Source organism: Sinohyriopsis cumingii, chromosome 18 (assembly GCF_028554795.1).
Source record: "Sinohyriopsis cumingii isolate HCF-2022 chromosome 18, ASM2855479v2, whole genome shotgun sequence".
NCBI classification, from domain to species: domain Eukaryota; kingdom Metazoa; phylum Mollusca; class Bivalvia; order Unionida; family Unionidae; genus Sinohyriopsis; species Sinohyriopsis cumingii.
Window position 1 is genome coordinate 36,809,795 of NC_142978.1, and position 144,179 is coordinate 36,953,973.

Consider the following 144,179-nt stretch of genomic DNA (forward strand, 5'->3'; position numbering starts at 1 on the left):
ACTAAAGAAGGAGAAAAGAAGAAATTAATGAACTTTTGATTAAAGTGTTGTGTTATAAATTGTGAATTGGATTGTAAAAAAATGGAGAAAAGAATAAATGAATGATATAAGGTAAGAGTCTTTGAGTTTTCATTTTAAAATAAGAAGCTACACTCACGCACTCATACACAGACACGTACTATAAGGGTAACATGGGTGAGTTATTTTTTGAGTTATTGGCAAATTGAAATTGTATTTCTTTTCGAGAAATGTGGGTGGCCCTGAAAAGGGCCTTTTTTCTTCATGGTGAAAGGGTGAGTTTAAGCAATCAACTTTAACTGCCTTATGCCTTTGCCACGGCCAAGGCCTACTTCTGGACTGCGTAATGTTGATGATGATGATAATGATTGGGTTGAAATCACTAAGGGTGGTAAGGTAGGCTTAGTCACAGGGTTGACGTGTTTAGCTCGGGAAGGTCGTATTCTCTTCGGTCGTGATAAAGAAGTCTGATACATTTGTTTCAGACTTCTTAACTCCGCTAAAATGTCCAACAATACCGTGACCGTTTGATTTTCACCCTCTTGTTTCTTTACTGCTACTTCTTCTTGCTGTTGTTTTTTTCTTACCTCTTCTTCTTGTTGCTGTTGCTGTAGGAGAAAAGCCTGTTCCGCTTCCTTTTGTCGTTGTATAAATTTCTCCAATTCTTCTTTCTGTCTCTGTCTAAAATTCTCCACTTGCGGTAATGAAGAAGGTAACGAAGGTTCCGGAACAAATTCTTGCGAGGAGAGAAAATCCACAAAATCCCAATTCACCTCTTCTGAAAGTAAGTCCGGGTTCCTTTGGGCGGTCTCCCCTGCTGGTGCACCCCAATGGATCGTTTTCTGAGTTTCCGTCATGTTGAATCACTGTCGCATAGACTGAATGCACACAAGCGCTAGCGAATCTATATTGACTACGTGACGTCACAGAGTGCTCTCTTCGGATTGGATGCGGGCTGACTGAATTCTGTAACGCGTGTTTGGATTGGTGAATGAACTCAATCCGTTTCAATCCTTTCTGTCCCTATAAATAAGCGCCGTTCACTGCATTGATTCACCTATTCTCGGAGCCTCAACATGTGGACCGACGTTGAATCTTCAACCCTTGTGTCAACAATGATGTTCAGGACGGACATGCTCATGTATGTCCGATCCAAGTGGACCGTTGTCTACAGGACCAACAGCAGCCTGTGGATAAGAAGAGTCTACATAGAGAGACAAGGTTGCCTCAAGAGGACTCTGATGTATGGCCCTGCTGTAAGACGAAGTTTGAGGAAAAGAAGATGTCGCAAATGCCCTCTATGTTAAGGGCATATTAACATAAACCCAAAGGCCCTTTTCAGGGCCAGCCATATTTCTCGAAAAGAGATAGTCTTTGAATTGCCTACCCCTTTTTTAAATTTAAATTTAAATTTAAATTTAAAAAAAACTTTTTTAAAAAAAAAATCCCATGTTAAATTTCCCTTGTACGTATAGTATCCCACGATTTATTCCCATGTTAAATTCCCCTTGTACGTATAGTATCCCACGATTTATTCCCATGTTAATTCCCCTTGTACGTAAAGTGTCCCACGATTTTTCTCCATGTTAAATTTCCATTATACGTAAAGTGTCCCAAGGGTGTTTTTAATGCTAATTCCCATTATACGTAAAGTGTCCCCATTCACTACTATTAGGTCTTTAAGTTTGTTCTTGCAGTCGAAAAAAGTGAGTTTTGAGAGCCCTTTTGAATGTGATCACTGTATCTTTGTGTCTAAGTTTAGTGGGCAATTTATTCCACTTTGCTGGGCCCTGGTATGCAAAAGAAGGCTGTCCATATGACTTTGTTTTCATAGTGGGAAGAAGAGGAGCGTAAGTATCTTGCTTGTGTGTACACATGGGTGAGGTCGGATAGGTATGTTGGACTAGAGTCCGAGAGTGAAACGTAGCACAGAGAACAAATTTGGTGTCTGATTCTGGATCGAATGGATAGCCAGTGTAGGGTACAGAGCAGCGGGGAGGTGTGCTCTGATCGTGGTACTCTAAGGATGATCCGAGCAGCTGTGTTTTGAACTTTTTGAAGTTTCTGGAATAGATATTGAGATGAACCAGACATAACTGAGTAACAATAGTCAAGTATTGAAAGTACTAATGAACACACATGTGTTTTAGTGGCATCAACTGAAGATATTTGCAAATTGAGCTGATGCGTCTCAGCTCAAGATATGCAGCCTTGCATATGTTCATGACATGTTGGTGCAATGTAAGAGTACTGTCCATAGTAACACCTAGGTTTTGTACTGATTGTGTTAATTTAATGTTGATGTTGCTGATATTTATTGTTTGAGGTAAAGGATGTGAATGAGAAAGTCTTTGTGTTGTGATCAGAATGGCATCGGTTTTATCATCATTCATCTGCAGCTTGTTACATGTCATCCATGATTTCACATCAGAAATGCACCTCGCTACACCTTGGATGGTAGCATCAACTTCAGTTGGGTGGCTAGATTTGTATATTTGGGTGTCATCAGCGTACAATTGGTGAGACACTGGATGATGATCTATGACACTTGAGAGCGACTGAGTGTACAGAATAAAGAGAACAGGTCCAAGAACAGACCCCTGTGGAATACCACAACATATATCAACTGGGCTTGTGTGCATTCCATTTGCAGATATAATTTGTGTCCTGTTGATCAGGTATGACTTCAACCACACTAAGGCTGTATCATGAATGTCAAATACATGCTGGAGACGGTGAAGTAATATATCATGGTATATTGTGTCAAATGCTGCAGACAAATCAAGGAGGGTGAGGACTATAATCTTTCCGCTATCCAACGCAGAGAGAATGTCATTAACTACTTTTAGAAGAGTAGTTTCAGTACTGTGGCAAGGGCGATATGCAGATTGTGCATTGCTAAAAAGACTGTTTGAATTTAGATGAGATACAAGCTGGGATACAACAACCTTTTCTAAGATTTTTTATATGAATGGGAGATTAGAAACTGGGAGGTATTTCTTTAAATCGTTATGGTCTAGTGTTGGTTTCTTCAGCAGAGGCTTTACCATAGCAGTTTTGAAAAATGATGGGAATTCCCCAGATGAGAGAGAGGTATTAATAACATCAGTTAGTGAAGGCAATACTGGATCTAAGCACTCAGGCAACAATGATGTTGGAGTTGGATCAAGTTCACATGACTTTGGTGCACTCTTCATCAGGATTGTACATAAGAAATCCATTGAGACAGGTTCAAATGCTAATGCTAATGGTTGTCGCTCAAATTCTGTATCCCAACTGTATGGTGACGGCGAGTCAATTGAAATTTTGGTGTCAAGCTTATCTCTAATGGTTTGTACTTTGTTACGGAAGAAATTTGCAAACATGTCCGGAAGGTCTATTGGAGAGAAGGTAGTTGGAAGTGGTGTAGATTTGTTCCTTGGCATTAGCTTGTTAGTAAGCTCGAAGAGCTCTTTGCAGCTGAAACTTTCCATGATCTTAGTAGTTTAGTGGGCTGATTTCGCTGCATGAACTATATTTGTGACATTCTTCTTAGCGGCTTCATAGATTTGCTTATGAATAGTGGAAAGCCAGAGCCTCTCAGCTTTACGGCGGTCTCTTTTAGCAGTGCGAAGCTGGTCCCTAACACTGCTATACCACGCAGAACACTTTTTAATTGATAGTCTGCACTTGGTAGCTGAGGCATGTTTGTCAAGCAATGAACGCAGGCAGTTATCGAGTTGTTCTGCGGTAAGAGGTAAGCAAGTTGTTAGGTTAGCTTGGATGTCGTGCATTAGTTTGGTTCTATTTAACATACGAGGTTTCTCGTAGCAGCAGATAAAGGTGGAGGGTTAGGGACTGATACGTCAATATGGCATCTAATGCAGAGGTGATCTGATGCAAGGTCATGGGATACCAGGGAGGACCGTAGAAGGTTATCATCAGGTCTATGAAGAATCCAGTCTAAAATGTGACCATGTTTATGAGTGGGTTGGTTAACTGACTGTTTGAGGTTGAAAACATTAATGGAATCTATGAGTTTTTATGTATCTGCGTTTCCCGGACAGTGAAAGTTGAAATCTCCAAGAATAATCAGGTTGCCACTTATCGAATTTCCATAGTCCAGGAGATTCGGAAACTGCTCCAAAAAGAGAGAGTCAGCCAGCTTGTTTTTTTTTCTACTAGGAGGAGGGCGGTATAGGCAGAAAAAATGGACTGACCTTTGCTCCAGTGTGAGTGTGGTTTGGACTAGTTCAAACGATGTGTGGTCGAAATTAAATGTTGTGGTGTGGTTAAGACGTTTTATCATGGAGTTTTTTGTGATGACAGCAATTCCACCTCCGCGAAAATTACGGGGTGAACGACTTGATGGAGTAACAAGTGGGTGTTAGATCCGCACACTTGGGCTCATCGCTTGATGTTTTTAGCCATGTTTCTGTCAGGAAAAATACGTGAATATTCTGGTCGTTGATAAAATTAACTATTTCTGTGCCCTCTTCTGGTGGTCCTACTGACTGGGCATTGAATAATGCAATGCGCAGAGGTATTTCTAGGATAGTTGACACAAAGTTTGACGAATTAATAGGGATTTGAATTAGGTTATCTAAATTAACGGTCGAATTTTTTTTTAAATTGTTGAGCCGAAATAAGGGAGATAACTGGAATTCTTCTTCCTGTTCTACGTCGGCCATCTTTGAAACAACGTTTCTTTATTCGCTTCTGTTTACATTTAGGTAATAATGAATGTAGTCCCAGTTCGTTTAGTCTAGAGCACAATGTACTGTGGATATATATATATATATATATATATATATATATATATATATATATATATATATATATATATATATATATATATATATATATGAATTCTTTTTTATATTAGGTTGTCGAATTGTTTGACTTACTCATCTTGTTTTTATAGGAATTAGGTTCTCAGAATTTCATGTATGACTTTAGTAATAATTAATTACGAAAAGCCGTGTAAATTCACCGATCTTAGGTAATTTCATGTATACTAAATACTTGAAGGCGTGTATTCGCTGAACATAACTTTAAACCAAGTAATGAATTTCGAAATGATGCATTAGCCATAAGAAAGTAAATTAATCTTATGAAACTATGTTTGTTTTGGTCTGCCTGCTTGGCCCGATTAAATAGCTTTGGATATCTGTTTCAATATCGATAGTAAGTTCTGATAACGAGAGAGGGAGTAGTGATCTATCCCCAGTAGAATAAACGACAGAATATTTAGGTTGTTCTCTGTGTGTTTTAAAAGGGGAAAATAGCTCTTCAGACGTTTTCCGAAAAGTATTCTCAGATGTACCTACGCACTGACGTATCCAAGCGTATGCCTACATATCTACCTACCTACGCAAAGTTTGAGGGCCGAAGGGAGGCGAAAGAGTAGGGAGATTGGGAGAGAAAAAGCCAAAGGACAGAGTACAGCTACAGTTGAAATTGAGTGAACAAGAGCTAAGCATGTTATGAAATTGTACAAGGCAACTACTTCGATTGTTTACCCGATCATATGATGAACTAATTCTATCAGTAAAACATATATATATATATATATATATATATATATATATATATATATATATATATATATATATATATATATATATATATATATATATATATATATATAATAAATTCCCAACAAGCGTCCAGTTGGGTATTCTTAGAAACCACCTAAGTAATAGTAGTATGTGAAAAAAAGCAAGCGTAGCAGGTGGTATAGTGGTAAATTGGTAACTGCAGTGAGACCAGCATAGTGCAGACTAACAGGCCAAAATGTGGTTGTAGCAATAGTCAGTAAGTTCCAGGCAATCATGCCAGAATGCGGTGGCTGCAGCTATGGCTGCCGAGAGTCGCGGTTGTAATGGGAAAAAATGCGCTCCAGCGTCCCAAATTAAGCCATGCATTCCTGATTGTAGACTGGTTAATAATGGAAAACGACCCGCGCCGCTATGATACCAAAGTGTGATTGTGGTTATCCTGGGAAACAATGTGCTCAAGAAATCGATCCATGTCCATCTACCATACTTCCAGTCTGATTAGGCTCTACGTCCTTTTCTAAACTCTGACATTTACATACCAAAATACACACGAACGAAGTTTTCCCATATACCTCTTCAGTCCCAAGTGTACGTCATGCGGAACTGTTTGAACAACTAAACACCATTACAAACTGTATAATCTTTTGCCTATATTTATTTACATAAATAATTTAGTTTGAGCCAAGATCTTGGGGGTAACGATCGACTGGGGTAGATGTGAAACATGTGTTTGGGGATCAAGGGCTTGCCATTCACGCATCCAGGATATGAAGAGAAAAAAACACCGAGATGAAACTCAGTTATTGGATCAGACCGTACCATATGTGAAACAAATGCTTATAACTGAAGGGCTTGCCGCGCATACACCTATGAGGTTCAGAACTCTCAAAGAGACAATATCTTTTGATCAGCCACTGGAGAGTGAATCTGGTTTCGTTCATTATTCAAATATCTAATACACACCTATCGCTGAAAAAAACATGGTATGTCTGTTACGAAATACATCATATAGCTTGGCTATACCACCATAGATTCCAGGATTATTAAGGTGACGTGCTTGGCGCACCCTAGTGTTTTGTAAATGTACTTTTTCCTTGCATAGCGTGACGCCTACATTGTTGCGCAGCACGTGTGTAATACATGCTACCGCTCGCGACTATGTATGTTACTTAGGGATCATGACCAGGACAGCCGTTAGAGGGAAGCTCTTTGTACGTTTAGCTTTCGGGGCGTGGTCGTCATTATGCTTTGCCTACTTCGAGCCGATGAGTTGGGTGAGTTACATTCTTTTGTTCAGATTAACGTTCAGTTTCGCAAAACACGTTCAATGTTATATTATATGCTTATGTTGTTTTATCATACTTTTAGTTCAATTCACCAGGAGTGCATGACTTATGTAATTTGACTGCGAGACATGTAACGATTCAGATTATTGATAGGGATATCAGCATATGTGCAGTACTCCTGTTTGTAGGCTATTTTGTGGCTATTATAACTAAGACTGAAGATATATATATATATATATATATATATATATATATATATATATATATATATATATATATATATATATATATATATATATGTGTGTGTGTGTGTGTGTGTGTGTGTGTGTGTGTGTGTGTGTGTGTATATATATGTGTGTGTGTGTGTATATATATATATATATATATATATATATATATATATATATATATATATATATATATATATATGTGTGTGTGTGTGTGTGTGTGTGTGTGTGTGTGTGTGTGTTTTAGTGTATCGTATTTTTATTTAGCCAATCGACCGCTCCTGTGTCCTAGTGGTTAGAGCGTCCGCCTCTGATGCGGGAGGTCGTGAGTTTAATCCCCGGCCGGGTCATATCAAACATTTACTAACAGCTGCTTCGATAGACGCTCAGCATTAAGAAGTTAATCTTAGGACTGGTCGGCCTTGATTCAGGATAATGTGACTGTGTGGAATATCATGCTACATGCCTGCAGCAAGAGACCCCAGCTCTACACGTCGCTATAAACTGTTACACTGCAGACATCGTAGCGATTGTACTGAAAAATTGTTAAAGCTACGTTAAAAATAAAAATAAAATGACACACACACACACAAACGCGTGCACACACACACACACACACACACAAATGGTATGTCCTTCGTACATTACAGAAAGTCGCACATAAGAAAATAATTCAGGTGTGTTAATACTGATTTGTTTGAAACGCTCAGATGTTTTTAAGGACACACGGTACTAATTATACGGAAGAACTGTGAACCAGTCTAGAAATGGGTGAAGAAATAATGGAGTATTTACGGGTTTGCTGGTCCATAATTGGTTAATAATGAAAATTAAAATTTTAGTAAAAATATCTTTTAAGAGCTCATCCTATATGTAATTTAAAAAAATATAGACAAATTTCTACTGATGCAATTTTAGCATTCTTACAGGCTTGACTCAAAAGTACTCAATAATGAAAGTAGCACCTGATTCATTTGATGCAGAATCAATAACACGTGTTTCATGCACATGTATGTAAACAAAATGCCGCGGCTCATATGGTGTTCTCCACACATAAGCTTGCACCAAGGTTAGAAGTGCGTGGAGAATTATAGGTCTCATCATCAGCACCCAGAAAGTTTAAGTTATTGAATTTTGAATATGATGGTGTTTCCATATGTTTACTATAGGAGTTGAATTAGTACCGTGTGTCCTTAATCTGTACGATATTGAGATCATTTTGAAAGTTCTCTCATATTCAGCTAACTATGCGTGGGTGACTAAGTGCGAACAAAATAGATGCGGACTGACTGGATGTAGCTAGAGGCCGCTGTAGTGGAGGTGAAAGACCGCCAGAAGTACCAACGTGTGCGTGCATGGAAAGTATGGGTGGTCAAAGTGACCGAGCCGAGGAAGCGGGTCAAGAGAGCATTATATGAAATGTCAAGTAAACATTGGTCATGTATAAGAAACGTGATTATAGTCAAGTGTTTGACTATAGAGAGAAATGTCATAGTGTTTGACTATAAGAGAAATATTATTTATAATGTTTGACTAGGGAGGAATGTCAGTATAGTGTTTAACTATAAAGAAATGTCAGTATAGTGGTTGACTATAGAGACAAGCACGGTAGTGTTTGATTATCTAAGACAATGTCATAGTTATTGAATAGTCCAAATAATATGTTCTTTATCACTGTGTTTCATTGGATCCATACTCTGTACCTTTGTATTTATTTCAGTGTCCTGTTTCATTATTTTGTCATTTGTGCGCGAGGGTAATACATTGTTCATTGTCGCTCACATACGTGTTTGTTATTTCTTAAATCCCATTCAGTCTCAAAGGGTGTTAGCTCGATTACGTTACAATGTCAAAATACCTCTTTAAACAAGTACACGACGACATAACAAGAAACTTGTTTTTGTTTAAATTCTTTAGGAAAGGAATTGCTAAGTCACTCATTCTAAATGCCAGTTTGAAAAAGTATAATATAAAATGTATCATATTAACTATGATCACTTCATTTTCAGACGGGAAAACATTATTACATTATAAGTAAATATTACTTTCATGAGATACAGACATCTCCAAATATGACATTGAAATGCGTTGTTACAAATTCGTGGTATTCATGAAAATCGGCCCTTTGTTACTCTTCCATATCGTCCTCACTCTGAACAACTATCGGCGCCATTTGTAGGACTCGTGAAAAATTAACTTTCTTGGCTGCTCGAATCCTCGGGTAATCCACATATCTATGTTTCAGTCGCTGATTTGCATAATTCGCATTGTTTGGTAGGACTCGTGCAAAATTAACTCTTTCCTGCTCTAATCCTCAGGTAATCCACATATCTATGTTTCAGTCGTTGATTTGCATAATTCGTATTGTTTAGCATATTCGCAGTTCCTATTCAATAAAAGCACGTTTTCTGGACTTGAATCTTTCCTGTTTTCCCCAGCATCATTTAAAACTGAACTTTGAGTGTAGGGATCGCTTTCTCTGGTCCCATTGGAAGTGGGACGAATGGAGTAGCCTCCCCTCTCGTGCTTTGAAAAATAACGGAAATATTTGGAACTGCTGCCACTTTGAACGGATTGGCGATACCAAGCCTTCTTAATTTCATATTGAACCTACAAGTACACAAGATGATGCATAATGTGTAAATTTCAACATTATGAAAAGTAACAGGATCCTGAATTGAGGGAGTTCCTCCTTTTGAGGTAAATGCTGTTTACAGTGCCATAAGCATTATGAGAAATAAGTCCATTAATCCTCATAGCATATGTTTGCTGTAATATTAATTTATCCCCCACCTATTCCCAATGCACAAATATGAACTGGTCATATTCAATAGCTATAAATAAGTTTTGTATCTATTACTACATGTCTGATACGTCGCAATTTGTGTGCATCGGCGGAGAGGAGAAACGCATTTGGAGTCGTGGCATATATTCTAAAAATGAATGTGTTGTCAGTGATCCGCGTATTGATACTATGCTAATAAATCTGAAGTGGTCATCCCGCTCATGTCGGTTATTTTCCTACAGCCTGGTGATATGTGTTTTAAAACCATCTTTTGCTGAGGTTAAAGATTTTTATTCCACTTTTCTAAAGGTTTTCAGGTATAACATTTCCTTATTTGTTTGGGAGAACGAACGATTTAATATTAATTACCTCTGAATTAAGGAAACAAAAGATCCAAGCGACGACAAACCCCTGGAAAAAAAGATATAGCAAGTGTAATATCTGTCAGTCAAAGATTGTAATCTTAATATTAATCGTTCTTTAACTCAACGTCAGTGTAAATGTTTTAAGATATTCGTGAGAATTGAAACAATCAGCATAAAATAATTGGATAAACGCTGTTTTCATGAAGATTGTACATAAACATTACAGTGAAATGTTTGTTATAAAAGCAAACGCCGTATAGATTGAAAACTGGCCGTTTTTAGGTGTTCAACATACTAATCAAAGATGAGAGAAAATGGATAGACAAAAATCTATTGCACCGTGCTTTGTCTCCTTTCAACTAATAATACAATTAAAATTGTGTGCCACTTAGAATGGCATACTGTGTATCATACTTGAAATAACCGATGGTAAATCATACAATTAAAAAGCATGAACATCATGGAAGAACGATTATAGGCTTTCAACGCTTTGTTTTACATGTACCACAGGGATAGAACTTCGAAAAATCGGAATTAAAAGGTGACTCACAGGGACATAAATAAAAGATCAAACCAAATGACAGTGTTTTGAAAATCATACAAAAATTACTAGACAAAGTTAAACTGAAATAAAAATAATTCATTGTTTTCTACAAGAGTGTTCAAATGTCAGACTAACTGATCACGAGTCCTGGCGAAAGTGCATTGACGTCCATTATAAGTGAAAGATCACATACTTTAGTCTGCAGTAAAAGTAATAATTACTAAAGAGCATTTTATTATTCCGAAGTATGTGCAGCTCAAGTGATAATACAATATTTTTGGATAATTGCCCATAAAAGTAAAATTGTTCCTTCTTCTGGTTTAAAATTTTCGTGCAACAGCTGAAAAAAAATCTCCTGAAATGAATGCTACAAAATGTGTATTTCATTCAAGAGAAGACGTCAAGAGATTTATCATTGTGATAGTTAAGTGTTAGTGTATTAGTTTCACAATAAATTATATTGTAAGTAAATGAAATGTGGTTTTGATTGCATTCAAGTGTTTACGGCGTGGTAGGTACATTTGAAGACGTGTTGTTAAGAGACAATAAAACCCAAAAGCACAAAATCATGAACTGCACAGAAGAAAATGAAAATATTTCGCTCCAATAAATGTGTTATGTCTGTGAGAAACGAGATTTTGTTCGCGATGGTAAAACGACTAAGGTGCGGCATAATGAAGTTTCTATTTACACAATTTGCAATCAATATCGCTCTAAAGGAGTGTACAGATGGCCAGCCAGTAATGAATCTAATCTGACTTTTTAAAATATCCAAACACATACCACGGTTGAAATAAAAAAAAAAAAAATTTCACTCACATAAGAAATCGGAAGCTTTGTATACCGCTCCGGTGGCCTAGTGATTAGAGTGTCCGCACCTGATGCGGGAGGTCGTGGGGGTTCGATCCCCGGTTGAGTCATACCAAAGACTTACAAAAAATGGTACTAACAGCTGCCTCGCTTGGCGCTCAGCATTAAGAGGTTACTGTTAGGATTGGTCGGCCTGGTATCGGATTAATGTGACTGGGCGGGACATCTTGCTACATGTCTGCGGCATGATGCCCCAGTGCTAGACATCACTATAAACTGCCACACTGCAGACATCGTAGCGATATGACTGAAAAATTGTTTAAGCTACGTTAAAAATCCAAATCACATCACATCACATTGTATATCGTTATGTTTGGAACTGTTCAAGATGCACATACCATTCTTGTTTGAACAAAAACAGTCTTAAATTACACAATGAACTAAATGCAAATCTGAGATGAGAAGTGTTTCCTTTAAAGGAATAAATGGCATCGTGTTTGGTAAACAGAAATTCGAAGGAAAAGAACACAAGAATAAGAATGTATACAATATGAAAATCAATTTGTCAAATGCCAGGCGTATTTGCGTACTTTTGGCAAGGTGTACAATTATTAACCATGACGTAGTATTTTTCAGTTTGAAAAGAATGAAAAAGGAACAACGAAGATGAGCGAGAAATCCAAAATTAAAGCAGTTAAGGGTGGATTTTCATCGTTTCAATTGTCTACATGGTTAATTTAGGGCGTTTGCTATAACAAGGTTTCAATGATGAAATGAAGCCGTGTATGACTGTGACTTATTCGTTGTGCATTCATGCTGACATAAACACATTTATTTTGACAGAAACCGTATATTTTTCGACACTAGTAGCAATGATGTGGATAAAATGTGACAGTAGTGGCAATGCGGTACATAACAGATGTGGCAGTAGTGGTAACGCGGTACATAACAGATGTGACAGTAGTGGTAACGCGGTACATAACAGATGTGACAGTAGTGGCAATGCGGTACATAACAGATGTGACAGTAGTGGTAACGCGGTACATAACAGATGTGACAGTAGTGGCAATGCGGTACATAACAGATGTGACAGTAGTGGTAACGCGGTACATAACAGATGTGACAGTAGTGGTAACGCGGTACATAACAGATGTAACAGTAGTGGTAACGCGGTACATAACAGATGTGACAGTAGTGGCAATGCGGTACATAACAGATGTGACAGTAGTGGTAACGCGGTACATAACAGATGTGACAGTAGTGGCAATGCGGTACATAACAGATGTGACAGTAGTGGTAACGCGGTACATAACAGATGTGACAGTAATGGCAATGCAGTGCATTCCATAATTAGCTTACCACAAATTGATAAGAAAGTTTTGAGATTTGCAAAGCTAAGTTTTACAATGTTCTAATGAGAATTTCTTTGGGTTAAGGTCAAAACACTATCCCTAACGCGGAGAGCGACGAAAAGGAACTAATAAAGGAATAAATTAATGTGTCATCAAACAGAATTTAAAATTCTAAATGCACAAAAAATGTTATAACAAGATAAATTCAGTAGACACAAATATTTCTTATTTAATGACAGGTAATAACAAGTAAATGAATTTAATCCGATAAGGCAATCATACGATATAAAAATGAAGATAGTGGCATTATTTACGTATGACAACAGTTGTCTGGCTAAGAATGTAAACATATTTCATTACGGACACACAAGTATTCAATAGGAAAATGAATGCTCAAATTTCATTCATAGCTTGCTCCTTTCGTTCGGCTTTAAAATATCTAGAATTTCTGCGTTCATTTCGGTGTGAATATAACATGGGTTTCTTCAAACATAGTTTCCGTTGCTTATTTTATCCTTGCTACAAAATACGTAGTGCCGTGCGTTTTCACAATCAGCCCACAAATGTCATCCACCAAAAATATATTTTGTTTTAGGCTAGCACCCGTATTTTTTACATAGTCAAGATTGCCGCAGTCATCAATTATAAACATTTTTTTTGTCTCCTTAATCAACAAGTAACAGTAACTACCAATCGAATTTATCCCAAAATTTAACAGGATCGCAATCTCAACTTTAAATAATCGAAAATTGGACAAATGATAACGTAAATATAAAGTTATTGTATTCAATCTCTATATATTTAGTGTACGAAATGTCTTATTTTCTCCGCAAAGCATCATGCTACCTGACTGTTATTTCTTAAAACATATATATGCGTAGGTAAAAGCTTTCATTTACACGTGATCATAAGACAACTAAGCTAGTACTGATACGTAAATCCTGACTGACTTTTGCTGATGAAAATGTAACGAACATGCGTTCTGTGGGCACCTACATTTTCTTTGCTGTTAATTTGACAGTAACTGTCTTGTTAATCGTTAGCATGTGTATGTATTCAAATCAAGTCAGATACAATGGTTATCGTGAATACATTGTTTGAGGTTACGTTACGTATGTATTTTTGCTGTTATTGTTTTTTTTAAAGAAATTTGTTGCGGCTTCTGAAAAGCGTTGCCTCAATTGTGAACACAGGGAATTAATCTTATATCCAGACCTTCTACGGTCACTGTAAAATTTTATATTGCTGAGCTGAACAATTTTCCTGAACAAAGTTCGCCAATTTTTTATTTTCTCGCAGTATTAAAATACCAACAAGATTCTGGGAGAAATAAACGGAGAGTCTTTAAAGTTGCGTAAGTTCTACAAACTGTGTCTTCCCGTTTGAACTTTAAAAACTCTTTTCCTAATATCATTGGTTGTTCATCGGCCATGAACATGTTTTTGTTTTATCAGTATTAACTCTAGGGTTTACTTTACTTGTTGTTGAAATCAGTCACCGAATGTTCTGATTTAACACATTTGCATGACGATATCACTCAGGAATAGACGTATGCTGTCCACATCGAGAACAAACTCGACTATTACTAGTGAATTCTGCAATGTGTTGTTGAAAAGGTGCCATTATGGTTTGCATCTGTATCAGAACCTTCTAATTCCAGTAACCTTTTATCGTTTTATATTTTCAAAAGACAGTATAATATATGTTCTCTTTGAACTTGTACACATGAAATACAAATCACATACAAGCTAATGATTGTATTTAATTTATCTATTTCGTCATGAGATAATCAAATGCAATCTTACAGAACCCAAGTCCAATCAAACGCTTGATGGTACACATGATCTTTATCAAACCATTGTAGGACATATTTATTGATATTTGAAATCAACAAACCAGTGTTTGTATTCATTTATATTTTGTGAAGCACAACAATCTTAGATAAAAACCTTTATTTTATCCAGACTTGTAAACAAATACACATTGCCTCTTGATACCGACATTACTGTTATCGTATTATTTTTTAAGATATTTCTATCACCTTTGTGAAAACTGTTGATTCCATTACAATGAAGCTTTGTGCCATTATTTATGATATGAATAATTTCAATTTAGTGTTCACCAACTATCTTCATATTCCGACTGGTCTTGTAATTTTAGCGATTTTGAAAAGAAACACTGTCACCTTTTGTTTTTCCCTTCTTTAGTCTGACTATACATACCCGTTTGTCTGTACTCCCTACTGATTTAAATAACGAAAACGTTTAATGTGATAAAAAGTGCACATAACTAAGTCAATTGAATTATTGATTTATAATTTCTAACCTGACTGTGGCTAGAATGGCACTAATACTGCATATATGTACCTTTAATGCTTAACGGACTTTCCATACTAACACGGTGTCATATTGTGTACACTATGGGCTATTTTTTTCTCTCCATCCGACAACATAATGACGTAGTTAGTCCTACTCGGTAACTGCCAGATAATTCCGTAAATTACCATTAAATTGAGAGTTTGGAATTATACCCCTTTGCACACATGAACATAGAAATTAAACGGCTTGTTAAATCCACTTGAAAGGCAAAATTATTTGTTGTCATTCTTTTCTTTTGCTTGATTCGACATTGTAAATATCGGAGGCAGACGACATATGTATGTACATCTGTAATCGTACATAACCCCTTTGCTGGAAATGGTCTTGTCCAGGAACTGGAAATGGACCTCGAGCATGTCCGTATATTATATTGAAAACTTCAGTTAAGCGTGAAACGCGCAGACGATGACGGTGTTAGGGACACTATACTCACAGTCAAGTTAGAAACTATCAATCAGTGAATGAAATGACTAGGTTCCTTGCACCTTTTATCACATTAAAGGTTTCCATAATTGAAATTAGTGGGTGGGGGTACAAACAAACGATGATGTATAGTCAGACTATATACACTTCGCTGTCCCTTCTGCCAAACTCGAGCGATGATGCTCCTCCGCCATGCTCTTCTAGTAAAATATGATTTATTTTTAAGGTCTTCGTATCCCAGATGAGATGCAAAAAGTATAAAACAAAATAAGTGACCTAAATTGCCTATTTATGCTAATGATGTTTTACCTTTATAGAAGTAGTTGTGTTTGTTTTAATGTTCATTTCCTAAATTAGAAATTAGATATCAGTATGTGATGCAGAAGTGTAGCATAGTGAACGAACTGGTTGAAATTACACCCATGAAGATTGTATGCTCTTCACACGATTACTTATCGTACACTACTTGTGTAATCTTAGATACCATGAAAACCTAGGCATCCTTACAAATTGTAATGAAGGCACTTAATCGGATAACTGATGTTTATAATTAGATGTATATAATCTCAGAAAGTTCTTCAAATGAAACATTCGTTGGGTATAAAAAGATCGTGGTTCTGAAGTAAATAGATGTCATCGTTGGAATAAATTTGTATGGAAATAACTTTTTCCCTTATCCTCCAATGAACAATACTACGTTTTAGTCGTGGATATAATTTACTTAATATTCCTTACCCATGAAAAATTAAATCATAAAGTAATAACTCTGATAATCAATAATTCCTATAATCTCTTTCAGCAAGATAATTTATTTTATCGATATAATGGTCAAAGATCTGCTATTTAAACACAAAAAGCTCCATAGACAGGTGCTCTTCTGTTAAATCTTATTATGGATATGGAAATTTCAGCACAAATGGATTGAAAATTTACAAGAGTATAAACATTTTTGTATCCTAATTGTATTTTATATCGATCTGCTAATGACACGTCACTTATTCTCCAGGGTTCTCAAACTAAAAGACGAACCGAAATCTTGTCTTCTCAGCAAATACTCTGAATCTTCCAGTCTTCTAAAACATAATCTGAATACTCCAGTCTTCTCAAAATATTACTCTGGATATCCCCGTCTTTTCTGTAAATACCCTGAAACTGCAGTCATCTAAAATACTCCGAATACTCCGGTCTCCTCCAAACATAGGCTGAATCCTCTGGTGGTATCAACAATACTCTGAATATTCAGGTCTTCTCAGCAATTACTCTGAACACTCCATTCGTCTCAACACATACTCTGAATACTCCGGTCTTCTCTGCAAATACTCTGAATATTCCAGTCGTCTCACCCTACTCTGAATACTCCGGTCTTTTCAGCAAATGCTCTGATAACTCCAGTCTTCTCAAAATGTACTCTGAATACCACGGTCTCCTTAAAAGTATTCTGAATACTCCACTAGTGTTAAATATCCTCTCAATACTCCGGTCTTCTCAGCATACTCCAGTCTTCTCAACAAATACTCGGAATATTCCGGTTTAGTGCTAGTACCACGAACAAATTTGTACCTAGATAAACAGTGGTCTTTCAAAACATAATGCAATACGTTCCACGTTATACTTCAATTAGTTTAGGGACTTGTTCAAGTAAAATCACTGAAGACTACTTACCCCGAAGGAACTGAAGAACATTTCAGCGTAGAGAAGGACGATTTCTGCCATGTCGTTAAGGCGAGGTTTTGGGTACATGATGCATACAAATAGAATGTAGTAAGCCCCAAATGGAGGAATAAGGATTAAAACGGACTTAGCTAACCGTCTGAAAAAAGTGGGAAGAACGTTACAGGTGGTATTAGCTCTACATAAATAAATCAGTGATATTTCATTTCTGAAATGTACGACATACAACAATTAAGAACAGTCTCTTCTCAAATGACATAATTATTGTTATATTATACTTGATGAACACCCTTTTGTTTATACTAAGGATCTACAGGATAACTGATTAAAACGAACTGACAATTACAAAAACAATCAATGGATAAAAACAGACAAACAAGCAAACGAACGAACTATAATAATTAATGTACAGAACAAAGCTTAATTTTATAGGCAACCAACTTGCTAAAAGTAGTGTTTATTATCCGCCCATCTCCCACCCCACCCCACCCCACCCCCTCTCTCTCTCTCTCTCTCTCTCTCTCTCTCTCTCTCTCTCTCTCTCTCTCTCATATTTCCTTGGCATTATATAGCAAATACTGGGTTAAAATAATGTTAGAAACCCCCACCTCCACACCTAATTAAACAAAATATAAAAAATACAAGAATACAAATTTCAAAATAAATGTAATTCAAGCATACCTGTATTTTTGTTGCTTCTGAACAGGTAGTGGCAGTCAGTTTTGTAAACAATACTCGTATAATATTAATAAAGAAAAGAAAATTTATCTGAAAAGGAATAAAAAGCACGTTTTAGTTAATTTATACTGGAATTATCTCCTCATAAAACGAGCTAGTCGATAAAAAGGGCGGAAGGGGAAAAAGTGATCATTGAAAGGTATGAATACGTTCATGCTTGCACCTGTAGTATTTTTTTAATGCTTGTAACCAAGGAATATTAGTCATATCTTATATTTCATTTTGTTACCCTTCTGCCCATTGGTTCAGTAAACTAAGAATCTACTTTCCATTTACATGTCTGTATGTCTATTTATCATTGAATCTATCAACTAATGTTTGAATGCCTATTTTGACATACCTCTGTGTCTCACATTTTATATACGCATCTGCATATTTAACGAGAGAGAGAGAGAGAGAGAGAGAGAGAGAGAGAGAGCATGGAGAATGAAATTATTGGAATATGGTTCAATGGTAACAAAATGAAGTGACATTTTGGAAATTAATTAAAAGCTTATATGTAATGATAACACACGGTATATTATCAAAAACATTCCAGAAGGAACCACATTCAAAGAGTTTGATCTATAACAAAAAAGACTCACCACTATAGTTGCCGTTATTGGACCTCTTATTATCCAGTATAGATCTTCTCGTGGATGTGTATTCCAACACCTGTTTATAAAACCAAACAAAGAGTCAAGAATGTCAATACAAATACATGCATACCAGAAAATGATTCTTCCGACGCGCTTGCCTTTCAATGCAGAACAGCTCACACATAAAAGTAATGCATATCTTTGATATCTATATTAATTTTCAGATTTTATTTTTGAGATATTTCATAATAAAATATTAAAATTTATTAGTGGGGGGAGTATATCGCCACAGTTGTATTGCCACAGTGGGGATGTCACGTTTGGAACTACTTACTTTTCCCATTTAAGAAGTATATTTACCCCTATGTATGTTCTTCAGATCTGTATTTTCCTATTCAGGACTATTTTAGGTTTTCTTTCCTTCTTCCTCTCTCGCAATTCCCCCCCCCCCGTCAGTGTGTAAAGATTGTTGACGCTGTAGTATACAGTTATGCAACCAATGAAAATGCACCGTCAGTAATGCGTACAAATGAACACTAAACAATAAAAGCAGGATTCAAGTATCATAATTAGTTTTTCACATGAATCACGCGAATTTTTAATATCTGAACTTGCATGACCCGTTTCTATTTTATATTTTCTTTCACCCATACAATATTGTATACCTGTTATACCAAACGACAAAAGGAAACACATATTCTTGATTACTTATAGTAAAAAATAAATGTTTAAGTAGCGATTTTAACTGCCATCACAATCATAATCATTTCTTAAAAAGACGTAGAAATCAGGTTTTGTTTAGAGTTGATTTTAAACCGCAATTTGACCGTTCCGGTGGCCTAAGTGGTTAGTGTCCGCCTCGGAAGCGGGAGGTTGCGAGTTCGAACCACGGCTACGTCATATCTAAATGCTATTAATAGCTGCCTCGCTTGGCGCTCAGTTTTAAGATGTTAGGACTGGTCAGCCTGGTGTCATGATAATGTATCTGGTGGGACATGATGTCTGTGGTATTATGCCCCAGTGCTAAACATCACTGTAAACTGCCACACTGCAGACATCGTAGCTATATGACTGAAAAATTGTTAACGCTACGTTAAATATCCCAATCACACACACACAGACGCACACACACACACACACACACACACACACACACAAACACACACACCGCAATTAAGTCATGAACCAAATTTGAGTGCAACGTCGGTTGCCTGCCAATTCACAAAACTAACAATAGCAGCCAAAATCAACCTTTACAAGTAAACTCACAATCATTAAGCCTGTTTGTTTAATGATGTTACATTCTGAAATTGGTTGGAGCGTTCTGTTACGTTGCAATCAAACCATCACTGCAACAATGTTGAATGCGTCAATTCGCGCAAGAAAATAGAAACAGATTTATTTTCGCCAGAAAGCATTCGTTAATTTAACAAATATCACAATTTGAAGCAATGGATATACAATCTACATTTGTAAAATTTCTGAACGTCTTTTTATCGCTGTAATGATGCAGCAGTTAATCATATTGACACAGAATGCCAGAATGGAGAAACAAATCCTTGCAAATGCCATACAACGAAAATCTACATTTTTATAGGAAATAGAAGGAGATATTTCATTCGTAAAGTGGAAACAGTTTGTGTTGTTCCTCCTGCTTTCGCCATTCATCATAATACACTGTATTCATGCCACTCGTTAAAAATTTCCTTATATCTACTCGAAAAACGTCCATTTTCTCTATATATGAAGGTTTAATTCCATATATTGTAATAAAACACCATATATCGAATACAAAATAATTATATATATATATATATATATATATATATATATATATATATATATATATATATATATATATATATATATATATATATATATATATATATATATATATATATATATATATATATATATATATATAACTGGGCACCCGCAAAAAAAATTCCTAGTATGCTACGCAGACTGAAACCACAGCTAATATTTATTAATCATTCTGAATAGAATCTTTTGACATATTTTAAGCTTCATTTACACGATTAAACTGTCAGTAAATATATATATATATATATATATATATATATATATATATATATATATATATATATATATATATATATATATATATATATATATATATATATATATATATATATATATATATATATATATATATATATAACAGAAGCGAAATAAGAAACGTTATTTCAAAGCCGGCCGGCGTATAACAGGAAGAAGAATTCCAGTTATCTCCCTTATTTCGGCTCAACAATTTAAAAAAAAAAAAAAAACGCTCATTTAGATAATCTAATTCAAATCCTGATTAATTCGTCAACCTTTGTGTCAACTATCCAAGAAATACCTCTGCATATTGCATTATTCAATGCCCAATCAGTAGGACCACCGGAAAAGAGCACAGAAATAGATAATTTTATCAACGACCAGAATACTGATGTATTTTTCCTGACAGAAACATGGTTGAAAACATCAGCGATGAGCCCAAGTGTGCGGATCTAACACCAACTGGTTACTCCATCAAGTCGTTCACCCGTAATTCTCGCAGAGGTGGAATTGTTATCATCGCAAAGAACTCCATGATAAAACGTCTTAACCACACCACAACATTCAATTTCGACCACACATCGTTTGAACTAGTCCAAACCACACTCACACTGGAGCAAAGGTCAGTCCATTTTTTCTCCTTATACCGCCCTCCTCCTAGTAGAAAAAACAAGCTGGCTGACTCTCTCTTTGGAGTAGTTTCCGAATCTCCTGGACTATGGAAATTCGATAGATGGCAACCTGATTATTCTTGGAGATTTCAACTTTCACTTTCACTGTCCGGGAAACTCAAATACACCAAAACTCATAGATTCCATTAATGTTTTCAACTTCAAACAGTCAGTTAACCAACCCACTCATAAACATGGTCACATTTTAGACTGGATTCTTCATAGACCTGATGATAACATCCTACGGTCCTGCCTGGTATCCCATGACCTTGCATCAGATCACCTCTGCATTAGATGCCATCTTGACGTATCAGTCCCTAACCCTCCACCTTTATCTGCTACTACGAGAAACCTCTGTATGATAAATAGAACCAAACTAATGCACGACTTCCAAGCTAACCTAACAACTTGCTTACATCCTATCGCAGATAACTGCGTGCGTTCATTGCTTGACAAACATGCCGCAGCTACTAAGTGCCGAGTACCAATTCAAAAGTGTTATCCATGGTATATCATTGTTAGGGACCAGCTTCGCACTGCTAAAAGAGACCGCCGTAAAGCTGAGAGGCTCTGGCTTTCCACCAGACACCACTTCCAACTGCCTTCTCTCCAGTCGACCTTGCGGACATGTTTGCAAATTTCTTCCCCGACAAAGTACTAAAACATTATTAGAGATAAGCTTGATACCACAATTTCAGTTGACTCGTCGTCACCATACAGATGGGATACAGAATTTGAGCGGCAACCATTAGTAGCATTTGAACCTGTCTCTATGGATTTCGTACGTACAATCCCGATGAAGAGTGCACCAGAGTCATGTGAACTTGATCCAATTCCAACATCACTGCCGCTTGAGTGCTTAGATCCAGTATTGCTTTCACTAACTGATGTTATTAGTACCTCTCTCTCTCATCCGGGGAATTCCCATCATTTTTCAAAACTGCTATGGTAAAGCCTCTGCTGAAGAAACCAACACTAGACCATAACGATATAAAGAACTACCGCCCAGTTTCTAATCTCCCATTCATATAAAAAAATCTTAGAAAAGGTTGTTATATCCCAGCTTGTATCTCATCTAAATTCAAAGTCTTTTTACATAAATTGTATCTGCAAATGGAATGCACACCAGCCCAGTTGATATATGTTGTGGTGTCGAACAGGGTTCTGTTGTTGGGCCTGTTCTCTTCATTCTGTACACTCAGTCGCTCTCAAGTGTCATAGATCATCATCCAGTGTCTCACCAATTGTACGCTGATGACACCCAAATATACAAATCTATCCACCCAACTGAAGTTGATGCTACCATCCAAGGTGTAGCGAGGTGCATTTCTGCTGTGAAATCATGGATGACATGTAACAAGCTGCAGACGAATGATGATAAAACTGAGGCCATTCTGATCACAACACAAAGACTTTCTCATTCACATCCTTTACCTCAAATAATAAATATCAGCAACACCAACATTAAATTCACACAATCAGTACGAAACCTAGGTGTTACTCTGGACAGTACTCTTACATTTTACCAACATGTTATGAACATATGCAAGGCTGCATATCTTGAGCTGAGACGCATCAGCTCAATTTGCAAATATCTTTCAGTTGATGCCGCTAAAACACTTGTGTGTTCATTAGTACTTTCAAGACTGGACTATTGTAACTCAATTATGTCTGTTTCATCTCAATATCTGCTCCAGAAACTTCAAAAAGTTAAAAACACAGCTGCTCGGATCATCCTTAGAGTACCACGATCAGAGTACACCTTCCCGCTGCTCTGTACTCTACACTGGCTATCCATTCGATCCAGAATCAAACACAAAATTTGTTCTCTGTGCTATGTTTCACTGTCGGACCCTAGTCCAACATACCTATCTGACCTCATCCATGTGTACACACCAGCAAGATACTTACGCTCCTCTTCAGACAATCGTATACTCATTATTCCAAGTATGAAAACAAAGTCATATGGACAGCGTTCTTTTGCATACCATGGCCCAGCAACGTGGAAAGAATTGCCCACTGAACTTCGACACATAGACACAGTGATCACATTCAAGAGGGCTCTGAAAACTCACTTATTTCGACTGCAAGAACAAACCTAAAGACCTAATGATGTTTCCTACCTTAAATATTCTCAGCAAGTTTTTTTAAAAATGTTTTCTAATTTCATGGTGTTTGTTTTTGCAATCATATCATTATATGTTTTTCTATCTTATAGGTGTTTGCTAATGTTGTAAAGCTATTAGAGCTTCTAAAGATTAAGCACTATACAAAGTCCTCATTATTATTATTATTATTATTATTATTATTATTATATTTGCAGTACGATTTTCCAAGGGAGGGGTCACTGTACCGCCTCCCTTCCGGTATGCTGCGGGCGCCCATTTATATATATATATATATATATATATATATATATATATATATATATATATATATATATATATATATATATATATATATATATATATATATATATATATATATATATATATAATATGAATTTTAAAAATGCAAGTAACTTTTACATATCAAACGTTTTATCTCTCTAATAAAGCAGAATAACACGACACTTTTTGTACTATTCGTCAAAAGAAGTATTTCAAAATGAGAAAGAAATGGTATTTGAATCAATACCGTGTCTGGTACCCTGAATTCTCATTAAAACTATCATCACATCGAACATCTATAGTCACTAAAGGTTATATGAACTTACAGACTGTTGTCTAGAAAATATCTGGCGAGAACCCAAGGAATTATGAAGAGCCAGGGAATGCCTGAAATAAAGCGTTGGAAAATGATTAATCTCTTCTTCACTAAAGAATCAAATATCTGCCACTTGACATCTGTCAAAGGCTGAAAGAATAATATGAATCTAAAAAAGAACATTCTTGCTTTCCAGTTTTACTCTCTTGTGTACATACTCTTTTGTGAATGGCGCCCTTACGTATACGCCCATGATGTACCTACTCACAACATGGCGCGTACGGAATGCAATTGCTGAAGATTTTTGCGTGGCTTGGCATTAAAGGCAAACAGTCTTCACCTGAGTGACAAATCAAATCAAGAAATGTTACAATGCACCAGGTTTGAAGATGTTATTGATATGCCTTTACTGTACAGGCACATGTTAGAGTTAGCTTTTGTATAAACTCGTTACTTCGAAACCATGGCTCATCCCTACTATGTAAATTCACGCCAAAATGTTCAGTGAAACAAGACATCCTTCTTTGTGTTCGGAGTACAAAGTGGCCGCTGTGGTTCAAAGGTTGGCATACTTGTGACAAAAAAGGTGCACGTTCAAATTCTTTCCAACAGATTAATCCGGGATGGCTATTGGGGTGTTTACTTGCGCAAGATAATTAGAGCCAACCGCTTCGGAACTGTTGATCTTAGACAAGTCTACAGAGTAAATTTCGCTTATATTCCCGTGTTACGTATAGTGTGGGTGATATACTATGATCCCTCCCCCACCTGTTATGGTGCTTTGGTTATTATTATCTAGGAAATGCTCGACCAGTCTTATTGCCCGGATCGAGCAAGTATAAATAAAATATGAAATTAATGAATGGAATAACAGACATCTGAGCAGAGGTATAAAATAGAGCAACACAAGGCCCCGTATGTAAAATACAATTTCATCAATTACATAAACAAAATGAAATTGAACATGACATTTGAATGATGCGCTTTCTTTTTGAAACTGAGCTACAAAATTTATGTGAAATTCAATTAGACGTTCTGTTACACCGATTATCAAAATTAAATAAAATTCATTTATATCCAACCCCAACAAAAAGAGAGTTTAACCATCACGAGCTACCAAGTTCTTGCGAACTTGCCCAAAACGTCAGTCTTAGTGGCTATGTCACGCTGACAACAACAAAATGTACTGCGAAATTATCTATAGAATTTAGCACCGTTGCATAGGTTCCCTCTTGAAAAGTAATATGCGGGAGTTTTAAGCTGTAATCTGAGTTACCACCTCAACGTCCTCAGCCGAACCCTTCACCTCAGACTCCCCTAATGTACTTAAACAATCCACCCCTACATTCTTTCTAAACCTAATATAACTCACCTGGACCTGGTACTGCTGAATGAATAATGACCATCTTTTTAACCGTACATTTGTGAAATTACTTTGGGCTAAATAGCCAAATGGTTGGTAATCAGTTTCCAAAATAAACTTTCGTCCATACAAATAGCGTTGGAATTTAGATATTCCAAAAATAATTGCCAAGCATTCTTTCTCAGAACCCCAATAATTCCGTTCTGCAGTCGACAATTACTTTCTACCATCTGCAACTGAATATACGTTTCCCTCATACTCTTGCAGTAACACTGCCCCTAAGCCTATGTCGGAAGCGTCAATACGTAAGACAATTCCTTTGTCATGTCTGGTAATATCATTACTGCATCTGATGTGCACGCTCACAAGCATCTGTCCAAATAACTTTCGTCCAAGCCTTCTTCCAAGTCAAGTCTGTCAATGGACTAGCAATACCACTAAAGTTAGAAACATACCGAAGGTCAGAAACTGCAAGTCCCAAGAAAAATCGAACTTCCGTCTTAGTTGTCGATAATACACGTGCCTAAGTTGGTCAACCTTAAAGCTATCTGGGGTTAACGTGTCTTCTCTCAGGGTATGACCTAGGTAGATTAGTTTCTCAAACCCTACATGGCACTTAGACGGTCGTGCGGCAAGTCCTGTCTAAATCGCTCTTTACATTTTCTTAGTAAAATGATATGGTCGTCCCAAGTAGCTGTCGCTAATTGTAAGTCGTCCGGAAGTTCAAAACTACCATACCCCTTAACAGTTTGAGTAATTGTGTCATCACACGGCGCAGACTTGGCGCATTCTCGACCCCAAATGCCATGACTATTCATTAGTACGTTCCATCTGGAATTGCAAAGGCAAGTCTTGTGTTGTCTTCATTTCGGACTGGAATTAGCCAATACCGTTTGACATGTCAATGTTCGAAAAATACTTCGCGTTGGTCACTCGGCAAATATGGAATCGGGATCCGGTAACATTTCTACCCGAAATTCTTATCCTGTTTAATTTCCTGTCATTGACACAAAATCGGTGAGTACCCTTCCTTTTGTGCACCAAAACAACAGGAGAGCTTTACGCTGATTCATTCATGACTCCCAAGTCTATTGCAGCTTAAGCAGATAGATAGATAGATAGATAGATAGATAGATAGATAGATAGATAGATAGAGTGTGAAATACAGAGACCTATTGGCGACACAATTTAGATGCCTATATTTTCACATGTGAAAATAAGATTTCCTATCACGTCATGCGACGTTAGATTATTTTTGCCTACAAAAGCTCTACCTGCAACAACCAAAATGACTACTTTGTGAGCAAAGGAAACCAGCTTACATTACAGACATACACATTAATCGTTGATAAATAAATCTGACCAGATGCCGATCTTGTCTCTCAGTTATTTCCCCTTACTTCCCTGACAATAACGATCAGCCCACTGTGAGGCATTGCAGAATCGGTCTTGCATTGTTTTCAGACTGGGTCAAATAGTTTACTAAATGAAAAAAATGTAATTTACTACGATATGTTAGGTCAACCCAATCCTACCGCTTTCTTAAGTCGTGTATAATGTACATGATCACTTAAAGAAAAAGAGGCGAATGTACGAAAAGGGGTGGGGGAGAGAGTGCTGTACCAAAGAGTTAGTTTAATATTGTTAGCTTTGATAAAGGTACAAGTTTGGTATATAATAAAACGAAAACTTTCTTTGCCTGCGTTAATACCAAACACGTGTCGTTCTGTGATAGCACACGATGATATATATCCGGTATTAACGTAGGAAAAGAAAATATTCTCTGTATGTCAATTTCGTGATTCACTCAAGTGTCGTGGTAGTGGAATAGTAGTTAGCGTTCCTGACTTGCTGCAGAAATGGTACGTGTTGAACTTACACCATAGAAACAGCCTGGATTCGCTACCATGGTGTGTCTTTGGGCACAACACAAATTATGCAGATTGCCTCTTCACTAAATAACCTACTTGCGTAGCTGTGTCATAAAACACCCAAACAAAGCAAACGAATCACTGTAGTTTCAATATACTTGTTATGCTTAATATATTGTGCGTTAACGCCACGGAGGTGTTCACGTGAGTCACAGAAAGAACACCGGCAAAATATGTATTTCAAACTGATACATAGTGCGCAAATGATGACACCTGTATCACTATAGTGTACCGTATACAGTCGCGTATAAAATAAATAAAATTTCAAAATGGAGACCCAGTTCTTACGTCGCATAATGTGATTTAAGATCTCGGTCTATACAATTTGCCAGGTTTAGTCAGTAAAACAACCAACATGGAACATGATCTACCAGCGCATTATGCAATGTCAGATCAAGGACTATATTGTCTGCGGTTGGATCTGACTGGACGGTTGTCAAACTCCTTTGACTAAGTTACAAAGCAATGCCTAATGTATTATTCAATATGCAATGTACACATATCGTACAATGCTGCTGTCTTGCTTGTGTTTATTTGGGAAAATAATACATGCCTAAATTCACGTGACAGATGTGCAATATATATTGCACACTGACCTGTGACATTTCATTCCAGTTGATTATTAGTTTGACCAATATAATACTTTGCCTATGAACAATTATCGTGAACTAAATTAGCTGTTCAATGCTATCAATCAGCCTAAGGCAAGCAGGGTCGGACTGGTGGTAAAGACGGCTCCCGGGAAATCACTGACATAAGGCCCCCGACTCTCCCACCCACGAAATGACCAGCCAGACCATTCACTCAACTATGTTGTAAAACATACAATGACGAATATGCCAACCAATCTTACACAGCCTATCGCATCTTGTTACATATATACATTTAGTTTCGTAAATATGAATAATCATTAACAAGAAAACCATGGAACCCTGTGAATTAGAAATATCAATGTCGTATTACTGGTGTACTGTCAATCACTATTTGACCATGATCGGTGTATAGGTTAATCATCCCAATGTGGCTTTTGTCATGAAGAGTAATCTATTGTCAATATATGATTTCTAACACAATGTAATGTTATTTTGATAAGAGATTATGTCAAAGGTCTCTCAATCAGCACCAGCAACAACAACAAACGAATTACAGTCAGGACTAGACTCGTTATCATCGACGTATTGACCATTACTCTAGATTGATAGGCCAAAGAAAATCCATTTCACATCGTTCCCAGATATTAACGAAATAGGTCATACAGACTCTAGTTGCATTGGGATGATTGTTATTGTCTCCCCTCCCACCATCGATTATTGTGTTAACTGCCCAACAAGACAATATCAATATTCAGGCTTGTTTGTGAGATCGCTATTGTTGTTACGAAGATGCAGGTATGTTTGTCAGGTTATTATGAAGATCCCAGTTTCATTGTCAGATTATTATGAACATCCAGGTTTCATTGTCAGAGTCTTATGAAAATCCCAGTTTCATTGTCAGGTTGTTATGAAAATCAAGGTTTCATTGTAAGATTCTTATGAAAATCCCAGCTTCACTGCCATGTTGTTATGAAAATCCCGGTTTAATTGTCTGATTGTTATGAAGATCCCGGTTTAATTGTCTGATTGTTACGATGATCGTGGATTTCATTGTCAGGCTATTGAGAAGATCTCGATTTCATTGTTAGGCTATTATGAAGATCATGGCTTCTTTGTGAAGTTAATTTCAATATTCTGGATTGTTTGTGAAGTTTATTCGAAGATCTCGGCTTGTTTGTGAGGTTGCTTCAAAGATCCCCACTTGTTTGTGAAGCTTTTTGTTTTGTTTAAGGATCCCGGATTGTTTTAGAGGTTGGTAGAAAAGGAATTTTGGTTTTGACTTTACTAGTGTACAGAACTTACGTTATGGTGAGAACTGAACATGGATTACGGGAATAACTATTACCGATGTCTCAGCTCTTAAAGTATGGTTGCTTTTGAGCCTCCATTATCCCACAAATATCCAGCTAGTTATAAATGTTGAAATATTTTTACACAAAATTTTCATATTTTATTAATTTCCATCAGGGAATGATATTTTCGACGTTAAAATATAGATGTTCATCCCCATCACATGAGTTCATCGGATGACCTGACACATCCTTTCATCCAGAGCAAGACTTATCATTGCCAAAATGTTAGTGGTATCTGATAATAAAATTGAATATATTGCCTTTGTTGAAGATGTTAGCGATTGTAATGATCGTTTGAATATCAAATATAATTGAAAATCCTGATTAAAGATTCAGGAATGTCAGCTCAAGCTTTCGTCACGCACATCTGGCGTTTTGTTTTTATTTCCTATCTTAATGATTATGGAATAAAAAGCTTTAGGAAATTAAGTACAAACACATATATTCACTTATTAATGACTGTAAAAAGAATGCATACATTAAAATTAAATCGAATTTCTTTAAAAACAATTCATTTTATGATGGAAAACAAACATTAAGGGTTTCAGTTACAACTAGTACTCTGAGTATCTATGGAACTTCATTGCAATTACATCATTCCTCTCCCACATCAACACTAGAAAAATTGTTTAAAAGATCACCATGTGGTATCATTTAAATGTAAGTCATAAGCAATCAACAGCCCAGTTTTACATTATTTTATGAAATTTGAACCTTTTGCCCTGACTGGTTACCATAAAGAAATGTCATTTCATCCGTTAGAAATCTTATCTAAATAATGCAATTCGAACATAAATAGGCTCTTGGATGTATAACCGACTCATTAGTTTTCATACCACCAACTGATTAACTTTTGCATTCCTCCCAGGTTCAAAAGTGATCAATCAATTCACACAAGATTCGGTTTTCCACTCAGAAGAAGATATCGATCTCTTCATTTGTACAGAAATAGTGTTTTTGCCAAAACTTTCAACAACGCCAATTAAGTACTACTTTTCAGTCTTATCTTATTTGTTTAGTACTTTCAGCTGAGATAAATAAAAAGAGGTAAATTATATTGACAAAGAATATTTCACGACGTCTAATTCGCTCACATTAAAATATAGTTGCTAACGTACAGGATGAATTGCGTTCGCAAACTTTGCCATTTGGAATTTACTTATGGTGCGAACAATTATCAGTCAAGAAAATGATAAGCTGAATTCATTTCCAAAGAATCCAAGAGAATGAAAATTTATTACCTGGACAGGGAAGAAACAAAACCGAAAACATAGTTTGCGTCACAAACGTCGTCTCTCATAAGAATAAAATATCTGATTAGATCATTATTGCCTACCATATATTTCATATGCTATATAAAAATGTTATTTGCATGAGATTAGCTCTTAAGTTATGCTGACACTCAAATTTGTGAGTAAGGTTTCCATATCCTACAGACTGGTGTCAATGAAGGAAGCAGAGATTTTTGTAACAAATATTTCTTCATAAAATAGGTCAGTAACTTTGAATAAAATCGGTTTAGACAGTATATGTCATGTCTGTAGCTAACAGTCCATTAAATGGCGCCATATATTCTGTTCATGATTGATATATATATATATATATATATATATATATATATATATATATATATATATATATATATATATATATATATATATATATATATATATATATATATGACTATACTTTCCAATAAAGTATTTAATCATTTAGGCAACCTCTGCAAAAATAATTTGGTAATTTAATATTATAGAAATTATAGTTTGTGCAGAATATACACCAGTTTTATTTAATTATATTGCACATGGTAAGATAATTCCTTTTCGAAAAGTTGCCCAAGGTTTTGCTTATTGTTATCTTTGTACTGGATGTGCAGATTTCGTGTAGAAAATCATTTCCTCTATTATCGTTCTGAGGAAGCGCCGGCTTTATTAAACAGAAGACATCTTTAAAAACTTAAACTTTTGCATTTCTTAATTCCAAATAATAATTGCTATTCTGACTGTTATGAAGGTACCTGTTATTGTTTCCACTATCTGAAGTGGTAAATTTACACAACATTTAAGCATCTTCTATAATGAACCTGAGTACCTCAAATGTGTAATTCTGCGATCTTAAGTTTGATTAAATGGAGCTGGCACGCACAAGACTATAGGTCACAATTCAAGGTAAGCGATTTCCTCCTGGTTCCCTAGTCTCCCGTATTTTCAGAGAGAGACCACTCCATCACTCATGAGGTCGAGTTTACTTTATTGAATAATTCATGGTATACATTGTGTAATCGATATAAACTAAAATTGGACATAGTTAATTTTAGAACAAAACTGATGCTGGCAATTCTTTCTGGCTAAATAAAGGTATTCTGTGGAAATCTAAAAGCCATCCTGTGAAAAAAACGACTGTCCCTTCATGATCTGTGTTAATAACTTTGGCCTCAGTTTATCTTAACCTTATCCTTTGCGAATCTGACACTTTCAACATTTGCCCTGCCTGTAGTATAAGACTCAACTGTGGAGGCTGTTAATTACAACCTCCTAGTTTATGAACGTGCTGATACTAAAAGTCAGTTATCTTAATCATAATTTTGCAGTACATATCGATTAGATATTCCGTGGCTGAGAAATTGGAGTCAACAAAATCAGCGCACCTTCTATGTCTCATTTTAGAGGGCGTAAGTGCCATTGGTTAGGATTTTCAGTTGTCAGATCTTTGCAAGAATTTACGCTGTCCGAACACCACGCAATGCAACCTCATATTATATCCACGATTTCTCCACACCATGACAGATATTTTATTTTCGTCCCTCTTTGAAAACTTTTATGTTGACCTTGCAAAGTTTCATTTCATAAACAACTAAAAATTACATTAATTGTAGTACAGAAATGACAATTTGGTTATACAATTAATACACACGTTTGGCAACTTCTGTCAGCAAGAAAACAAATGATTACTAAATTAGGGAAGTAGACTTACCTTTGACATTATTTACTGTGATATGAATTAGATGCAAATACATTTGAAATGTCTTTCTTTTTTCCATTGTTTCTGCTTTAGGTTCTCGAACAACACAGCTATTAAATATGGACGTATCAAACTTGCTATTCCTATCGACTTTATTTCCCGAAGTATGAGCGCAAAAGAGTGCACAATACAAGACTGTTGATGTGATCAGCACTGGTTAAACAATGAAAACGAAAATAAGACAGCAGGAAGGGATTTCATCTCCATTTTTCTACTTAATCGAATAGTATGCTGACGTGAAGGTACAGTACATATCAAAACAGATTTTTGGGACAATGTTCAGATTCTGAGAAAACGGTTTAAAGTACTTAAATAAATATGTCTTAACCTAAAAACTTTCTGTCACCAAAAATGTCTTTCGTCGAACACACCAATGCATCTCATTCATTTGCATGCTTGTTGCCCAAATTTGAAAAATTGATTTTGGCACGCTAGTAATTCCCAAAGACTTTAGAAATATGTTATTAACTATGTAAGAAAACTTTCCAGATAGATACAAAAAGGTATGACTCTTCCATTTTTTAAAACTTTTTGTTTTATTGTCATTGACCACAGTGTCCAAGGCAAACTTAAGTTTACATTCAGTATCCTCAGTATAGTAAATAGGCACCTCCCAGTTATAGTCACTTTTGGTAGAAATCAGATGCTACTTTAAAATGTTCAACCGGAACCGGAAGAAGCACATGGATAGGGGGAAGTTCACTTTGTATTCGGTACTACCTGGCGATGAAACCAACCTGACAGATATGTTTAGACGTGCGGCATGTGTTGCAAACTGTCGTGGAATCGCCGTACATTGACGATGAACGATGAACATAGCTCAGGGCAAGCAGAACAAGTGATTAATTCAGCAAGACTCTCGCTAGCGGAAATCAAGAGTGATTGCGGTCATCTACAACAAACTGTCGTTTCACTCAGAGAAGAGATTATATCTCTGAAGGCAACCCAAATCACATTGGTGAATATGAATGACCTTAATGCATTCCGTGCTGATGTAAACAATAAGGTACAGACACAATCTCAAACAATAGAACTGCTCCGTAATGAGATTACGTCACTGAAAACTACTCAAAGCGTGTTGATGAAAGAAAATGAAACTCTCCACACCATCACCGAGCAACTTAGAGTTAAGCTGATGAAATCTTTGAGTAAACCCATGTCTTATGCGGATGTCGTTCGCACGAATAGTCCAGCTGTAAGTAACCTATCATGTAGTCCCAATGGATGTGGTGATAGCTCTCCATCAGTTGCTGCTCAGAACAAGATTCATGTGTCTAACTGTTCATCTTCCGTCTTGATTGACTCTAACAAAACTGGTTGCGATACACACTGCCGCCTATCAAGTGAATCTCAGAACAGAACTGCAGTGTCCAACTGTTTGTCTCCCGTGTTGGTTGAGGCTGACGACTCTACACCAGGTACAACGGCAGTGGAGTCACGAACCGGTGTAACGGCCCAAACAACTATGGAAAAGAGTGGGGTCAGTGCTCTGCAAACTCTGGTTTCAAAAAGTTCGGATATAATTTCACAGACTTTCGTTAGAAGACATATCGCCCCCTTCGATGGAAATATCCCACAGATTTATAAAGCCAGTGTTCATCCTGATGTGACAAATGTTGTGCGCACACCCATTCAGAATCAAAATAAACTGTTAACTTCGACTTCGACCAGGATAGAGAATGCTAGGCATCCGATTACTAGCAACAGTAATGTGAAAGGTATAGACTTGAAAACCCCTCCTAGCAAGATACCTACCGTTATTGGGGGTCAGGTAGAAAGACCTAGATCATTTGGTAAATCAGGTTTAGAAATAGGTTCAGAGAGTATTGTTGGACATGAGGATGTTGATGACAAAAATGAGAATGTTGTATTTGAAGGTGTAGTTAGACGTAGAACAAGGCGCTTTTATGTGGGTGGCATTGGCGTCAAATCTACTGCTGAAGGCCTCGGTAAATTCTTGAAAGAATACGATATAGATCCGTTATCCATAAAGTTTATCCACAGTAGACGTAATTGTCTATCGGCCAAGCTGACTGTATATAATTCAGACTGCGACACTGTTGAAAATGATGTAACATGGCCAAAAGGTGTTTATGTAAGAAGGTGGTATGGGAATCAATCTTGGCGAGACAGGTTTAGCAATCGCGATCAGGAGGCAAATGAAGGTGCAGGATGCGATATTCTGTGACTAGGGTGACAGTTAATTGTTCATAAATTTGCCATTATGTTCTGTCGTAAGTTAATGTGTTTTGTCATCTTTGTCATTTTAGTCCTGCTTTCACGATGCATAAGTATTAATATGCCTATATTGCAAGTTAATATGAATCTTAATATACTGACCTGGAATGTTAGAGGAATTATGTCCTCTGCTCTTAGCTTTAGTGCAATGCTGGATAAATATAATGTTGACGTAGCTTGCGTAACTGAACATAAACTATTACAGCACATACTTCCATTTTGCGATACTATTCGTTCTGATTATAAATGCACTGCTAAGGCAGAGGATATATCCTCTAATTGTATGTTAATAAAATGTGGTAAAGGAGGAGTTGCAATCTTCTGCAAAACTTCTCTCATGAGATATGCTAACTTTATAGATGAAGTTAATAGTGACAGAGTTGTTGGCATAGAATTCAAATTTCCTGATATGCAAAATGTATATATTTTTTGTGTATATATGCCGACCCTATTATATGGCATAGATTGTTACAAAGCGCAAATTGAGTTGATTCAAAATCTCTATGATCAGTACTCACAGCTGGGGGACGTGTATTTTACTGGTGATTTCAATGCAGTAGCTGAACCAGCCACTTTCAGAGATTACAAAGATAGAGTATTTCATGAGTTCTTGCGATATAATAATCTAGTGAGTGCTGGACATTTAATAATATGCACTGGTTCCCGCTATACGTTCACCCCAGCAAGAACGATGATTGATCATTTTGTACTGTCGGATCAATGCATAGGTAGATTACGAAGTGTGCACATTGTTTCAGATCACGAAGAGCACGCGATATCTGACCACCTCCCTATCCTTACTTCCCTTCGTACAGTGACCTGTGGGAGAGACTTCAGACAGTCTATGAAGAGAAACAACATAGCCTGGAATAAATTAAACGCTGATATCTTGAAAAACTATCAATCTGAGCTGGACCTTCGCCTGAAAACTTTAGATATAGATACTATTTCGGACAATGTTGATAGCTTTTACCAGCACATTGTTAATGCAATACAGCAGTCAAGCGACATCGCGCTTCCAAAGTCTAAATTCAATTATCATGCCAAACCATATTGGTCAAATGAACTCAAAGAAGCACATAAACTTCAAAGACAAGCTAGGTATACTTGGATAAATGAGGGAAGACCGAGGGGTAGTCAATTTAATTCTTACAGAGAATATAAAGATAAGAAGAGAGACTTTAGATACGTTCAAAAACTGGCTGTGGAAAAATATATGGGGGAGGTGTATGAAGAAATTGAAAAAGCACATGAATGCGATGTAAGACACTTTTGGAAAATGATCAACATTAAGAGAGGGAACAATACAAATTTTTGTCAGGAACTATCAACTGATGGAGTTTGTGTCCGTGATGATGATTCCATCGCAAATGGCTTTGCTAGATACTATGAGGACATTCACACGCCGAATTTAAACCATAGTTTTGACGGAAACTTTTATGAATTTATAGAGAGAGAATTAAATCGGGGTCTACAGGACGAAGTAAGCCATATCGAGGCCTTACAGACCAGTATCAGTTTAAATGAAGTAAGAGAAATCATTAAAGGTCTAAAGAAATCAAAAGCATCGGGCCATGATCAAATTTGCAATGAACATTTGATCTATGGCAGCGACTACCTCATCGAGTGTATGACAATTTTATTTACTCGGATGATTGATCAATCTTACATACCTGTAGATTGCAAAAAAGGGTTAGTAATATCACTGTACAAAGGTAACAGAAAATCAAAGAACTCCCTCGAAAGTTACAGGCCTGTTACTTTACTGCCTGTTATCTACAAAACCTTTGAGAAAATTATTCATGAACGTTTGGTAACTTGGCTCAAAGATACTAATTCTAGTATACCCAGTTCACAACAACATGGTTACCAAAAAGGTTTAGGCTGCACAACAGCGAGTTTTGTGCTGTTGCAATCAGTACAATATAATGTAAACATGGGTTCACGGGTTTTTGCTGCTTTTCTTGATACAAAAAAGGCATTTGATACCGTGTGGCACGAAGGACTGCTTTTTAAATTATTCACGTTGGGAATTACGGGTAAATCCCTTTTGATATTTTTTAACATGTATACAAATTTACAGAGTAAAGTTCTTGTAAATGGGCAATTTTCAGATTGGTTCTCAATTGGCCAAGGAGTGAGACAAGGGGGTGTTTTGTCAACCTTGATGTACACAATATTTATAAATGACTTGCTGCTACAGTTAGAAAATAGTGGATTTGGAGCAAAGATTGGATCCTTAGCTGTGGGAAATCCAACCCTAGCTGATGATATTTCACTTTTCGCTATATATCCTAGCAATCTACAAAAGCTGTTAGATATAGCATACGACTACAGTAATAAGTGGCGATTCGAGCTTAGTGTTACAAAGTCATACATTATCATTTTCGGACCCCAATACAAGAATTTTATCAATATGAAATGGTATCTTGGCCCGTCATGTTTGCCGGTCACCGATTCGGCAACACACCTGGGTCACCGGATTAACTCAAAGCTGACGTCGCATGACGCAATACTCGATGCATGCAAGAAAGGGAAAAAATCTTTTCACGGTCTGTTTGGTATTGGCATTAAACCGAATGGTTTAAATCCTTTGGTTGCTGCAAATGTAATTAAAAAGGTAATTTTCCCTTCAATGTTTTATGGAAGTGAATTATGGTGTAACATTTCAAAAAGTGACCTCGCTTTATTGGATAAAACTCTGAGGTATTTTGCCAAACATTTACAAGGTTTTCCAATACATACAAGATCAGACATTGCCCTGGGAATGCTAGGATGGACATCAGCGCAGTCCGAAATTGATAGAAGAAAATTGATGTTTTTACACAGATTGTGTTTGATGCCTAACAATGTACATACCAAACGTGTGTTTAACGTTGCGTTATTTCACTTCATTCTGAGCGGATGCATGTCAAGCTGCGGGTTAATTTCAAATTTATATTATACCTCAAAGAAGTTTGACTTGCTCGGGTATCTAACTGATTATTTACATCATTCTGAAATTCCAGATAAACATAATTGGAAAGAAATTGTAAGGTCAAAAATTGTTGGTCTTGAAAATAGCCTCTGGAGAGTTCGTATGTCTAATCAAGCAGATTTTGATAGATTCTCTTCGATACACGAATACTTACGACCTGCCTCAGTGTGGCAGTCGGCTAAAACTAGACAACACACTAAGGTATTTACATATGTAGCTAAACTATGGGCTGCTGTTCCACAAACACAGCTTGATATGTGTATTAGATGTGGGAATGTTTATACAGACTTGATACTTCATTGTTGTGTTAGTTGTCCTTATATGTCGAACTTTCGAAATTCTTTCTGGGATTTCCTTACTGATAAATTTCGCCTGAGCCTGCACATTACGTTATTTAATGCAGAAGATGAGCTGCAACTACAATATCTTTTAGGTAAAAGGTTACCATCAGGAGTAATCGACAAAGAAAACTCCAAGCTATTCGTCCTGTATGCAGCATACTTTGTCATGCAGTGTGCAGCTATCTTCTGTAAATAAGGTACTGAAACTTGCAACTTATGAGTTGACGAACACTTTGTTGATTGATATTGTGTAAGAATTTGTATTCCAATATAGAATATTTTTTTTTTTTTTTTTTTTTTTTTTTTTTATATTTATTGATTGTATTCAGATGATTTATTCTTATATCATGTAATCTTCCATGGAAGGAAATAAAGATGATGATGATGATGATGCATGTTGCCCAAATTTGAAAAATTGATTTTGGCACGCTAGTAATTCCCAAAGACTTTAGAAATATGTTATTAACTATGTAAGAAAACTTTCCAGATAGATACAAAAGGGTATGACTCTTCCATTTTTTACAACTTTTTGTTTTATTGTCATTGACCACAGTGTCCAAGGCAAACTTAAGTTTACATTCAGTATCCTCAGTATAGTAAATAGGCACCTCCCAGTTATAGTCACTTTTGGTAGAAATCAGATGCTACTTTAAAATGTTCAACCGGAACCGGAAGAAGCACATGGATAGGGGGAAGTTCACTTTGTATTCGGTACTACCTGGCGATGAAACCAACCTGACAGATATGTTTAGACGTGCGGCATGTGTTGCAAACTGTCGTGGAATCGCCGTACATTGACAGCGTACTTGATGAAACTTACCCCAGCCAGCCACAATATACCAGACGATGCGGAGCTTCTCTTTGAAAACCGCAATATTTATTAGCATATGGAGGTAGAGACCCTCAATAAAAATCCAGATGTAGTTCGCTGAGAGAGAGTAATGGAAAATGGTAAAGAACGTTCTACATTCCCAGTGCTGAAAGTAAACAAAAAATTGAATATTCACAAAATCTAACCAACTTCTTCATCAAATATTGTTTCATCTAAACTATATATATATATATATATATATATATATATATATATATATATATATATATATATATATATATCCCTGGAATGACTGACAACTATATATATATATATATATATATATATATATATATATATATATATATATATATATATATATATATATATATATATATATATATATATATATATATATATATATATAAAGTTGTCAGTCATTGCATGGATCAATCAATCAATTAAACTACCAAACAATTAATTTATTACTTATTCATTATTTAATACTCAAGGAAGAATACCACATAAAATATATAATTAAGGAAGGATTTCTTAAGATGAAATACAACCTATTGTATGCAAGGAGAGAAAGGGGGGGGGGGGAGTATGCTTAAAACCCGATCCCAGAGGTACCTCCAATGTGAATTTACCTCAACAACAAAAACAAACAGGATTGTGTCAAGGTATACAAGTCGTTTTAAGTCAGTGATTAGTTTTTCCTATCATAATTCACTAGTTTCACCAAGATCGGAAAATCTTTATACTTTATGTGAGGTATGCTTAGTAGGTTTTATTTAATATTGTTGTGTTAACCATAATTAATATTGGGAATGATTTGGTGAATGAGATTATCAAAATAGTAAAGACGAAAATATATGTATTGTACAAATGTAGAGTTTTACGTTCATCGTGTCCCAGTTACCAGTACCAACCAGGAATCCACGATGAACAGAATGAGCGCGTGCTAGTATAAAAATATACCACCAACAGCTTTAAAAAAAAATATAAATTAGTACGCTGTTTACGTAACTCAAAAAGAAAGTTGATACAACTGGTTTCAAATCTGTACGGCAGATATTGGAGCCTTTATACTAACATTGAAATTGCTCATGGTGTGGCAGCTTGTAGAAACCTGATACCTGATAATCGGGATCTTTATCGACCTAATGATGCAATATAGTATTTACTGAAAATGTGTAGTCTTATTTTTAATGGGAAAGTTTTCTAACCCAAAATGGTAAAGCTATGGGCAAGATTTCTGCCCATCTAATGCAAACATTTCTGCACTTGTTTGGGAGAAATAACATTTTCTAAAGCAATATTGATTTTGGTGTTATGTACATATGAGTAGCGGTACGAAACAATAGCACTACTATTGTAAGGATGTTTTCAAAAACAGGTGTATTTAATAATAATAGGTGGGTCCCATGGTGGCCGAGTGGTCTGACATCTCACATCTGTCCGTATTGGTTCGAATCCCCGCACTGCTAGCGTGTGGGTGTGAGAAAGTTTGCCAGTAGCTCCCCGTTCATTGCTGTATTTCTTTCAGGTTTCTTCCTCAACCAACGGATAATTTCCTAACTACAAAGGATTATGCGAAGCAAAGCTGGGTCTGTGTTGTTTGCAGCTGGACTCGACTTAGAAAGGAGTATAAATGTTACACAACAAATACAAACTCCCGTCTGTCTTTAAAATAATTAACACCTGTCTAGTGTTATTTTTTATTTATCCTTTGTTCTTTGCCAAAACTACTAGAATGTCCTAACTACAAATACACGTCTTAAAAACTGAATCGTCGCGTAATAAGAGATATATATGCAACATCGAAACAATTTGAAGTTAACTGATATGTGATATGCCTATTGTCCATGGGTTACATATAAATCGCCTTTGGCAAATTTGGGAAATGCTGAGTTTCGAATCGTTTCAATTAAACAGCATCGTTTATGTTATAGCATACCGTATACATAGACCTGGGTCTGTGCAGTTCGCAGATGAACTGTGCTTATAGGTGAGAATATACGGAAATGTTGTAATCGCTGGCAGCCAAACCATTTATATCCAGCTGAGGAAAAAATAGGAGAACAAGTGATATATGAAGAAGAATAAATTGAGCATGTAGTAGTTTTGGCAAAGAACAAAGGATAAATAGAAAATAACACTAGACAGGTGTTAATTATTTTAAATACAGACGGGAATTTGTATTTGTTGTGTAACATGTATACTCCTTTATAAGTCGAGTCCAACTGCAAACACCGCAGACCCAGCTTTGCTTCGCATAATCCTCCAAACATTTCTGGGTCTGTGCAGTTTACAGTGGGCTACTTATAATTCAGTATATACAGTCGGCTGCTCAATGGTTTTATTGTAATAATTTAGGTTAAATAATTCAGTATCATTGGGTTTAAATGTTTTACAGCAACATGCTACAAGTTCTCACAAATTAGCAAGTTTTGTGTGTGTGTGTGTGTGTGTGTGTGTGTGTGTGTGTGTGTGTGTGTGTGTGTGATTTAGACTTTAAAACGTAGTTGTAACAATTTTAGTAATGCAAGGCTATAAAGAGCAATCACGAGCCCTGCGGTAAGAAATGCCTCTCTTAGTTCTTGTTCAAACAAAAATTTTCTTTTATAAAATTAAAATGTGTTGTTCGGCCTGGGCCACCTTACGGGCCCGGACCCAGGGGTAATATGACAGGTTCCCCCCCCCCCTTGAAGGCCCTGTAGTCATATCGTTACGATGCCTGCAGTGTGGCAGTTATTACGCTTAGCACTGAGGCATCATGCCGCAGACACGTAGAATGATGTCCCACCCAACCACATTATCCTGAGAGCAGGCCGACCAGTCCTAACATTAACCTCTTAATGCTGAGCGTCTAGCGAGGCAGGTACCATTTTTATAGGTCTTTGCTATGACTCGGCATGGGTTCGAACCTGTGCCACCCACCCACCCACCCCCGAGGCGGACGCGCTGACTGATTAGTGCACCCAAGTGATCCAAATACAAAAATAGATAGATACGTGAAAAGAGGCATGGTGTAATGATAGTATGTGTTTATAGTTACGCGTGTAGCAGAAACAGTCCATTAATGCAAATTAATAATGAGAAAGTCATCATACTAGTAAGTTGGTTAGTTGGTCGATTAGTATGGATTTTCTTCACATGAAAAATGTGATATACATGCTGGACGTTATATTTTGTGGAGGAATAACTCTGGAAGAACCGTCAGAGGAACCAACGACCAAGGGAAACTATTGGCAAGCTGTCTCACACACCGAGGGTGGCCGAGCTCGAGGCTCGCACTCACACAGAGAAAAGTGGTATGTAAGAGCGTCTTATAACACGCCCCCCCCCCCCCATCCTGGGTCTTCCATATTATTATAGAGAAAGAGAGGAATTAAAAGAAAAAGAAGCACAATTAAGGAGAGTTATTAGAAACATAAGTATAAGAAACAGCTAGTTTAAAGAAAGGGAGGAGAGTGGGGATGGGTGGGATGAGTAAGAAAACGATAAAGGGATTCCGTGGCAGGTGTTGGAGGGAGATCGTTCCAGTAGGCAGTTTTTTCTTCAACGATTATTTAAGTCTTTTAGTATCTGTAGTACAAGTCTGGAAGATTTCAAAGATGCAGATGTTTATGTCATTTGATAGCTCAGCTGATCCAATCGTCAAAACATTAATAATAACAAGGTGAATAATTAGTTTAAGCTATGTTGGTACTGTATCCTTCTTACAATTAAAAATATAATCCCTACCTGTGCATAAAGGGCTATCAGTAGGATAACGTACAAATAAATAAATAAATAAATATTTTTTTTAAAAGCACAGCATTTTTTTCCCAATCCATAGATGAATAATTGATAATATCCTTTTACCAGTATAATAATGTAGGGGTCATAAATGAGTGTAGATCAAAAGGTTAAATAATCTGTTTCATGTTTTACCGAATCAGCCAGTTTTCCAAAACTTTATTGTGAAAGCTACATAGATGTTTTTGAAGATCTCGTGTCTAGTTGGAAGCTATTAAAAATTATTTACATTTCGCAGATTGTATTGTGTTGTGTGTCTAACTAACAGAGGTACTAGATCTTGGAGGTAAATCATACACAATTTTGCAAAAGGTACAACGTTTATGACATTGCCTTGTTTCCGATAATGGAAGCCAAACAGTTTCTCTGTAAATATTCTATGGTCATAAACTAAGAAACAGTAGCCAGCTAAAACCAGCTTGTTTTATAAAAATTCAACAAAGTTTTTTTCTTTATCTGAATACAAAGTGAAAATTTAAGAACAGCTTAATGCATTGTGAATTACATCCCAAATTAGTCTTGAAAGTTCTATCAGAAGTCCAAATGTATAGAGTTCCAAATGAATTTCAGTGGTGATCCGAATGAATTCCAGTGGTGATCCGAATAAATTCGAATGCTGAATGTGCGAATGTATCTGTAGACTCGGATTTGCTTATGTGCCAATGACCAGTTATGTGGTGATGTGTTAACGGTCTTTATGTAAAACAATAATGTAATCCTAAAGGTCCTTGAACGAATTCACAATAATTCCAAAAGAATGATTACTCCAAAAATATTATTGAACAGTTTGTAATTCCATTGAATAATAATCTGAATAAATATTCCAACCAAATTAAAAACTGAACACAACAATAAGACTCATTCCGCTTCAGGTGTAAAGGTATGAATGGATAGTTGTGAAGACAACAAGATTAATATTCTTTTTAAAAAAAAACTATTTTAGAATAATACAGCCAGGATGTAGGTCAATTTCCTTTCTAAATTAGTCTACGTTTTCCACAAGATCAGGAATTTTCAAATGAAAGACTAATGTCGTAAGCGCAGATACAAATAAACATGTTTACTCCATTAAGAAAGAACTGAATACTTAATCTATAATCGAAGATAAATATTAGCTATGCATTATGTTGTTTACAAATAAATGTTCCTAGTCAGGTAGACACTTAACTTGAATTTGAGCTAATGTCAGTTGCAATATACATATATACATAACATATAATCATGGAGAAAAGAAAAGAAACAAAACAAAAGAATACAAATTAAATATACATAACATCTCCCCTCATAAAGGTAAAGAAAGATTTACATAATAATGCTTTCTTATATATTTTATTCGAATATAAATATGATCAAAATTAAATAATAAGATGATCTACACCATTTTTGCTTTCTTGAATCAATACTCCACCAATCTCATCATCACTTGTACAAAATGATACTTTAAAAGATTGACTGAAATTCAGAGCTGCAAGAACTGATTCAGTCCTACGTATGACCTTTAACCTCTCAAAAACCTCGTGACATTTTTATTGGACCAATGAAACTTTGTTTTCTTACTCAACAAATCGGTCAGGGGTTCGATAGTTATGGAAAAGATTAGAGCAAAATTTCCGATAATATCTTGTGGACGCACACATTATGGTTAACAAGGATTGGTGCCTGACATTATGTTATGTAATGGACCGACACAGTCTACTTTCGGTCTGCTAAATATTTCATCAAATGTAGGTATAGATTGCAGATGAGCCTTGGGTATCTTCTGACGGTGTTCCTATCATTTGACAAATGTGACAAAAACTATAGCATTTAGAAACAAAGTTGTTTTTTTTTCCGGCTCATAAAATCGTATAAGATCTTGTGATAAACCTTACTAAATCCTAAGTGATCAGCCAAAGACGTTTCATGGGCTAGACTAAGAATTTCCTAACTATACAACTTAGGAACAACAACTGGATAGATCACCGATCATTCGTCAAAAACGGGTACTTCAGCATGGTCCGATATAAAATAAAATAACAAACAGCTCATTATGTGGCTTCAGTGTCGCTCATAGCCCTCTGGAAAAAAATACACATTTGACCATTGATCAGAAGTTTCAAGATCCGAGTTAAGCACATATAAAATGGTTTTTATACTGGATGGGGAGTGTTCTGGTAACACTACCATGAGCAAATAGGCTTACAATTTATCAGGCTATCATCATAAATGTCTTTTATATATACCAGAAATAATAATTGACCATTGACACATCCTTGGTGACTCCAGCAAACAGGTTTCTTTTTTTATTGAGAGGTTATAAAAAATATTTTGGAAATCGGCCAGAAAGATAGTTACTAAGCTAGCTGGATAAATGTGAGTCTATCGATTTAAAGAGCAAACCTTAATGCTAGATGCAGTCAAAAACTTTCAAAACATCCAAAAATAGTATGCAAACATGTTTGTCTAAAGCACCGCCTATACTATAGTAGATGCCTATCAACTGAAAGATGGTAGAGTTATAATGGAGACAATCATACCGATATTTATAAAAGAGATTATTTTGAATTCAAATGGTTATAAACGAATTTAAATATAACTCTTTCCGTTTTTTTTCCAGACACAGCTTAACAAATAAATGTGTTTGTAGCTTTACCAATTTTTGGTATTCCCTTTTTGTTAAAAAATACCACTACAATAGCTTCTTTCCAAATATGTAAAACTATGTGTCCTGTTATTGATTCATTGCACACGATGCACACAAGTTTGGCACTTGCTGCGGAGGCACTCAGAATCACTGTTGCTCAGCACACAAAACACATAAATCATCGTCAGAACCAAGCAAGAACACAAAAGGTTTGTATCTTAGCTTCAGTTTGAGATATTGCGTTAGTCAATTACATTGAAAAGTCATACCTAAATGTCTCATGGTCAAAACTAAATCTCAAAGTCAAGCTCCAGAACAGATCCCCATCAACTGAAATGTTCTTAGGTACATACATTCCTCGCCACGTATGTTTCGTTAAAGAAAGAGAAGGAATTTGATTGATTGTTACTCTAAGTAATAATAAAAATGTAGTCCGGTGAGAGCTTTCTCGGTTTCTCTATCAGAGGTACTAAAGGAACTAAATTTCTTGCCTAAAGATAGCTTGGAAAGTACAGACGAAGGAAATTAAAGGGAGGGAGACTTGTAATAGTTCTTAATATGCAAAACAAATCGAAAACCCATAACAAAATATGACCTAGAAAGGAGACGGACACACAAACCGTTGGGACGTGTTAACTCCTCTTACTTTAACGTTGAGTGGACTAAAAGAAATCGCTTGCAACACGTTTTGCTATGAGCATTGACCTTGTATAGCATTAATGAGATCGTTTGTATCAACATGTTTTGAAGTCTAGGAACTATTTTATTTTCCATGCCCATTTGTTTAAGCTGTTGGTGGAAAAAGTCCACTTTTATAATAAAAAATATAAAAAGAAATAAACAAAACAATGAAATGCAAGTACCTATGGCAATATGGACAGACACGAGTTAGTACCAATAATTTTTTTATTAACGTAACTTTAGAACACCGACTCAGAATCATCTTGACCGCTCCGGTGGCCTAGTGGTTAGAGCGTCCGCCTCAGATACGGCAGGTCGTGGGTTAGAACCCTGACCGAGTCATACCAAACACTAAAAAATGGTACTGACAGCTGCCTCGCTTGGCGCTCAGCATTAAGAGGTTAGTGTTAGGACTGGTCGGCCTTGTGTCAGGATAATGTGACTGAGTGGGACATCATTGCTACATGTCTTTGGTATAATGTCCCAGTGCTAGATATCACTCTAAACTGCCACACTGCAGACATCGTAGCGATATGACTGAAAAATTGTTAAAGCTCCGTTAAAAATCCAAATCACACACGCACACAAACACACAAACACACACAGAATCATCATATTTGACATATGGCAGGGCAGTTAAGTCAAAAAAGAAATCAGGCCCGAGGTTATAAAGTTTATAAAGTTTTCAATATATGCTTTTGCTCGAGATATCGAGTTAATCATTCCCTGGATATATTACTTTTAATTAACAATTTGTCATTGACTTCGAGTAGAATCTCAGCTTTAAATATCAACCTAGATCCCGAGCCTGTGAGGTAGATGTATTTTAAAAAAAAAGACGATTTAATGCTTCTTCAATTTCTCAATTACTGCCGCCGTTTATAATAATGTAGTAAATTTAGAGTATGTGCACGTGGTTGTAGTGCCCCGTTTTAAGCAGTTCTTAGATTTGTGTGATTACTTGTTTGATTATTGGAATTTGGCGCCATGGAAATATTCCTGGCCCGAACTAATGAGCTAATCAATAGGAGCAAACGTCACGGAGTGAAGTGTTAGTGTGTTTCCATGATGTCCTGGTTCACTAGTAGTGAATTCCGACCAGAACCGAATGACTGTCCCTGTCGTAAAATAGTACATATTAAAAGCTAATGGTATACATTGGTAGCGTGCCTGCAAGGACAGCACTTACGGTATTAAACCGGTAAATTACACAAGGGCATAAATAAAAAGGGACTTGGCAGAGACCGTTTATGTCGCCATGCGGGCGAATATGGTGCAGTTATATCGGCGAAATGTGCCTGGAAAGCATACAATGACTGGCCTAAGGTGGCGGAGTTAAAATAGTTCCCATTGTTAGGGAGTACTCACATAGGTTCTAAGGCGTGAACGGTTGGTGGTACGGAAACATAATGAAGCCAAAACACGCAGATGTACGGTTGATGGATAGTTGACAGTTTGGTTTTTCTGTGGTCTTGCATTAATTAGAGGAAAATTTAGGTATAGAATGGACACGTCGGGCTTTCTGATTTACAACTGAGGTTGTATGGAAGTCTTTGGAAAGTCGGGGAAACTTATGACTTCTAGCGAGAATCGCGCCAGGGTTTGACAACCCCTCGGTCAAGTAAATACCCGTGTGCGTGTAACAATAATAATAATAATAATAATAATGTGATTATTATTATTATTATTATTATTATTATTATTATTATTATTATTAATTAATTAATTAATTAATTAATTAATACTTTTTTACATATGTTTATAAATTAAGCTAATATTTTAATTAGACGGGAATATTCTGTATGGTGCTGACTCGAATAAAGTATCTATGAAACATAACGCTTGCATCAGTAGGAGTTGTCAGCAGTAAAGAGGAACTTCCGCATTTACTTTCTTGAATTATTGCTGCATTTCAGATGAGTATAGGGAAACACTCTGCACTGGAAATATATACGTTGATCGATAACAGATGCGTTTGTTGTGTTGTATAATGAAAACTTCGTGTTTCCATGTCAATTTGTAATTCACCAAAGATTTGTGTGTTACGATAGCTAAACTATTTCTGCAACTGAAGTAAATCATAACAAAAGAGTGACATAAAATCAATAAGAATTTTGGCCTGTAGCACACTTGGCAAGGAGGAATGGTATAATTTGCGAACAGGATCTCAAATACATCATGTGATTCTTCCAAAGACAGACGTACGTTATTATCTGTTACACGATTACTGTCGTTATTTGTAAGGACTCAGCACGAAGGGCATATACCCAGTGCCATCGAAATTTCAGATTGGTGCATTTTTTGCAGAATTTTGTTGCTTAGCCCCTGATATTTAGTCTTCAATTATACGATGCAACGGCTTTATCACCGTTTTAGTACAATAGGAATATTTAAGTATCGCAGAAGTAGAATATTAATTATTGAGGCAAAGCGGAAGAATGAGAATGTTTTTCTTTTAAATTTAATGTATTCTAAATACAAAACCTGTCTGTTTGAACGGTTTGTGAAGAGGGCAATATAATGTAAATTCCTTGGATTTCCTTGTCAGAATCGCCTGAACAGAGACAGTAGATCAGCAGGATAAAAATTACAGCGTTGCGTAGAAGATGTGTTTGTGAAAAATAGAGTAGAATTCAATACCCTTATTTCCAAGTCAGATGACTCATTTTGGAAAATAAAACATTAAGACAACTCTATACTCAGTGCATGCTAGCCTTGAATTTAGAAAATATTAGACGTCTGTCGCAGAGTTTTTCTATGAAACATTTATTTCACAAAGGTCCTACGTGTGTATTGCACAAGTCAATGTATGGTTTGGTATAATTTAAAAAAGATGATACCGGCATACTTTGGTCAGTAAAATAACTGGAAAATAACTTCAAAATCGAGACAATAACATTTGGGATTATTGTAATGACAAACATGTAATCATAGTCTTATCAAGGATGGTATTTTTATGGTTTTAACAGCTCGTCCAAGATATCAAAGTGATTAAAGATCAAAGAAATATATTTTATGATGTACAGACGCGCATACCCCTCAGGGTGATATCATGTTTTCGGGTATTTTTGTGATTCCCAGCTTCGGGCATTGAATTCAAAACACATGTTAAAACCAAGACTGCGAATAATGACGCATGTTAAAACTGAGACTGTGAATTCATTCCAGATTTATATTGCCGAAGCATGGAGGACAGTTTCTCCTCATTACAATAAAAATATCCCCGCAGTGACCTCATTAGAGAAAAATTATGATTTTAAAAAATTTTGGAGCTAATATCTTAGTCATTTTTACTTTAAATGTTTGATTAGTTTGTCAAAACCAATTAGGCATCCTTGGTTAAGCGGGAAATATTTCTACAGCTGTATGTTAGTCTTTATCATACTTATTTTTCGTTTTGTGATTAAGTAATTTAATTTACTACATAGTCGGAACACTTTGCCTATAGAGAGTACTGTTTCATACTTTTGATGATATAACATGTGAACATATCACTTTATGTGATTCTGATTGGTCTTATTGTGCAGTATTCTCTTTACTGATTGGCTGCGATCGTGGGAAAACAACTTTTTCTTACAACCCACCTTCTGGAATTTTTTTTATTTTCACTGAATATTTTTAGCCGCCATTTTTTTATTCGACTCGCGAAAGGGAATTGGGGAAAAATATCTTCTCTGTTTCAATATTGCCAATTTACCCCCACAGTTTTTATTTATGTCATCTACAACATATCATAACATGAAAAATGACAAAAGCTGCTAGACAAGAACTCCATATATAAAAACTTGGTTTACATGTGAACTTACTGAATAAATAGACTCACCTTTATTCACAGATGAAAGTAGACATAAACTGGTCTCACTAACATAACTTTATCCAACCACAGCATATTTACGCGGTAAATATGTGATGCAAATCCGACTCAAAAAGAGATTTGTTTACGTCTTCTGTAAAATCTACTGTTCAAAATCAAATACTGTAAATATCCGGTCACAAATGCATTGCAGTAAATATGTGTATTTAATTTCCAGTAATCTTCGTTTCACAAAAAATATCGCAACAATGTAATATTTAGTTGCGAGGTCGAATTTCAACGTAAATACTGGCACTATGTTGTGTAGGCCGTCTCAAAACGGTACTGTGTACCATATCCAGCAAGGTGACATCACATGCATTGGACCTTTTGTGTTGACACAGTTTTGTCTCTTGTAAAATGTTGACGCTTATTCTTTGATTTATAGTGAGTAAAAATGTACGATATACTTTTACTATTTCAACTATGTATCGGACTATTTTTTCCGCACATCATATGAAAGGTACAGCTGTCTTGGGAAAAAATAAAATATGTGCTTTCTTGTCTTGGGAAATACAACAGATATGCTTTCTTGCCCTGTGAAAACAACTATATATGTATTCGTGCCCTGAAAAAATTAACATATATGCTTTTTTTCCCTGGTAAAAATAGCATATGAGCTTCTTTACCTTGGGAAAAATAATGTGTTTTCTGACCTGCACAAAAGGTATATGTGCTCTCTTACCCGGAAAAAAATAACATATATACTTTCTTACCTTGGGAAAAACAAAATATGCTTTCTTGTCCTGGGAAAAATAACATACGCTTTCTAGCCTTAGGGAAAATAAGACATCTGCTTTCTTGCCTTCATGGCAGAAGTCATCTGCACCAAAACCAGTATTTATGGACCCAACATTTCAAGAGAATATATTGACCATGATCCGCTGAATCATGCTTTTTTTCTTATATATATATATATATATATATATATATATATATATATATATATATATATATATATATATATATATATATATATATATATATATATATATAATGAAAAACGAGTAGTATATCATTGATACAGCGTACATGCTATACATATATTTTTATCTATATCACATACAAATACACATATTTGCACTTTTAATGGAGTTACGATATGCTCCTGATAGCTGTGTATTGACCCAGTGAAGAAACACTTCACATACCTGCGAGTGTTGTTCTATGATTTTTCTTGTTGTTCACGATCACATATGAAAATAGACAAGTTGATTGTTTTCTTCTTGAATTTCTATTTTTATTCAGATTTATTAAATCAATATAAGACAAACTCATGATTTAAACATGAACTATGGTTTTGTTAAGAAAGTAGTGCACTACAAACACGGCTAGTTTCTTGTATAGTGAACCTTAACTGTCAGGCATTCACGTACTGGCGTATGGAAATTAGCGTGGAATAGAAACCAAGCGAAATGACGAACCAAAAAGACGTCATTAAAATATTTTAATATATTGACAGTTCATCTAAGTACTTATTCTGCTTTAATTAACATTTCTAAAGATTTTTTAAATTCTCTTCCCCCAACCCTCCTTTGGACGGTTTAACTAAACTTTATTATCATTCATAGGTCCAAAGACATCGTCGTATGAGAAAATCCCCAACGCTCATATTTTCATGAATGTTCGCCCGTATCTAGCTACGATAGTCCGAAGAGATGGGGGAGGGGGGGGGGGTGCGGGGCGACCATTTGGACATCTTTATATTCAATAATTAATAATCAAGTTTTAAAACATTATAATTGGTATTAAATTACGCTACAGCATGCGTGCTTCGTAACCGATAAATTGAACATATAGGCCTAGTGTCGATTGGCGATTGCAACTATGTATCATTGATATTATGAACACTGTAGATAGAACCCAAGGAAAGCATAAACATATCATTGCGATGAACCACATTACTGTAGGTTACTTGGTACAAGTTCAATTTTAATGTTTTCGTCCATTGCCATATTTTTTTTCTCTCACTCCAGATTTTTTCTCTTTTTTTGTCCCTTACGCACGAGAGGGGAGAGGGGAGAGGGAATGTAAAAAATAAAGGATTCCGATGAAATTGTGTACCATTTTAATTTCATTTAGAAAACGGGCACTATTAATACCTTTTATTCTTATTTTCATTTACGATTAATGAATAAGTAGAAATTAGTCATTGATCTAAAGCCCTGTAGTTGAAAGAATGTTTATATACTCGAATTATTGCACCATGGACGGATCACAATTTGATACATATCAATATACTTTATACCAACACTTGCTGTTATTTTTAATGTATGTGGTGTAGATGCTTTCTGGAAAAATGTGTTTTCAGTTTAAAAATTAAGATGCAAAATCGAAATAAATGGCATTCATTTGAACATATAAAACTGCATCTGCCATAACATATATAATTATATGTTAATTTTTTCTTCGTTAACTTTGTATTGTCAGAGTCGCTCAATATTTTACGATACTGAACTCGCGCGTAACATCATATTACAGTCATAAAGGAATTACTTTCTATTGTAAACAAACAATGGTCGCAGACGCTAGCAGTTTTGATTTGTAAACAAATCATGTACAGTCGCGTAGTAGGCGCTTTACGTTTTGGTTGATTAAATTTGTTTCTGAATGAAGTAAAGGAGATGTTTCGTGGACTGCCACATACCAACTGATTTGGCACATTCCGCGTTAACTTTTTGATACAATGTTTCGGATATACAGTAGACACCAGAAAGGGTCCTTACATATAACAAGCGACAAGTAATAAACTGTCTCCTTTAGCTGGTAATACGAATGGCAAAAATAAATATACTTACAGATTTACTTCCAAGGGAAGTAATTATAAGAGCTCTTTATGAGAAAAACAACAACGTTATTTTCCCCCAATAGTATATCATTAGAGTAAAAACTAAACAATGTATAGGGTAAAAGAGCTTTCTGCTTTATGACTGTCATGCAAGGAGTGGGTCGAAGTGAAAGTAAAAATTTCTAACTCGATGTGTAGACTGATTGATAAGATTGCTGATGTTTCACCGCACATCGACATATACTCTAACTCGATGTAAGGACTGGCTAGTTGATTAGTAGGCATTTGTAACTCAGTGTATGAACTAACTAGTTGATAAGAAAGCATTCCTAGCTCAGTATATGAAGTGACTTACTGATAAGTTTACTGGTTTTTAACGGCACCTCGACATACACTATAACTCAGTGATTGCACTTGCTGTTTGATTATTAAGCATTTCTAGCTCAATCTATGGAGTGAATAATTGATAAATTTATTTGTTTTTAACGGTACTCAACGTACACTATAGCTCAGTGTATGGTCTGATCGATAAGTACTAATGTTTAACGGCACATCGACATACACTGCAACTGAGTGTATCATTTAACGGATACGTTTACTGGTTTTTATGGCACATCGCCACACGAAATGATCTAACACTTCGAGTAATGTGCTTCACCAAGATACACACACACTCACAACCACAAACACACACACAAACACACACACAAACACACACACACACACACACACACACACACATACGGCAGGATTCATATTCGAATCTATGTCATTGCAAGTATAATTCGCTAACCGCTGAGCGGTGCAGATCCTCCTAATCATGTACTTCTTCCTTTCTCGGGATACTTATGAAACTTCACACATTAAAAGCAGCAAATAGAAGAAAATAATCGAAATATATATTTTTTAATTAAAATTTTTTTATATTTCTTCGTCATGTCTTGAAATGAATAAGAAACCAAAACTATATTTCTTGACATTGTAAATGAAATGCGTTCCGAAATAAGTTTTGCTACATGATATAAGTCTCTTTCTAATCACAGATGTTACACATTTAGGCTCGAATAAACAGCAACACAAGAAAGAGTGAAAACAACAAGCTTTGCAGAAAAAAAGAATAATTTATTTCCCCTAGAAAAATTCTGTAAAAATGAAAAAAATGAACTTACGGTATTATAGAATCAAATCCAAAAATAATCCAATAAAATGTTAGTAGTCCTAATAACAAAATGTTCTAATGATTTCAAGTTCGAATCCCAACGAAGAATCCAGGATGGAAGACGGTGACGTGTGTTGTAACCTGTAGTGTTGAAGTCTACAGTTCCTTGTAGAAACAAGAATTCTCACTCCGGTTTTGGAAATCCAAATAAATTTTTATAAGAGCTCTCTTTACTCAGAAATTTCCATGAAAATAACATAATTAATCCTTTTGAATCCAAGTAATTTGAAATAACTGCAAACAGCACAACATACAACTTCCAGTGTAAGAGCCCAGCTAAATGAGAATATCTCTCCAAAAACAAAGGTTATAACGTATTCTAAAACGCAGAAAGATGGTCACATGATCATGTTCCAGAACCTCGTAGAAATTATGTACTTGTTAAAGATCACATACACCAAGTGATGTGGCCCTGACGAAAACCAATCATTTTACTCTAAGAAATAAAAAATAAAAAAGTGGGTGTGATTTAGATTTTTAACGTAGCATTAACTATTTTTCAGTCATATCGCTACAATATCTGCAGTATTTCAGTTTATACTGATGTCTAGCACTGGGGCATCATGCCGCAATCATCATGTCCCATCCAGTCATATTATACTGACACCAGTCCTAACACTAACCTTTTAATACTGAGCGCCAAGCGAGGCAGCTGTTAGTACCATTTTTGTAAGTCTTTGGTATGACTCGGCCGGCGATCGCACACACGACCTCCCGCATTCGAGGCGGTCGCTCTAACCACCAGACCACCGGAGCGGTTTTCCGCAAAAAACAATTGTTTACATTTTCAACACGTAGTCCTATCATGGCCTTGACAACAACCAATCATTTAGAAACAAAACTTATTTACGTGGTTGCTACTAATTATGAATCAAGGTCAGGATCTAGATCAACACTGGTGTTTTTGAAACAAACAGTCAAGGTCAAAATATTTTCTGGAAAAAGAATCATCTCCAGTGAATATATTTACATCACAATAGCATGTAATGAAAAAAATCAAACTGACAAATAATTGAATTTAAATAAATATATATTAAAGCAGATATAATTAAATCAAATATACATGACACAGGTAATCCTATTCTAACAGCTCATACCCTGAACTCTGACTTGAAAATATTTCTCATTAGCCCAATGCTTGGCTTGCATCTTTCAACCATTCTAAAATGCAATCCATGACATTTCTAAGAACATTAATAAACCCTTTCATCCACCACTATATATTTACAACCCAAAAATGAAAGAATCTGACGCACGCACACTTCTTGTGGACTATTTGTCTCGAACAACTGCTCATGACACAAACAAAACGTCTATTACGACTTTTACGCGGCCGAATCCAAAATACCAAAAAGTGGTTCGTGCTAACTGAACATTGTTCGACAAAATGAACTTGAATATATTACAAGCGAGGCAGGCAGAAATGTGAATAGTTCAGCAAAGGTTTTATTTACCGAGGCGTTAAACCTATACACATATGGGAAAGTCTAGAATACAGACGACATAAAGACAATGGTATAAAATGACAACTGGTTCAAGCCTTCCATATATCACATGTCCGATTCCGCCAGCTGTTAGTCATACTTCTCGCTACAACCCACGGAATGTAAGCGATTTCCAATCAGTATGATCAAACAGGTGTGTATTACAACTCGTTTTTTCTATTCGCCGTTCGAAAATTGAATACATTATCTTCTGAGACTCATCCAAGTCACTCCACTGACAACTTGAAAAGCACATTAAATAATCACAACGCTCGTCTTCCCAGACACTGTTATTGGGTTAGAATGAATGAAAGATTTACTTACGCGCACATATTATTACCGGCACGAGTTCACTTACATCGTTCATGAACACTTGTGAACAGCAGTTTCTCTTTTTCTTCCAAACCGGTTCAATTCTGCAAGAACTTGTTCTTGAAGGAAGCACTGTTCACTTTAAATCTCGCTTTCTTTCTTTTTTTTTTAAATCTTCCTGGCTTTTTCTCCATATTTGCTCAACCTTTTACACAATGTTTTACAAACGTTAATGACAGTTTCTCCTTTTATCTTCTTTCGTTTCTTTATCCTTTGTTAACACCTACTCTCTCGTTGTTCAGCTTTGTTCTTTAGATGCCTTGGTCAGATGCTACTGTTCAACCCTTTTGACTATTCTATAATTTAATTGTTTTGTCATTAAAACTCGTTAACCTCTGCCATGTATTTAGATATTTACACATATTTACCAGTTTTGTATCGTCAAAAAAGCATATTATAAGCCATACGCTTTCATTTTGATCTTTTATATTCTTATGGGCACGTTTTTAATTTCCTGCTTCAAATGTATAAAATTAAATATGCTTAACTAAACCAAATGAAATTTTGATTTAATTAACAAACTATTACGGTGACATGGACTTCAGATGAAATTCGTTATTAAATAACATATATAAAATAATTTTAGGAGCAATTTATCTCTCAAGAGGTTTAAAACTTTGCATTTTAGACAAAAGTGGTTTTCACTGGAACAAAGTTTGCAAAATGAGGCAGATATATCTTAAAACACATATCTTTATATATTGTCACGTGGAAGGTGCAGCAGCTCAGAAGCTAGTGCTTCAACACTAATAATCCAAGGATCCATATTTTTGGAAGTGTAGTTTTCTATTGCAAAACAAATATGTTTTCAGACAAAGAGGCTTCCATTAACCTTTCTTTTATATTTCATGTAAGTAGACAACATTGTTCTTCCAAAGACAACACGTTACAAATATTAACGTGAATTATTGCGCCTCCTAGACAACGGTCATATAAGCTTGCAATGACAACTGAAGTAGAACCAGTGGTTTCTAATAATGTTCATATTTACGTAATGGCTGCTTCAAAACGTTTGAAGAAGCTATTTTTGTACATGCATTTATCTAGAAATAACGAATAAATGTATTCTTTGCCGTCGTCGTTCTTGTTTTTTTTTTCTTTGTTTTTTAAACGTGTAACGCGACTTCTGAGCGCAATAGGCTATACATGGCGGACAGTGTAGCTGTTTGAAGAAAGAACCACCGACCCACGGGAAGCTACTGGCAAGCTTTCTAACATACCCTTATCGCACAAGCCTAAAACTCGAACCCAAAAGGACAGACGTAAGATGGCAGTGATTGGAGAAGTGAGTAAAGGCTATTATTTCACGTGAATATTTATATATATATATATATATATATATATATATATATATATATATATATATATATATATATATATATATATATATATATATATATATATATATATATATATATATATATATATATATATATATATATATATATATATATATATATATATATATATGGGGGGGTGTGTTAGCTATATGGGTTAATAAGGCAAACATAATGTTCAATAATCACAAATGAGGGTTCTAAACCAGAACTACGTTGCAGGATTGCTCAGACAACAGTAGAAATAACAAGGTTGAGACCAGTATGGAAAGATACCAACATTGCTCTTGGTTCCAAAATATGGCTGATGCGCTCACTTGTCATATCCATTTTTCTGCATGCTTGTGAATCATGGACGCATGCATCAGATCCACAAAGAAGGACTCCAACCTTCGAAATGAGATGATACCGAAGATCTTGGCATCTCATACATTGACCATGTAACCATAACCAACAAAGAGGTCCACAACAACATCCAATGAGCCATCGGACCCTATGCAGACCTCTTGACCACTGTAAAGAGCTCAAACTGCAATGATACGGTCATGTCTCAAGATCATCTGGGCTGGCAAAAACATTCTTACAAGGCACAGTGCGAGAGTGAAGAAGAAGAGGCAGACAGAAAAAGAGGTAGGAAGACAACATTAAGGAGTGGACAGGCATGGGATTCGGAGATTCAAAACGGCAGTAGAGACCAGGGAAAGATGATCGTAAATCAGCTTTGGTGCCCTAACGACCTCTTGGGTAAAGGGATTGATGATGATGATGATGATGATGATGATGATGGTGATGATGATGATGAAGAAGAAGAAGAAGAAGAAGAAGAAGAAGAAGAAGAAGAAACGTTATTCTTATGAACAATATGCTTATACCTTTTCTACACATTTTTAAACAGATCTTACGCTGTCTTCCCTTATCATAAATATCTTGCCGTGCCTTCCTCCAAGAAAAATATGTTTCCGCTATCGTCGAAGGCAATATCACCAGGAAAGCCCAGACCCTGTACCATCACTCTGTCACGCACGAGAATGATCACTGCACGCAGTATAAAAGACATAAACAGGTGCACGTGAATTATGTTTCGGTTGCATCGTAGCCTCCTGCAGAACGATAGAAAGACAAATTTCTACTGTCTGTGAATGTATTAAATTTGGTAATGTCTATGAATATATTCAACAGCAAATGATGCTCATCACAATACGCTTTGTAAACGGATTGTGCCTCATTTAATGTTATCTAAATAATGGGCTCCTTCTTGTTCTCATTTCATATATTATTATTTTGTCATTTTTATTTCAGTTAACAATCTATACAATCTTGTAAGGTGACTGAATGCTTTGATAACATTGCTTCCATGAACCGTTAGCTGCAATCCAGTTTATACATTTAAAAAGATTCAAAGTGAATGACTTTCTTACGAAAGTTTTTACATAAAACTATTTCTAAGGAAAATTAGTTAATTATTTAATGTCATTTTCAGAAATTAGTTCGCAAAATGGATTTGAACGAGAAACTCAGCTTAAATGAAGAAAGAAAGTATAGTTCTAGTCATTTATTTTCATTTTGAACGCATCTAAATTACGCACAACTCGTACGAACCGGAAGTATAGCATGATTCCCATGGCGATGACAAGTGACACCAGAGAGAGGCTATAACCGATTGTGTACATCAGTTTCAACCCATTAATATTGTTCTGAAAAGCAAAGATTATTTAGCTACTTAATTAGTTAGAGTTGCATACCACGATACACCCCACTGTATACCGCAGTTATATTAGGGACCAACAGTTTCATTTTCTGTCACAAAGACCTGTTTTGTTTTTAAATTATCGGGCTGACAAAAGTCTGGAAAAGTATCCTGCTCTGATTTATTTGAAATTGAAATAATTTTATACCCTTGATTGTCTTTTTCAGCTCAATATATCAGCTCAAAAGAAAGCTCCGCACCTCCACCCCGCTTGAATCTTAAATCTTCAGGAACTTACTGTCGATGAATTTGCTGCGTGTTTGTCAACTACTGTATACGTTGTCATCTATCAGCTGTGAATAAAGTGTGATGATTACTCTATAGGTGACACCGTGTATAACGTATTGTGCTGACATTAGACAGATTGCTGATTAAAAACAATAGGAAGCGTCGACACAGAAACCTATGACTTCCTTTTTTTTTCTTCAGGGTGGTCTCACCTGTTTGATCTTGCAGACCAGTTAGGGAGGCCCTCCTGCCCTATATGTTAATGGTTACTATATTGAATGTGTTGTTATAAAGTATGATTGTTTTGTTATACAGGTTTGGGAAAGTGTTATTAATTTTTCAATAAATTTGTATTATTTGTTATATTAATTTTTTGTTGATTATATTTTGATTCATTTCAATTTAATATTTTTTTCTCAATTTTTTATAAAACAAAATTTTTAAATTTTTTTTTGTTTTTTTATGTTTTTTTTCTTCATTCGAAACATTCATCAGTGTCTAACAGGTATTCTTCTGCCATTCTCTCTTCTTCTTCTTTTCGCCGTCTTCTTTTTTTCTCTTCTCGTTTCTCTGTTTGATTCTCGAGTTTCTGTGTTTATTGGTGTTGTTAATGATTTTTGTACATATTTTCCGGGTTTTTGCTCGCCTTTTGCAGTGCCCTCTTGTACCTTCCTTTCTCCAGTGTTAATTGTTGCTTCTTTGTTTTCTTTTACTGTTTGTTCTTCTATTGTTTTTTGTTTTTGTTCTGGTTAGTAGATTTACTAGTTGTGCTGGTTCTGGGATCGTTGTTTTGTTTTACTAGGAGCGTTGGGTCTGTTTTCCCTGTTGTTGTTAGTGGTATTTGTGATATCTGTTGAGTCTTGTTTATTCGTTCATTTTGATGCATTTATTTTGTTTGTCTCTGTACCAGTTCTTTCTGGTTATTTTGGTGATGTTGTTCTTGTTGTTGCTGTTGTAGTTGCTTTTGTCCTTGTTGCTGCTGTTGATTTTTCTGCCTTTCTTTTGGAGTTGGTTTTTCTTGCTGCTGAAGTTGCCTGTTCTCAGGTACCATCCCTTGTTGGTTCTGTTGTTGTTGTTTTTGTTGTTGTTGTTGGTTCCTTTCTTGTGATTCTCTAATGTCTGTTTGTTTCTGCTGATTTGTTGGGCATTTAAAGAGTGTATGTCCTGTCTTCTCACATCTGTTGCATTTGCGGTCATAGATACATCCTTTATACCATGTTTTTGCTAGGAATCCATAAATGAAGAAAGCCCTCTTTGTTTCTTTCAGTTTGCTTTTCTCAATTTCTAATATTCGTATCCCATTGTATACTGTTGTCAGAGGGACCGTTGCCAGTCTCGATGTTATTACTTTTATGTTGAATTTCTCTTCGAACCGTTTCACCACTTCCTCTAATGGAATTTCCAGGGAAATGTCAGACAAATGTAGTTCTTCTGCTTGTTTCGTTTTTACTTTCCTTAAAATAGTCATTGGTTCCTTAACCATGACTTTTTCTTTTCCTGCATATATCTATCCATAAAGTAGTATCGGTGTTTTCCCTTTGGGTCTAATGATATATCCTTTGTATCCAATAGGGTTGATTGAGTACAATCTATTTACGTAGTCCTGATTTAGTACTTTAATTGCAATCATCACGGCTGACGAACCCGGTATTTTCGCTCTCGGTATATGTGACATGTCCAGCTCTTGTGCTCCCTTCTTATATGCACACTCAATAAACTCCCTTCTTGTGTTTCAATTTGCCTAAGCTTGAAGAGCTTTTCTAGGTTTTATAGTTCATTTCTACCCGCCATGTTTCTCGTGTTTCACGTGCTTTGAGTTTACCTTGGTTTTCAATCTGTACCTGTACTTTGCTGTGTTATGATTTATTTTCTTTTTGATTCATCTACTTCTTTCTTTCTTCTTCCATCCAATGTCAAATGTAATCAATTGTTATCCATGTTCCGTTTTCAGAATCTGTAATTTTCTTTACATGGTTTGCTTTGTACGTGCCATTGCCGAAGATATAACAAGTAGTTTCAAGTTGATATAGAGCGCACCCAAAGTAAGTCTGCTCTCTTCGACGTACAGTTCCACCCTATGACTTACTAGCTACACAATAGGCAGGGAAACTTCGAGTGGGATGCCAACACCTGGGCAAGATATTCATGACAGAGTGACCCTCTGTCTAAAGCTAAAGACACCGACTCAACAAACCAGAATATTTAGAGGACCGAAACAATTATGTAAGTTTCAAACAGAAAACAACTGCTCTCGTGAAAATCACAGGATTATTGTTAGTCGTACAGAGCAATACGGATACCTAACACATCAGTCATGTATATTTAATCTCTGTTGTGCACCTAACTTTTGTCCATGATTATAAGTTGTACTTCAGATTATGGTCACTTGTAATCAGAATGTTTACACAGCATTTGAGTGCAAGACAAGTCTTATTTACAAGCACACTTTCCTTTCCGTGGGATGGCTTCAAATCCTGTTATGATACAGGTCAAGTGAATATATATATATATATATATATATATATATATATATATATATATATATATATATATATATATATATATATATATATATATATATGTGTGTGTGTGTGTGTGTGTGTGTGTGTATAACGGGATAGAGAAACAAATAACTCAATTCTGTTTTAGATCAGACTGTAAGAATCCATCTGAGATTACAGTTTATAAATGCTTTGTTGAAATTAGATAGATTTCGAGAGGAACTATTTATTTAAGATCTTCGTTGGAATTACTAAAGTGCTCATTGACCTTTTGGATAAATACATTACTTTGGATTTTTCGGAGCTCATTCAAAAGACATTCTGGATTTCATCATTATGTTTTATCCGGATATTGATGACTAATGGAATTCATTCAGAGCATTCTGTATTTTTACTTGTGATAGTACATTTATGATGATTTGGAATTTAGTTCACAATATTGTAAGCATCTTTTGACTTTTCACTTTGTTTTGCAGGGAAATAAGTTGCTTGTTTATTATAAAGTGTTGGCTTCACTTTATGTCAGTCACAAAGTTTAAGACCTACTGTAGGAACACATTGCAATGCACGAATAAGTAACTACAGTGCCCCGAATATCGTTCACAACATCCCACGCTGGCTTACATGACATGTGTTAAACATGTCACTTAAGGTTCGTAAATATCACTATATTTATAATATTCAATCTTAATTTCTTATAAGTACAATTATTTTGTAAAAAGAAAATATTTTTTGGAATTACGTCATGTAAAATGAAAACATGTTCTAATTTCCTAACAAGATTTGTCGGGATTGTCAGTAATTCCTTAATGGCGAAGCAAATCGAAGTACTGGTAAAGTGAAAAGTAGCACACTACGTACCACTGAGAAAAAATATCGGGAAATAAAAATTGTCAAAATACTGGTCTGGTGTTTTTTATGTACCTCTATTGTATTTGTGAATAATAATCGTGTTGTTTGTAATTCAACATTATCGTGGGGCTTGTTGTTGTTGTTGTTGTTGTTGTTTGGCTTTTCTAATCTTGTTTATGTATATGTACTCTTGTATTAGCTAATTTTGTAAACCTCTTACAGTTTTTAAAGATTAAGTTCTGTTCTATTGTTATTATTGTTATTGTTATTATTATCATTATTATTATTATTATTAGTAGTAGTAGTAGTATCATCATTATTAATATTATTATTATTATTTATTATTATTATTATTAATATTATTATTATTATTATTATTTATAATAATTATAAAAATAATAATAACAACAACAACAACAAATGGGATTGATGCAGACATTGAACGATTTCTTCATTTTTTAAAATTGCATTTCTTTTTTATCATTTGTGCATCCTTTACATCAGAACTGTCCGCGTGGAAACAATTTCATTACATTACAAAACGTACATTTTGTTTCAACAGTTCTTGATTCAAATTGTAAGGACTCATCGATAAATGAGCCCAGACAGTTAAATAAAATTTGTGTATCATGTGCCTAGAACCTAAGGCCAAAGCATATAAGATCTTGTGGAACCAGATCCGATATAAGGAATCATTTTATGTCCTCGTGTAAATTTTTCGGATATCATTTTTTTTCTTCGTTAACGATATGCAAATATCTTTAGGAAAAAAAACCATCGGCTAAACTGTTGATTGGATAAACATTTTTTCTGAATCTATTTGGATAAGAAGTGATGTTTTAGTTCACATATGAATTCATGCCAATTAGGTATCAACATTTTAAGAAGGCGATAACGATATCTGTGTGTATATTAGTACCCTTTGAAATTGCAAGTCTAAGACTGCAGGCTGCATTCTGGACTTGGAAAACCAGACAAAAGCTATTGAAAGTATAATGAAGGCCAGACACTGAGAATAAAATCGATGTCTACATCTTTGTCCGAAATTAGGGATGTAGTTTGGATGTTATATTTATAAATATGCTTCACCTGGTCAAATTTAAGTCGGTCAGAGAGAGCTTTATATGTGTTATTGTTACAGTTACTCTGTACCCGTGTTATTGTTACAGTTACTCTGTACCCGTGTTTTGACCAACATCTTATACGTGTGTTTCCAGTTGAATATGTGCACAAATAGAGAGGAAGCTTACAGCACAGAAGCGTAGGTTGAGGTTGGGAAAATAATTCACGAAATGTTCCCGTGCATTTTTAAGTAAATCTACCTGTGATAATCAGTCAGAATCGTTTTTACTATGCTTGATTTCACAAAATAATACAAGGATTTTCAGCCTGCTGATTTGTTTACTTTTGTGTTTCAAATCAAGTATGGTTTTCTTATGTTTGGGTTAAAATTACAATAAACTGGGTGGCATTTGATTGATACAGATACCCGATATGTTAGAGGGGTGTTTGCAAAGATCCGAATATACTGTTATAACTGTTTTGACCTGATAGTATTTATTTGTTCAATATATTGGGGAAAATGGTGTCAGTGCTTCTCCTCCTCCGTATTCCTTGCGGTAACATGGCAACTATTAATCCATACAGTTCTCAGCTTTCTACAATATTTTTTCGTTGAACTCGATTGTATGTTTCTTTTGAATAACATGTTTTGGTGAACACCAATGTCAAATACATGATTAATAACATGATATATTATGTCGGATTATTTGAAAGTCTTATGTCCCCTTGGTATAGGAAGTTCCATTTTATTTAGGAGAAAAGATTTATATATAGAGAAGTGTGATTTCATGTATCAAAGATGAGCAGATGAATAGACGAGTAATACACTATATTTTCTCATCAGGTACATTGTTCATTGTTCTCGTCGATTTCCATGTTTATTTTAAGTCGTTATCAATCTAATTTTAAAGCTATAACTTGTATTTAATGCTTGACTTGCAGAATACTGGTTGTGGTCCGTGTTGGGATCGTGGCCATTTTATTTATAATATAAGCGTTTCATTATTTCTATTTATTCCTTCGCATAAGATAAACAGAGCAGATGGCTTAATTGCCATAAAGAATTCGCGCGCAGTGAACTCCTGTTGTTCAAAAGAAGAATGTAAAACAAACGAAAATCTTATGCAGTCATTTTATCAGTAAAACTTGTCAGAAAACAATTAGTCTTATCTTCTGAGCTCTTACAATCTTTGTCAGCGATGCAAACAAACACTCTTTCTAAACAATTTCATTAGCATTCAAATTGGTTAATGGCATATGAAAAGAAGCATTAAACAGGCGGGACATATCTGCTTATAGTGGCATGAGGACTTTTGACCCACAAATTTAGCGGATATTGCACTGGGAATTTTCGTCTGTAACTTAGAGAAACAATGTGGAAACCCGCTTAATGTCACGCATTATTTAGAGCCTTTTTTATCTTCCCAAATTTTGAGCAACCTCGACACTTGTTCTGGTTTCTGGAAAATATGGGATAAAGATGCGATACAAAACCAAATACAGGCTTCTAACACAGACTTTAGTTATAATTTTTTCATTCAGACATTTGAAGATTGTTGTCACCATATCACGTGTATCATTATATGAACCATACAGACATATTTTACTGGTATATGTGAGTCCTATAGTATATATAAAAAGTATAATTTACCAAATAGATCAGAAATAATAACATTTATTTAAATGTACTTACCCGAAAACCCGGGTTTAAGCCAATAGCCGTGTTAAAACAATGCCCGTAAAATGTCCATCCCGGTGTTGTATTAGGGAACATGGGATTGACATACCACGTTCCGTTTGGCAGGCAAGTTCTTGTCGCATTTTCTACAAATGATACGAATAAGGTTGGCTAAGGTCAAGATGGATGCCATATTGCTATAGCTTTTGAGATCTAAATGTGCGATAAGAAACTCGTCAAGTAGAGTTCCTCTTACGTGTACAAAGAGAACATCATCCAGACGAAAGCAGAATGGACTTCAAAGTTTTACTGATAACTTACTTAATCCTCGCGTTACATTAGTAATCAAAACTGATGGACAAGTTGTGTCTAGTCATCCATCTAGAATAGCCAATAATTTCTAACTCAATTACTACTTTCAATAAAGCAATATAATATGTTCATCCTAAAGTTATATGATGCTGTCTTGTTTTTAAAATAATATTCAGACCATCTTGTTTTTAGAATAATGATCATACCGTCTTGCCTTTAGTATTACGTTTACAAAGTGAATGCAGAATAATATTAGTCGACTTAACGTGAATGCTAGCTTATAAGTCGATTTCACCGGGAAGTGTAAACCCTGACCTTTCGTTGCATAATGTTCCGACTGATCAGGGTCAATGATGCTTGTTCTATCTAATACACTCAGATAAGCCGGCCATTAGAAGATGGCAGATATGGATATGTGAAGTTCCCATTTGAAATGGAGTTATAAGAGAACATATACGGTATTGTTATTGGCTTGCGATAGAGTATAATAATTGTATAATTTGTAGCTATTTTAAAGAAATATCCAAACAGGTATGGTTGGTACAAGCCCGACCCCAGTTCTCATTCGCATTGCTTTGGGGGACCATACATGCAAACCGAACGAAATTAGATTGTCTGCCAAGTTTGAAGATACGAACTTTGAAGGCACAAATAGTACAATGTGCATATTTCGTATTATGGTATGGATACTATGAGGTTCTTTAACAGACAATATTACTTTAAAACAGACAGTAATGTTATATCCAATTAGGGGCTATAGGTAGTTCATTAAGTACACGTATCGTGCAATGCTCACGCTATTATGTATCTAATAAAATAATTTAATATATTAGAACTTGGTGAATATAAAATAGTGGACATGGGGGTCTGGAAGACCATGATTTGTTAATGATGACGAGCAAGAACAAAGTAAAATAGAACTTCACAACGCTAATTCTATCAAGAATTAAAATGAAAAGGAGAAAGGGCACTACTCGTCATCTATCACATTTAATTAGCTTGGTTTAGGAACCTACACAATAGCAACAGCATATTGTTCCTAAGTCGTGAGAGAGGCTTCTGGAGTTTCAAGTACATGTAGTTGTAAACAATGGCGTAGATCATAACATAGCAGAGTGCATCACGGGTGGTTCTGTCCAGTGAGAAACAATACCGAGTAGTTGTATTTACTTACGAGACAGCTACAGGACTGAAGATTCAGTCTCAAATTATTACAAAACAGATAACATAACTCACATAAGGCAAATAAATATACAAATCATTGCAAATTGCAGAATTTTTTTTTTCAAGAAAAAAATGCACCATTACGGAACAGTCAAATCGATAATTCTAAAAGAACATTGTCGATCGTTTTGCTACTTTGATTGCGTTGAACGTTTACAATTATGACAGTTGTAGAATTAATACAACTTTCTAGGTCCCACCTATTTTTATCAGCACTGTCACATATGCTACAATATGCGAGGATGAAAGCAAAATTTATTCTTATAAATAAGAAAATTTGAAGACAGTAATTTCTATAATATTCAAACACAAATTTATGAATGACATGATACGGAAAGTTTTCTCGTGCCAATTGTTCCAGACATATTCCGGAGTACCGTCAATTGTGCTCATTACAATATTTATCAGTCTCTCTTTATTATTCTATTTCTTGACGCAGATTTCCAGCATATACATAGCTGATCGAACTATTGAATTTTTTGTTTCAAGAAAAACATGCAGTACTCATCACAATCATTGCAGTAACTGTTACTGATGCATGTATGAACACGACTCATTCATCTATTTCAATAACGCCGTTTAGCTTTTCTGGTGACAAATTAATTTCAGAAAATAATAAATTTCGTATATAATCTCGAGTAAGTCAAATCCAACTCAGACCAACATAGGTCCTGTTCGGCTGTCGCATAATTGGCCGCCATATCGGTGTCTGTGTTGTTTGTTCTACTGATAAGACCTACCCCGAAGTAAGGCCCCGAATTTCTTTTCAGCTTTCGCAAATATAAACATATAAAACATTAAACTTTCTCAAGTAAGGTCAAGAATTTATTTTTATCTTTTGCGAATATAAATATATCAGAGACTTAACTTTCTCAAGTAAGGCCCCGAATTTCCTCACATTATACGAAGAAGAAATAGTCAAGGCTCATTTCAGATCATAGGTCTCCACGACAGCGTGGGTGCTGTGTGGCACCTTCAGATGCCATATATTCCAGGTCATTAATATGCTTGAACTATAATGATCATTTATCAATTCATGCTTTTAATTCCGTGTAACTTTGCGCTATAGCTTCTTTTTTCTGACTGTTTTAGAAAGAAAATAATTGAATAATATCAGTTCGAATACAAGAGGCATAACTCCAGCTGTTCCCCATAATGGGGAAAGAGATACTTGTCGTAAAAATTAAATTGTTGTATTCCATTGCATAACATATATTTGCATTTTCTTTTCTTTAATAAAGTTTACTTCTTGTGCATATATCTGTTTTGTTTTCTTGCATTTTCTTTCTGCATGGACGTGCATTAGTTTTTTAATAGATTCGGTATTAATAAGGAAAGAAAGGGAAAAGAAAAACAAGCAATGAAAATGCAGATTAAGACAATAAACAATTTACCTCCCTTGTTGAATCCATTGATGTATGACGGGCACGGCTGGACGGCCGTTGAACCAGCCGGTGTGTCGGACCAACAACTCAAGCTTTCCCAGGTCCTGTTACAATATAAACCTGCAAATCATAACAGTTATAGATTTATGAATTGAAACATGTATGTAAATGAAGAAACTGGAAAGTGAGTTGTTCAGATACCGGTTATTAGTCTATTCTAATCCCATCTGCTACTGCTTAGATGGCAGATAGCGCGCGCGCCCCTCTGTATATGTATGTGCGTGTGCGTGCGTGTGTGTTTGTAGAATATGCGTTTAATGCAATATATTTATGGCTGATATTATATTTGTGTGTGATTTCAAGAAGTAAAAGAACAAGACTAGATGCTTTTAGAAAAGTACCAAGAGATGCTACAACAGTAATGATATCTTACAAAGCTGTAACTGCGATCTATATTATTTTTTTATGTTTTTTCCAGGAATAAAAACTATTTTTGTTATTATTGACATTTTAAATGACAGGATTTTACAGATTCCCTTTAACATAAACTGTATTTCTCATTATCGATGAAAAGCCTTGACTTCTGGTTTACATAGTACATATTGATAATTATAAGTACAAATTTTCTTTCTGTCTTTCTCTCTCTATCTATCACACACACACTGTCATACACAAAGATGAAATACAAGTGTGCTAACACTCATGAACAAATAAAGGGTTTAATTCAAACCTGAAAATATTACTTAAAAATACATAACTCAATAATGATACAATGTTTGGCTGCAGAACGCTACAAGCTGTCGAAGTTCAAAGAAAGGGTCCACGTTTTTTCAAACAAGTACGTTTTATTATAACTCTTTGCATTTGTTCCACAACCACCTGAAGAAAACTGCAGCAAAACTTAGCACTCGAAACAAACTACTCCACAAAGTGGCTGGCTCAGCCTGGGGCAATAGTGCTCAGACACTCAAGACACAGCACTGGCTCTCTATTATTCGACAGGCGAGTATTGTGTCCCTGCCTGGGCTCGACATTAAGTTAATTGATGTCCAGTTCAACACAATAATGCGCATAATTTCTGGAACACTACGTCCTACTAATTTACCATGGCTGCCGGTACTCAGGAACATTCCTCCTCCACATCTGCGTCGACAGGAAGTAACCACGAAGGTGTTGGCTAAGGTCTATGCATGTGAGAAACTTCCACTGTACATATACATTACCTCAAGCCCAGTCTGGTTAGGTTCGTTGCCAGAGGATATGAGAGCTATTTCGGCACGGAGTTCAAGGTCAGTCTCGTTTACAATTAGACTATATGCTTTTCGTTGGTAATCTTCTATTAAGCTATAGCTCAAGTAAAATTGTATTTAAAATCGGGCCCAAGATTCATTCATGTTCCATATCAGTCTGTGGGAATCCATGTTCAGACTTAGCAGCTGTGTTCAGATATAATTTGAGAGGAAGAATTCATTTATTGTCTTACCTGCATGGTAAAAAACCATATTGTATCCACATTAATATATATATGAGATATGAGTACATGCGAAACCACGGATCGTTCTGGTTTTCGAATATATATATTCAGTTCTTAAATTACATCTTTTTGTTTTTGTATCAGAAAAAAAGTTCAACAAAGGAAGTACTCTTCTCCTTAAAGAATAAAAACAACCCAAATCATCAGGATGTCAAAAAAACAAATCTAATTAAGAGGATGCGCTAGGGTTCTATAACGATTTCTTTCAAGAGATTCCGTGTCCACAACTATTGGAATATTCCAAAAGGAATGCTAATTATAATACACCAGAGTTTCCTCCACTACACATTAATATGCCACCATCAGTGACACAGCGACGAGGGATGGAGTGAGGTTGGGCAGGGAGCAATTGCCCTCTGGCACGAGGCGAATGATGGAGCAGTCGATTCATTCACCAGCAGAACTTTTCAAAGTATTTGTCCTTCACTTCGTTGTAACGGAGGCATTTCTTCACAAGATGTATATTTAGGGGGTGATGTGTATGCGTTCATGCGTGAGTGTGTATGTATGTATGTGTGTGTGTAACTAACATTAACATTATTATGTGTTGCAAAGTAGGGGTGTCACTAAAGAACATTGCTCCCCGGGGCCACGAACCATCGCACCTACACAGTCATCCATTATTGTATATACAGTATCGGATAAAGGGTATTATCGGCGGGCGAGAAAACGGGCATATTGTGGTTCTACGGATGCCTTTCTAATTTTATTCAGAAACTCGGACATGGGGTCACACAGCACATCCTCTATTTGTATGCCTGAAATAATAGGTCCACCAGTAAGCATACATTTAACAATATTAACATTTAAAGAAGCAAAAAAAAAATAAGTATACTTTATCGGACTTCGCTCTTATCCCCTAATCTTGTTATGTGCAACAGCAGGTGCTGATAATTTTAAAAATTAAGGATCACTAAAAGTATGTTTTCACAAAAGCCAAAACATGTTTTTCTGAAAGGAATGTATAAGATTACAAACTCAAAAAGTCCATATCGTACACTGACCCTGTAACTTTACTTGCATTTGATTTTATTTCCTGCGTAAAATACGGTCCCAGTAGCTGGCGTCAAATATCAAAAGATGTCCACCAAATCGATTTAATTTGATACAGAAGACACCATATTACAATAATATGGACTATCAGTCTTTGAAAAATGCAAAAGCTTCAGATAAAAAAGGATTAGGTTTGGCAAATTAGTTCGAGTTTCAATCGTGCAAAATTCAGTTTTCTCAGAATAATTATGTATTTCTGATATGATATTAAACTATAGTGTATGTGCGTGTATTTGTGTGTACGTACAACCAACTTCATTTTGTGATCCTCTTAAAATTTGCAAGAGATCTGGCTCTTAGTTTACTTGATAATATACATAGGTTTTATATATATATATATATATATATATATATATATATATATATATATATATATATATATATATATATATATATATATATATATATATATATATATATACTGTAAAGATAGGTTGATATATATATATATATATATATATATATATATATATATATATATATATATATATATATATATATATATATATATATACTGTAAAGATAGGTTGTGTCCACGGGCATGTTATGCGGCTGGCTCATAGTCATTTTATTTTTGCAAAACCTTTCGCTCGTCAAAGCAAAAAATTTGGAAACTTCTTGGGTAGGTTTGTTCCCCACCTTCCCATATCAACTAACAAAACATGTAATACATTTTACTAAACCAATCAATATAACAATTAAACATAAACGTTTAAGAGAGAAGAGAACAGAAAAGAGGAATAACAAATTGCAACGAATGACCTCAATTTGTCTCTAAGACTACGACAAAATGTATGGAATTCAATTTTTGTTTGATTTTTATCCGTAAACATGTATTTTTAACGTAAACAAGCACCTTGACTCTTGACAACATTAGCTGAATATTGAGAATTTGGATAGTTTTGCTTAGTACGTTATTCAGTTCCAATGCGATTGGATTAAAGTACGTTTCTCATGGACACACCACTGTAGAAGAACCAACAGTATGATCTAAACAGGCATCCGTTTGGTCGCGAGCTTGGTAAGTTAGCTCAGCTCCAGAATGGAAAGAGTAAACAGGTATGATATAAACGATCGTCTTTACTCTCCATCATTCCAATTTAAAAGAAAGAGAATTGTGAAATAAGTCAACTGTGCACATTTATCAACCTTTGCAACAATTGTAGAATATCATTGCTTTGAAGGGATCAAAATATAATCTTTTGACGATATGGAAATGCAGCCATCACTTATCATAATAACATTGAATTCACATGTTTATGTAAACGAAAATAGTGGTTTTAGATTCCATATCAAAGTAAACAATATTATTTCTTTTCCTAAACGATATTACCGGTGATGTAAGGGGACCTCTAAATTAGCTGCATGGACATACTCACAGAATGAATTCAAGTACTGCATGGAACGAATTATAATTCTCTAACCTGTTATATTATTTTAATATCAACTGGAATCCAAACCAAAACCATCGTATCAATATTATTTGATAATTTAATGAATAAAACGCTATAACATTGGATGAGGAAAATTAAAATTATTTTTTTCTGGGGTTTTTTTCCACATTCTTTTGTGTCGGAGATAGAAAGAATCGGAGTCCAGTCTGTCTTGCAGTAAAGAAAAAAGAATCTAAAGTTAACCATGAGATTTTAGATTCTATATGATTAGAGAAAGGAGTTTATGAAAAACTTCGATAAACAAATAAACCTCAAAATTTGCATACAATGAAATGTATGATAAGTTGATAGAATACAAGTTATCATTGAGGAAAATTTATAAAGGACCATAGAGCCGCCATTTAATCTCGAACAAGTCGAGACTAGTACGCACATTTAAAAAAGATTGCTCCTGTATTACATTTTTAATATTGTAATAGCATTACCAAACAATTATTTTGTTTTAGCAATAGCATGTATTCGTTTTCGATAAATGCACCAATAACAATTACAAATGGTATAAATCAATTACCAAAGGCATAAATCAATTACGATCTGCATAAATCATAAATATTTCCTTCCGCCGGTTGCAGCGATGATCACTCAAGCAAACCATTTCTTTTTAAAGCCAGTCTGATGTAGGAATTTCGAGACCTATTTTTTTCTACTACGCAGTATATTAAATCTAATTTGGTTTTAAATTCTATTAAACAAAGAAGGGAAAAGTAAATCTTGTTTACATAATTAGAACGATAAGTAGCCATAGACAGGAAAGTATTGTTAGCATGCAAACTGCATCCCGTAATACATCGTGGCAAGCCAAGGGAATCCCCCGAAGATAAGCTCGGTTGAAATAGTAAAATTACATCTATCGCTATATGCTTTGAAAGTTTAATTATACAACGAGAACAATTTCCAGATAATTTTCTGACGTTTTGCGGAATTAAGTCAGTCTAGATTCTCCGCAATGTATTTTCATCTGTTCACTTTAAGATTTCTTTTCTGAATACTTAGGTGTTAAATCTAACCCGAACCAATATACAATTCAATTCAACCATTACGGACATCGGATACCGACGAGAGCTGGAAAGAATTTCGTTTAATCCACCTAGTTTCAACATTCCGACAATAATAACACGTGTCTTTTGAAAAAGAATTTAAAGAGATAAGCATTACAAATGTGTTACTCATACCACCAGCAAGAATATAAACAGCATGCCCTATTAGAATCATGCAAATTACAGAGGCAATTTTTGTTCTGAAGTATCAACAACAATATTCACTTACCAGAAAACTAATAGGTGTAAAGGCGAATTATCGTTTAAAATAGACAAACATCTCCTAATATATCCTGACCTATGCACGTGCAGTTGTAAACGTGCAATAAAATGTATCAAACTCGAATTAAATGTACGATAATCTACAACTTTGAAGTCGTAAACGCCCATGATTATGCCTGTATTTTATTAGAGAGAGGTATCTTTCAGAGAGAATTTTTTGTGATGTTTTCCAAATGCTTATCACCTAGAGGAACTAGGATCAATCGTGCCTCGATGATAGTCCACCGCGAAATACTGTATTAAAACTCTGTTAGTTTTCTAACTAACGTATGCCAAATATGCAATACTTATCAGCATTTCCATGCTGAAGAGGAATTCGTTAATGAAATTAATGAGACATGCATAGTCATAATAGGTGAGGGACCCGAGCCATATAAATTACATGCTTTATTTTGAGAATCTACCCATCATCATTTCAATTAAATATGACAAGGAATTTGCATAAGTAAAGGAACTCTCTTAGTTATTGTGCTAATTGTCCTAGTGTCCATCTTATTTACTTGCACCAATGTATTTTCATGCACACAAAACTGACCCTAGTTGTATCATATTTACTTGCAAAAGTGGATAAATATGTACACAACACTGATCCAAGTTCAATATTTATTTGTACTAATGGATTTATATGCACAGAAAACGGACGATAGTTCCATATTTCCTTGTACTAATGGATTTATATGCATACAAAACTGACCCTAGTTCCATCATACTTACTTGTACTTATCGATGTACATGCATACAAACCTGACCCTAGTTCCATCATACTTACTTGTACTTATCGATGTACATGCACACAAACCTGACCCTAGTTCCATCATATTTACTTGCACTAGTGGATATATATACACACAACACTGACCCTAGTTCCATATTTACTTGTACTATGGATTTACATGCACAAAAACTTATCCTAGTTCCATCATATTTTCTTGTACAAATGGATTTACATGCACACAATACTGATCCTAGTTCCATATTTACTTGTACTAATGGATTTACATGCACACAACACTGTCCCTAGTTCCATATTTACTTACACTAATCGATTTACATGCACACAATACTGATCCTGGTTCCATATTTACATGTACTAATGGATTTACATGCACACAACACTGATCCTAGTTCCATATTTACTTGCACTATGGGATTTACACGCACACAACACTAACCTAGTTCTATTCTATTTTCTTGTACTATTGGATTTACATGCACACAATACTGATCCTAGTTCCATATTTACTTGTACTGATGAATTTACATGCACACAACACTGACCCTAGTTCTATCCTATTTTCGTGTACTAATGGATTTACATGCACACAATACTGATCCTAGTTCCATATTTACTTACGCTAATCGATTTACATGCACAAAAAACTGATCCTAGTTCCATCAAATTTTCTTGTACTAATGGATTTACATGCACACAATACTGATCCTAGTTCCATATTTACTTGTACTAATGGATTTACATGCACACAACACTGACCCTAGTTCTATCCTATTTTCTTGCACTAATGGATTTACATGCACACAATACTGATCCAAGTTCTATCCTATTTTCTTGTACTATTAAATTATTTACATGCATACAATACTGATCCTAGTTCCAAATTTACTTGTACTATGAATTTACATGAACACGACACTGACCCTAGTTCCATATCTACTTACATTAATCGATTTACATGCACACAAAACAGATCCTAGTTCCATATTTACTTGTATTATGGATTTACATGAACACAAAACTGATCCGAGTTCCATATTTACTTGTATTATGGATGTACATGCACACGACACTGACCCTAGTTCCATATTTACTTGTACTAATGTATTTACATGCACACAAAACTGATCCTAGTTCCATATTTACTTGTATTATTGATTTACATGCACACAACACTGACCCTAGTTCTATCCTATTTTCTTGTACTATTAAATTATTTACATGCACACAATACTGATCATAGTTCCACATTCACTTGTACTATGAATTTACATGCACACGACACTGACCCTAGTTCCATATTTACTTACACTAATCGATTTACATGTACACAAAACTGATCCTAGTTCCATCATATTTTCTTGTACCACTGGATTTACATACACACTATACTGATCCTAGTTCCATATTTACTTGTACTAATGGATTTACATGCACACAACACTGACCCTAGTTCCATATTTACTTGTACTATTGGATTTGCACGCACACAACACTGACCCTAGTTCTATCCTATTTTCTTGTACTATTGGATTTACATGCACACAATACTGATACTAGTTCCATATTTACTTGTACTATTGGATTTACACGCACACAACACTGACCCTAGTTCTATCCTATTTTCTTGTACTATTGGATTTACATGCACACAATACTGATCCTAGTTCCATATATACTTGTACTGATGGATTTACATGCACATACAACTGACCCTAGTTCTATCATATTTTCGTATACCATTGGATTTACATGCACACAACACTGACCCTAGTTCTATCCTATTTTCGTGTACCATTGGATTTACATGCACACAACACTGACCCTAGTTCTATCCTATTTTCTTGTACCATTGGATTTACATGCACACAATACTGATCCTAGTTCCATATTTACTTGTACTAACGGATTTACATGCACACAACACTGACCCTAGTTCTATCCTATTTTCGTGTACCATTGGATTTACATGCACACAACACTGACCCTAGTTCTATCCTATTTTCGTGTACTATTGGATTTGCATGCACACAACACTGACCCTAGTTCTATCCTATTTTCTTGTACCATTGGATTTGCATGCTCACAATACTGATCCTAGTTCCATATTTACTTGTACTATTGGATTTACACGCACACAACACTGACCCTAGTTCTATCCTATTTTCTTGTACTATTGGATTTACATGCACACAATACTGATCCTAGTTCCATATTTACTTGTACTGATGGATTTACATGCACATAACACTGACCCTAGTTCTATCCTATTTTCTTGTACTATTGGATTTACATGCACACAATACTGATCCTAGTTCCATATTTACTTGTGCCAATGGATTTACATGCACACAACACTGACCCTAGTTCTATCCTATTTTCTTGCACTATTGGATTTACATGCACACAATACTGATCCTAGTTCCATATTTACTTGTGCTGATGGATTTACATGCACACAACACTGATCCTAGTTCTATCCTATTTTCGTGTACTAATGGATTTAGATGCACACAACACTGACCCTAGTTCTATCCTATTTTCGTGTACATTGGATTTACATGCACACAACACTGACCCTAGTTCTATCCTATTTTCGTGTGCTATTGGATTTACATGCACACAACACTGACCCTAGTTCTATCCTATTTTCGTGTACATTGGATTTACATGCACACAACACTGACCCTAGTTCTATCCTATTTTCGTGTGCTATTGGATTTACATGCACACAACACTGACCCTAGTTCTATCCTATTTTCGTGTACTAATGGATTTACATGCACACGACACTGACCCTAGTTCCATATTTTCTTGTACTAATGGATTTACATGCACACAAAACTGATCCTAGTTCCATATTTACTTGTATTATGGATTTACATGCACACAACACTGATCCTACTTCCATATTTAATTGTACTATTGGATTTACACTCACACAACACTGACCCTAGTTCTATCCTATTTTCTTGTACTATTGGATTTACATGCACACAATACTGATCCTAGTTCCATATTTACTTGTATTATGGATGTACATGCACGACACTGACCCTAGTTCCATATTTACTTGTACTAATGTATTTACATGCACACAAAACTGATCCTAGTTCCATATTTACTTGTATTATTGATTTACATGCACACAACACTGACCCTAGTTCTATCCAATTTTCTTGTACTATTAAATTATTTACATGCACACAATACTGATCATAGTTCCACATTTACTTGTACTATGAATTTACATGCACACGACACTAACCATAGTTCCATATTTACTTACACTAATCGATTTACATGCACACAAAACTGATCCTAGTTCCATCATGTTTTCTTGTACTATTGGATTTACATGCACACAATATTAATCCTAGTTCCATATTTACTTGTACTGATGGATTTACACGCACACAACACTGACCCTAGTTCTATCCTATTTTCTTGTACCATTGGATTTACATACACACTATACTGATCCTAGTTCCATATTTACTTGTACTAATGGATTTACATGCACACAACACTGATCCTAGTTCCATATTTACTTGTACTATTGGATTTACACGCACACAACACTGACCCTAGTTCTATCCTATTTTCTTGTACTATTGGATTTACATGCACACAATACTGATCCTAGTTCCATATTTACTTGTACTGATGGATTTACATGCACACAATGCTGACCCTAGTTCTATCCTATTTTCGTGTACCATTGGATTTACATGCACACAACACTGACCCTAGTTCTATCCTATTTTCGTGTACTATTAGATTTACATGCATAAAACACTGACCCTAGTTCTATCCTATTTTCGTGTACCATTGGATTTACATGCACACAACACTGACCCTAGTTCTATCCTATTTTCGTGTACTAATGGATTTACAAGCACATAATACTGATCCTAGTTCTATCCTATTTTCTTGTACTATTAAATTATTTACATGCACACAATACTGATCCTAGTTCCACATTTACTTGTACTATGAATTTGCACGAACACGACACTGACCCTAGTTCCATATTTACTTGTATTATAGATTTACATGCACACAAAACTGACCCTAGTTCCATATTTACTTGTATTGTGAATTTACATGCACACGACACTGACCCTAGTTCCATATTTACTTGTATTATGGATTTACATGCACACGACACTGACCCTAGTTCCATATTTTCTTGTACTAATGGATTTACATGCACACAATACTGATCCGAGTTCCATATTTTCTTGCACTAATGGATTTACATGCACACAACACTGACCCTAGTTCTATCCTATTTTCTTGTACTATTAAATTATTTACATGCACACAATACTGATCATAGTTCCACATTTACTTCTACTATGAATTTACATGCACACGACACTGACCCTAGTTCCATATTTATTTACACTAATCGAATTACATGCACACAAAACTGATTCTAGTTCCATCACATTTTCTTGTACTATTGGATTTACATGCACACAATACTGATCCTTGTTCCATATTTACTTGTACTAATGGATTTACATGCACACAATACTGATCCTTGTTCCATATTTACTTGCACTAATGGATTTACATGCACACAATACTGATCCTAGTTCTATCCTTTTTTCGTGTACTATTGGATTTACATGCACACAATACTGATCCTAGTTCCATATTTACTTGCACTATCGATTTACATGCACACAACACTGATCATAGTTCCATATTTACTTGTACTATTGGATTTATACGCACACAACACTGACCCTAGTTCTACTTGTACTGATGGATTTACATGCACACAACACTGACCCTAGTTCTATCCTTACCTGTACTAATTGATTTACATGCGTACTTAAGCATTTTTGTACATTTAATAAGGAGATATTCGACCGATGTAAGGTTTATGCTTGGATAACGATTAAGTTACTCTATCGATTTCAAACATTCAGATGTAAAATGTTTCAGTGCTGATTCTCAAATTAGACAGAAGACGTTGACAGTGAAAATGTGTATGTATGTATGCATGCATGCATGCATGTATGTATGTCTGTATGTATGTATGTATGTATGTATGTATGTATGTATGTGTGTGTGTGTGTATGCATGCATGCATGCATGCATGCATGTATGTATGTATGTATGTATGTATGTATGTATGTATGTATGTATGTATGTATCTATGCATGTATGTGTGTATGTATGTATGTATGTATGTATGTATGTATGTATGTATTGATGGATGGATGTATGTATGTATGTATGTATGTATGTATGTTTGCTTCATGGGACATGAATAAAAAGTAAAATGACATAAACAGTTTTTAGCTGTAAAAGGAGGATTTGAAAATGTTCTAGATACATTCAATACAGCTGTATCAGACCTTCATAATGACGTTAACTTTATTCCGTTTACCTGCAAATGTTACGGGATCAGTCTGCATCTGCTCGATACATTCTTTCTCTTTCTCTGTAAGTAATTTTGCTTGATCAACGAGACCATGCTGTGCGACATTCTGCAAAGGAAAGAAAAATGAATGACTCGTACAAGAAAGCTGAGTCAGCTTGAATTAACTTCAATGACGTACTTATATTCTGTCCCATAAATGACCCTAACTAAAGCACGTTATAATAAAAACAAAAGAAGGTAGGGAACAGATTTCCTCTCATGCTACAATTGCCTCATCATGTGGAGTATTGGCAAAATTAAGTTACATCAATAGATACTGCATTTTTGATAATAAAGAGTCATTTTAACCAGGAAAATCGGGGTACTTTTTCTCTGTAGTGTGACCATTGCCAGCAATTATTGGTCTCACATATGTCATAGTTTGCCTATCATGGTCAAATCCACTTGACCTGTGGTTTTAAGAGGTAAATTACCCATTTCTTTTCTCATCTAGGAGTCCCTTTCCCAAATATTTCTTTGCTGAGATTTGTGACAGTTTGTTTCTGTTCTGCGACTGGGTCATGGTGCAGTCATCACGGATTATTTGGCTGTTCGCTTCGCTTACATGGTTCTCTCTGTCCATTACTACGACCGCAGAGCGTTTGTCCACTGATTCAATGGCAATGTCTGTTCTTTGTTTATTGATTGGGTTGCCTACTTTTCTTGTTTCATTTAGGTTATAGGACTTTAGCTTTTTACATAGATGTTTGGCAACGTCACTTGTTAATCACAAGACGAAAGGCTCCAGATTATCATTGGAGCTTTTGGTGCATCTGATCACTTTTGGTGGGTCTGATCACTTTTGGGTGCTTTAACTAAGGTACTCGTTCTGCTTTTGATTTTGTAGCAAAGGTTGTGCATTACGTCATTATTTTCAGCCAAATTTAACAGCGTCTTTCAAAAGCTGTCCCGTATAGTAGGTTTTGTGTAAAGTACAGAAACCGAAACCCCACAGAGAGCACTTAAACTTTCTGCTTCCAAAAGGGCCTTTGAACGATTAATCACATGCATTTCGGCCTGAAGTGGGCAAATAATGGATTATGTTTGGCCTGCGTTTTCTCCTTCTGCTATGTGTATTTCTTTCCGATACTTGATTTAGATACTTATTTTTGAAAACAAAATGTTTAAAAGGCATGCAAAATGTGATGAATTCATTATTTCTGAACGACCAAGAACGTAATCAGGAGGATACATCTATATAGCTCTGACTGACAAACCAAAAAATTATTTACTTGAAGCCCCATTGTGGAACATTTTCATGTCATGGGCACAAACACACACACACACACACACACGCGCGCGCACGTATTGTATTCAGTATTACAGAGCTGTTCTAACTAGTCAGCTTGAATTAAGAAATATGGAAACTCATTTTTTTCACAAATTTACGACTGTTTGGATGGCTTTAACATCCTACGGATTTTGTGCTATTCATGGAGTTTACATGTTTGGAGCTTTACTTTTGATTACAACCATATAGTCATTGCCGTGTGAGGTGCCGATAACTGCTAATATATACGTAAATATCATCTGATTCTTACATTTGGAAACATATTAGAAGCCGTTCCTATGCTTCATGTTTAGCTTTCTCGATATTCTTGGTTTTTCCTTTTTTCCCTTTTTTTAAAAGGGGGCCCTGAGTGGCCGAGTGATATAAAGCGCTCTCCGTTACGGATCACTTCCATCTCAACTCTGTCTGCGTGGGTTCGAGTCTAGGATTCGGCCGATGTTAGTATGTGAGAAAGCTTGCCAGAAGCTTCTCGTGGGTCGGTGGTTCTTTCTGGGGTTTTTCCCCGGTTCTTCCTCCACCATTAATACTGGCCGCCATGTATAGCCTACCGTGTGCTGAAAAATGGCGTTAAACCCCACAACAACAACAACTCTAATACATCTATATATAACATCTTATTATTAATTTTAGAGCAGGTTAGATCATGATGTTTACGTTCGTTTGAAAGGATTTTCTTTCCTAGAGGTACAAAGGAAAACATGTTTTTAACTTTCTCAAACTTTTGCTTTATACCATTTAGATAGTTTGTTTCTATGCGCGTGTTCACGCTAACACATCCATATATACATTCTTAGGACGCTAGAAACCTATTTCACTCTTCATGTTGACATTTTTGCTCGGAAGTGTTTAAGCCCTCCGAGTGTTTGTGCAATATAAACATTATTATGCTGAGCTTCAGCTATACCCTAATACAAATGTACCATCTCATTCCTAAATCTGGAAGCACGTAAGAAACTCATTTCCATCTTAATATCTTCATTTGTTTCTAACGGTTTACGTTCATGAGATTTTTGTGCAAATCCTGGGTTTCTGCATGATTGGACCTTTACTTGTAATTGGCACCATTTAGACATAATTTTGATGAGTTCCATTAGACGCTAACACACATACACACACACACACACACACACGCGCACGCACGCACGCCCCCACCCCCCACCCCACCCCCACACATACATACATACATACATACATACATACATACATACATACATACATACATACATACATTATTTTTAGTTTCTGGATTACAGCTATACAATATATATTATCCGGAATATTCATCGGCATCATTGCCATGTCATGTTACGTTTCCTTTTCTTCAAACAGTTAAATAAATACTTGTAGGAAAGGTAAACGCAAAAGACAGTTCCTGCCAAACTGAAATATTTGACATGCCAAATTGAAAATAGTTAAAATATACATTTTTCTGCATCTCTTTAAGATATATGTAAAAATATTCTTTGATTTTAGTTTGAGAATTGCATCAGTTTGTAAACATATATTTTGCTTACGTTTTTGTGTTTGCACCTGTTATATGTTTGTGACATTCGCTCTTAATAAAGTTATCCTTTGATCTCGAAATACCTGGCCAGCTTTCCAATCTTGTGCACCGTGCTTTCCTGGTATAAAAGTCGGTAAATTCCGTTTATGTCAAAGATTAGATGCAGCACCGTAAAACAAAATGTTATTAAAATTAATTGTTTAGCCTCTCGGTGGTTCTTATAAATTCGTTTTCGCGATAAAAGTAGATGACTAAAAGTCTTCGAAATCTTTGCTATATCAAGGACCTTAAGTATGTAAAGATGGAGGAAAGAAATAAAGGTGTATTAACACTGACATATACGTGATGTGTTCATCAAATAATATTATTAGGTGATTATAAAAGCATCCCACGATTTAAAAACTATTTCGTTTCCAAGGAAGAGGAATACGGTTATTTTCAACTATATGTTCGCCTCCTAGAATGTATTATTGATTCCATATATTTACCTATTGTAAAGTAAATGTATTGCATTCATTTACAACTTTAAAACAGTAGATTCATTGTAACAAGTGCTATGCCTGGATCCTAGAAGAGAATACTTCATAACACTAACAATTTTTTTAATTATGAATAAACAATATTATAACACAGGTTACAGAATATTTAATTATAACTAGTGATGGATATACAAGCGCGGGTCTACGGGTTACGGCACCCGTCGCCTTGTCTGTACACACCACATTATATCGACTATGCAAAGATCACTATATATATATATATATATATATATATATATATATATATATATATATATATATATATATATATATATATATATATATATATATATATATATATATATATATATATATATTCCATTCGCGCGAGAAAGAATAATGTGACAAGAAGGACTGTATTTAAGTTAATTTTAGATTTGGCTGTGTAGGAAATTCTTCCAGAGCCACAATTTTCCGCTGGAATCATCTCTAAACACGTGACACACCCAAATGTCTATATATTTCATACTTTTGTTGCGAGCCATTTTATGAATTTTATTTATCGTAATGTCTCAATTATAATATCTGACAGTAATGCAGAGGATTTATCGCATAAATTGTTTTTGACAAACTACACTTATTCCAAAATCTATTTATGTATTCCTCACACCACCTTGTAGATATTTGCAAACAAGAAAATGGAGTGCATAGTTTTACAGAATCTGAGGGCATTCCAGGAGAATGATCAAATTTTAGCAGTTTCTTGGATCAAAATATTATTATCTAAATTCAGTTATCAGCGTAATCTCCGGCCACAACGTAGTATTGACAAAATTAGTAACAGCGTGCTCCAGCAATAATTTAATAAAGAGTGATAAAGCTTAGCTGCAATAAAGAAACAGATTAATTATTATAAGCGTAGAATCCCATTATCAGTGCCATAACACCGTCCATAAAATTATAATGTGGCCTATCAAGTAAATGGCACTTACTAATTGCTGTATACTGCAGAAAACAATACCGACATTTTTGAGGAAATTTCCTTAACATCCCCAATTTTGTTTTTCTGGGGGAATCGCGATGACCAGATTAATTTAAATTGTTTAAAATAAATATTCAGTCTTCTTTTGTCTCTAAGCGTCATCAGCAATCAGGAAAAAACGAAATCGGGTGGTATCGCAAATGTAAGAAAAGGTAATGCAGAGATTAAGAGGGAGATAAAGAAAATGACAAATAAGATAAAATATAACAGATATTGATGTCGCAATACTTGTACATTCATTCCATTCGGGTTGCAGGTTATTTGCTTTCCATCTAAACTTTTCAACTGACATGCATTTGAAAGCGTGGTTTAAACATGCCTGGCATGGGTATACCCTCTGCCACAAAGCAACCTCACAAATGTAAATATAAAATTAACATGATGTTGCAAACTAGCAGTCTCGAACAGAGACATTCAGTCAAGAGTTGTAATATCACATTACAGAAACAAATCGCAGTCTTCAAAAAGACCGCCTAGAAAGTGACAATCGTAATACATACAATATTTATTTTATTATACATTTATTTTGAAAATTCTACCTCTAGATATTGATTGGAAGTGGTGTGTACGGGTAATATACATGGTCATTTCAAAGATTCACACGCAAGAGACTTTGCCAAACATTAAAAGGTAAGGGTAAAACAAATAATATTAAATTCAAAGCTGTAGTTTTCTTCATAACAGTTTTAGTTTAATTATTTCTGAAGTCAGAATTAGTACACATCTGCTGAAAGTGTCCTATTAAATACGGTCTGACCTTTTTCAATAAAGCATGTAAACTGTGTGACAAGAAACGGTAATGTACAAGAGGAACACCCGAGTGGAAAAGTACACGGTAGGCAAAGAATTGTTAAAACATTTTTTCGACTTATTATTATTCGACTTATTATTCGACTAACTATCCAAGATGGAAAGAAATAAAGTGTACAACATGGAGATGCACGTATAAAGTACACATAAATATAATTTCCCGTTTAGTATTATACAGTTCTTTGTTGAATAATATGTGGTAAAGTTTGTGGCCAAAACATGCCGAAACTGAATAGATCCCTAAATTATTTGACACTTGCCCTCGAATTGGCTGTGTTTTTATGACAGAATGAAATTCGTCTTCTCTTCTGCTTTCATTACCTCTTATGAAATATTGCTTAGTTTTATCTCTTCTGCCAAACATAGGTTGAAATATACTTTTTTATTGTTTCCACTGTGGCACAGTCAGGTTCTTTGGCACTGAGGTCTATTTTTAAACAAACTGTGTAATTTATAGTCAAGCAGCAGAGGGGGCGAATCGGACATTTTGTCCAATCGTTATTTTGCTTAATTATTACTTTCTGCACTCAACGATCTAGTGTCGTCAGCGCCTGGTAAAAAAAAAACGACGACGTCGTTGGGGGATCGGCGCGTCGTCATTTGGTTTAATTAACACCTTCTGCGCGCCGATCCCCAGCGTCGTCAGCGTCCGGTAAGCACATCGACGACCGCGTCGATGTCATCGCCCCCTCTGCTGCTAAGTGGTTATTTACAATGATCTTACAAACAGAGTGATCACTAACTCCTCCTCCTGTAGATCAATTAGGTTATTTGACTGATCGGTGAGTTTAAAATTAATTCTCGTTAAAAACCGATCATGGCATCGCATATAGACCGGATTAATCGGATTCTCAACGATTAAAAATCCCGGAGGGGCTGTTGGTGAAAATGAATAAAGGATATATCCCTGTTGAGCTTGATTTGATTGATTGGTATCTACCTGGTAACTCCCTTCGATAACATCACACACTAGATTGATTGCTATCACCGATGCGATATTTACGTTGTATGGAGCAATATGCCTACCATCATCCCCGTTATCGTGTCTGAGGATATAAGTTGATGGACTGATAATATCATTAAGAGACTTTCTTAGTTCTGGCGCGTTGTATCTTGGAAACTTAAAATCGGGTAAATCGGCTTCTGCGATATTATACTCGGTTAGGAATTTTTGTTTATTATCAGTTCTGCTAGCGGATATTACCCCGACGATTCGTTCATTGATATATTCCATGTCTGATATAAGTTGATTTAACACCTCAACGTGTTTTTGTGCTTTTGTTTCCCGTAGCTGTTCTAGTTGTGATTGGTAAATACGATTAATCTCGATAAAAAACCTATCGATATCATTTAAATTAAGTTCGGCATTGACGTGCGATTTAGGAGTTTTCTCGTACTGAAAATACCAATACATGGTATTCCTGTCTTGAAATGTAAACCAGTCGGGGGGTGACGCGTTTTTCATAATAAACAAAACATCTCGATAACTGGGATTAATCTCATGATACGATTGCTTGTCCGCGGGGTTTTCATGAGGTGGATTCTTAGGCCAACCTAGTATGGTTCTTATTGAACTGTTATAGATATCAACCATATACCCCGGTGTGCTTATTTCAATCGTCGACGATAACGTCGGTTCATGAACCGTAATAGCGATTTTTGATTCCTTTCCTGTGATCGATTTTATCCTGCGTTGAAATTCTTTATTGATTTGCTCTATTTGGTATGACCCAGTTGGTATTGTAACCTCCTCCCAGTTTGGGGTCCCATCGGGTTTATTTGTCCGTGCAAAAACCAGCGAGTTATTAGGTTGTTGTCCGTTAAATGCGTCCGCTCGGATATTAGGCCAACTGTGATATACTCGCAATTTTGCCAGCGCTATTTCCTTTACTGGAACCGGTGATGGAAAGTTTACACTGAATTCGGGTTTCGTTGATGTTATCGATATCATATTTGTTTGTACCGGAGTGGTATTCTCCGCGATCCGCTGAAGTAATTGAGACCCTTCGGGGTTCAGCGACATTATTATTATTCGTTGTCTTTAGTGTCTAATTTCAACAACCAGGTGGTTTCGGCTTCCAGTTGAAAATCCTCGATTTTTGACATCGCGGAGCTATACAACTGGACCATCGTGGAGAATTCAACATCGGATACGAACAAATTATCAATCGATAACGAGATCAACCCGGATAATTTCGAGTATGCGTCGGATACTATTTGATGTTTTACTGTATACTCGTTGAGTTTTTTCTGAAAACACGATGATATCTTCCTAGTGATTGCGTTGGCAACTCCAGCAACTGTTGTCATCGCGGAGATAGCGATTGGAACAGCGATCGGGGTTATCGTGGTCACCGTGGATAAAATAACACCGGCGCCAGCTACTATACCCGATACCGAGTACACGATCGCGTCGATGGCGGTTATTTTACGACGGTATTTTTTTATTTTTGCACGGTATTGTTCGGAAAGCGTTTTCAAGTTCGCGGAAAATTCTTTTGCGGTATCGAATCGATATTGATGTGACGTAGGTGATACCTCTGATTCAATTTCCTTGGTGGTCATTTTTATTTTAAAAGAGCTAGTGTTTTTAATTACTTAGATTCGCTACAAATTCCACATACCATGTAATATTTGCCCCGGCTAGATTTCTATCAACGGCATAAATTGTAAACAGTTCAGTTGCGTTCTTGTCTATAATTGTTGATATTGTATTGTTAAACCCGGATGAACTCGACGATAATATATTAAACTGCATCATTGAAACCAGTGTCAGTCGATAAATGCCCTTAACAGTTGCGGTGATATTTACTGTATTCTGTGTAGGAGTCCAATCGAATGATCCATGCCGAATTGTGTATACTGTGTTGATGATGTTCTCATGAGGGTTTTTTATTTTTTCGAGTTGCTCTGTTATTCTCGGTAGTTTTTCTTTAATCGCTTCAACATCAGTTATAACTATTCCTACTCCCCGCCAACTCGCGTCTATATTATTCTTGTTCGCTGCAACATTAGTTTTGATTGTTTCTATTTCCCGTGTATTCTCGGTCATACTTTTTTTGTTTGCTGCAACATCAAGTTTGATTGTTCCTATTTCATATGTATGCACGTCTATACCCTTTTTGTTCGCTGCAACATCAGTTTTGATTAATCCTATTCCCCGCCAATACGCGTCTATATTTTTTTTGTTCGCTTCAATATCAGTTTTGATTGTTCCTATTTCCTGTGTATGCGCGTCCACACCCTTTTTGTTCGCTTCAATATCAGTTTTGATTGTTCCTATTTCCTGTGTATGCGCGTCCATGTTATTTATGATCGTTGTAACATCAGTTCTGATTATTTCTATTTTCCGTCCATGCGAGTCTACATTATTTATGATCGTTGCAACATTAGCGCCGATTATTTCTATTTCCCGTTCATGCGCGTCTACACTCCTTTTGTTCGTTGCAACATCAGTTTTGATTGTTTCTATTTCCTGTCCATACGCAGTGATATCATTTATAGTTATTGTGATTTCATCCGGTTTGGTATTTTTTTTACCAAGGAATTTATCAAAGTTGTCATCGATCCTGTTAACATTTTTTCGTAACGAGGTAAATTGGCCCGACAGCGTCGTAAACTCCAAAATAGTATTTTTTATTGTTGCAAGATTCGGTTCGGTTACCGTCGGGGTTCCAAAAAAACTAGCGGTAGTGAGTTGTATATCGGTGACAGATTTTTTCACCTCGGCGACAGATTTTTTCACCTCGGTGGCAGATTTTTTCACCTGCGCGTCAAGTTCGGTCACCGATCTATCTAACCTTGTAAAACCGTCCTGGACTAATGTCACCGCTGATATATGCCCACCCGGTCTGATTCGTCCGTCGGCGGTATACAACGCGATAGAGCCCTCGTCGGCATCACGCTGTCGTATTAAAACGTCATTCAGTGACACATTACCGGATTTCAATTTACCCTGGCGGTCTTGAAATACAACTATTTCGCCCGGGTCAACACTTGTTAGATTCAACGTATCAGCGATTTCATCCTCAATTAGTTTTTTTATGTCGGCGGCGGTCGTTTCCGTGGATTCTTTCAGCGCCGAAACCGGTCGCCCCCAGATATCAATCATTATTATTGTAAATGTTATTCTCTAAAATCCGTTGAGCTTCTACGACCCCACTAGTGTATTCGTTTACAACCACATGAGGTGGTTTTCGCGATGATGAAATCGCCGCGAGTACATTCAATACCTCGCGGCCACATATCGGTGGGTCACTTAACTGCTGTGTTGGCAGCGTGGAATAAAAAACCCGGGCTGAACACGCCCGGGCTGAACACGCCCGGACATACCGCATGAACTCTTTCGGCGGAGCTAACCCGTATGAATCAAAATAGACGATCGCACGCGGATCAATCGCGTACGCAACCCAATGAGTTCCCGCTCCGGAGGACCCATCGAGGTTAATTATGCCGGTTTCAATATTTCCTGGTGCCGCCGGTAATTGATCTCTCATAAAAACACCTCTGAAGTTTTTTATCGCTAGCGCGTTTGCGGCGTCTATTAAATCAAAATTAGACATTGGAGTCATAGACTCAGGAGTCATTGACTCCCGAGTCAATAAACGGTTCCCGGTAGTCTTAGACCCTTTCCCGAGTACCATGAATACGGGGTTCCCGGTAGTCTTAGACCCTTTCCGGCCACGGGTCGTTTTTTTTTGTAGCCTTTCCCGGTTGCCTTCTTCAATGCCATCCCCGCCGCGGTACCAACGGCTCCTAACGCCGCCGCCTTAGCCACTGCTGGTGCGGCCGCGGCAATCAATGCCGGAATCGCAGCTAACAGCGGAAATATTCCACCGGTCTTTTCCATGTTTTTAATTGCTGCGGCTGAAAAATCTATTTGAACACCCTTTTTATTCTTCATCGCATCATTGAAATGTTTTATTTGACGCGCCGTCAACGATATCTTATGATTACCACCTGCCATCTGTGACGGCTTCAGCGTTATTGTGGTTCCACATTGTTTAGCCGACTTTGATCGTAATTTCTTGACTTGACCATCAGTCAACTCTACACTGACGACACTATACGACATTTTATTGTAAACGCGTTTTGTGCTTTCAATTACATGTTTTCCACTGGCGCATCAACGATTCTCATTCGTCCACCAACACCTTCTAGCAGCATTGATTTATCGCTGAGAATGACAGCAACCGCTCTATAATCAGCACCACCCGGGGGGATTATACGAGCTCGGAAGTGTATATCAACGACGGATTGTCTCGTTAAATCAAGATGTTCCAGCGAAAAATAATAAATCGGATACAGGTTTTTAAAATCAAGTTGTGATATTTGCAAACCGGTGTCGACGTTTTGATCACGACCCATATATGACAGCAATCGATGATACACACGTGCGATATGGTTTTGACCGTAATTAAGTTGTATATCCTCAGATGGTTCCTGCTGGCCGTTTATTCTCAGCGAGACGTCAGTAACGCCTAATTGATCAAATATCATATGGCTGGATAATTGATTATCAACTCTCGTCATATCCTGCAACGCAACAAATATATGACGCGGAGCCGAAATACCTTGTTGTGATGCCAGGTTCCATGTGAATATACCATTGATATTTGATTGCTTAGTATCTGTTGTTGTTGTTAGCCAACTTAGTAATGATTTTCCTCCCTGCTCCATGAAGGATAGCAATCGTGCCTCTGTGGTAATGGATGGAGTCAACACCGGCATCCACAATGACATTTTAGTTAAAACGACTTTACCAGGGTCATTATTTGGATTTGCAGTATCCGCTGGAATTCTCCAAATTGCATTTCTATCATCACCTTTTCGCACAAGTAGCACGGTATGCTTTGCTCCGTAGATAACTTTTCGCACGTTCCTACAAAATCCAAATATATGATGCAGTGGAATCGCGCATGAGAAAGATCTACGCGGTCCTGTTAACATTGATATGCGTGTTACGGCTCCGATGTTGAAATTAGGATCGCTGTTTATAATCATATTCTCAATATCAGCATCAGCGTCACCAGCATTTTTTTTTGGTCGTCTTACCACAAATTGCGAGTTTCCGGCAGTGTTTCTAGTATCCTTTGCAAACATCATAGATGGACCCGCTGATCTTGTGTAATCGTCGGAATATCTTGCTAGCCCGATTATTGTTGTAGCAACATCAACATCGCGTTCTATAGACTCGATCTCTCGCCCGTCAATGAGATATTTTGCGCTCTCAAACAGCGCCATTACGCCGTTATTGACTAAGCCAACTTTGGTACCATCTGGATACGGTGCTGGTACAGCAGGAGTATCGGCCTCTGTTACAAGTTCTCCTTCGATTTCAATAAACGCTTCACACGGTAAAAAGTATTTACTGGTATCATGGACTTGAAGTTCAATTCGCGATCGTATGTCGGGTTGTACTGCATAATAGGAATAAAATTGATAATTACGGACGGAATCATCCTTGTGCACTGGTGCGTCCATATCAAACGCCGGGTCAGCTGTTCGTTTAAACATTTTATTTAATAATACGCTGATGCATCTAAATCATCGTCGTCGTTTTAAACCACTCCCCGCTATTATGTTTGCGGTGTCATCTTGATTACTGTTTACCAACGACTCTAGTTTTTCTTCCACGGCGTTATTTATTACTTTACTGACATTCGCAGGCATCACTGTCGTTGATGGCATCTGTTTTTTTCTTGAAAATCTCTTGGATTTCACCAACGACATTAGTTTGTCCCGCGCGGCTGAAAGCGCCTTTCCGGCAACATCTCCAATAGCACTAATTCCCTTATCACGAATAACATCAATAGCCTTCATTCCTAATTGTTTGGCTAACGGCGCTACTTTTGGAGCCATTCTTGTAAATAACCCCGCAATGGTGCTACCGAGACCATCTCCATAGTACGCACGGTAAACAGGCAATCGCGAGTTTACCACGTAGACGAGTACTGGTTTATCGTGATTGTAGTGTATGATCATCCTTATTAAAAACACCAGTTTTCCAATTAATCATCCACGAGTTCGTCTATGAGCGTTCGATATGTATTAATGTCTATGATACCGCCTGCAAATAACCGCTTGCAAATATCAGCAGCCTCATTGATTATTTCCGTAGAGTTATTTCCGGCTCGTTTTCCTCCAATTAATACCTCTAGCCGTGATATATCACTGAGAACACTATTAGGGCAGGTAACACTAGCGTTTTCAACTAGACCACTACCACTTGGATACCCCTCTCCGCTTGTTTTTTTAGAACCAGCTTTTTTTTGACGTTTTTTTCGGACTTCTTCTTTTTGCTGTTGTAGTATTTCTTGTTGTTGTCGTATATCATAATCATCAATTCCTTTTTTAAATTCTTTATATCCCAATTCTTTTGTATCCAAGCGATCAATCTCTTTATTCGTTTTATACAACCAATTAACCCAGTCATCTCGTTTTATATTACTGTTTTTATACTCGTCTTTTAAAAAGTTTTTTCTTGAATGATAGCTTTGAGCGGCAAAATTACCAAAAACCCTATACTCGTCGGATTTCAGTAATTGAGGTCGTTTTATTTGTGCTATAGCCTCTTCAGTGAGTTTATCTATAAAGGGGACTCCTTTTTGAGTGGAAATTTTTTGAAGTTCACCAACATCACCCTGTTCAGAATCATCAATATCAGCTAATCGTTCATACTCTCGTTGGGTTTTTATATCACTGGAAAGTTGTTTTATCCGTTGCTGTGTTTGTTCTGTCTCTGCTGCTATCTTTTCAAGTACAGGAAGAAGAGGCGCCTCTTTCCGTTCGCCCTCCTTAGGAATATCCCCGTATATTGCTCGTTCTGTTGCAGCTGTAACATCCTTAGTCGCTTTAGTTACCGGGGCAAATAACTGTTCGCTTCCAACAGTAAAATCGGTTTGCATTTGTTGTCGCGTTTGAAGTTTCTCTCTCACTCTGTCTCGTAACGGTATGAACTTTTTAAGCGCTGCTAGCCGCTCTCTGGCTAGCCGAGTAGTAAGTGATTCACCTACCATTATTGTAAATTGATCCGCAATTTTCTAATTTTCCGCCGAGTGTACCATCGGGGGCTCCACGGAGTTTTCGTCTATAATCCTTCTAATGTTTTTGATCTTACTAGAAATCTCCCGGCGTCGTTCATAAACACGTCCGAGTTTTTTTCGTATTATTTCAACGGCAGTAAATAGTCCAATGAATGCATTTGCGTCATTGTGGTACAGGTTCTCATTAATCGTATGTTGTAATCGTTTTATAAAAAAATACTCGCGGGCCAGGGTAAAACGCCCCCGTTTCGACTGTTCGTTAATAATCTCATAATCGGATAATATTTTTTCACTGTCGAGACCATCAGATAATTCAATTCCTTGATTTTTTAATTTTGAAATCTCAGTTAATATATTATTGATGTCTTCGATATTCATTATTCTTATAAAACATCTTATTTCTAATATCAAAAATTTTAATAAAATTATTGGGGCCATTTTTGACCCCGTTTTTTGTATGGACAGTACAATGCCGTAGATCTCCACTCGAGTGTTGTGGCAGATTGCAGGCATACATGGACAGTACAATGCCGTAGATCTCCACTCGAGTGTTGTGGCAGATTACAGGCATATACATATACTTAATTAAGGACATTCACATCTTGGAACCCCAAAGCATACATCTCCGGGAGGGAGGCCTAGGGTGACAAACGTCATCGTAGACCGCCCAGAAGATATGCTTGGGGGACATCACTACATGTACTTAATTAAGGATGAATATATTTACAATGAAATGATTGATGGATGATGGGACGGCACAAGACAGCACAAACATAAAACGGCGGGGCGGAACTCTACGGCCAATTCAACCAATCAAAAGCAACCCAATTAAATTAACCCGGTTGCATGATTGTGAACAAAAGACAACCACACGCCCGGGTCAAGAGCGTGGGTTAGTTTTGATTAGTTGAATTGGCTTTCGAAAGCCCCAGGCTTATAACGAGTCATCTTATATATAAAGTGACTAATACAGCGGCGTCAGTCACAAGGTGTGTGTTAATTTGAATTCCCTTGAATCGTTTGAATCCTTAAATACTTATTAATGGTGTTTCACGGCATTTAAATGAAACCAAATACTCAAATAAAACATTAAAAAAAAGAATACAGCTGTTAGATAATAGCGTGTATTTCATTAGTTTTCATCGTAAAATGATTAATTAATCGCAACATTAATTAGACTTCAAGGGACGCAACATTAATTAGACTTCAAGGGACGTAACTCTTGTCATGCGACGCTATCACAAAACGAGTTATCTCCCTTTGATGTTATATATGAAAATCGAATTCTATGACCCGTCTTTTTTGAGATCGCTGTTTTAGTTATATTCTCCGCAACATCTAGAACTGATTTACTACAAATATCGAAGTATTTACCAGCCGCATTCATAGAGCGAAATATTTTTTCCTCGTGCGTTATTGTATCAAATGACTTTACGGGTTTTGCCTTTCTCATCCCTCCTGTTTTTCCAAATTTGGAATTTTGACTCGGTGTAACAGCTCTTAGATTACACAGTCTGTTATTTTGAGGACATCCATCAATGTGATCAATAACGAGACCGTCGTTGATCAGTCCGTTAAACGCTTCATACACCATCCTGTGAATAAGACAGATTTTTTTCCCAGCATTAAATCGCAAGTATCCGTGATTATTTACGGTACCAACCGGCTTCTTCAGTCTGCGGTTTCTAACAATACCGTCGCGAGATGCCTCGTAATTAACAAACACAGGGTGAGGTCTGAACTCTTGGTCCATTTGTATAATAATACTACTTGTCTAATTTATTATTTGGTTTAATTATAAACCTTGCAATGTAGTCCTGAGGAGTTTTGATGACGAAGTCTGCGGTGGGGTCAATGACGGCGTTTTTAATTCGCTTGTCATAATAGCGTTTTAGTTCCCTGTATCGCTTTCCGCCACAATTGATACACAACTGCGATTTTCCTCTTACACCGACGTGGCAAACCAAGCACGGTAGGGGGCCAAGAGAGCCATTACGAACGCTTTGTAAATGATATCCGCAGAATTCACCTCTACATGATTTATTGCACGGGGTTGTCGACCCAATCATCAACCATTTGCAGTGATTCATTATACTATATTCTTTCATTTAAATACTTGTTTTAATTATATGGATGAGTTCGAGAGATTAGCAGTAATTAAACCCCGGAAAAATATTAAGTTCAATCTCGATAGAGTCCTCAAGGACACACCAAAAGCGTTAATAAACGATAAAACCCTGTTGAGTAAAATACGCGATTGTATCAATGAATTCAAGCGTGATGGCGCATCTCACAGTTGGTCAACATTTCGAATTGATGGCATTGTTGATGCTACCATGAACGACAACCGCGCAGCAATGATAATATCACAACTTGACGGTAAAAGGTATTTCTTCAGAGTAAAATTCATTGTCCGGGTGGAATCAGGCGATTGGATCATGCGTGATAAATTTGAACCAGTTCTCAGCGACAAGAAAACAGTCACTGTCAGCCGCGACTCCAAGCCGGGGTTGTTAACCGGAATTGACAAACCATACTATGAACGAGCGTATCCTGAAACAGCAGTTGTTTATGGAATATACCCGTTAAATAAGAAACCTGATATCGGAAAACTGAAACCGATGAAACAGTCAACTGGGATAAATTGTGTAGCAGAACGAATAATAGAGCATTTTACAAATGCATGTCGAGGAAACAAATTGACTGATTTACGACGTAGCAAAATCAACCAGTGGGAACTAACCGTAAAAGAGCGTGGAGCAACCATCAGCGACATAGCGAGATTAGAAACATCGCTGAGATTTCCAATAACCGTTACAACGATAACCGGTGAAGTATTATACGAATCGAAGTATAAATCGAAGGGAGCCCCAATCAAAATTATTGATCATAACGAACACGCATGGACGCCCGTGATCACAATATTTCCACGGGATAGAACAGTAAAGTATATACCCGAAGAATTCCTGGGAGAACAATTCTCCAAGGACGGTTTTCTCGCGGAGAGGAAACTATTTGATGCTATTGCCTACTTGTGTAAAAACGACCCTGTGTCAGTGTGGTTACTTCGCAGCGCTGAAAACGACATGGATACCTTTGATCAGTTTGTAAGACCAAACGGTGAATTATATCGCACTGAAGCATTTCACAACAGGATGAAAAAAACCGCCATAGAATTTGAGGAGCATGATGAACAACTGCTAACAAATTGTTTTACGATTCCATCGGTTGTAGCTCATGTTGCAGCAAGGAAAAATGCGTGGAGACCAACGCGCAGGGAATTTCTACCGGATGTACAATCCAGTTGTTTGGAATACTATCACGGTGGACTATGGAACACTGAATACAACCGCGACGCTATGATCTCGGTTGATATGGTTGCCTGTTATCCAGCGAGTTTTCTCGGGTATGGATCCGCCGCTGAGTACTTTAGACGATTTGGACACCCCAGTCATGAAATGACTCGTGTTGCTATTAATGGACCACTGCCTGATTTTGATTTAACCGGATTCGCTCGCATAGTATCATTTGAATTCGCGGCAGGACTCCATCGCTGTTGCTATATTTGGATCGGTAAACACATGGCTGAAAAGAGATGGCTGCCAATAGCGCTGCTACGGTATATGATTGATTGTAGCATGCTAGTTTCGTTGATTGTCAGTGACGCGATTATATCATACCGGGCACAGACTGAAGTCTGGTTACCAGAACCGGAGCGTCTAGATAGCATAATTGACGAGTCCAGAAAAAACATTGATGCCGACGAGGAATATATCATCGAATGGTCCAGGAGGATATTTAACCAACGAAACCGCGAGGCAAAAGATCTCGGTAGAAGAATAATTGGTAAGTTCACACAAGGTGGAAAAAACCACGACTACAAACGATATTGCTCACGGCTGATTATAGATGACGCAGAATATGATTTCGTAATCAAGGACACAGTGGCAAAAAATAGATACGTGAACTGCAAAACAGCTTTCTTGTCCAATGGAACGAGGTTGGGTACAGTTGTTACCTACAGCGATGGAGACAGCCCGGCGTATCCACATTTGAGGGCGTCTATGCTGGGATACGCCGCTATCAATTTATTCTCGATGATAAATAGATTCCCCGATACCGCGGTTAGAGTAGCCGTTGATTCGTTTTACATAGACGTAGCGTATAAGGGAAACGTAGCCGAGTTTACTAGTCCGGACGAGAGTTGGGGTACATGGAGAATTAAAAATGAAATACGACGCGATTATTCCCCGTCAGCAGATGTCACCGTTGAGAACGACTACTTACGCGGTGATAAATTATCAGAATGGTCTAATGCACCATCGTGTTCAGATCCAATTTGTAGACACAAGACGGTTTATTTAAGCGGCTGTGGCGGGTCAGGAAAGACGACTCGGGCAATTGAATTATTTCGAACGCGGGCAAGTATAATCGTGCTTACACCGACTCATAGACTAGCGCGAGAGATAAAACAACGAAATGTTGACGCCGTTACTTATCACAGCTTCTTTCGATACAGCGGCGGTGAGTGGACTCCTGATCGAATGGGTGAAAAATTTATTCCCGACATTATCATCTGGGATGAGATATGTACTGTTTCGTTAGATACTTTACAAATGTTTCTTGAGTGGTTGCTGCGCGCGAATACAGCGGTAATCATGTGTGGAGACCATGGCCAACCACCACCATTTGTCGGCGAGGGTCCACATGATTGGTTAAGGGGTTTTGTGGACTATTATGAAGAAACCGATACTGATTACCGAGCACTTGATGAACAACTGCGCGAGGTTAAGAAATTAATCAGATTACAGCCGGATAGAATTCAATGTGAAATAATTCGCGAGGTGATTCCGGAAACGCCGTTAAATGAATTCTGGGAAACATGGAGACCAAACGATTTGATTGTAGCGAGTAGAAAGATAGTCAGAGACACACTTCAGCGGAAGTTGTTTACGTTGCATAAGGAAAAGTTTCCAACGCGTCCAGTGCCGTTATGTTATAGACCCGCGGACACACGGCGGCAGAACATTGAAGTTGAAATTCCAGGCCGGACAGAAAAACAAATTCTCGTGCTGAATGATATCGTGCTCGTTGATATCAGCGTCGTCGAGGACGCGCTACGTGCTGATAAATCCCCGTGGACGCTAGGATACGCAACAACAATACATTCCTCGCAGGGACTAACCATCACGGACACAATTGTTTGGATAGTTGATAATCGCATCGAATGGTCGAATCTAGTCTATCTTGCAGTGTCCAGAGTACGAAGGATAAATCAGCTTCGAAGAATTGTTATTGACGGAGCCGGTGACGGAGTCACTGACGAAGCCGGCGACAAAGTCACCATCGATGCAAGCGTCATTGATAGAAAACTCTCGGGTTACCGCCAACAGGATAAAAAAAAACAGCGGCGTTTTGATATTGATGCCGAATTAATAATCTCGCTACGACAACAACAGAATAATCACTGCGCGAGTTGCAATTGTATAATGAGTTGGCGTTATTCGGATAAAGACACTCGCCAATTTACCGTGGATAGGATCGATAACAGTCTCGGTCATGTCAAAAACAATGTGAGGTTGACCTGTCTTGAGTGTAATAGACGCAACGGCGCTAGTTAAGACCACGCGGGGGTAATTGAGTATCGTTAGGTATCACTTGTAGTTGCTCGCGTGTAAATCCGCGCTGAGGAGCAATTGAATCCAGTCTATAGATCGGTGGTCTACCAGTTGATCGTGTTATCGTTGATATGTTATGTGTGGTAACACTCCAAATAGGATCGGTAGCCCTTTTTTTACCGCCTTCAAGCTCTCCTGGTTCATATAGATATCTAACAGTGACATCGCCAAGAATCGGCTTAGAAACGCTATTTATTTTTAATTTTCCGGGTATATACTCGTATTTAATCGCGTCGCTGGGCTTCATGTTGATTACTCGGGTAATCTCGTTATTTAACGCTGCAATTACACCTGGCAACCTTTTAACCCATTCACGAGATCGTTTTTCTTGGATGAATTCCTTCGCGTATTGATATCCAAATAACCGTTCAGCGAGAGTCCGATTGAATCGTTCAACAATTGCCTGATCACGATGTAGCGCAGTATGACCTCGTCGTATCGCGACGCTATGATGTTTCAGCGTTGATAAAACAGCGCCGCGAAATTCACTACCAGGATCAACTTGTAATAGATTTGGCCAGCGCAGAGGACCTCTTCGATAAATCCGCTCAAACGCATCGGCTACTTCAGTTGCTGACTTTGTTTTCAATGGTTCCGCTTGTTTGTATCGACTCGCAACATCAACTACGGTTAGCGCGTATTTGTAACCGTTGTCATGCGGCAGAAATAGTATATCAGCCTGATGAACTTCATTAGGTACGCTGACATCAAAGCGCGAGAAGTTGATTTGTTTAGGCGGTGGTAGATAGATTTGCCATATAGCCTGTTTGGATAACCAATTAGCCGCAGTGGTCTTTGTTACCTTTGCAGCGCTTGCAAGCTTACCAATTGCGGCCTTCCCCTTCCAGTATCCTCTCGGAGAATAATAGATGGAATCCATCGTTTTTCTTGGATGATTGTTATTAATTACCAGCGCCAATCATTAATTTACCTTTCATAGCCGATTTTACCAACCATGAGGCCAATTTTTCTTTGACGGATTTATCAGGAATAGCATTTAGCGCGTGAATTAATTTTACATCCGCGATATGACGCTGTTGCAGATCGCTACTTTTGTAAGCAACATCATGAGCATGACACGCCTTATCGATAGCGTTTATTGGATACTCACCGGGTTTGGGCTGATTTTGATCATCGAGTCTAATATCTAATCGTGTTCCGGGGCCACAGTAGTTATATCCTGGGAGGTGTTTTTCTCCTGGATACTTTGCCCACGGTGTTCCGGGGAGTTTTGCCAATTTGGCTGCGATGTCACCTCCTCGCTTTTTTTTAAAACATCTCCGGGTCTAATAGAAATAAATCTAAATTTCTTTGTACCGCATTGTACACACTTACCAGTAAGCGCCGATCTGTTATTTCTTGTCGTAACGGTTGTCATATCATTTGTGCCAGTACGCACTCTACACTTCACACAATATAGATCCATAATTTATGTATAGAGATATGAATATAATTGATTTTTCGGCGACTAAAACAAGAGAACCAGTTAAGCATGTTGCAGCGTTACCAAACTCGATCCGGATGATTATCATCGGACCATCTGGATCCGGCAAGACGCAATTGTTACTCAATTTAATAATGAGATGGATGAAGTGGGATAAGTTGTATTTGGTTGCTCCTAGCGTAGATGATCAACGATGCTACGAGGTGTTGAAAGATTTCAACGAGAATGCATCAGCGATCGCTAAAAAGAATGTTATTGAGTTTATTACGGATATCAATGATGCACCGGGTATTGATGATATTGATGGCGACGTTAACAATCTAGTCGTGTACGATGATGTTATGTTAGACAATCAAAAGAACCCAGCTAGGATATTTTCCAGAGGCAGGCATAAAAACACTGACGTGATATATGTCACTCAACGATACACTCAGATTCCAAAAGTAATTAGAGACAACTGTAATATTCTTGCTGTGTTCAACGGCGTTGATACACACACGCTACGAAATATTTGGCAGACATGGTGCGGCGGTGACATGGACTTTAATGTTTTTCGAAACTTTTTTAGTCATGCTCAGTCGACCCCACATGGATTCGTAACGATAAATTTACATGATCCTCGGACACGATATCGTATCGGACTTGACCAAATATTCGGTTAGTTGTAAATAATTTTCATTGTAAATAACTTCTTAGCAGCAGAGGGGGCGATGACATCGACGCGGTCGTCGATGTGCTTACCGGACGCTGACGACGCTGGGGATCGGCGCGCAGAAGGTGTTAATTAAACCAAATGACGACGCGCCGATCCCCCAACGACGTCGTCGTTTTTTTTTTACCAGGCGCTGACGACACTAGATCGTTGAGTGCAGAAAGTAATAATTAAGCAAAATAACGATTGGACAAAATGTCCGATTCGCCCCCTCTGCTGCTAGTCATGAGATATTATGGGTACATTTATTGTGTGTGTTATCGTGTGTGTGTGTGTGTGTGTGATTAAGATTTATAACGTAGCTTTAACAATGTTTCAGCCATATCGCTACGATGTCTGCAGGGTGGCAGGTTATAGTGACGTCTAGCACTGGGGCATCATGCCGCAGACATGTAGCATGATGTCCCACCCAGTCACATTATCCTGACACCAGGCCGACTAGTCCTAACGCTGACCTCTTAATGCTGAGCGGCTAGCGAGGCAGCTGTTAGCACCATTTTTGCACGTCTTTGGTATGACTCGGCTGGGGTTCGAACCAACGACCTCCCGCATCCGAGGCGGACGCTCTAACCACTAGGCCACCGGAGTGGTCAGAGTACATTTATTGATAGAAGAACCATTTTCTGCTGGCAGAAAAGGCTACAATGATCTAAATTCACGCTGTTGATGTAACTTCAATGTCACTGCAGGTAAATCTATATTCTCTAAAAGTAAAGAATTTAAAGTTATACCACTTTCTGAATGCATTCTTTTGCGGACGTGCACATGCAACATTTACAAAATGTCAGAGACTTACTTTTCCCTCCGTTTGGTGAGATTTTCAGTGTTGCATTCAGCAAGGAGAAGGATAAAAAAGAAATTAATAAGATTAAACAACTTCTTTGTCACAACTATTACATATCGTGAATTTGCTACATTTCCCAAATGGAGATATTCATTTTTATTGTTTTGTTTTATACTTTCTAATTATGTTATAACCAGAGGATTTTTTTTACTTTAGTAAGGAATACGTTTATAGTTTGTCCTTTTATATTCATACGTTTCTTTATCATCTGAATGATATGAACATGATCTTTCTAACGGCATTTATTTATTTATCGTAGCATTTGTCACCAAACTATTTCCTTTTATCTAAATGCCTGCGTAATACTGATACTTGCCACATTTACATCACTGTAGTGATCATACTTTGTACCTTTTATTATGATTAGTAGTGGTAATTGTACTATTAGCAGTATCATTATTATTATTATTATTATTATTATTATCATTATTATTATTATTATTATTATTATTATTATTATTATTATTATTATTATTATAGCAATCCAAAAAGCCAACCATGGAAAGAGAGAGAGAGAGAGAGATTCATTTTCATTTTTTTGAAAACGCACTGTCCATGCATCCGTAGCGAACGAACGAAATCGAGTTCCGAGGCATACAAATGCACAAAGTGCAAGTTCCCGTGCTTCTGTTGTTTTTCAGGTCAGACAAAATAATGAAACTTGGACCTTGACTGTAGTGTAGCTCTTAATACAGGGCCAAACGTTTAGTTTAAGGAGATAAATAATTTTTCAAGAAAGTTTTGGCTTCTTGTAATTATTGATGGTATGGGACTACTATGTGATAACTGACAGAATTTCATAGCGAGCTTATAAAAGAAAAGAATGATGTTATAAATGAGAACCAACAGTTCATTTCCTCAGGTATGGACTGTTTTGGAATCAGAATGGTCCATCATTCAAAATTTATGACCAAATGTTTTATTGCAGGATTTTCCACAGAAAATAAATATTAAGGAAAAACAAACCGTGACACACGGGATTTATTAAATTCAAAATAAAATTCAGTAGGTACCAAAGGTTTGCATTTTAATACTTCCTGTGAAGGATAGTTGCTCATAAATTTTCCTCTGAATTTTGCTGATGTGTGTGCTCTTGGTACATTTTTTTTTTATGCTCTTGTGTTTCTCATGAACTACAATTTAACCGGCGCGTTTCTTTTTTTTTTCACTTCGTTAGTAATACGACTAGGAATCATATTAGCCATTTTCTGTAAATTATATCCGCCGCTTTTATCTGATAAGAAGCTGACTCGGGACAGATAGCTCTGCAGTGAGACGAAACAGACAAGTTACATAATCCAAACATATATTATTATATGCACAATTAGCGTTCAGTTGTTACTATATTGTGTAATTATGCCCGTAATGCAGTAAAACTATCGGAATCATTTTAATTAACAGTGACATATATTGCCCAAAAAATGAAAACATTCAACTCAAATTTGGTCGTAAGGTCAATTTATTTTCCGACCTGATCAATAAAAGGCCCACCCCCACTCCACAAAACAGCAGCACAACGCTCCACCGGGTGTAAATATATTTTGTTATTGTTTTCATTCAAAACAACGAAATAATTTCTGAGAGAAAACACATGGTTGTCATAGGAAACGATATCGAAACATTCTGTAGATTAGGCGTAGTAGCATCGGTGTAGCCGTTACGAACATTTATCAAAAAATAATTAAGTTAGATAACATGTAGCAACGGGGTAATCTTTAACACAATTTATCATAAAATAATTATCATTGTCAAAGAAACCTACTGCTTATGGTTTCAGATCTATTGTTGTCCGTTGAAAAGGCTCTGATTTGATAGTATTAGAGTAATTTCCTGGTTTGTATTATACTGAATTAAAACTATTGGATGAATTATATGGATTTATTAATATTGTGTTTAAGATTTGTAAGATTTATTATTCCGTCATATATGTAAACTTCGCAAATCGTTTATAATCGTTTCAGTTATATAATCTCTTGTCATTCGATCTTTTTAAATGAAAATCCTGCTAAACCTTAGCTTTCTTTCATTGGTGACGCTTCATGTAAATTTAGCAATTTTCCTTTAAAAGATACAATGAGATATATTTAATGAATAGGTGTGATGGGAACTCTCTTGTACTTACAAAACTATCTCAGCAGTAACTTAAAAGTATGTCCATAGTTTTTAAAAAGCATGATCTTTAACTTTACGTGGAGTACAGTTAGTTGCTTGGTTGTTATGGATTTAACGCCATTTTGCAGTCCATACATGGTGACCAGTATATGTGATGGAGGAAGAACCCGGAAAGAACCCTTGAAAAACCACAGACCCACTGAAAGCTACTGGCAAACTTTCTTGCATACCCATGTGGCTGAACCTGCAACTTGAACCCACGCGTACAGGTATGAGATGTGGGGAGATCAGTAAAAGTTATAAAGTGTTGCAATGTATTTTTCGTCCATCTGCAAATACAGAAATGTCAACAAGTTCTTATTATTTTGATATATTTTTAATCTCGGTTTCTTTGCTTCTATGGCTAGACAGTTTCGTGATTTTAGGGTCTTGTTTGGCGTATATCTTTCTACAGAGACATAAATTACTCGTCGAAATCAGAACATCCACTGCTTTTTGATAGATAGAAACCTCTGAATATATCGAAGCAATTGAACACTACTTTTGTAAAAATTGCAGAATTGGAACAGAAACACAATCGTCCTGTTGCGTCGCATTTCTTCGGTATTTTCTACTGTAGGCAAATGACCCAAACACATCCGATTTTATGTGTATTCTTACAATTACTTCCAAAAACGTTTCTTTAACAGTTTGACGGAAAAGGCCAGCATATATTTTCTTCATATAAGGCCAAATAAAATCGCCCATAAATAAAGCGACCAGCATTTTAAAGAGTAAAATTGAATATACATGTACCGAAAAGTATTGCTATCCCTAAAGGTTCCACTTCTTTATTTCATTGTTTTGCTTGAAAGCAAGAACAGAAATAAAATATAATAAAATTAAATTAACTTAAACAGAAGAAGAAAAAAATTAGTAGCAAGGGATATAGGTGAAGCGGGAACAGTCTTATAATATGCAATAACTCAAGAGTTGCTACATTGTTTTGTTATTAATGAATGAATACCGTTTCGCTCGAGCTAAAAAAATCACTATATCATGTAATGTCAGTGCATTGATTGAACGAACTCTAAAAGCCAAATTTTTTGTTAAGTACAGGAAGCCTAAATGTGATAATATACACCCGCTTTGAGATGAGATAACTAATGTAAAGCGGTTTCCCGATGTCTCCCCAAACATGATGATATAAAATAGTACTTTATTTTTTATATGTTAGAGTGCCAAATGACAATAAAAGTACTTACAAATTGTTCCATGTATTGTCAGATATTAATACAACTTTACTGTTGTGGCATTTCATCTGACAGGTTATTAGCATAAAAGATATTTCTCGTGTTTTTTTTTTCTTCTTTCTTTCTCAGAGTAATATGTACAAGGTCTTTTAGTACCATGAGTGAATAAAGTCTTTAAACAGTAGGCAATTGCAAGAGCATATAATTCACTAAAGTTTGCGCAACCTGTTTTTCTCTTGGAGATGGTGTTTGTCTACAAATACTCTGGAAATTGAAACATAGAATGATGTATTACCTGTTTTTTTCTTCTTCTCTTTTTTCTTAGTTTGAAAGACCTTATACGAGGACAGATATTGAATTCCACTAGTTGCGCGAATTGAAAGGTTCGTGCTATAGCGAGATGACATGTTAGTACAATAGCAATTTGCCTAATGACTCACGTTTACAGTTATTGCCAGTTGGATTCTCCAATGCCGATCCAATGGATTTAATGGCAAAGGGAAACAAGATATAAAGGTCATTTTTGAATGTCGGAATTCAACATAAATTGACTTGGTCTTGTAAATATGCATGTCAGTACATAAACCTTATTAACTTATACACAAAAATATCCAGGACCAATTTGATTCGGCACAACTGCGAGTGACACCGTCATAGCCAAGATATAAATGAAGCCAATTTTGTATATACCCACAAGAGTAATTCCAATGAAGATACAATCAGTTAGTACAATTAAACACTGAGCAATAAATAAAACTGGAAATATATCGAAAAGGCGATCCTGAAATATAAAAATATACCCTTTTAGTCTGTTTGATTCCTGAAAACCTTTTCCCTGTGGATCCTCAAATGGATTTTTCCATTCTTTTGAACGTTAGCACATTATGACGTGCCTGTCAATAATGTTCAATGGTGGAGCTTTGTCTTTTTCACTTTAAGTAAAGCAATTCAAATATTAAAAACATGGGGTGTAGCTCGGGTAACTCGGCCGGGTCTTACTATGATAATTTTGCTTTGACTCGTGTTAACCCAATCCCAGAAATAAATCAGAAATACGTAGAGCACTCACAAAACAGTAACTTTACATTCGTATAGGAAGTCCAATGCGATAAAACTGTTTTTCTCGAAGAAAACGTGTTTTCTCTTTTCCATTATAGTATAAAGTAGAGTTTCACTCTTATCGAAATAATTGTTTCTTGGCATAAGCACCAATTAAGTTTTCCTTTTTTTCTTCAGAGTTACACATTTTCAGTAACTAGTGAGATACACCTGCTTTATTAAACAATCATACGAAATATTAAAAATGAACCTTAGCTCTGTCCACCTCACCCAGCATGCATGTTTAATATAAGTAAAACACACCGGAGAGAAAGTATGCCAGAGAATCGAGTTTAGACATGCGGGAATTTAAAACTACGCGTGCATTAATTATCTTTTAACATCAGAGTGGTTTAAAGCAGAGTCTTTTATACATAGAATCACAATTGTATAACTTGTGTTCCTTACAAGGAAAGCTAATGTGTTTGGACATTGGTAAGTTTGAGACTGTTGCATAGTCAAATATGTATGACCGTTGTATAGCTAAATATGAGTATGCGTAACTCTTGTATAGCCAGATATATCTATATGTGGTATAGCCTAATATAGCTGTATGTTGTATTGCCAAATATAGTAGACTGTTATATAGGTAAATAAATCGAATTGATGTATAGCCAAATATATTTGATTGTTATATAGACACATATATATACTTGTTTTATAGCCAAATATATTTGACTGTTGTATAGATAAATATATATAACTGTTGTATAGCCAAATATATTTGTCTGTTGTTATGCCAAACATATATGACTGTTGTGTAGCTAAATATATCTAACTGATGTATAGTTAAATATATTTGAATGTTGTATAGCCAAAATACATTTCACTGTTGTATAGATAAATATATTTATTTTGTATAGCTAAATACATTTGTTGTATAGCCAAATATATTTGATTGTTGTATAGCCAAATACATTTGACTGTGGTAAATATATATATATATATATATATATATATATATATATATATATATATATATATATATATATATATATATCTGAATGTTTTGTAGCTCGATGTATCCGCACTTGATGTATACGATATGGTAAAATGATTCACTTAATTATCTATCATCTTGTAGATGATCATGAATGTACACTAAGACCTTACAACACCATGCAAACTGTTTTTATTGGTTTTTGTAAAATGTAACGAGAAGTTTTCGTGGGAGCATTCTGTTCTTATGGCAAATTTCCTTTCGACATGAAAATTAATTCAATTTTAGGAAACACGAGGATGTCGTGTTTAACTTACCGATATATTATTCTCCCTGTGGAATAATAAGATAGTTTTAAACAAATATTTTAAACAGCTGGATTAAACATGCATAACCTTTAAACGATCGAATTAAGTTGACCAGAAAAACATTTCTCATTTTGCACTGATAAACATTGACTGCTGACAAATGATGTCATCCAATTAAACAAACTTAAGACCACTTGTAAAATCTATTAGGAACTAAATAATGACGACTACGAAATGTAAGACGAAACAATAATTGGCATTAATCACCAAAAGATCATAAATTCTGGCATTGCTACGATAGCTCTTATTTCCTCGCCGGTGTGTATGAGTGCATTTTGCGGTATGCAAAACCCTCTGTAACTGCTAAACAAAATATTGAGACAGAGGAAAAGTAAACCATTGTCAAAATAGCGTGCGTTTTATGTCAGTTTAGATAGATCTGATAAATCCTCACAGATTATGTTGTAAGATCTGATAAATAAATGGTTATACAAGTCAGTCTAGATCGAACACAATGCCCTTGGACACGTTAATCACGTTATAATGCACTACTTACATTATGTTGACATACGAACCGTATTAATATAAGAATATGATCCAGAATGGCATTTTCATGAAACGGAGTAGCTGGTGTTTTTGAATGACACTATCATTTGTTGGAAATCCTCCTGAACTCTGTGACATTGTAGTGTATATAGATTCTGGTTAAAACGTTTTGTCAGTTCTCCAAATACATTTGCGAACAGCTCATGCCTTCTTACATATTTGGAAAATACGATTTACGACATACTGCTGGAAACATTGTCTCTAGCATGACCTTAGAACTTCTTACGGTAAAGCACTATGAGTTATAACATTCGGAAATTGTGGGGGTGTAATTATGAAAACCTAATTAATATACGAAATGTTCATCAGGGATCGAGCTTATAAAATTAGAAATCATTGTACGTGGTTGGTATTTGCATTATGACATAATGGATTCAAAGCTTTCATCCATTCGATAATTTAGATAGTTTACGAAGCGAACTGAAAAATGATTATATGATATCAATGAGATCTTATAGGAAATTGGTCTGTCTGCGTCGGGCACTAGTTTGATAACATTCATGCATATTAACTTAGAAAATAAAATAAAAAAAAGTTAGGAAGTAGACCAAGTCTAAGGCAATGCAAGGAACATCACCGGAAACTGTTTGATAAATAAGGCTTATGGTTGCTTTAATTTAGATGTATGTGTGCCATGAGTCAGAACCGTTACAATAGCTGTCATTACATGATTAGCTGTCTACAATGCAATATCATTCTGCAGGGAGAAAAGATTAGGCAAAGCATGCTATATTATTTGTTATGTGGTGATGTATCTGTTACAGGTATTTTGTGCATTTCGTCTTACAACGCATGTCGTTTTTGTTCGTAATCGGCAACTTGTTAGACTTTAACCAGACTGAAGTATCTACACCGTAACAAAAACCTAAAATAAACTAAAACTGCATGAATGTCGACTGAAACAAAAACAAAATATCAGCACAATTTATCATGATACAATCAAATCTGTTTCGAATAACATATTTAGATTTACAGTTGGTGCAACGCCAAGCATGAACATTTAAGAATATATCAAGCACATTATTGTAATTTCTTTGAGCCATTTCATAACCGACCAATAGCACAGTCTTTTACTATAAATGTGTCTAATAATGCATGAGTACTGATGGACGAATATCAAGTTCAAAAAATGTGAAAATTCAACATTGAAGCAACGTCCATCGAAAGTCACTACTCAGCACTACTCAGCACATTACATTTGAAATATCTATGTATCTTTTCCCTGTACTTAAATGAGCGATAAACACCAGGGCATCCTTCATACCATAAAGTGCCAACTGACAATGTATTGAATGTAAGACTGTAGAAAAATAACAAGCAGTCCAAAAAGTGGTCACTGAGACTGATTAACACATAGTCGTATAAAATAGCATACAAAGTTTGGGAAGTGGGCATAAGTTAGGATCCCATTAGGTTCGGACGACATGGTGTAATTTTAACCTTGGATTTTAATTGGTTTGGTCTTAACAGTCGCAGTGTGTGTGTGTGTGTGTGTGTGTGTGTGTGTGTGTGTGTGTGATTTGGATTTTTAACGTAGCTTTAACGATTTTTCAGTCATATCGCTACGATGTCTGCAGTGTGACAGTTTATAGTGATGTCTAGTACTGGGGCATCATGCTGCAGACATGTAGCATCATGTCCCACACAGTCACATTATCCTGACACCAGGCCGACCAGTCCTAACAATAACATCTTAATGCTGAACGTCTAGTTAGACGGCTCTTTGTACCATTTTAAAAAGTCTTTGGTATGACTCAGACAAGGTTCGAACCCGCAACCTCCTGCATCTGAGGCAGACGCTTTAATCACTTGGCCACCTGAGTGGTCCTAAGATGAAGTCGCTGCAAAAGCTTTCCAAGGAAAAGGTAATGTAAGCTGCCAACAGTTATGCTGACATGATAAACAGGCAACGAGTGCCAATGAAATTAATCATGGATATATTATTTCACTCATCAGCGAGTACTACAGATGCACAAAAACCTATGTGCAGTTAGAAGGGAAATTAAACACTGAGAGTCAAAACATAACGTTTTAAAAGATATAAAAATTCGAAGGAACGGAATAAACTGAAAGAAAATGATGTCCGCGAAGATCTTAAATTAAATTTTATTTTGGAGTAGATAATGGTTCAATATGTACGCCAGGATGCCAATATATACTCAAGGATGCCAATATATACTCAAGGATGCCAATATATACTCAAAGATGCCAATATATACTCAAAGATGCCAATACATACTCAAGGATGCCAATATATACTCAAGGATGCCAATATATACTCAAAGATGCCAATATATACTCAAAGATGCCAATGCATACTCAAGGATGCCAATATATACTCAAGGACGCCAATATATACTCAAAGATGCCAATATATACTCAAAGATGACAATATATACTCAAGGATGCCAATATATACTCAAGGATGCCAATATATACTCAAAGATGCCAATATATACTCAAGGATGCCAATATATACTCAAGGATGCCAAATAAACCAAAAACATACACGATCTTGACAGTTTATATTATTCTTATTCACATGGAAAGTTATATTAAAATCAATCAATCGCAGAATGTCATTAATTACACTGACAACAGACTGCTGTTGGAAAAAAAAATCAGTTTTATGAATCAGACTGACAACAGAAATGTCATTATATCAATTTCTTTGAAAATAATTTACTTCCGTCTTGCCATGCAATTACATCGTCTTCTACATTAAGGAGAGGCATGAAGGAAATATACTCTCTTACTCCCATGCGTCTATTTGCAATCTAGAAATGTATAAAATAAGTCACAATGGCCATGACAGCTAATAATTACCACGTAGAAAACATATACGTTGAATATAAGGCTGGCACAGACGTTAAAATAATACAGAGTTAGAATTACACTGTGGATATCACTAACTACAACGTTGCATTGCTAAGATTCAGTAGCCAGACAAATATACCGACGCCTGCTGACCCTGTTGATACCGTTTAAGGTTTAGTTGAAGAAAATCAATATCACTGAAAACTTTGAACATTTCGTACAGTTTTGCTCATTAAACTGTTTTCACTGAGACTTTCTGTATGCAATTTTAATATCAATTTCACTCAGTTACAGAGGGTAAAGTTACACTTGAATATACGCATATATGATCAAGACTGAAAAGGAATAGATTTTTTGGATATGCCTGTAACAATTATTATTATTATTATTATTATTATTATTATTATTATGTCAGAATGTTGAGAGAAACATTTTTAAATGGTCCTAGTGTATTTAGTTAACCTTCAAACAATGAGAACAAAATTGATGAGGAATATATAAGCCTACACGAAACAATTAAGAGTGACTTGTACCTCAACAGTATTAGTGTCCTGATCATGTCATATCAATTAATGAATCTACTTGATCTTGTGTACGTTAGCGAGTTGATGGTAAATATTACAGACTTTCAGGATGACAATCGCATGTATATTAATGGGGGGGGGGTGCTGTAAATTAATATTTAATGAACGGAGTGGTATTACATATATAGCCAAAACAAAACTGCCGTGCATTCTGAATGTACACAGGCTTTGTTCTCGTAGTGGCATAGAATTGTGGAATTTTGCTGTACAGGCACTGGGTATTAAATGAGCAGATGTAAAGTGACATGTGTCTAATACCCAACACTTTCTGCGACTAAGTCAGCAAAGAATAAACAGTTACATAGATGCTTTAGAGCCTTGCATGGAGAAAACCTAATATAACATTTTGCAAACTTCTGACATAATTTCTGGTTTTCCTTATGATATTGAACAATATTGATTATTATATTAAGATAAAGTTGGAGACTGTGCAAAGCATAAGTAATGATTAATTTAACATTTAATAGGTCACAATGTCAAAGTTACGAAACCTGCATCATATAATGAAGATAACTACCGACTCCAGAAACAACATATATGTAGATGGAAACATGACTAGATGTATGAAAACATATTACGATTTGTAGATTAACGATTTGAGTGTAAAGATCAAAATGACAAAATATGTCACATTTACTGAATTTTAGCTGCATGATAAGGTTATTGAATAATAAAATATATTTTGAAGACAAACTGTTATCTAAGTCGGCTGTCGTTCGATGTGTAGTATTGATGCACTAAATACATCGTAGTAAGAAAAGATTTAATTTATTTGGAAGAAATGTTTACAGCAAATACGACAAAATTGCACAAACACAACAAATGCCATTGTCATTTTAATTATAAATAGCTCTTGCATTGTATGGTAGCCGAACCAAATTAAGCAAATAAATAAATACGTTCGTTGAACCGAATTGAACAGAAGCACGAATCTGGGTGAAAATGGCCCTGCTATTGGCATGAAAATGGATGCAATACAACACCAGATACAAATAGTTTGACAACAAAGCCAAGCAAATGCCGGAATAAATGTTCGTACAACTACTGCTTATTCGGGTAATTTTGATATTTTGGTAATTGATAATGTATTGTATATAAACTATGAAGAGGTTGCTACTGGTGTTTGTGGAATCAATGCTGTAAACAGAGTTTTGTTCTTTTAGAAGTCACACCGTCTTCAGATTGGTAGTTGGAGAATTAAATACACGTTACTCTCAGTAAACGAACTAGTATAAGCGTTATACACCATGAAAGTAAAACGTATTGGTTTATGTTCAAGATTTTTACGTTGTGCCTTTAAAATGAATCATAAATTTAATTTGTATACGCTTAGAGATGGAGAATCGATATTTTGCCAATAAAGTTGACTTAAGAAAAGGTTGACATTTAATGAGTGAATAAATAACGCATTTATTATCTGAAAGAGAAAACCATGTTTTATTTTTATGTTTATCAAGTCTTTAATCGATATTACAGATACATTACGGCCAGTATCTTTACAATAAAGAAGGTATAATCAAATATGAGAGCAATATCAAATAAAATGACCCCAGCAGGAGCAATCATTGTACGAGCATTAAAACGGTTGAAGGATATGGAAGTGAGTTTCCATTACTTTTTTCGTAGTGAAGATGCAAAATATTCAAGCAAATTTAATATAAAAATGTCGTAATTAGTCTGCAGAGTTAAGTTAAAACAGACAACACATTGTATTAATTGTGAGGGCAAGGTTTGTTGGCTAAGTATTTACACGCCGTTTTATTTTTATAAAACGATGTGATCCTGGTCAGCAAGGACAAAAAGGGAATGGAAATAAATATTAACAAAACAAATCTCATCACAGACAATGTAGAAACAGTGATTGCACTTAAATTAAACAAAACAAAAAAAAACAAATTTGCAGTAGGTAAAGTGTACCGTAGGCATAGTGCTTTCGTGACCATTTTTTATTGTATATGTGTCGACGATTAAAAAAAAATAACTCTTGTCGTAATAAAGAGACAATGACACTTAAATCATTCTGAATCTGCCAACATATTGATAATGCGATATTTGCATATATATCTCATAATAACTTTCAGTTTGGGTTATTACAGCCGAAAGATACCTGATTTATTTATGTACATGAAGGTCGCCAGTATAAAATTAACTAGCACGTCAGCCTCGCTTTATCTATGTACCCAAGTATGACAACAGGGTTTAATGTGGCTATCACCACCCAATATTTCATAAATATTTATAGTTATATGGAACTCCTTTTCAAAGCTTCCAATGTCCTCTACTTCCAGATATTTATCAAACCAATGACTGTCTCGTTTGTTGTTCTATGTATATGACAGCTTGGTGCATTAAACATAGCTTTAGCGGCATATAGTGACGTTTATTATTTCTTTTCTTACGTTTGGACCAGCTTCCATTTTAACTCATTTAGGCAAATTAATATACCAGTTTAATCTGAGCGCGTTATAACATATCTATACAATGTTAAATATTAAATCAATTCAAACATCAATCTATCTTTTCCTTATGTAATATATACAATATGTATACTCAATGACATAATCAATTTCGCCTATTTGCAATATATTAGTTGACGTATTTTATAGCAAACATGTTATATACTCAACTTTTGCTATATTGTTGAGTGGGTCGTATTTTAACTATAATCATTAAGTTCAGTTTTTCCATGAAACCAATTAGTTTAATTTACCGAATGAAACTTGTATTCAAATATATTTCAAATTTCAGTCGAAATATAATATAAACCTTAATTTATGTCATTGCAAACCCCATGTGTGTGTATGATCTTTTGCATTTATCTTTAGACCTTTATGTTACTATTTATTACATTGTCCGTTTCGCGCTCTATAGATTATGCCCCAGTAGGTGGATTTAGTTTGTTAAAGATGCTAATTTTGTTACATACACTTCTTGCCAACGGTATTTTAATAGCATGTGGTTCATTTAAATACGTGCGAGATTTTGAGTTTAATAAATCATTAAACGGCCTACTAGCCCTATCTGAGACTCATTTCAACAAGGCAAATGCTTTATATTTTCAAACTATTTGCAATTCTAATTTTGCATTTAAAATGGTCTCATTCTTTGTGGAAAATATGTTATAAACGTAAATGGTAGGTTGTGTTGGGAGGTCTAATATACGCACAGCAACTCTCAGATTAATCTCCCTTTACCAGTAGCTTGATCAGTTGTGCTGTTATTTATGATATGTAAACAAAACTCTCTCTGTGCGTTTTCTCTGCCGTTTTGCTGCGCTTTTTAGAGTGTAACTGGTCCAGTAATTTCTACTTCAGTATTCGTTTGGGGAATAGCGAAATTAGAGATTCACTACGTATTTATTTAATGTAACTGTGCAGTTGTAATAAATCCACATGGTGCCCGCTGCTCCCGAAATGTATATCATGATCAGGTGACGATAGATTCCATAGCGTCGCATTACTATATTGACAAGTATCAAAAAGAGACTGACAAATGTCTCCGAATGCTTGCCAGATTCAATGTGTGGTATCATGCAGGTTAACGATGAACAGTTCAACAGTATGATTGTTGCATGAAACCGTTATGGAAATATATTCAACAAACTTCTACACTGTATACTGGAGTATGGTCTCTCTGATAGCAGTGCACTATTGTGAAATTGCTAGTATGCATATGCCTTTAAAAGCGTTTTTGTTACGTTTTGTAACGATTGTTAATTAACTCATTCTTAATAGGCAAGTGACATACAAAACACCTCTGCGATTGCAAATAATGCTGATTTGACTTGCCAATATACATTTTTGTATTGCAGAAAGCAACTATGTGCAGTATTTATAGGTTACTGTTTTGTATGGGAAAATATGAACGAGATTCTTGAAGGGAAATACTGCACTAAGGCTTAATTATATAATCAAAAATACACTGCAAGAAACAAAGTAACTGAATGTATGTAGTATTCCAAACTATATACACAAGTGCATATTTATCATTACACAACAATAGCATTATTAATGCGCACATAACTCATCCCAGATAAATCTGAACTCAGTCACGCGCTAGACATAACTTTTGAAAGAAAATCGAGTTTTGGTCTAATTAAAATTGAAATTTTTGAGTCATATTGTGAATGAATGCGCATTGCAACAATTTTTTCATTTGATCTGGAATGAATAGATTTTAGTACTTTTGTCGATTCTACAAAATTTCGTGATTATGGGCTAGTTTTGTCTGAGCCAATTATACATGCAGTACATTGGGTTTCAGGAGCGTATTGACATCTGCAAGTGTTTCTGTTCTGTCATAGAATGTTTGAAATCATAATGTTGGAAAAATATGAAGTCTTTCAATTGCAATTATCAAAAAGATGCTATGAAATATAATGTTTATTTCATATTGAGTCCAGTAAGTAGGATGTAATTGGACATGTAATATACTCGAAATTACATTTTTAGCCGAAATTACATGACAATTTCGAAATGTGTAATTAAGCCTGAGAACCGAAAACATGGCTCGTGTAATTCGGATTTGTAAAACTAATAAAGTACATTTTGACGAATTTCAGGATGTAAAACTGTATGCATATTTCGGTCATTCTTTTTACCAGCTAAAGAAAACAATGTATGCCTTGTCACTTGCATGTCATTTGTAGGGACCCAGCAATTTTATGAAATATGGCCTCTATCGCTAGCCTAAATCCGAAACATTGTATCAAGAAAGTTAACGCGGAATGTGGCAAAGTACATAGCATGTGGCAGTCCACAAAATATCTGCTTTAGGTCATTCAGGAACAAATTTAATAAACCAAAACGTAAAGCGCCTACTACGTGAGTGTACATGATTTGTTTACAAAGCAGTTCTTAGTACACTATTGGACACACGTGAATGCAACATGAACTGACGTGAGTGCAATATCGTAAAATACTTACCGAATCTGACAATGTAAAGTTAACGGAGAGAATAAATGCACATATAATAAAACTGTCTCCTTCATGTGACCTTCACTCGTATAGCTCACTTATAAACACTATATACATTGTTTGCGTGTGTTTTTAAATTATCATTAAGGTGTGAGCTTAAGGGAGATATTGAATCAGTGGTGCGCTGATTAAATATCTCCCTTGAGGTAGAAATATGTTATATTTCAACATGCAAGGTGTTTAACGAATAAAATGCTAACCTATAGCGAAGGTCAGTATGTTTCTAAGTGGTTTTGTTTACCAGATAATAACCACGCAATCTAAAGTCGCGAAGTGTAATCGCGCAGAAATATAGTGGGGGAAATAATTCGTGCTGCAGAGACCGCAAAATCACAACAACTTCACACAGACTTCCCCTAGATCGGAAATGTTTGAAAACAATATGCAGAACATTTCCCCCATATACGGTATAACAATTAAAACTAAATTAACTAGTGTAATTTTACTGTTGCACTAATTGTCTTCAGAGGTATTAAAACATACTTACATCTGCCTTAGTCTTGTAGACTATAAAAAGGGAGACCATCAAGACGAATATCCTGTCTGAATGTTTCGTTTCTAATCAGCTTTCCTTCCAAGACGTCTTTTACCACCTATGTACTAAATTGTCCTGTATGAGGATGGCCGCAATGCACTAAAAATATATGGATAGTGAGATTTTATTCCATTTTCAATAGAAATGTACATAAAATTAGTCTCTGTAAAATATTTTTCCTCCTGAACTTACGCTCATATTTATCATATCTCTGAAGAACGATATGATCAAGTTAAACAATGTTAGATGTCATGTTAGTATATGTACAAAATGGAAATACGCCTCCATCAGTCTTTGGTTTCCTTCTTTATCGTAATTGTTTTCTTGCTAGCTGAATTTATATTTTACTTCTGTATTTTGTTTTTATTTAATGAACATATTAATTTAATAACTCCATCATAGAATACAAATGTTTAAAAAATGAGAAGATTGGATAACATTCATTTAAATTCTATTCAAACAATGTCAGATGCTGCAAAGAGTTATACTTTTACCTACCTTTTCTTTTTGAAGATGGCGTCCTCGTTTCCGTATCACTGCACACGAGTCTTGCGATATTATGTTGCACGCTTAAGATTTACAGTGTGTGTTCCAGATACCAAACAAAACCACGTGCAGGTGTATGCTGTATACATTACTGTTCAACTGATTAAAATTGGCCAATAAAATGCAAGGGATGCGTGCAACAATCTGTTCTGATAAGGCTCTGCTTACACGAATAGTGACCAGATTTCTCCTTCCGTACACCGATGAGTTTGCGTGGAACAGTTTTTATCGTAACACACTGGTTACTAATTACATCTCTAGAATGATAATAGTTCATGGCTAAAAGAAAAATACAAGACATTATCCAAGCTAAACAAATGTGGTTATTATGTTGTAGTTATTAAATCAACTCATGCTTATTGTTATGCAAAGATTGTAAGCTCTGCTACATGACAAATGTTTATTATTGTATTACATCTCAATTCTTAAACTTTTACTTTAAACTTGTTGCGTTATCGAATTTCCAAAAATCTCAAGATATATTTTAAATTTGTACTTAGAAGAAATTTTATTGAACCAAACTTTCTTTGAATGTTTAGCTCCTCTGATTTAATTATGCGCCGTAAACAAGCTTTTCGCGGGCGGAAACTACTCTGAAATAGCACCGGAAACTAAGATTTCAGATCGTTTCCGTTACGGCTTCGTTGCCTGGTACCTCATATTCTCAGGCAATAGCTAAACAAAACAAGGTAACCTCGTCATCAGGCAGATGCTAGTATTATTTCAGTTCCACGACTTCCAACGGTTGATTTGCTTGTAACAAAGGCATGCAGCTAGCTTTTTACAATTTCAAACAAATGCGAAAGCATATTAAGCAAGAATAAATCACTTCTATTAATATAATCTCGTCAGCTTTCAGAAATATTTTGGGTCTGTTTCTGTGGAATATCATCACCTTCTGAACGCAGTCGTCGCAATACACTAATAATAATGTTTCTACGTAATCAAAAATTTGACTTGACACTCAGAATACATTTGAAAGACAAGCGCATCTTCTAGCTCAACAGTGTCTTTCAAGACTTGCAAGAAACGGAGTGGTATCAAACAGTCAACTGAGCTGAATAAACGTGATTATCGCTTTGGAAATCAAATGCAGACATTGTTAACAAATGGGGGAAAACATAAAAAAAGGCAAACAACATCAACACAAACACATGCGTCCTCTTTTCTATGTATTAAGTCTGCTTGAGTAAGTTGATATATATGTCTACGTAAATTCAGCAATGGCAATTCAATCCATTAATTCATAGTATCTGAACAAGTTCTTGTCACCAAGAAAAAACATCTGGACAAATTAACGGCAATTTGAAGTGGGAAACCTTCTCTTTTTCCACTAACTCCAGAATACAGATATTGTGTTTTCTAACACGTAATAACACATAGTTTCATGTTTGAAAAGCTCTTCAAAGATTCCATGTATAGGATGATGATTTGTCATGATAACCCATCAAAATTCAATTCCTATAGTCATGACTGGATGCTTCTAATACAGACAAGAAACAGACAATCAGTTATCCTGGGGCTACCAACTCAATTTGAACGTATGCTCTTTTATGTCCGCAACATTCTTTTAATAATACACGTTCCATAACGTTTTGCATCTTTGTGTTGTCAGTGTCTCATCAGTAATTAACTTCCAATAACAGCAAAACCTTCTCAAGTAACCTGTAGATTATTATCAAAATGTACTAGATGCAAATTTGTGTCAACATCCACTGGAATTCTTTTCAAGATACTTTGTTAAGAATTGTACATTTGTCTCAAGATATTGTGTTGACAAATTTTCTCCAATGGACATTTCTAAATATAGGCCTCGCCAAGGCCAAGGATGGTTAGTAATTCAACTGGTTCAATTGTAATTGCTGCAATAGTCACACGTGCTTAATTTAAATATGCCGCAAGAAAACATAGATTGATCTTTGATGTTTTCAAATTAGTTTGTGTGCAAATAAAAGACCACTGTCAATACAGATATGGAGTCATTTAGCTATTTATTCCTTTAAATAAAGATAACACCCAGCCTAAATACGTGTCAGGTAGTTTTCGTCTTCTGGGATCAAACAATTTCTCACAATTTTACGTCAGACATTGTCTACGTCATTCAGGAAAAATATGCTATGGTTAGTTCGCAACCTAACAAACACTTACAACCATATTACTATACATTACCGTCTTTAGAGGATGTTCGCATTCAACGGGAACATGACATGATTAGACCTCTTGGATAACCATTACACATCCCTATGGCTCTAAATTTCTAGCTGACAAGTCAGTCGACACACGCTCTCATTGCTAACACCATCGATTAAGGGTTGAAAAACAATTCAAAAGTTAATAACACAAATGAATTCATAAACTAGATTCTTTGTCTTAATTACCTTACTGTTCTACTTAGTGATTCATTGATATGCATGTACAGACATACAAAAATTAATTCTCAGCATACATGATATAATTCTTTAAGAAAGATAATTTACTTGTTACCATTAGTGTGAGAAGAAATGCATTAACTTCATACGATACATGATTTATGTTAAAGAATAAACCATTAAATCTGAACTCATTCATATCAATGAAATATTGTGACATTCTTAAAATACATTAATCGTATAATATTCGAGACAAAACGCACGCAACAAGAAACTTCTGAACTCCCGGAAAATTGACGCATGAATTTAAAACGAATAAATGCAAGAAATAATTACAGACTTACATGAATGAGCATAATGTATGAAATAGAAGATTTTCCTTTGTACCTTCACAGCCCTTGCTCACTTATCGTCAGATAATTTACTCTGTATCAAAAAAGAGATGTCTATATTAGTGGATGGAGCAAAATGTTTGGAAGAAGAAGTAAATCAAGCCTCAGTCTCTACAGCAAATATCACAACAAAAAGTGTTTTCGGTTACAGTTATGGCCAGAATGGACCCAACAACACATTTTATCTCATCGATCCCGTAGCCAAAATCGAGGCAATTTCTTAAATAATTCTGGAGCCTTTAGATTACATGAAAAGTAAAAGCAGTAACCGTGCTTATTGCACGACAAACTGGTGACAGTCAATTACATATTAGATCCACAAAACATGTACACGTAGCTAAGATTAGTTTGAAACACCAATCAAGGTTAAACTAGCATCCCTTACTGATACTGGTCACATGGTCATTATTTTTACTTAGGAATTTCTTCTAGTAAAGCTTATCACACAAGCCAGACCTCTAGAGTATGTCTGATTTAAATTTGCCAGTGTATGGTGCAGATCAAATGGGTTAACATATCTAGGTTATAATGAATTAGACATGTTGGTACCCTCCGTAAGTCTGTGCTCTTTTTGTGTGGCAATCCTGATTGTGATTGATATACACCCTATGCTTCACTTTCCAAAATGAAGCATTGTTTGACATTGACTATACAATTTTATTTGTTTGTTCTCTCTTGTAATCTGACTAATGTTATCTTGCTTCTTATGCTCAAACATTTCGTTCTTGCTTGCTCATTGTACAGTCGTTTAAATGTAATGTGAAAATGGTTAGCATTTTGTTTTTGTATACAAGGAAATAGGCAAAGATGAAAAGATGTTTGTATTTTTAAAGAAGAAAAATGTTCCGTATATTGTTTACAAGATACTCATTTCACAGAAGCGAACAAACCATATGTTGAAGCAGAGTTGGAATTACATTTTAATATAGTTCCGGTACAAGCAAACCTCGTGGCGTTGCAATATTCTCCACAAATAGTATACATATTACAGATAAAATACGCTTCAGTGATAGGAAGGAAAATATTGCTCTTGATATGGGAGTTGGGGATCACCAAATGAAACGTATAAATATGTATTGTCCTAACGATGGTTCTCGGATTCTCTTTTTATGTAGTCGAGTCAGTTATCAAGGAGTACGAAAATCTACCACTCTCATCTGTGCAGACTAGAACTTAGTTCAAGGTTGCGATAAGGATGTATATAATTACAGAACATTCAATAATCGCAAAACAAAGGACAGAGTACCATATCTGAACAATAATTGCATCTCTGCGATTTGTTGGGACTTTATAACTTGATATTACACAGTATATATAGATTGAGAAAAATCCATTTCAAATAGTACGTTTAGACTTTTTCTTTATAAAAGAAAAGAGTTTAAGTTTTATTGATATTAAGAATAAACACATATGTCCCAGTTATACGTTTGACCATTCCCCGATAATACTCACCGTTCAATTTACACATTTTAAAAATGACCCAGCTTTTGGTTATTCAATAACACGTTGCTAAAAATACACGTAGAAAAGGGGGACAAATTATAAGAAATAACGTTTCTGCATAGTATTACTAGTACTAATACTGTTAATAATGCTATTACTGATATTTATAGTAACACCAACAAAAACAATAATAATAATATGGACGAGGAATAATTATTCTAAATTCTTTTGTTAGAAATCAGCGCCCTCACAAACGATTAGTATTCTTATAGAAAAACAAGAAAAGATAAATAATTGTTTGTAGGAAGTCAATTGTCGCGATATGATGATGACCCATCGTTCATATTGGATGGATAGGTAAATTCTTTGTATGTTTCTGAACAAAACTTAGACGCATTTGCATCAATGTCGGGACTAAACGTGAACATCAATAAAACAACAGTTATAAAAATAGGGATAATAAAGAATTTGCAGACACAGCTATGTACAGATATATGATTTGGTCGGGCTTCAAATTTCTCCTTATTAGGACCTGAGTTATCCGTGAATACAGAAGACAGTATGGAAAAGAACTTTTTGAAAACAAGATTCAAGCTGTACAAAAACTGTTAGGGGAAAGGAATTGAAGAAAACTAACAAATATATGGGGAAATTGTTGTTCTACAATAAATGGCCTTATGAAGTTGACACATTTATTCTTATCCAACAGCATGTGTTCTAAAGCAAATCGAAACAAAAAGTTGTTCTAAATATATGTGGAATCACGGTCCTTATTAAATAAGTAGAACTACTCTTATTAATAAACGAGAGGAAGGTGGATTGTACATGAAAAATAAAGCATCTGTTATCAAATCTTTAAAAATAACTTGGATAAAGCGTTGACTAATCGTTCTGAGTGGCATAATAATATACACTATTTTCTTAATACATACTATTTGTCATATTGCACCTTTGTGAATTCTAGGATTTGCAAATATCGAGATTATCCAAAGTTATAACAATAATTGTTCCGGAACGATGTTCTACAATAGATAAAGATTGAAACTTTCTTTAAAGTTCACAAGAGGGTGTCTGAAAAAATAATAAAACGATTAATATCAGACCAATTTTGTCTCCACCTTGGCTGTCGAAGGGGGTAAAATTTATAAACCATTTCGTGGATGAACAAGGTACCAGCAAAAATGACATAGTAGGACTGATTGACGTAGCTATGAACTGGGATCTTCAAACGCACAATGATGAGAGTATAGGAGAAATGAAAGATGAACTGCAAGATGATTCAAATAATAAATGTTGAAAAGAGCTAACACAAAACGTTGACATATCTTGAAGAAGAAGCGAAAGAATGAGCGCTGTACGAGTAAAGTTGATGTAAAAGCTGGAGACACAGGAAGAGCATTTGAGTAGTTTAAACGAGGATAACATAACATTTATACGCAATCTATAACAGCGATATGCATGGGGAACTATACTGAACTATAAATAAAACAGTATTCGGGTTCTGACTCTGACCAAGAAACGAAAATGGGAATATCTGTGGCGAGAATATTCTGCTATGATCACCCCAAGCATCGATATTTATATGCAACACCAGCGAACTTGGCTATTCGCAGTTAAAGGAAAGGAATCGTGAAACTCTGTTGTAAAGGCCCAAACGTATGATGGCAGTAGCCAAATTTGGATTTGGTTAGATCAACATAACGGTGAAAGCTGAAGAACATGAATAACCAGCTAAGGTAAAATTGTACCAATAACCAAGCAATTCTTCAATGCCTAAATCTGTCAATTTATTGTTAGAAAAACAAGCAGTAAAACGTACATCTTCCAAATAGTTTTATTTTTTGTGTGAAAAAGCCAATGTTTCTGACAGAGTTCTAACAACTCTTGATCTGACACTTTTACCATTCTTCCAACCTGTAGTGACCAACGATAAACTTTTAAGCGAGTCGATAACGCTTATATCAGCATCTGAATTTCTGTTGCATAAATAGGCAGCTGAATGGTTCAAACATTAATACAGGTTTGTCTTGATTATGTGTTGTTTATTTTATTTTTGTAATACATCATCCAGGATATTCAAGAGTCAATAGTTAAACAATAGTTAAAGTCAGATACATTCGTGCTTTATAAACGTCTTTACACACCTTAGGTTCTAACTTTGCATACTTTGAAAAAGACTTCTTGTTGTCTTATGACTAATACAAGTTCGAACGAATATAGAACCTGATAAGGCACATGCAGTCCACACATTCAGCATCCACTAGGTTAAGCACACAGTAAAGTTCATAACGTTTGTGTTCAAGCCAACTTGGGGAAAAAAAAACTCCACTCTAAGACTGCGATTTCATCATACGGTATACGGTATTAGCTCGGCTTCATTTAATGAGCTAAAACATTTCCTGGGTCATGAGAGCATACATGCTAATTAATAGCTTTCAAGTGCAACAACTTCTATGTTGCGTTTCATTAAATATCGGGTCTGTAGAGACACGTAGGAGGGTGAGGCACATAACGTAATAAATGCTTCTCATGAAAGGTCTGAGAGAAAGGTTAACGAGAATGAACATAAGGGTCACATGAACATCGCAACAGGAGTGAAACGTACTCCTGTTGGGCTACAGGACGCCACCGAATGTACAAGTGGAGCAAGTATGGAATAAGAATTATACAAAGGATGTTGTAATTGAATTATTCGTTAGTTTGTATTGATTTACGTTGTACTTTCCTAGTTTTCCTTTTTTAAGAACTACTATAATGCAGTAGAGAAATGCCAGATTTATCTGTTATCTCCAGCGGCGAAATCACAAAATTTTTTATGTTCGAGATATGCCAGCAGTGGGCTCTGCTGCTTAATTTGGTTGTGTTCATTCTTTTTGGGAGTTTTAATTAAGACCTCTGACAGTCACGAATGTTCATCATATTTACAATAACATATTTTTATCTTAATTAGAATCTATCGATATTATATTAAACTTGTATCACAGATTTGCAAAAAGTTTTGTTTTTCCGCGTGAATCTCTCTACATAATATATTCATTTGTTCCACTGTTACTCTTGACACTTAGGCATTCAGCACCATTCGGCGACAGTCATTTAGAATCGATACTTTAATAATAGTGGATACATTTGACTCATAAAACTCCTTTTACTTGTGTTAATGGTGAAAAGGTTCAGACAGCAGATTTTGATACAGATGGTCGTGTGACAATGATGGAAAGATGTGCCGAAACCCTTTGTAAATCAGGCTGCAGATATACGTGCTAACTTTTGGTGGCAGTCAATTTATTTCGTGCCACAAACAATAACAAAGTGGATAAAAAGAAGATTATAGTGACTGTCTAAAATTAATAGTAGCGATGGAAATGACCATCTACTCAGATGTACGAATAGTCCAGTGAGAAAATACTTATATAAATCTTTAAACAAGCATTCTGAGTTAATCAGTGAAAGGGGGGGTTGTGGTGGTCACATGTATCTAGAGGACGATCGATCTCGGTGTTATAGCCCGAACAGAGTGAATAGTAAAATATGCAGTTAATTTATGGGATAAATGGTTTGTTGTTTGTTGTGGGGTTTAACGCCATTTTTCAGCACAAGATAGGCTATGCATGGCGTCCAGCATTAATGGTGGAGAAAGAACCATGGTAAACCTCAGGAAGAACCACCGACCCACGAGAAGCTACTGGAAAGATTTCTCACATACCCACATTGGCCGAATCCTAGACTCGAACCCACGTAGACAGAGGTGAGATGGCATTGATCCGTAACGGAGAGCGCTTTAGACCACTCGGGGCCCCCCTATGGGATAAATGAAAGTCTGAACAGAGAAATGGATAGAACAACACAATCCCCTGTATACAGAATATAACAATTTAATTAATTAGATCAACAAAATAAATTATATAAGATATTTGAAGGATATACTTCTACAAGAAAATAGTTACCAAACATTGTTGCTTTTTAATTAAAAATAATGCAATTAGCAGTTCGGTTTAAACAGATATAACAAACTTCATCATAAAATGGAGTGAGCGTCTCGAACTCAATTGTCCTGGATGTCTACATAACCTGATCTGGTCGCTGGCCACTCTCTAGAATCAGTTTATCGCTTGGAGTCGACTTCTACAGCAACATTTTGTTCGTTTCCGGTCTTAGCTCTTCGTTCAAGCGTGGATTTTTAGTGCAGCCAATATCATTTTATTCAATGTGGAATCTTTCTATCCGACGTTGTGACGTTCCGTCATTCTGACTTTCTGACGTGGAAGATACTTCTATTTAAAATAAGATCATGCAAACTAGATTCCTGTTCTACATAAACTCCCTTGAATGAACTCGCAGTCATCTCTTTCCACATTTATAATAGCATTACACCCATGCGCTAACTGTTAACATGGTTTCTGGACAAAACCTTTGCATACCATACATTCATTTCTTTTCATACCACCTCTTCAAAAGACAATAATACTATGGTGACTTAATGCATCATATCACCATTACTAATTGATCGAAATCATAGTCTACTCTCTTCTCTTAAAAAACTGTATGGTCCCCATTACTGCTTCAATGCTACTTAAGACCGATTACACGGATAAAAACTTCAAATCTTAGTTACAGAAATAGATCAAACAAGATTCACTTCTTGTCTTTAATGTTATTTTTTAACGAACATTTCATCGACATAAAACTACTACAGACCTAATAATAATTGAATTATATCATACATGATTCGTAATACATAAACAAATAAATTCGAACAAGTATTCTTTTAAGACTTCAATTAATAAAAAATATATAAAATTCTTAGAATACACGAGTTGAATAACATTCAAAACAAATGAATTGAATGAATTATCTTACGACACATTTGAACGATAAATTGCGTTAATTTAATAAGCCGTGTCTTGTGCTTTCGAGATTCACTCTCTACCCACTTAACAGAGTCGTCTCGCAAAGACTTCCAAACTCGTATGCTGATAATTTTTACGAGCTTTCTTGCCTTCAGCCGAAAACTTAGACTGAATAATTTGCGGTGAAGGATTTTTAGAAAACACGAGACTTCGCATGAAAACACACCCTAAGCCCTTACTTATTCAGTCGAAATTTAAGTTTATTTAACCACTGTTATAAACACACGCCCCTGCAGCTTTTGGAGCTTTTCACATTCTTCCTGCTTTCCTTAATAACTGATTTCTGCATAGTTTTAACTTACGACAAATATTTCAGCAAGTACAAGATATGTTTCTGCAATATTTCAACTCTTGGTACCTTTTTAATCATGAATCCAATTCACCTCCTCTTGACCAGTTCGCTGATATGGTTATCAAACGGAACCTAATTAAGAATCCATAATGCCTACCAACAGACACATTAGTGTACTGTATCCTTACACATACAATGAATTTAATTCCTTGCCACATCAAATACATTAATTTCATATTTCCATACATCTTAATGACACCCAAACATTATAGACATCTGTAAAATACACGAGTTTGTGCTACGTGTACTTATTACTTGGTGTTTGACAACAAACCGGCAAATCAACAAGAAAGGTTGAGTGGCGAGTACATTACACATATCTTTAACTGCATGTAGATCAATAATAAATGATTCGGTTTGATTTTAGATTATTAAGCAGCAGTTACTAAAAATAGAACAATTAAATACATATTAAGTACTGAATCAAATAAACAATACATAAATAAATGAATATATAAAACACAATTCAGTGACTTTGAGATATACGGTACAAAAAATTAACGCGACCATGAGAGAGACTGATTGACTAATATATATTTTTTAATTAATCCGTGCGACGAAGGGAGACATTAATAACACAGGATAATACAGATAATAATCAATTAATAACTTGGGAATAATTTGAGAAAGTAAAATATCACACGAGAATTGCAAGCGCCAGCACGCGTGGAACAAAAAGTTAACAAATCAGAATATACGCTAGTTACAGATTCAGAATAGGAAATAAACAAGAAAAGTTAAACTGCAAGGTAATTAGTAATAGTCATTTAATAGATCTGCACCATGAAGACGTAAAAGGAGGTAAAGATGAAAGTACACAAGCTGACATAAAAATATGCAGAGCACATATATGTAACAAAAATATGGAATAAAACAATAAACACAGGATACCAGTCTTGTCTATATTCCAACGTTTCTAACACAATGCGGAAACAATACCTGTTGTATGCACAAGATGGAAATAAATCACTAGACCAATGCAAGTTCGATCTAGAAAATCATCGATTAACATTTACCGAAGACAAATGACATCAATATAGAACTATATATATATATATATATATATATATATATATATATATATATATATATATATATATATATATATATATATATATATATATATATATATATATATATATATATGTGTGTGTGTGTGTGTCTGTGTCTGTGTCTGTGTATGTATGTGTGTGTATGTATGTGTATGTATGTATGTGTATGTATGTGTGTGTATGTATGTGCATGTATGCATGTATGTATGTATGCATGTATATATGTATGTATGTAGGTATGTATGTATTTCTGCATGTATGTATGTATGTATTTGTCTGTATGTATGTGTGTCTATGTATCTGTATGTATGTATATTTGTGTATGTATGTGTGTGTATGAATCTGTATGTATGTATATGTGTGTATGTATGTGTGTGCATGTATCTGTATGTATGTATATGTGTGTATGTATGTGTGTATGCATATGTGTGTATGTTTGTGTGTATCTATCTGTATGTATGTATATGTGTGTATGTATGTGTGTGTATGTGCGTATGAGGTTTGTATGTATGTGTGTATGTATATGTGTGTATGTATGTATGTATGTATGTATGTATGTATGTATGTATGTATGTATGTATGTATGTGTGTATGTATTTGTGTGTATGTATGTATGTATGTGTGTATGTATATGTGTGTATGTATGTATGTATGTATTTTTGCATGCATGTATGTATGAATGTATGTATGTGTGTATGTATATGTGTGTAGGTATGTATGTATGTGTGTATGTAAGTATGTATGTATGTATGTGTATATGTATATGTATATGTATATGTGTGCATGTATGTATGTATGTGTGCATGTATATGTATGTATGTATGTATGTATGTATGTATGTATGTATGTATGTGTATATGTATATGTGTGCATGTATGTATGTATGTGTGTATGTATATGTATGTATGTATGTATATATGTATGTAGGTATGTATGTATGTGTGTGTATGTATATGTGTGTATGTATGTATATGTGTGTATGTATATGTGTTCATGTATGTATATGTGTGTATATATATGTGTGTATGTATGTGTGTGAATGTATGTATATGTGTCTATGTATATGTGTGTATGTATATGTGTGTATTTATGTGTATTTATATGTGTGTATGTATATGTGTGTATGGATGTATGTATATGTGTGTATGCATATGTGTGTATGTATGTATATATATATATATATGTGTATGTATATGTGTGTATGTATATGTATGCATGTTTATGTGTGTATATATTTGTATCTGTATGGATGTTTATGTGTGTATGTATATGAATGTATCTGTATGTATGTATATGTGTGTATGTATATGAATGTATCTGTATGTATGTATATGTGTGTATGTATATGTATGTATATGTGTGTATGTATATGTATGTATGTATATGTATGTATATGTGTGTATGTATATGTATGTATATATATATGTATGTATATGTCTATATGCTTATAAGCATATAGACATATACATACATATATATATATACATATATATACATATATATAGATAAAAGCATGGAATAAATCTAAGTACACTAAAAGATACCACCTACTTTATCGATAAAATAGCAGCAAAACATGTGAGAGTTATAGAGAACTTCAAATGAAGACGCACAAATTCTAATCTTGGGCTTCAATATATATTAGAATTAAAGATCGACATACGTATATGCATGATCATGGTTATTGTCGTGGTCCGTGGACTTGCCCTGACAAGAAATTCTCAGGCGGAAAATATCGACCTGATTATATTCATCTACAGAAATCTTCACGGTCTTTACATAACCACCTTTACTAAAGGCTCTTCCTTCCTGGCACTGGCAAAAAGTGACTTTAGATGGTAGTAAATTCTCAGAAAGGTCGTTGAGTAGAGCCTAGAGTTCACATAATATTACACTCTTTTTCGGGAAGCCTGTCGTACATTTCAATTAAGCGAGATAACGTGATCAGTGGTCAGAACTATCTCTAACTTTGTATCTTGTCAATTAACACACTACATCGATATTTCAGGAAGCTACAGCCTTCGTGCAACTATAATCCCTATTTCCTGTTAGTTAGCAACTGAGTTCAATAATGAGTGGTTGGAAAATTAAACGACTTTCAAGTTTGATAGGAAACGCTGTTTATTTATTTAAGCTCTTTTTGGACACTAGAGCTTTACCCTCAGATTATGTTAATCCTTTCTATATGAACTCGATAACAGCAATGACATAGAAGTGTTAAATGATACATACTGGGTCAAATGCAAACAGACATGTATTTGTTTCAAGTGCAATCATCTATTATATAGGTTTACCCTGAAGCTCGACGCTAGGTTAATTATATAATATTGGTCCGGTTTGTTAGGCAGATGGGGAAAAAGGGGCTATAGAGGAGAGGTCTGTGTGGGCAACCGCAACCGTGATAATAGGTCCCCTGGTCTATGATAATAGGTCCCCATGTCTATCATAATAGGTTCCCTGGTCTAAGGTGATTTTAATCATTTTGATCTGGTCCGTCCTTGAATTTGTTCGCCCAAGGCAGTTGACGTATTGATTTAGCTTAGCAATAAAATGGCATATTATCTTTTCATAAGGTGTGTTTTGTTCTATTGAACTACTCTCATCGTTTACATAAACTAACAATGCATTTTGTCGAGCATTAAGTAGCTATCAGACTATGAAGCGGAGCAGTAGGAAAATATTTAATTTTAAAATCATCAATTTGTATCCATGAAGCATTTTTATTCATCGTATAAAAATGTATTATACCTTTTTCCAAGCATTTCTGTGAAATGAGAAGAAATACGTTTTGACCAACAAGGTTTCCTGTTTTCTTATTTATTAGAGACATGTAATCGGCACCAAACAAGAAGACACCTTTTTTTAGCAATATTTAGTGATAAAATTATTAATAAGTTTAATTTTCCATTTTGATTCTGATTGCCAAGTTCACATATAAGTTTCAAGGCATTCCTAAAACTGAAAATATGTCATTTTCAATCGACAATATTTTTATCCTTTCAATTGCAGTAATTCGTTTAACTTTATCACTAGATTCATTCGGATTTAGCTAATAGAAACAAAATATTAACCTTCTTCAAAACTTTCTCTGACAATTTTGGCAACGACAATTGTAGGGTGGATACGTTTCGGTACAGCTAACTTTTATCACCGTTATTTTTTCAAAAGTGTTTGAGAAATCTGTTTTATCAATGAATCAGTAATATTTTAATCAGTAATTAAAGTATAAGTAAGATTAGTTATTGTTTTTAATTAGGTGAATATTTAATCCTCAACCCAATCAAAATATTTTTTCTTAAAATCACCGTTGCAATCCAAGTTAAATGTATGTATGTATGTATGTATGTATGTATGTATGTATGTATGTATGTATGTATGTAATTACCGATACAAACATTCTACAATGTACATTTAACGCGGTCGAAAATTAGCTAGCAAAGGACTGGATTTCATAGTCATTTTTTAAAAATTAAAGCATGTATAAGGGTCTTTTACAGGCTATTGGATGATATGCTTATATGGGCCGCTAAATCAACCATTCACCCATGTTGATATTGATGCTGGGGTTAGGGGCTGATTTCACCTATTCACTAAACGCTGCAATTATCGGCAGACACTTTTGTCTGCACACATCGATGTATATTTTACACACTTACCGGTATTTTTCGCAGCTGTTGAGCTCTTGCCGGCTGAATTTTTTTTGCGACATGTACAGCATATTTCCTAATCAAATCCTGTGGTTGACACCTTGTAAATCGTAAGCAGAAGTTTCGTGGTCACCATACTGCACCGAGCAACCAATCCGATGCAACATCCGCTCGTTCGCTCCTTCGAAACTTTCTGTACACTTGGTCATGGGACTCAGCTGTAGCTGCGTGAATGCATGCAGACTCCGAACAAGACAAGTATGAAATAACCTCTGTAGTATCATTCTCATTTAGTTAAGTTAACGCGTGATCAAAACAAATTAAACAATGGCGGAAAATATGTGTTCGCTTTGTGGTGTCCACAAATTGATCCAAGAGAGTTAATTTAAATTGAAACTGAAGAGACAGACAGAAACTGTTCAGGATATGCTACATGGTTATTTGGGGCTAACATTTGCCCAAAAGAGAAGTTTATATGTATATGTTATGCTTATTATATTGTGATTAGCAAGGTGAAATGAAATGACACACTTCCAAATTATGAGGCTCCTAATAATTGTGCTTACAAATCCAAGTTCACAGGTTCAAAATAAAAATATTTCTTTAAAGAACTTGTATACAAAAAGTGGTGCCCATTTTCTTTCCTTATTCTGAAGTAATGGAATTAATTAAACAATTGATTTAAATATTTACTTATTAATCAGTATGAAACTTTACCAAAAATTAGGAAAATCTCATTAAACAATGTTGACCCTACACCATAATGCCTAAACAGATTCCATATCATGAACCCCCCCCTCCTCTCTCTCTCTCTCTCTCTCTCTCTCTCTCTCTCTCTCTCTCTCTCTCAATTTTATTTGTAACCGTTGACCGCAAATTTCAGATACATATATTAAGAATGTTGAAACAGTAGTGAAAGGTATCAATTGATGCTTGTAAAGAAAGAAAACAAAAAATGTTGAGTTGAGTAAAGTTTTGTATGGTTTTTAGAACTGTCCAATTCCTATGAAAGCTATCATCACATTTTTTATATTTTAATAATTATCATATATTTCGATAAATAAAAATAACAAACTTGAACTATAATATTTTCGAGGAAATATTTTGTAAATAATATAATAATATGTCATACAGTATATTTAATTAATACTATAATTCAAATTATATATTTTCATTTAGCACAAGCAAATTTCTTTAGCAGATAATTGTTATGGATACTGCAGAAACTGTAAATAAGTTATGATGTGTATGGACAGATAGTCTCTCATTAACATAAATAACAATATGCAATATATTGCAAACAACATAGTTCGCTTATTCATTGCAACTTGTACTGAATGCATTATCATAAGTGATAATAACATTAGTGCAGTTCAACCTCCCAAATTAATGTGAGCATCGTCTAATATATACATCAGTTACATTAGACTTATGTAACTACTTAAACCATTACAATGCAAGTATCGTTTTAATATGCATTCTGTTCAAACAAAACAGATTTCTGTTGACAATAGAATATGGAGTGAGGCTATCCAGGACCTGACGTCATAATCTAAGAGGGACAGATATATTGGACGGAATGTAAAAGCTGCAGCCCTTTCCACCACCACCCCCCCAAAAGAGGGACAGATATGTTGGTCGGAAGATACTAGCTACAGACCCATCCACCCCCATCCCCAACAGAGCAAAAACAAAATTGTTACCAGCACCCCAATCAAGGTAAACAAGCTAATTGTAAATGTCATAGATTTCTTGCAGCACAGTTATATTGTAATGAGACTTATGATATATTGAAATGTAGGAAAGAGAGATAAGAGTACACTGAGATTTGTGATACTGGGAACATTTATACAATTTCCACATCTTTTGATTTTACTATATATTACATTTGTAAATTATCTTTGTTTAATACATGAAGATAAGGTTCAATTAAAACTGCCATTGTTTTTCCTTCAAAATAGCTATACAAAATTTAAATGTATTATGATACTGAACCTGTTCTTTCTATTGTATATCTTTGATAAGAGGATCTGATGTTGATAATATATGCACCTAAAAGATAAGTGAAAATTTATATTAAAGACATTTGTTCTGAATATATTAAAACATAACCTTCTAGCTATGGTTACTCAAGCTTGAATCACATTTTCAGACATACTATTGTCTGCTACTATCCAAACTATTGATGCTAGGTGGCCTTACACATCTTCAACATGAAAATGGCACTAGGTACTATTATATTATTTAGGTTTAACTATTATGATATAACCTTGTTAGACATTCTTTAGTCTTTCAGAATGCACAAATGTATTTTTGTGGAATATCACGTAGAACAATTTATTTACCTAAATGCTGTTATAAGCATATAAATCCTAAATTATAACAAAATAACGCAATAAATGTTTCATATATTCAAATTTTGTCATACTCTTGATGTGTAAATGGAGATACATTTCCATTTGGGTTTTCATAATGGTGCATTTAATGGCAACCTAAAACTGGTCATTCTAGGTAATATCAAAACTATAATTTTAAAAATTAGAGGAAGTTATTATCTGTTTCTTCAATCGGATTATCTTACATTATTCACGATATTTCATGTAAACGTACACAAGGAGTCTATAATATGCGTGTGTGTGATTTTGATTTTACATAGATTTATCAATTTTTCAGTCGTATCGCTATGATATATGCATTGTGGCAGTTTACATGTATGTCTGTCCCCGTGCGGCAGACATGTAACATCATGTCCTACCCAGTCACTTTATGCTGACGCCAGGCCGATCAGTCCTAACACTAACCTCCTAATGCTGAAAGCCCCCAGCGAGGCAGCTGTTAGTACCGTTTTTATAAGTCTTTGGTATCACTCGCTCGGATTTCGAACTGCGGTCGCATGCATCCAAGAAAGATACTGTACCTACTTAGGCTATTGGAGTGTTCCAAAGAGACTACATGTAAATATTAACTATAATGTTTAAAAGGTTTTATATCACAATGGCTGGTCTTCCGAATTTTAATCTCACGCAACAACTTACTGTACTTGATAGGAATTACTAATTTTCAAATAAATATTCCATAATTAAAAATTTCTCCTTTTTAACTTCCAGACAAATGTAAAGGATACTATAAATAAGAAGGCAAGGCATATATCCTATGCAGACAGCCTCCTTAATAAAAGCAGACATGTGACTGCACTTCATCTATTCCTGCAGAAAAGTAAAACATTTAAGATGGCCCTTCTGATGGTAGTGGGGGACATAATAAAGAAGGACATGAAAGCAGTATGCCACACTGATTTAAGGCAGTATGGCGAGCAAGTGGTGACCCTTACCGATAAATAAGCAGTTTCATCTGGCAGAAAGTCCTTGCTGAAAGTGAAGAGAAATGCCCTGTGCTGTCGTCATTGCTGAAAGCAGCGGAAAGTAAAAGCAGGACGGAGATAAGCCTTGCTAGTGGATTTCATTGGCTTGCTCCAACGTAGGAGCTATCATTGGCCAGATAGAGTTCATGAGGAATCCTGATCACATGAAGCTTTTGCAACAGATGGTTAGGGTGGAGACGTGGCTTGCTGCTTGTTCAAGAGAAGTTATATTTATTAAGGATTAAACCATTTATTATTCACGAGGTGGAGTGGGTCAGCCTGAGATTATCGTTTGAATCCCTCAAGCTCCTTGTTTAACAGACTCTAATATCATGCTAGAAATAATTCTCTTTATTCCATAGATTTGTGAAAGAATATAGTTTCAGAGTAATAATGTTTTAGGTGAATCTGAGTCACCATTCAAAAAGAAATTAATGGCTAATCTCAAAACAGTAGGTAATATTTCTAACCTTGAAGCAGTTGTCTAATTTCATTAGATCTTGTACTATCAGTCCAGAGTACAATAAATAAATATTGTAAAAAAAAGAAACTATTATTTAATAGACTTTGGTACATTCTAGCAAGAAATGCATATGATCATAAGAATAAAGACATGCAAATTAAATGTTAAATCATTAACCAAGCATTAATAACCATTTTATGTTTCACAGGTCTTTGCTAGACTGAACCATCTGGGACTACGCCTGAGCATGCATGCAGTCAGGACATGCATTGATATGATCATTCGGCAGTATGCAGAATACCTCCTGCAGCAGAAGTCACTCCTGACAGACAGAGCACCACATGCCAGGAGACGCCTTTTCGACAATGATGAGCCTTGTAGGTATAATTATTAATTGGGATCATAAATGCACATTGCATAACTGGATATATAATATCATCCAGTTCTACGAGATATTTAATATTTATCCAGGAGAAGTAAATATGTATAAAGTTACCACAATTGTTATGTGATCATTATTTTGTAATGTACCTGGTTAAATTATTTCGTTTATAAAATCCACAAAGTTCCTTTTTTTCCTTCATTATTTCCTACATTGATTGTGTATACCACTGATTAAGTAGACTTGAATTATCTTAATAATATAAATTTTCAATTATATAACTTTTCTCCAGTTGAAAATAATTTGCAAAAATCTTTCTTTATTATTCATTTTAAATACATTTCATTTTCTTGATTGAAAAATAGACGTCCAATCTATGGAATTTTGTTGGGAATGATTCAGTCATTTATTGTTACTTTCAGTTTTCTACATAAGACAAAATTTATACTATGAATGGATTTATGAATACAAATTTAGTTACGTATGTACAACTGATAGATTCCTATGAAATTACCAGTCTTTATGTGTATTCAGTATCACATAAGAAATACATTAACAAAGTAAATTGTGGCAAAACCCTGAAAAATATGTTTTTATTTGGTTAGTGAAATTTATTTTTCAATTCATATTTGTCTTCTCATTCATTTGTATATTCCTTTTCCTAATTTTAATTAAGTTTATTCTGGTATTTTATTTGTGAATGGGGAGGTCGGTGTGAGGATGTTGGACGAGTCAGGAAGCACTGACCTGTATTATACATTAGTCAGTGAGGAGATCGGTGTGAGGATGTTGGATGAGTCAGGAAGCACTGACCTGTATTATACTTTGGTTAGTGAGGAGGTCGGTGTGAGTATGTTGGATGAGTCAGGAAGCACTGACCTGTATTATACATTAGTCAGTGAGAAGATCGGTGTGAGGATGTTGGATGAGACAGGAAGCACTGACCTGTATTATACATTAGAGCAGGATTCCCTGAGTCAAATGATGACCTGGTCAGGATTCCCTTTCTGAGTCAAATGATGACCAGGTCAGCAATACAGATTTAATGGATGATACCATACATTATGAGTATGTATATATAATATGTATGGGACATGAATCAAATCCTTTCTTACCCTTTGGCTATCAAACCCATTTACTCAGTTGTATAAATATTCCCTTTTTTAAAATTCAAACACACACACACACACACACACACACACTATGAAATATTGTCATTTTGCAATGAATATTAATTATCATTTTCAATAGAAAACAATTCAATATCATAGTAATTTATTTTAATATTTTTCCTGAGATATAATTGATACGTTTCATTATCTGACTTGACATCTTGTGCTGAGTCTATATCATAAAAGAACAAAAGTAAGATACTGAGTCATGTAAAATCGCATTTTATTCCTGTGCTCATCAGCATACAATAAATAATAAGTAAAAATCAGTAAGTAATGGTGGTAAGATTGAATTTATGAAATTTAAAGGAATCCATGTCTATACCGGACTTGGAAAATAGCTGTAATAACAAGTGGCTGATATAGTTTGTTTTAAGTTCTATGACATGATACACTAAATTAAACATGGAACATAAATGATTTCATCAATTTAAACAAGCAATTCTAATAACCGATAAATGATTTTAGATGGTTTCTCAGACACCGATGAAGATGAGATAACAATGGTTCCAGTGGGGTACACTTTAGTATTTGATAATGTGAACCAGGAGACTCGTGAACGCTTATAACAGTACAGGCGAACATGGAAACCAGATGCTCAATAACGTTTAGGCTTATGCAGAAATTGACAGAGTACCTTGTATGGGTCTTTGGGATTATCACCCCAACCCACTGACATCAAGCATATCCCAGTTGAATCATTCTACCAAGATACTACAGACTACCAGCTTTTGAGGTTTGTTAAGTATACTGATATTGTACATTTAACTATTGTCCATTATTGTAGATTGTAATAATCATTTGTAAACAACATATTGGATAGATAACATTTTGTCTCTGATTGTATATTATATAATAACATAATGATCAATAATACGCAACATGTTTAGTATTCAAGTTCATTATATTACTTGTTCCCCTTGAAGCAACCATGTCAAATGAAAGTACACGTAGAAAACAATTTATTAAGTGTCAAATGAAAATACCCATAGAAAACAGCTTATAATGTCAAATATAAGTACCCGTATAATAAGATACGAGAAATGTCAAAAGTAAGTACCCGTATAAAACAATTTATTAAGTGTCAAATGAAGGTACTCATAGAATACAATTTATTATATGTCAAATGTAAGTACCCATAGAACACAATTTATTAAGTGTCAAATATAAATACCCGTAGAATACAATTTATTAGGTCTCACATGTAAGTACCCGTAGAAGTTTTTTTATTAAATGACAAATGTAAGTTCCTGTTGAATACAATATATTTGGTATCAAATATATGTACCCGTGGAATATGATTTTTAAGTGTTAAATCTAAGTACCCGTAGAACACAATTTATTAAGTGTCAAATGTAAGTACCCATAGTATACAATTTATTAAATTCTAATGTAAGTACCAGTAGAATACAATTTATTAAATGCCAAATGGACGTACCCGTGGAATACAATTTATTAAATATCAAATGTAAGTACCCATAGAAAACAACTTATTTATTAGGTGCCAAATAAAAGTAGCCGTAGAATACAATTTATTATATGTCAAATGTAAGTACCCGTAGAAACAAATGTATTAAGTGTCAAATGTAAGTACCCGTAGAATACAATTTATTGAGTATCAAATGTAAGTACCCGTAGAAAACAATTTACTAAGTGTCAAATGTGAGTACCTGTAGAATACAATTTGTCAAAAGTCAAATATAAGTACCCGCAGAAACCAATAATTTATTAGTACCCGTAGAAAACTATTTATTAAGTGTCAAATGTAAGTAACCGAAGTTACAAATATTAAGTGCAATATATAAGTAACCACAGAATACAATTTACTCAATGTCAAATGTAGGTACCGATAAAAAAAAAAGAAATTATTAAGTACCAAATGAAAGAACACGTAGAATGCAATTTATTAAGTGTCAAATATAAGTACCCGCATACACAATTTCCTAAACGTCAAACGACAGTACGCGTAGAAAACACATGCAACTACTCCTAGAATACAACTTATTAAGTTCCAAATATAAGTGCCCGTAGAATATAATTTATTACATGTCAAATATAAGTATCCGTAGAAAACATTTTATTAACTGTCAAATGCAAAGACCCGTAGAATACAATTTATTATGTTTCAAATGTAATTACCCGTAGAAAACAATTCATTAAATGTCCGAAGTAAGTTGCCGTAGAAAACAACTTTTTTAAATTTTCAAATGTAAATATCTGTAGAATACAACTTATTGAAGGTCAAATGTAATTTCCCATAGAAAACAATTTATTAAGTGTCAAATATCAGAACCGTAGAAAACACACGTTTATAAAGTTTTAATTTAAACTACCAGTAGAATACAATTTATGGAAGGTCAATTGTAAGAATCCGTAGAAAACAAAGTACTAAGTGTCAAATTTAAGTTCCCGTAAAATACAATTTATTAAGCGTCAAATATAAGGACCCATAGAATACAATTTATTAGGTGTCAAATATTAGTATCCTTAAAATACAATTTATTAAATGTCAAATGTAAGCAACCGAAGAATAAAATATATCAAGTGTCAAATGTAAGTACCCGTAGAATACAAATTTATTAAATGTCAAACATATGTATCCGTAGAAAACAATTTATTAAATATCAAATGAAAGTAACCGAAGAATAAAATGTATTAAGTGTCAAATGCAAGTACCCGTAGAATACAATTTATTAGATATAAAATGTAACTAACCCTTGAAAACAATTTATTAAATGTCAAACATAAGTAATCGTACACAGCAACTTATTACGTTTCAAACGAAAGTACTCTTAGAATGCAATTTATTACATGTGAAATGTAAGTATCCGTAGAAAACAACATATCTCTTAAGTGTAAAATGTTAAAACCCGTACAATACAATTTTTTAAATGTCTAATATAAGTACTCAAAGAAAACAATTTATTAAGTGTAAAGTATAAGTACCCGTGAATACAATTAATTAAATGTCAAATGTAAGTACCCGCAGAAAACAATTTATTAAGTGTCAAATGTAAGTACCCGTATAAAACAATTTATTAAGTGTCAAATGTGAGTACCCGTAGAATACTATTTGTTAAAAGTCAAATATAAGTACCCGCAGAAACCAATTTATTAAGTGTCAAATGTAAGTACCTGTATAAAACAATTTATTAAGTGTCAAATGTAAGTACCCGTATAAAACAATTTATTAAATGCCAGATGTAGGTACCCGTAAAAAACAATTTATTAAGTGTCAAATGTAAGTACCCGCAGAAACCAATTTATTAAGTGTCAAATGTAAGTACCTGTATAAAACAATTTATTAAGTGTCAAATGTGAGTACCCGTAGATACAAATATTAAGTGCAATATATAAGTAACCACAGAATACAATTTATTAAATGCCAGATGTAGGTACCCGTAAAAAAGAAATTATTAAGTGTCAAAAGAAAGAACACGTTGAAAAGAATTTATTAAGTGTCGAATGTAAGTACCCTCATAATACATTTTCCTAACCATCAAACGAAAGTACGCGTAGAAAACAATTTGTTACGGGTCAAATGTAACGACCCGTAGAATACAATTTCTTAAATATTAAAGTTAATTATCCGTAGAAAACAATTTATTAAGTGTCAGATCTAAGTAGCCGTAGAAAACAACTTTTTTAAAGTTTCAAATGTAACAATCCGTAGAATACAACTAATTGAAGGTCAAATGTAACTTCCCATAGAAAACCATCTATTAAGTGTCAAATATAAGTACCCGTAGAAAACAATTTAGTGTGTCAAATATAAGTACCCATAGAATACAATTTATCAAATGTCAAAGGTAATTACCCGTAAAAAACAATTTATTAAGTGTCAAATATAAGAACCCGTAGAAAACAACGTTTTTAAAGGTTCGAATTTAACTACCCGTAGAATGCAATTTATTGAAGGTCACTTGCAAGAATCCGAAGAAAACAATGTACTAAGTGTCAAATTTAAGTTCCCGTATAATAAAATGTATTAAGTGTCAAATGTAAGCACCCATAAATACAATTTTGTAGGTGTCATATATAAGTATCCTTAAAATACAATTTATTAAATGTCAAATGTAAGTAACCGAAGAATAAAATGTATGAAGTGTCAAATGTAAGTACCCGTGGGATACAATTTATTAAATGTCAAATATAAGAATCCGTAGAAAACTATTTATTAAATATCAAATGTAAGTAACCGAAGAATAAAATGTATTAAGTGCCAAATGTAAGTACTCGTAGAATACTGTGAACGGGCAAATTTCTGGCGATCTAACAAGAATACGTTTGTTTAGACCAGAGAACCATTAATTAGATTTATGGAGACAGACGCGTATCATATCGCCATACTACCATGCTCGGTAATGTCCTTTAGATGGAGAATTTTATTCCTAATTAAGCATTTGTTTATACAGCAGCCAGACGGACTATTAGGGACACGTAAACTATATATTCATGGTGAAGTTGTCACAATTGAAAGATTGCAAAAGCTCTGTAATTATCAAACTACCAGGCTTAGGCGCCTCTAGAAAAGGCGCCAGAGATATTTGATTCTGATTGGTTACGTTAAATAAAGGGCGTGTTTCCCCACACAAAATTTCCTATCTTTTATTATGGCCACGTCGAAACTTTTAATCAGTCTAAGCTTTTCCTGCAAGAGGAAACCCAAGAGCAGGCTCCGCGGATTTGCAAGAAATTTCCTCGTAAAAGAACTGTTGTCCAAAGGGGACTGTTGTCGAAAGAAACCGAGGAACTAATTTGGCGATTAGAGGGAGGAACTTTGAAAGCAAAGGGATAAAATAGCTCCTGAGACGTATTCTGAGAGTATCATGAGACGTATAATGTGACGTTATCCTGAGACGTATAATGTGACGTTATCGTGAGGCGTATAGAGAGAAGTGCAGTGGGACGTACAATCCTGTGACGTAATCCTGCGACGTATTAATTGCTGAAACATATTCTGAGAGTATCCTGAGACGGATGGTGGAAAGTATCATCCTGAGAGCTAAGGGTCTGAACAGCTACAGTGGAAGCAGAGCAAACTGGGGACGATCAGGTTACGCAATCGTACAAGACGTTGACTTCGATTGTTCACTCGATCCTATGATGAACTAAATCTATCAGTAAACAGATCGGATATTTTATTTAAATATATTTGTGTTTCTTTCTAATTCGGTGAAAGTTTTATTTGAAAAAGCAGAGTATATTCCTGATGTAATGAATTCTCACAGTTGTTTATGTAATTGATTAAATTGTTTGTTTACATGTACGGGGGTTCGTGTTGGTTTGATATATATATATATATATATATATATATATATATATATATATATATATATATATATATATATATATATATGTATCTGCTCAGATCTCTACCTATTTCACCTATAAGTTTCACCACTTATATTTACGACATAATTCTTAAGTGTAAAATGTTAAAACCGGTAGAATATAATTTTTGAAATGTCAAATATAAATACACGTATAAAACAATTTAGTGTCAAATGTAATTACGCGTAGAAAACAATTTTTTAATTATAAAATGTAGATACTCGTAGAAAACAATTAAAGTGTCAAATATAAGTAACAGTAGAATGCAATTTATTAAGTGTTAAATGTAACTACCCGTAGAATACAGTTTATTAAGTGTCAAATGTAAGTACCCGTAGAATAAAATTTAGCAAATGTCAAATTTAATTACCCTTAAAAAACAATATATTAGTGTCAAATGTAAGTACCCGTAGAAAACAACTTTTTTAATCAGTTACAAATGTAACTAACCGTAGAATGCAATTTATTGAAGGTCAACTTAAACAATCCGAATAAAACAATTTATTAAGTGACAAATGTAAGTTCCCGTATAATACAATTTACTGAGTGTCAAATATAAGTAGCCGTAGAAAACAATTTATTAAGTGTCAAATGTACATCCCCGTAAAATACAATTTATTATGGGTCAAATTTAAATACACTTAGAATACAATTTATTAAATGTCAAATTAGAGTACCCGTAGAATACAATTTATTAAATCTCAAATGTAAGTACCATAGAAAACAACTTATATGTTAAGTGTAAAGAAACAGTAGAATACAATTTTTAAAATATATAAGTACCCGTAGAAAACAATTTATAAAGTGTCAAATATAAGTATCCGTAGAATACAATTCATTTAGTGTCAAGTGTTAATTCCTGTATAATGCAATTTATTAAGAGCCAATGTGAGTACCCGTACAAAGCCATTTGTTAAGTGTCACAGGTAGGTAGAATACAATTCATTAATTGTCAAATGTAAGTACCCGTAGAAAACAATTGAAGTGTCAATATAAGTATCCATAGAAACAATTTATTAAGTGTCAAATGCAATTACTCGTAGAAAACAATATATTAGGAGTTAAATGTAACTCCACGTAGAAACCAAATTATTAACTGACAAACGAAAGTACCCGTAGAATACAATTTGTAAAATGTCAAAAATAAGTACCGCAGAATTAAATTTATGAAATGTCAAATGTAAGTACCCATAGAAAGAATTTATTGAGTGTAAAATAAAAGTACCCGCAGAATACAATTTAATAAATGTTAAATGCAAGTACTCGTAGAAAAGAATGTATTCAGTGTCAAATTTAAGTACCCGTAGAAACCACTTTACTAAGTATCAGATATAAGTATCCGTAGAATAAAATTTGGCAAATCTCAATTATAAGTACCCGTAAAAAAAAACTATTTATTAAGTGTCAAATGAAAGAACCCGTAGAATAAAATATATTAAGAGTTAAATGTAAGTACCCGTAGAAAAGAATTTATTAAGTGTCAAATGTTGGTACCCGTAGAGAACAATTTACTGGGTGTCAATTGTAAGTACCCGTATAATACAATTTCTTAAATGTCAAATGTAAGTACGCGTAGAAAACACTTTATTAAGTGTCAAATGTAAATACCCGTAGAATACAATTGATTAAGTGCCAAATGTAAGTACCGTATAATACAATTTATTAAATGTCAAATATAAGTACCCGTAGAAAACAGTTTATTAATTTAAAAATGTCAAATGTAAGTAGCCGTGGTATACAGTTTATTAAGCATTAAATGTGAATACCGTTAGAACACAATTCATTAAATGTTAAGTGTAAATACATGTTGAATACAATATATTTGGTGTCACATATATGTACTGGTAGAGTATAATTTATTAAGTGTCAAATGCAAGTACCCGCTGAATACAGTTTTTTAAGTGTCAAATATAAGTACCCGTAGAATAAAATGTATTAAGTGTCAAATGTAAGTGCCCGTTGAATACAGTATCTTCAATGTCAAATTTAATTGCCAGTACAAAACAACTTAGTATGTGTCAATTATAAGTACCCGAAGAAGACTATTTACAAAAGGTCAAATGTAAGTACCCATAGAAAACAATTTATAAAATGTCAAATGCAAGGAGCCGTGGAATATAATGTATTCAGCGTCAAATGTAAATACCCTTAGAATACAATTTATTAAATGTCAAATATAAGGACATTTTCAATACAATGTATTTGGTGTCACATATATGTATAGTAGAGTATAATT

At 35.3% G+C, this 144,179-nt stretch overlaps 1 protein-coding gene across 1 annotated transcript; it reads right to left on the reverse strand.

The window, feature by feature from the left end:
* Positions 1–8,470: 8,470 nt before the first annotated feature.
* On the reverse strand, positions 8,471–117,118 carry LOC149776408 (secretin receptor-like). The gene is made up of 16 exons (XM_089941301.1): positions 117,022–117,118; positions 116,476–116,622; positions 79,434–79,533; positions 67,943–68,053; positions 65,028–65,158; positions 58,544–58,638; positions 57,876–58,044; positions 38,621–38,949; positions 28,044–28,095; positions 24,164–24,303; positions 18,722–18,791; positions 18,081–18,167; positions 17,678–17,709; positions 17,391–17,538; positions 10,226–10,267; positions 8,471–9,681 (listed from the first exon to the last, which is right to left on the reverse strand). The coding sequence occupies exons 2-16, from the start codon at positions 116,512–116,514 to the stop codon at positions 9,403–9,405; spliced, it is 1,824 nt and encodes a 607-aa protein (XP_089797427.1). The 5' UTR covers positions 116,515–116,622; positions 117,022–117,118; the 3' UTR covers positions 8,471–9,402.
* Between the last annotated feature and the right edge of the window lie 27,061 nt (positions 117,119–144,179).

Bases quoted from the DNA above. Each gene is read 5' to 3' on its own strand.
- LOC149776408 (XM_089941301.1), bottom strand. From the start codon at position 116,514: ATGGTCTCCCTTTTTATAGTCTACAAGACTAAGGCAGAT. The intron at 18,792-24,163 runs GTAAGTTCATAT...TTTTATAAACAG, and splicing joins TATTTTCTAGACAACAGTCT to GTGTTGGAATACACATCCAC. The intron at 18,168-18,721 runs GTGAGTCTTTTT...ATTCCTTTTCAG, and splicing joins CAATAACGGCAACTATAGTG to ATAAATTTTCTTTTCTTTAT.